The sequence below is a fragment of the Lemur catta genome, chromosome 16 (assembly GCF_020740605.2).
Source record: "Lemur catta isolate mLemCat1 chromosome 16, mLemCat1.pri, whole genome shotgun sequence".
NCBI lineage: Eukaryota > Metazoa > Chordata > Mammalia > Primates > Lemuridae > Lemur > Lemur catta.
The window spans coordinates 51,649,990-51,794,168 of NC_059143.1; the positions used below are offsets into that span (position 1 = coordinate 51,649,990).

General features: G+C 36.4%; 1 protein-coding gene across 2 annotated transcripts; it reads right to left on the reverse strand.

Annotated features, from left to right (window-relative positions):
• Positions 1-7,316: 7,316 nt before the first annotated feature.
• NETO1 (neuropilin and tolloid like 1) lies at positions 7,317-108,295 on the reverse strand. Of its 2 annotated transcripts, none has more exons than XM_045527339.1 (11): positions 107,568-108,295; positions 105,474-105,527; positions 105,099-105,236; positions 99,124-99,372; positions 51,099-51,140; positions 50,853-50,980; positions 42,775-43,003; positions 19,718-19,831; positions 15,405-15,963; positions 14,358-14,432; positions 7,317-7,771 (listed from the first exon to the last, which is right to left on the reverse strand). In XM_045527339.1, exons 1-10 carry the CDS (start codon positions 107,593-107,595, stop codon positions 14,372-14,374), a joined length of 1,602 nt encoding a protein of 533 aa, XP_045383295.1. In that variant the 5' UTR covers positions 107,596-108,295; the 3' UTR covers positions 7,317-7,771; positions 14,358-14,371. The 2 variants fall into 2 exon arrangements, with proteins under 2 accessions (XP_045383295.1, XP_045383294.1); XM_045527338.1 differs by lacking the exon at positions 7,317-7,771 and adding an exon at positions 12,857-13,474.
• Positions 108,296-144,179: the final 35,884 nt, after the last annotated feature.

Genomic DNA, 144,179 nt, shown 5'->3' on the forward strand with positions numbered 1-144,179 from the left:
GGAAATTCCTAATAGCATGTTTTCAGGAGAAATGAGTGTTTTATTGTTGTTGCTTTTTTTTTTTTCTTTTTATCCTGGTCTCTTGTCTCTCTCTGGGATTGCTAGAGTAGGTAGGAAAGGTGAGTTTCAGGTTAGTGGCTACGACTTTGCTTCCCACCTACTTAACCTAGTGAATGGCTAAATCAATGAGAAGCATTATGATGCATGGTTAAGACTATAGATTCTGTACCCATATTTTCAAGGTTAAAACAAGCCTTACAATTTACTAGTTACATGACCTTGGGAAAGTTATCTAACTTTTTTGGGCTCCATTTTCGCATTGGCATACTAAAGCAGGTAATGACTGCTTTATCAGATTATTTTAAGGATTAACTGGGTAAATACCTGTAGAGTAGTTAGAACTGTGCCTCCTGCAAACTAAATATTCAATAATACCTACTTATTTTTAATATTTCGGTGCAGGGCTGACTGTTTTGCTAGTTGTCTATCTTTTGAGATCAAGCCCATTCTTCTTTTTGTGCCTTCAGAATTAGCAAAATTTGCTAGATGTACTAGGAAAATAGAAATACATACATGTTAATATTCTGTAAGAAACCAAATTTGAGAAGTGCTAAGAATATTATTGTATGAAATAAGTTTAATCATGACAAGCTATAGTTTCATCTGATTATGCTAGAAAAATGAATCTTTTCCTATGCATAATCACAGGCTGTAGGAAATCACAATTTAAACAGACCACAGACTGAGTCATAATCACTCCGTTCTCCTATCAGCCACATCTTAAGATAAAAGTTTGATGATGGTTGCCTTAAATAGGTTAAAATCCTTTATCATCAGGTTTTTAGATTTAAAGCCATTCCCTGTGAAAAATTGAGGTTATATATTTTTAACTTTCCAAGCTCTGTGGCTGGTTAGTTAGAAGTTAAGTTGTTAATCCTCCTAGGAGAGGCTCTGAAACTTCTAATATATCAAAGTAGGGTCTCTATGCTCTCTTTCAAGTAAGTCATCAGTGGTACCACACTGGACAACCATTTTGGATAGTGTTTTATTCATAGAGAATAAAGTTACATTCAGAGGCAATTTAAAATTGATTATGGCCAATATACATAAATTAAGAAGTTGCCTAGAGTTGACTAGGTAAGAAATATCAATTAAAAAGATAGTCCTCTTTCATTCCAATGTCATTTCAATGTGGTTGATATGTTTCTGTGAAATCCCCATGAGAATTGAGGAGTACCCACTCTATGAAAACAGAATGTCTGCTAATTATAAACACAGGGATTGTAGCCATATAAAATGTAATATTTCATTGTATAGAACTAGTAACCAACCCAGAAATAATCCAGTGAAATACTTCTTTCCAGTGGGAAATTTGATTAGGCAAAGTTGTCATAAATTAAGCAAAAGCATATCAAGGAAGAATTTTTAAAAGTTCTTAGGAAGGAAAAAAATCCAATTAAAATTCATCATAATCCTTTGGTCAGTGAAACAGAAAACATACTAGATACTTCAACAGAGGGATTGTGACAAAGGGAATCAATTGGGAAGGTGTCAGAGTGCTGAAAAGCAAAAGCAACTTGGAGGTAACACAGAGGTAATAAACTGAGCAGAAAATATCTACATATTTTGTAAAAATCTCAATATAGTTGGGAGGAAAACCTTGGCTATAGAAAAGGAGTAGAACAAGAAAGTATGTTCTTTTGGGTATATTAACATTTCATAATGTACTTTTAATATTATCAGTTAATACGGGTTAATTAAACTTTTTTAAAAACCGTAAAGGTTATCCTTACAGATAGTTGGGCAAATACATTGTATAAAAATGTTCTCATAGGATACATCTTAGCAATAATTATCTACTTAGAAAAACTCCCTTTAAAACTCAATATTTTTTAAAAAATGAAACTTTTATTCATAAAGATATTGTAAGTGAGAGGCTAAAAATCTGGAATGTGTCATGGTTTCTAAATATACTGAATTGATATCTGCTTCAAGCAATTTATTTTAAATGTTACTGGTGTTGCCCTTTAACATTTCCCAATTTTTGTATTTTGAGTGTGATTTTGTTTAGAAAACACAACCTACTAATAATTTTTTAAATGAGAAAGAGATATATCTGTGTATATGTATGTATATTAACTTTTTATTAAAATATAATTTACAAACAATGAAATTCATTTTGGTGTACCCATTCAGCGATCAAGATATAGAATAGTATTAACATCTCCACCCAAATTCCCTCATATTCTTTGAGGTCACCAGTTCCTGACAACCGATCTGCACCAAGAGACATCACCTCCTGTATTAGTTATCTTGTGCTGCCTAACAAATCACCCCAAAGCTAAGCAGCATAAAACAGTACACATTCATGATCTCACTGTTTCTGTGGATGAAATCCCGGTGTGGCTTAGGTCAACAAAATTTCTTTCTTTTAGTAGAAATCATAGAAATTTTTATCAACACTGAGATCTGAGAATTGTCACTTTTAAAAACAATTTTATACTTCAGTGAAATTAAAATGCCTCAATGACCTATAGGTTTACTATATACTAGTGTCATCATGTTCCATATTTTATGACTTACCTGGTAAAAGTCACATTTAATTAAAATAATTAAATATAAACATAAAGGTAACTAAATAATATAGTTCATGAATGTTAATGAAAATTATTATTCTCCATTTGTCTGTGTATTATCAATAAAAAGGCACATATTTGGAATTTTATAAGTTATAATAAATAGCACATATGATAGAAAAATGCTTAAAAAATGTCACTTTGTGTCTTTTAATGCTGATGATTTATTCTATTCCTTTTTTGAGTATCATCTAAATGGTCCGTATATTGAAAGATTTTCTTTTCATCACTGAGGCAGACACTAGATCTTTGCACTTACCTCATTTTCTTCCAACAATAAAAATAAGTGAAACATAATTTAATGTACCCACATATCAAAAGAATTTGTTCAGGACAACTCGAACATTTTAGCCAAAAATTATCACAATTGAATGTTCCTTACCTGGGAATATTTAAAAGCTTGCATTAAGAAATATAATAACTTTGTTCTTACCTTGAATAGTTGGAAGTCAGTCCAAGCATGCTATTTATAATTAAGTGGCAGTGACCAAGAAGTGCATTGATTTGTCATCAACTAATTGGCTGAAAACTCTGCCTGAGGAATTGTGGTCTATTTTCATGTAGTAAATCCAGAGACACTATTTTTCTTTATTTGCCTCTTTCATACAGGCATGCCAGTACTAGGCACAGAATAGGCATTCAGACAATGTACAGCCATTGAGTATTATGCTGATAATTATGTAATTAGAGCAGCACCAAGGACAATACCACACGTACACGTCTTGGAGAAGATGGCAGTGACGATCTTTACTCTCTACTATGCAAAGTAGTTAAAGATTAGCCAAACAAAAATGTTACTGCCATGGATTATTACATATAGTCAGGAATATAATAAAATTATCCACATTTCTTGATATGAAAAAATAATTACTGTTGCTATTCAAACTGAAGCAAAATTAAAAGAAAAAGCCCTAGGCTACTGTTATTTTAAAGGAGTTCAAATAAACGAATGGAGAGATAGGAAGGAAAAAAGAATGGAGGGAGGGAGGGAGGAGAAAGTGTGGGAGGAGGAAGATTTTCTTATCCTTAGTTTGAATATAATTACTGTAATCTAAATATGGCAACACCAATTGGCAGTTCATTAGAACCTATATAATCTAGTCGAAAATACAGATAAAAAAATGATTGGCATCTTTTTCGTTACAAAAATATTTTTGAACCTGTAAAGAATTTATATTTAATGGTTTAATTTTTATTCCACTTCAACCAGTCAAGAAATATTCTCCTTGCTTATTTATCCTCCAGTAGCTGGTGATTCTGTTTTGCACTTTCCTAAAGCCTAAAAGAGTGTATACTTTGCTTAGTGCACAGTTTATACTTGTTATTTTGTTAAGATGAAAAACAATTTTAATTGTGCCAAGATGTGTCTTGCCTTTATAGTTGGAATGTTTGAGCATGGAATCAAAATCACTTGGATTTTAATTAATAATTGGGAGCATCCTGAACTTCCTCTCCCCTTTTTCTAATTATTTAGATGCCGTTGTCAGTGGTATTTATAAAAATAGATTCATGGAAGTAATAGAATACAGAGTACCAGGTTTATAGGTTAAATAAATTCATAATATTTTAGGCATGGTTTCTTAAAATATTATTTATTCATTTTTAAATAATAAATGATGAATAAATAAAAGTGAATGGGGAATTACTTAAAACTAGATGATCAGGGTAATAGAGAATAAAATGTGTATAGATTATCATTCTCATTTTGAGTGAAAATAAAAGAGATGGTTTTCAAAATAGCAATTTCCTATTTTTTGTTATAATTCCCTGAGATTCAGGAGTTTGCATACCACCAATCAGACCTATCTGTCTTGATAATATAATCAACAACATATTATGCAAGGGCTATAAGAGCTACTTACTGGGGTTCTCAGAAACTTTTATGTTATGATGATATTTTCTCTATGATTTGAACAACCTATTGGCTAAGAAATTATCTGACCACACTATAAATAAAAACAGTGATTATACCATAATATTAATTTGGAATTTGGGAATAGTACTGTAGCTGGTGTAACATATGAAATTGCAGATATTTTAAGGAAATATAACTGTACACTTATTTTTTTATTTCAAAGTATTTCAGGGGTACAAATGTTTCTGGTTACATATATCAATTTTGTTATGCTTGAGTCAGGGTTGTAAGTGTGCCTATCACCCAGATAGTGTGCATTTTACCAGTTTGATAGGTTTTCACTCATCCCCTTGGCCCCTCTCCCCACTGCTTGATTTCCACTGAGTTTTATTTCCCTCTGTGCACACGTGTGCTCATCAGTTAGTTCCAGTTTGATAGTGAGCACATGTGGTGTTTACTTTTTCATTCTTTAGATACTTTACTTAGGATAATGGTCTCCAGTTCCACCCAAATTGTTGCAAAAGGCCATGATTCATCCTTCTTCATGGCTGAATAGTATTACTGTACCATTATTAAATGCATAGGGTAGCAATGCTGATAAGAAGGGAAAAAACTATAAGTGTAAAGCTTCTTTTCAGTATTTAAATTAATAAATAAAACATAATTTTTGTACACCCTCTGTCATTCAATTCGTATTATGAATTTGATTTTTTTTAAGAGACGGGATCTGGCTCTGTCTCCCAGGCTGTAGTGCAGTGGTGCGATCATAGCTCACTGAAGCCTCGGACTCCTGGGCTCATGAGATCCTCCTGCCTTTGCCTCCCAAAGTGCTGGGATTACAGTCGTGAGCCACTGCGCCTCGTTGAATTTGATTTTTAACAATTATATATTATGATGACACATAATTAGAACAATAATAATGGCTCTATTTTTCTCCAACTAGATGAACAGTAACCACATTCTGTTTGAGAGCTAAAAAAGTTATTGTTATATAACTGAAAAATACTACAAAAATGAAAATAAATTAGGACATAATTTTAGATGGTCATATTTTACAAAATTCATATTCTGTGGTTATAGTTTAATATAATAAGAGAATAACAATTAATTTTTTAAATGGATCCCTTCTCTGTTTCTCTAAGTTAATTGTTACTGATTTAATACTTTACTTTTCAGATGCAGTCATCTAAAAATAGATCCATAAGAAAGACTGAAAATATATGTGTCTGTCTTTGTATGGGGACTTTAAATGTATTTACTTACAAAAGGAAATGAAAACCAAATTATTCCAGATGTGAATACCAACTAAAATTATAAAATTTTCTGTGGCATTTCAAAAATTTTCTTCTAACTTTATATTTAAATTTTGGCTAAATAAGCTCCAGAAAATGCCATCAATTTTCCTCACTTATGGCAAACCATATAAGCAAAAATATACCTTAAATATAAGTGTGGGTAATAGAAAAGAGTTTAAAAAGGCATCTGAAATTATTACAACTGTGGACACTATTTCTATTATTAACACATATAGAAGTATTGAACTTCTCTGAAATGACAATTGTTTACAAATGGATATTATGCCTTGGATAATATTTGTATTTCTTCCTTGCCATTGCGTTCTCTCTCAGCCAAGAAAAATGTGGATGTATATACCACCAATGAGAGGGCTACAAATGGAAAAATAGATCAATTTAGATAAAGGTTAAATTCATATACAAAGTAGTATCACTAATAAATATAATGCAGGTGTGTTAGGATGGAGCTCCTGTGACAAAGAAACTTAATTATGTATATGTAGTTTTTTCACTCATTTGTTCACTTCACAGCACATATTGACTACCATTTATGTATAATGCCCTTAGTTATTTTGAAGGATAACCAGATTGGTCAGTCCTGATGTCTGCCTTCAAACATATATTCTAGAAATTAGCAGTTCTCATATCCACATTATTAATAGCATATCTGTGTTGGTGTCTCTTCTGGTAGATTATCCCCATTTGTAGGGTGGCATATTGAGAGCTAACAGACAGTATCTGATCCTTGTCTCTTCCCACCTTACTAAACCTTATGTTTCTGCCAGCTGGTCCTCTGTCTTAATAATCCTTTGGAAAGTGATATTGGCTGTTCTGTGTCTTTTAAAGGTGAGGTCTTTTCCAGATTTGCTGAAAGCTATCAGCATCACAGAGATGGAACATTTGTTTGTCCCAGGAATGCCTGGTTCACAGACACATAAAAAGTACAATACACAAGGGACATTTTTTTCCTCCATTCTGTAGTGCAAACTGGTAAAACACCAGTGTAAATACTACGGCCCTCGCTGTGGCATCACTGATCTCATGCAGCGTTTTTATGCATATCGTCTCCAATTCTCACAGACACTTTCTTCCTTAGGTATAGTTTTATCCATTTTACAGATAAAGAGGTGAAACTCAGAGGATTCAAAGAACTTTCTAAAGAGCACATAAATACAATGAAATGAAACTAGAATTTGAATTTGACCTTTCGAAAATCTATTTTCACTGCAGTATACCACATTTTATATGATAATTTTAGTTATGAAACTGCACTTACCTACACAAATGTCTGTTTGCTTGCTTATTCACATGCTATTATGTGAATTTATGCCAAACAATTATCTGTGATTGAAAAACAGGATTTGCCTTCAAGTGTTGCTATTTCTGTGCATACTTGATGATGAGGGCTTTTGGGGTTACTTAGGAGCTCCAGCATTCAGTGTTGTTCATGGATGATGAATAGCACTTCAATAAGGTGATGCAATAGAATAAACACTGGAGGAAACATCATTCAGATGAAGTAAGGATCAGTGGGTTCTGAAAGTCATGGATTTTACTGAGGACAAGAGAAGCCGGGAGTTTTTCTTCACTACTGCCCTTTATGGATGATACATTTGTTCCGTGTTGATTACAAAATGAAGTTTACACATGATTTAGGAAAAATGATTTATTTAGTATAATGCATTATAGGGTATAAAAAATATCTTCCAATGTATAGTCATTTTGATCTTCACACTCTGTAAGGTGGAGAGAAGGTGCTATAATACATATTTTTACAGATGAGGAAACACAAAACTGTGGGGTTCATATGGACAGATATCAACTTTTTTCAGTGAAATGGACTATGTAGAATATTAATAGGGTTGCATTGCACAATGGTAAAGATCACTGGTTGACTCCGTGGTTAGCTTAATTTCAAAGCTGCGTTCATCACTCTTTATGTACAATCTTAGAAAATTTACTAAAACTCTCTTTAGTTTCCTCATCTGTACAATCAATAACAACAAATATTTATTATTATTCATAAAATTGCTAAGATGATCAAGGAAAAGAATACATGTGAAACACTGAGAATGGTGTTTGGCATGAGACACGCAGTATGTTCACTAGTCAATCATAAACTTGAAACAATAATATATAGTAGAAAATAAGTAGAAAATCCAGACAAATATTCCTAGATATCTAACACCCCACCAGTTACTTTTTAATGTCTTGTTTCTAAACTGTTTTGATTTTCTCTACATAATGCCACTCATTCAATTTAGCAAACATATTCCTCTCAGAGGATTCTACTTAAAGTACCACACTTAAGCCACACTTTGGTAACCAACATTAAAATATTCTCCCTTAAATAAAATGTATGTTGCTTTGGATGATATTACATGCACTCAGAAATCATGACATAAACTCCAACTATATTTACTATTATTGTCCTGTCTATGCTCCAGCCAACTCAAATACCTCATCTTCTAAGACCACACCTGCTCTAATTGCTCCAGGTGAAAATTTCTCCTTGCTGTCCCTTTTGACAATGGTCTCCATCCTTTAAGACCTGCTTAAAGGGTCAACTATTTACAAAGCCTCTCTTGATCCTCTTAAGAAAATATCTTTATCTGCATATTTCTGCTACTAACTTCTTGATTATAAAACATCGTTTCTATGGTATTCTCTTGACAGTTGAAGAAGTTTTATCTTCCACAGGAGAGGATGGAGGAGTTAAACAGGGATGTGTAATCAGCTTTTCAAGATGATCAACACAGCAGATAATTTTGGGCTTAATTTTCCTTACACAGCTCTTAATTTTCCTTTCCTACATGGTTCTTTCTAGTTTTTGGTGTTAAAATCTTCTTGTTTTTCCACCATGATATTAAAAGTAGTTAGTACTTTTACTTGTTGTTTCTTTGAACATCCATGCCTGCAAAAATGTTATGATTGTTGATGCTATATAAGTACCACCCTCTTTCCCCCCAATTTTTTTTGAAATATTAGTGGTCCATGAAGTCCTAAAACCTAGGCACCAGTATAGTGAGAACATCATTGGCTTTGGAATCAGAGCAGAGAGTGAAGACCAGCTCTGCCACTTGCTCAAGGCCAAACTCCGTAATTATGTTCTCTACTAGATCACCTTCTTCATTTTCCTCCCCCAAGTGCTCAGGAAGAAGCTCAGCATATAGACTGTAGAAGGCTCAAAAAGGGCAGCTATATGGACATCGAACTTAATTAATGGGAGAGTGAATAAACAGTACAAATTTTATAATGTGATATAAAAACACTGTTTTATTTTAAATAATTTATATAGTATGTTTTCTGTTCACTTTTAAATTTTGTGTCAGTATCTGTGACTACTAAGAGAGGGCACAAAAATCAACTTTTCAAAAATGAAACACCGTAAAATAGCATGCCTCAGAGATTGGAAAGATAGTAAAGTCGGGACAAAGAACATGTTGGCTGCACAAGTATTATGGATATAAAGAGGCAGTTTAATTATATGATCATACTGGCTTAGGAATAAGGACTTTGTGGTAACCAACTCAAGAAAATGACTAAAGTCTGAAGCAGGCTGAGTTTATGTTTCCTACCTCTGAGGAACTAGAGGCATGTTAAGAAAGCATTTACCTCTTTAATACACATAAGGGAGTATGGAACCAGAGGATACAAGGAAAATAATCAATTGTTATGAGTGTCTAACATCAGTCACCTGCATTTGTTATTTTTATTGCCCTGTTTGATTTATTTCAATAATATAACTCGGAGAAATTTGTAGTATAATTTAAACAAATTCATTAATCAGGATATTTCTAAATTAACAAAGGGGATCAGATTTATTGAATAGGATTATTTATAAAAACATCTCTATTTTAAGAGGCTATTTTTATTTTGCTACTTTATTCAACATTTAAGAGGAGCATGGAAAATACTAATCAAATGGATAAGAGACTAATAAGTAACTCATCTGTTTCTTTTATTTTTCACCTATTTCACAATTTTTTGGCTGGATCTTTCGTGCCAGACTGTGATAGACAGAAATGAGCCCATGGAGGAAAGGGTCCACAGAGATAAACAGCACAGAAACTAACTCACTTCAGTACAGTTAGACAAAACCAAAACCCACTTTTCAAATCACATTTGTTTAGAGTTCAGAGAATTTTATAGGTTTTATTTATATAACCTCCCTCCAGAGTTGGAATCTGACACGTCTCATTTTCACCACTAAAATATACAAACTTCATGATAAGATGACATTATTTATTTCACTGCCAACACCTCAATAAATTATTTGTCATCACTTTAATAAAGGTAATGGGAAGCAGGATCACATTTTCTAATTTATTATGATAGTCTGAGGTTAAAGAAAACCCATTCATGGATTTTTTAAAAATAAAGGCTATAAAACTTGAGGAAAATCCAAATTAAATTCCTAAGGGAAAAATATAGAAAAAGTTGATGCAGTAGCTTACATGAATAGTCAAGTAATGTCAAAGACCTAAACTTATTAACCGCTGAGAATCATAGCTTATGGAGTGAATTAGACTCATTGGAGTATTTTTAGTAGGAAAAAGGTAATGTGAAATAGAAAAGTCAGAAACTCCACAATGTGGGTTTTTCTCCATTAATAGCCCAATGATATTGATCTCGAATTATGTTTATAGCCACTTTAATTATCTAACAAATCAAGGCTAATTACGGCAAATCAAACATCACATATGTCTATTTTGCAAGGTGATACATAAAATTGCCATGTGTATTAAAATAGGTACCAAAAATCAGATTTCCAAATCAGAACACTTTGAAGTAGGCAACTAAAGCGCACTTGGAGGACAGAAGTGCAAAGCGTAATTCAGGGCGTCACAGGTGATGCTTGTGATGATGATACGCCACTGAGATTTTGAAAAGTGAATTCAAACATAGAAAAATAAAATTTAAAAAATAGCTTTATCAAATTAATACAGTGGGCTAACTCAACACATTATTTAAAACCATCTCACTGAATTAATAAAGCATTTGTGTTAATATTTGAATTCACTTCATCCAAAAATATAAATATTTATTAAAATAACAACGTAAATGTCTTGAAACATCTCATTCCTTTTCTACATATGTCATCCTCTTTTGAATGTCAGCCAAAGGTTGCATTCAGGTGATAAGATCTGATATAGCCATTAAAAAGGAGTTTTTAATATACTGATAAATTTCAACACTTTTTTTTAAACAGGCAGCTCCAGGGCTGTGGAGGGAACATCTCCCAGCTCTGCTGCAGCTCTGCACTCCCAAGATCCAGCATCTAGATCTACTTCTGGGAAAACAGCAAGACTCCAGGACATTGCCCCAATATCACTATCTTCTTTTCTGACGAGTCAGTGCCTACATGTTGTTAAATAATTCTAGTATTACCACTGAGGAGGTCTAGTCTTCATTTGAAATATTTTTCTTTTCTCATGAAACTGTTGCATATTAAATACATGTGAGCTATTAATTCTTACTATTTTAGTGTAGTTTGGTAGTTTTTTTTTAAAGTCTCCATTAGTGCATTTCTGGTGTGACTATCTTTTAAGCATGGGATAGATGATCCCATGTATGTTTAGGAGGAATTTAAGGGGATGGAAATTCTGTGGGCGGCTACAGGACAAGTGAATGGTGAAACGGTCACCTACTTCATTTTCCTATCTTTATTGCTGTTATAAATAAAAAGTCTTGACATGTATATCATATTTTTTGAGGTTATCATTCAAAGTGAAAAGAGTCCTATGAAGATATCTAAATAGAGAAATCAATATAAAATATGACTAATCATTTAAAAAATAATCTTTGGTGCATTAACTCTGAATTAAAGGGCATAAAAGTAAGCATGGTAATAAATAAATTGGTCAAGCCAAATAAAAAGGGTACATTTTGTCATAAGCAATGTGTAAAAAAATGTGTAGCATGACATTCAAAAATAATTTGTGTTCATCATGTTCAATACATTTTTTCAATTCCCCACTTTATCAAATTCATTGGAAGTGATTATTTGTGTAGGTTGACATTTTTTCAATATAGAGTATTCAAAGTTGTGATAATTTTCTGATTTTTCCATTATAAAGTTTTATTTTATTTTTCATTTACTTGTTTTTTAATATAAGAAATTAAATTCCTAACAGAGATGTAAAACAGTAATTTATGTATTTGGTTTGTAAAGCCTGCTTGAGTTGCAAGGTCTGAATTGTGGTAGACTAGATCGCTATGCTAGTTGAAGAACAGAATTCTTTCAGCTTGTAGAATTCGGTACTTTTGAAAATGCTGGTAAGCTGGTTTATAGTAATTCTGATTTTTCATTTTTTTAAAGATTATACATATAATATTTTTAAAGTATCCACTCACTAAATCAAACTTTATAGAGTGTGTATAGAATTCAACACCAATGAAATACATTTTAGGATTTTACTTTATTTGTATGAGATACATCATAATCACTAATCCTCCGGGTGTCATATTCGTGCCTGAGTATAAGAATAATGGAGAATGGTGTAATTTAGGTCATAAAAGGGCCTGTGATTTTAAAGCATCTAAAAAAAAGACCTTCCTATTCTAAAAGGAGAACATATTCCCAAAACTTTTAGAAGTCAAATATTTGGGGAAGTAAACTTCTATACTAAAGGATCTCCTGTACCCTGAAAGGTGGAAAGAGTTGATATAAAATGTGTACTTATAAGAGTCAGCTTTTTTATCACTCTAATAGAAGAAAACATTTCTCTTAACTCAAGTTAGGAAATTATTATACATTTTATATATCTTTATATAAAAAGTTACAAGTAGCAAGCATATGACCAAAAGAAATGGAACAGTAACAGCAGTATTTGAGAATGCATGCTTTTTACAATGTGTCTAACAAAAAGGATATTTTCCCAACTCAAATATCCAGTACTGACATGCAGGGTATTTTCTCAAACTGTCAATACAGTCATACTGCTAAGTGCTTAATCAAAAACATTTCTATTGTAGGGTATGAATGGTAAAATACCTTATTTCAAAAACTATTTCTGAAACTCAGTATTTTCTTTTGATATAAAACAAAAAGGAAATTAGGGGTATATAGGAGAGACCAAAAATGAGATTTGTTTTCTTATTGCAATCTAGTAATTTTACTCATTACTTTTTGCTGCATTTAATCATCATATAACAATAGGTGTGTATAGTCCATAGACCTCTAGCTGGTGTTTCCATGGTCCACATTTTCACTTTTCACTGTAGCATGTTCAAAATCACTCAGGAACGCACTATTCTCAAGCAGTCTATATAATGAAAACAATGTACATGTAACACAAGGTTCATCCAAATTCATGTTTTTTTTTTCACATATCACACAATGTACAATTATGTAACAAAGACATAAAACAACATAGAAACAAAAGTGAAACTGACAGCAAAAATAAAGTTGGGGTAGTCTTAATCAGGAACTAATTTCTTCTTCAAGTTTCCAGTAAATCTTAAAATGTATTTAAAAACTAAGGAGCACTTGGTGGCCAGCAACCAAATTACGAAATGAACATATCATTGTGCAGCGGGGATGTCTTGCCGAAGGAATAACAAATGTCTGTAATTCTTATGTTTGGATAAAGGCAGTGGAATGAATTTAGAAATATGTCCACTTTTCACAATTCGCTATAGAATTTTCTTTTCATAGTCCCCATGTTTGTATAAATAGTTCTTCTCTGAAAATAAAACACAGTTAAAACATTTTCTCCCAATGAAAAATGCATACAAATACACCAATTTATTAAGGTAATATGGAGCATGGAAATGCATTCACCTAATTCAAAAATAGTTGATAGGCTTGAAGAGTTTTGAAGAGATAACTGTCAGGCAAATTTAATTGGAGACACATTAGGCTAGTATAGATATAGACTATCAAGTGCAGTAAGTAAAGCCATTATGATATCTGATAACAAAATAGATGTACACATAGACAACTTGTATTAATGGAACCTTGTACATTATCAAGCATCCAAATTTTATCTTATAAAATTTGACATAACATGCTGCATTTAATTTTGATGAGATAAATTACATATGCATGCAAAAATAAGAGTGCATAAACCATATAAGTACCACCAAATACTTAGTGTATGAATTTTGAGTAGAATGTTGCCAAATTATATAAAGTAATTACCAGTTCTATATATTTACTTCAGCTGTATTGAGACTGAATATTCTAATTTTTTTATTTTATTTCAAAAAATTTGGGTTTCTTCTGGTATTTCTTTGAAGAAAATTCATTAATTGTATTATCTTTTCCTTAAAATACATAAAATTTAGCTTATTAATTTGATATTCTTTTTAATAACATTTTGGTACAATGCTTGATGGTAAGAATATTAACATTTATTTTAAAGACATGTATCCTGAGAATCAACCCTCCCTTAGCAATGAATAAAATATTCATTGTACTTCTAATCATGAAATGTCATGAAACACATATCTCAAGAAATAATGAATAAATAGCACATTCTCTAAAAAACTACAAGACAATTGCAACAAAACAAAACAAAACAGAATACAACAAAGTGGGAGAAGGAACCAAGGGCGTTTGCTTACCTTGAATTTTCTTTTTAGACCCTAGTTGTGTTGTATTCAGATTCATGTTTGCTTAGAGACCCAATGAGGCAGAACCTGGAATGTTATGGCTATTTCATTCAACAAAGTAATATTTGCACAAAAATAAATATATCCATACAAATATTTACTAAGAGCATTCCTAAAATTCATAAAACCGTGGAAATAGATGTTACTTTCATCGCATGCAAAATGTATCAAATTAACTAAAATATTTCAGGTTTTGAGAGTGTATAATGAATGGAAAAAGTATGTCAATTTATACAATAAACTATATGCTAGTAAACATGCAAAGCAAAGTATAAGCAGACTGGATTTTGGAATTTAAAATAATTATTTTAATTTTTTTCCTCAAAACTTTCACTGATTTTAGGACTAATAATATAACACAGATAATACTGTATTTATATTAAAAAGAAAAACAAATCAAATGTTTCTAATAATTCTTGCTATATTTAAATATAAATGATTAATAAACCATGCTATCATATATAATTTCTAATATAAGTATTATGTGATGTGTGAAATAAAAGTATTTTCATTTTCATACCAAAAATAAATATATTATATTGCAAAATATGTTATTTTTGGATTAAAATTATTCAGCAAGATGGGCGAGCCATCTTGGTAAGGCAATTGTTTCCAAATGTCATTTCATATCTTAGAATATATAAATATTGATGGGAGCAACATTAATGACCATGTGGAATCAAATTATCAGTATAAATCTGTATTATAAATTAAAACCTATAATTTTTGTAGAAATAGATATTTGTATATGTTTAGAAACAAATGAAATATCTTTGGTGTGTGTGTGCATGTGTGTTCACACACATATATGTATCATGCACATGGAGGGAAGTATATGGATAACACCGAAAAGGAATACGAAGAAAAAAACTGAGACACTATGGCTTAAATCATTAATCAAGGGGAAACTGAAATATGAAGACAAAATAGAAGACAACACTCTGGAAGTATTACAGTCCTCAGGTTATGGTTGTCATCAAAAAATCTATTGATACTGACCGCTGGACGGCTTTATCGTGTCTGGACAGCCTGTGACTGGTGGTCGGCACCTCCTCAATTTCGTCTATGTCACAGGCATCTGCAGCATCTTGCGAGTAGTTGTGTTTCATGACAAGGATGTTTCTTCTGTTCATGGGCGGGATGAGGGGTTTGGCGGGCTGTGCGGGCATCTCCGCCAAGATAGAAGCATCTCTTGTGCTGAGGTTACTGCGGCTGCCTTTAGTGCTGGACAGTTGGGATCCACAGTGGTGGTCGTGAATGCATTTGGAAGATGACCTCCGCAGTTTATGGTAATTTTCAAAGTCATCTGCCACATCCGCAAAGTCAGCTGTAGCTCCTGTCCCTCTGAGAGTACATAACTCGTAATGAGGAGGCTCAAACACCTCCTGGAAAACCGTCTGGTCAAAGTCTGATTTCCTCTGGACGTATTTTTTACGAGGCTGTTTGATCTGCACGATGACAGAAATGATAATCAGGATGATCACGATGCAGGACGTCACGCCGATTACGGTCCCACTGGTGTTGGTCAGCTGGTCCAGAAGGCTGGTTTTCCTCTTTTCTGTACGTCGGAGAAAGTGAAAACCACAAACAATCAAAACAAGAAACAACCCACCACGCATTAATATTACAGTCAAAATGTATACTGAGAACTTTAAAATGAAATAGGCTGAGCATAGAATTTTTACAGGCTTATAGTAGCATCAGAAAACATTTAAAAATAAATAAAATGTCTCACTTTTCATGACGGCCCTATCTTATAGCCTTAAAAATAGCCCTTTCATTGCCCAGCATTTTAGCTTTTAAAGGATATATATATATATATATGAAGATACACATGTTTAAAGAAATTTGTATAATATCTTTAGCATGACATTTAGAAATGAGTAAATTCTTTTCTTCTCATTATTATAAAAAATCCTCTAAACTCCAATACTGGGACCATAAATATATCTGTTGTCAAAGTAACAACAGCATTCTGACGCTGAAAGGTAATTCAATTCAACTTCAAGACAGATACTTTTGGAATGGTGGCATGAAAGCCTACGTAGCCTCTTTCCCAAATTAAATAACCATAAATTGTAAAAAAATTATTTCAAAAGCTCAACCACTTAAAGTCCTGCTGGAAGCTCTACTCAGGAAGGTTGCAGGTAAGAACACAGGGCTCCCCGCGCCTGCAGCATCCAGTCGAGAGAGCTACATTCTCTCTCCACGTGGGGCAAGCTACCAGCACTTAACATCCCCCACTACCCGCATCCATGTTGTAGATGTTCTATTCCAGGTCGGAGTGGCTGAGATGTCTGGGGCTCCCTTTCTCCTCTCAGCCTGGAGCTGCAGGTGGAGAATACTAGTCCTGCTCCCCTCATCCAGCTCCTTGTTCTTAAAGCACGTCTCTTACCCCAGAAGAATCTGGGCGCTCGTCCTGTCCCCACCCAGAGCAGCGGTGCAGAAGCGTTGCCTGGGAAGGCAGTCAGGCCACAAGAATGCAGAGCACTATAGCTTTTTCCCAAAAGGTTAGTTTATTTGGAACAGAATCCAGAGGAGCTCAAACCTAAGGATAATCTCCAAGACCACAGAGATTTTGTAGTAAGCAATTAAGAAGAGGCTGTTAGTGACTTAATAGCAACAAGCCAAACTTCAGAAGAGCGAGAGGTTTAACAAAACAAGCCAGGAAATTAACAGCTAAGAAGAGCACCCCTGCATTGTGACAACTCACAAAGCCTGGACTCAAAGACTACCCCTGCAACCACCTGAATTTAATCGGATCAGATTGTGGAACAATTTATGATCCTGGACATTGTCAAAAGCAGTAGAGCAAGCAGTTGGCGATGAATGGGGACCAACAACCAGGTGTGATACCAACAGGGGTACCTAACTAACCAGAGAGAACAGGGAAAGAGACAGAGAGAGCCCTGCTAACACCACGTTCGTCCAAGGGTGATTGTGCGCGTGCCCAGGGCTGTGCCTCCGTGGTGCAATGGCAGAGACTTCACCGAAATCGTCCCGCCAGGTCTACATTCACGAACTAGCAAGAAAATTACAACAGGAGGGAATTTGTACCCAGAGTTTCTAAAATACATTATCTAACGTGCAGTTTGCAACAAAATATTGTAAGGCATGTAAAGAAACAGGAAACAGGAAAGTGCAATTCATTTATAGAAAAAAAAAAACAAGCAAAGAAACACCTTTGAGAGAGCGAGATTTCTGACTTAGCAGACACAAATTTCAAAGCAGCTATAATCAATATGCTCAAGGAACTAAAGCAAGCAATGATTAAAGAAGTTAAAGAAGATGAGGACAATGCCTCATTAAATAGAGAATATCAATAAATAAATATAAGTTATAAGAAATAGAAAAATGGAAAGCCTAGAGTTGAACAGCGCAATCACTAAAATTAAAATTTCCTAGAGTGACTCAACAGTAAGTACATGTCAGCTAGAAGCAATAACTATCAGCAGACTTGAAGATACAGGTATAAAACTATGCAATCTGAAGAGGAGAAGAATGAATGCAGGAAAGTAAGTAAAAAATCCATTGAAAAACCACTAAAAATATTAAAATGTCACATTAGAATATATTAATGCAGAATAGAACAATAAAGAAGAACACAGGAAAAAATACACGTTATATATAGAAATCATAGTATAATGGTAAATGTAAATCCGACTGTATAAATCACCGTATTAAACCAGACTGGATTAAAAAGCAAGATGCAACTATACACTGTCTACTCTGTATCTAAGACACAGATAGAGTGGAAGTAAAAGGATGGGAAAAAGCATGGACAGCAAATCATAAGGAAGGTGGTTATACTAAGGTCAGACAAAATAAACCTTAAGAGAAAATGTATACTACTACACATTAGATCATTTTATAGTGATAAAAAGGTCAATCTATGTAACAATTATAAACATATATGGACATAACAACCAAACTTAAAAATACATGAAACAAAACCTTTATAAAATTGAAGGGAGAAACAGACAATTCAACCAAAAGAGTTGGAGAATTTAATACGCACTTTCAGTAATGGATAAAACAGGGCAGAACATCATAATGGAAACAGAAGATTTGAACAATGTTATAAAACTACTAGATGGAACAGACATCTATAGAACAATCCACTCAACAATAGCAAATACATATTCTTTTCAAGGGCACATGGGACAATTTTTAGACTACACCAATGCTTTCCATAAAACTAACCTCAATAAATTAGAAATGATTGAAATAATAAAAAATATTTTCTCCTAATGCAAGAGAATGAATTACAAATAAAAAGAATAGTTTCGCCTTATGAAGAAAATAAATGTGGACTTTCGTAATGAAATATTCACATTTTCTTGATTACTGTCTCATGTCAAATATTCTTACATACATGGGGACAAATTTACATTGGACAAACAAAGCCAATGGTGACCACTCATCATTAACAGGGCCGTATTAAGATAATTCAGAAAGTATTTAATTTCCTATGCATTCAGAAGTGGATGTAAAAGTAATTATCACCAACACACCACCATCAAAATAATTGATACTGGGTCTGCCTTTCTGACTGTAATAAACTAATGGATGCTGTGGCAATGTTTCTCTGCTTTTATCCACAGAAGGCATTTTAATAGGTAATATTGAACTTTAAGCATGAAAGAGTTATTTGTCTGCTCATCATCCTTTGCAAATTATTTAATATTGGATATAATAAAAGAATTTATATGGCAATTTTGACTAACATATGTAACATTCAGAATCCAGCCAAGGATTTCTGTCTGCATAAACAAACCTTCCTGCATAGGCTTGAGAAGGAGGCAGGAGCACTGCAAGCTATTTTCACTGGAAAGGAAGAAAAGCATTTTCATAGCAAAACTGAAGTGAAGTGAAGTGGCTGGAAGCATTTGAAACAACAAATACTCCTTCAATATATTTCATCTCTAGAGGATGTGTACAAAGCCCAGTGAAGACAAACTGGAATGAGTGGTGTTGCCACAGATGAAGGGGTACCAGGTATGACACGATAGTAATGTGCTCCATTGAAAGCTCTAGTGTTCCCCCACCCCCCACCCTACCCCCTGCGCCCTGTGGCTCTGCAGCTCTAATGAGAAGATGTCTTTAATGAGTATTCAAGTGTGAAGGACAGTCCACTGTGCATCAGTGAATGAGGAAACATCTGGATACAGCATGCTTACAAATCGATTATAAGACATACATGGAGCTCACAAAAGTCACTATATACTCTGTTTTTAAGAGGTTGATGCATATAAACTTCTCTCTTACTCCACAGGCAGGGTGTTTTTAAATTAGTCAGGACTAATCATTACCTTTGCAATGATTTTCATCCCAAGGATACACACAGTTCTGGAGTCCGTTGCAGACCAGTGTATTATTAATACACATGTTACTGTGGCAGAAGAATGTATTGCCTTCACAAGGAGCTAAAAACAAGAAGAACAAGACGAAGGAGGAAAGTTATCACTGATGCTCAGTAGTAAATCACTCACTACAAATCTAAAAACAGAAAAGATTAGAATGATAATTTACCATCAAAGTGAGATAAGTGATCTGCCACGCGATTTTCAGAAATGTTGCTGTAGTGGTAATTATTTTTTGTGTTACTAACGGAGCTGGCATTTTTCTAGAGAGGTTCTGCTTACAAAAACGGCATCGCGTGTTTTCCATCGTTAAAATGAAGTACATTATCCACATTTTTTTCAGTTGGTACATTCATTTAGCAAACTTTAAACGTCTACCACATAAATAAATTATGTTTTACATTGAAATTCTGTATGTATAATTTAGTTTTACTTTGCAAAAAAACACAACTGAAATATTAAAATAATTTTTAAAAATATATGCTTAAAAAGTACTAATGAAGAAAATATATTAAAGCAAACCCTGTAACATCACTTAAGCATAAGAAAAAATAAAGTATGTCATTAAATTAGAACCAGGAAAAAATTAATCCTGAGTAACATAAAAATATATAGAGATCATGCTCATCCACATTTATTGTATATGTTTTGATGAAATTAGCCTACTATGCATGTATCTCACACATTCTAGTGACTTGGTATCCAGTGACCATGATCTCCAGATTACAGTGGACATTTATCAAATGGGAAGGTAAAATAAGAACTCCAAGAAAGTATGAAATCTAGCTACAAAATTATGTTAAAATGTGAGAAGTTTAATATAGTAATGTAAAATGTTAGATATAATTTTCAATATTAGGAAAACACATTTCTTTCATTATTAGAGTAATAGAATATTCAAAGTAATCAGTCTTTATATTAATATTGCTTGTTAATTATAGTTTACAGAAAGTGCTTTAAAGCTAACTTGTTTTTGCTTGTATTCATTACACCTATCTCATCAAATATAATGTTAGTATTATTTTTTCAATAATAGTTCTGCAATACTTTTTTTTTTTTTTTTTTTTTTTTTTTTGAGACAGAGTCTCACTTTGTTGCCTGGGCTAGAGTGAGTGCCGTGGCGTCAGCCTAGCTCACAGCAACCTCAAACTCCTGGGCTTAAGCGATCCTCCTGCCTCAGCCTCCCGAGTAGCTGGGACTACAGGCATGTGCCACCATGCCTGGCTAATTTTTTCTATATATATTTTTAGTTGTCGAGATAATTTATTTCTATTTTTAGTAGAGACGGGGTCTCGCTCAGGGTGGTCTCAAACTCCTGACCTCGAGCGATCCACCCGCCTCGGCCTCCCAGAGTGCTAGGATTACAGGCGTGAGCCACCGCGCCTGGCTGCAATACTTTTAATGATAGGCATTCTAGAAAAGCATTACATTCAATACACATAATTTATAGTGATTAATCCTAATCCGTCAGTAAAGATTTATTAATGATCAATATTATCTAGACCCTACAGTCATGTTATAATGATTTTTTCACTTTCAAAAGTATATATTACTTACATTTTAGAAAGTTAGCTTCTTTATTGTATTTGCTATACTAATCAAAATTTTCAGGAAAATATTTTGCTTAAGATAACTTAATATGTTTTAATAGCACTGGAAAAATCCTTAAAAAAAACCCCACTCAAATTCTGAAAATCAAAAGTGAGGCAAAGATATAGCTAACTCAAGTAAAGAGATTCCAACTCTCTGCACCCCTTTCGCAGCCTCCCTGCAAATCAGTTTCTTCTCTCTGTTCATTTTGACTTTAGGTTCCTGGTTAAACAGTAAAAACCATGTAATAGTCGTTTTGAAAAACAAAATTAAAGAGTAGAAAATATGTGATAGTCATTTTGAAAAAAGTATCACATTTAACACTTTATTGTGCTAATGATTTGTTAAGCACTGTTGTGTATAAACCATTCATAATGTAAAATTTAACAATCTGATACATTATTTGCAAAAACCTGCATTTTAGTAAAGAAGTAAATTTGAATATCTGTAGTCAACCATAATGGCCTCGCAGAACTGATGTGGTTTGTTAAGCAGATAATGAATGTTGTCAAATTCCATACACAGAATATAAAGGAGGTTTTGGCAAGTATATTAGAATGGCTGAAAAAGGCTTTTGTAAAAATGTAAAAAAACACTTAATTACAAAAAAAATTGCAGTGGTTTTGAAAGTACAGTTATCCACCAAGTAAAGTTTACCTTTAAAAGAGCATAAATATTTATCAACCTTCCATAATGAGTTGAAAAAATTGTTATTATTAAATAGGATAGGTTAGGTTAAAAATTAAATATACAAATAAAAATAAACTTGCATTCTGAAACTGAGTGAAGTACAACAGTATGTTGGTAACAGCAATGAGATTTAAATTCCAAATACTATAAATTTGATTTTATTTGTTTCTGCTGCTTAATAGCTGTGAAACCACCAATGTGCCAGTATCAGCTATGAAATACAAAATATTAGTGGTTCTCCTGGGAATACAATAGGTAATCCAGGAATGTCAATAATCACACTCTTAACACAGTCTTTTACATTAAATAATTATGCAAATGCACTAGTTAATTGGGAGTTATCCTCTTTTGTTTGTTTTTTGTATTACCCTTAGTACTTTTACATATCTTTTCTTCCTTACTTTTGCTAATACTTATGGAATCACTGTGCAAATGACAAAACAAAAATAAAAACAAGGAAGTAAATCTTGCCATGGGTAAGAAACAGATGTATGACATCTTACATACCTTGAACAAAAATACATTTTTTTCTTACAGACACCAAAAATACAATATTATATTATATCGGGTTCTGAATTCTACTGACATTTCTCTATTTCTCTCATGAATGCACACATGCAATGGTGCATTAAAGATTCTCACTTATCTCCTATTATGAACTTAAAATGGCGCCTCCTCCTGCTAAAATCAAGCGACTTTCTTATTCTCTTCAAAGACTGTGCACGAACACTCGTGTTCTATGACTCCCAACACACCCCGGACATATATGGCTCAGTGTCCACACTCCTTTCCCTCCCTCTACCTGTCCCGAATACCCATTCTTCACTGTCTCACTCAAATCCTATCAATACTGTATCTAAGAATTTGTCCATTTCCTCCACGTTTTGTAGTTTTGGGTATATAGATTTTTAAAGTATTCAAAGATAATGTTTTGTATTCTGTGATGTCTGTAGTGACCTCTCCTTTTTCATTTCTAATTGAGCTTATTAGAGTCCTTTCCTTCCTACTTTTTGTCAATCTAGCAAGAGGGCTCTCAATCTTGTTTACCTGTTTGAAAAACCGACTTTTGGTTTTATTAATCTTCTGTATGGTTCTTTTATTCTTGATTTTACTTAGTTCTGCTCTGATTTTAGTTATTTACTTTCTTCTCCTGGGTTTAGGATTGATTTGCTCTTCCTTTTCCAGTTCCTTGAGATGGTTTATTGGTTTGTGGGCTGTGAACTTGACAACAAGCACCACATGTACTTGCCATCAAATTGGTACTAACTAATCAACACTAAGGTGCTCACGTGGAAGTAATATTCAATGGGTGCCGGTCAGGTGGGAGGGGCGTGGTGGGCTGGGTAAACTCACAACCAATGGAGGCTGTGAGCACTCTATGGGGGATGGGCACACTTGTAGCCCTGACTTGGGCAAGGCAAAGGCATTATATGTAACCAAAATGTTTGTACCCCCATAATATTCTCAAGTTTTAAAAAAAGTTAAAATAAAAAAATCTTCACAAAATAATTTAAAAAATCATATCAGTATTATACTATCTATAAGGTCTTAAAATATTATTCTAATCCACCAGAAAACTTATCAAGTTCTATTATACCTATAATTTTTAAAGAGTTGAATACTTAGTATATGTTTATTGTCTTTCTCAACAAGTTCTTTGAGACTAGGGGCTATGTCTTGTTAAAATTTGTAATGTTTGTGTTTAGTATCTGGTAATGGCTTAGGCTTACTAGGCATGTAGTAAATATTCAACAGATATTTTAAATTTATTAATATTACTTAGCAGTTAAATAAGCCTGTTTAACTTTGTTTAATCCAAATAACTCCAATTGTATTTAACACTTAATGTTATAAACAAAACAAAAACAAAATAAAAAAAATCTTAGGAAAATATTGGTACAGTGTCCAAAAATCATTATAGTGATAGAATTCTTAATTCTTAAGATAATATAGAATAGTGTGGAAGATTAGTAAGATGTAAAATTGGGTAAAAAAATGAAGATACTTATTTTTAATTATAAAAACTCACATACAAACACATTTTTGGAAAGTTTTTCCAGAAATAAATAAACCAAACTGTCAGAAATTATTATTTCTAAGAGTTAATCAAATTATATTTAAATTTTTGAGAAATTTCTCATATATACTTATATGTATAAATATGTATAAATGCATACACAAACCCATACACAGTTTTATAATTAAAGAAAAACTTATAAGTTTTCATGAAAAGAATAGCAAATGTTGCTGCAAAAAAGTCCACTTTCTTTTTCAGATTTTTGTTTTTACATAACATCTTTACCTTGTTGTATTTAAAAATAATGTACTTAGAAAGTGTTTTTACTAAATATTGCTTCATTCTCTTTTGGGTTCTATTTTTAAGCCCTTATCTGTTCCCATTTTACCACAAGGTGGCGAGCTCACACCAGACTTTAGTGAAATCACAGCGCTTCAGGATGGTTAAGCTGAATGCACCTGGGACAGTGTTTGCACCTGTATATTGATAATTCGTTTTTAGAAATTAATTATTTAGCAGAAGACAACCAAAAAATTTTTAGCATATTTGAATTAGGTGAGAGAGATCAAAAGAAGAATTGAAAGCCGCAGCACTCAAAATAAAGGAAGTTTTATGCAACGTGTTTAATAAAGAATCATGAAACATATAATGTGAAAGGTCTAATCATAGCAGTAAGGCATGAAGAGGGCCATGGGTTTAGATATATCATTATCACTCGGCATTGGACGAGGGCTGTCCGGAAAGCATCCAGCCATGGAACCATTCTGGTCATATCAACAATGGCTGGATGCTTTCTGGACAGCCCTTGTATAAACTTCAGCCTTCAAGTCAACTAAACTATTGTTTTTATAATTTCAGACAAAGAACACATTAGTTTAATAAAAACAAGCAAAAACAAAACAGAAATATCAAATCTTCCGTGGTAAGGTCAATACAGTCTCCCACTGTAGCTACACCTTAATTCCCGCAACCTGTGAACGTCACTTTATGTAAATGGTTTCACAGGTGTGATTAAGTTAAGGATTTCACACAGGGAGGCTACTCTGGATTACCCAGGTGGGCCCAATGTAATAACAGGTGAGGGAGGGAGGAGGTTGAAGGGGCAGAGGTGATATAACAGCAGAGCAGAAAGACGTTAAGACGCTACCCTGCGGGCTCTGAAGAAGGAGCAGCACCACACGCTCTAGAAATTGCAGAAGGTAAGGGGGTATATTCTCTCCCACAGCCTCCCGAGGGACAGCAGCCTCGTGAACAACATGGTTTCATCTCAGTGCAACCTATTTTGGACATTTGACCTCCAGAAATGTAACATAACAAATTTGTGTTATTTGAAGCTACTAAATGTGTGCGAATTTGTTATAGCAGCAATCAGTAGGAAACTAATAAACCTATCTACATCAAGTAGCTGATTTCTCAGGTTGTCAGAACCTTGAGTCACCAGCCTTCTGTGCATGTGGCTAGAGCTGTGCAACGTAGGAACCAGGGGCAGGAGAGGAACGTGATGAGAAAGATTAAGAATGAGACTGGTGATGTTGGAGAGTGGCAGTTTTCAACCCTAACAACTCATGTATCACAATTAGCTGTGAAATGTGCCAAGAGCAACATTTTTCTAATTATTTACATCTTTTAAATTATTAAAGTGAATTAAAGCGTACACTCATATCAAGTGGGTGAGAAAGGGCCGATGCTCTAGCTAATGTTCTAAGGACATTGTAGAAAATGTGGGCTTACCCTCAGAATTTGTCCTGCAGTAAGTTTAGTCATCAGCTGAGTGTGTCTTGGAAGATAAATGGTGGAGAAATTCTATTGCAGACCATAGTGTTATTTAGTCTTAAAAAATAGGTCTGTAGATAGCAAGGTGATATCCTCAACTCTTGGCATGTTAAAACCCTATTGACCAGTTATTTTCTGAGATTGAAGATGAGGCAATTATCCCAACTTAGCAAAGATATGTATAATCTCATTTTCTTAGACTTAATAAATCCTTTCAGAAAGTTATATTTCTTGCTTTTAAATGAAAGTTTATCAAAAAATAATATGCATTTATTGTAGAAAAATCAGAAAATGCTTATAGGCAAAAATAAACATCATCACCTAAAAATAATAAGTATTGATATATTAATATCATCATTCCATTGCCTTTTACACATACATAATATATATAAAATAGATGCTACATATTAAATGTTTATTCCATATATTTACAAAAGTATATTTGTAATGTGAACATTTTGTTTGCTACTTGCTTTTAGCATCTTATTTTTTAACATAGTTTGATGTCTATCAGTCTACCACATCATTCTAATGAAGAGGATATGTATGTTCCCAGAACCATTGAACCAATACAATTAAGCATTTTCCATTATTTTTTTAAACATACCCAATACTGGTGTATATTCTTAGAGGTTAATGTTTTAGATCAAAAGGAGATACCCTATCTGTTTTTTCCCCATTATAGAATTCAATACGTAGTGCTAAATCGCCCTCAGAAAGCTTTTACTGCCCTACCAGAAGTGCATATGTTTTCCTTTCATCACAAAATCTCCAAAATTGAGTATTTCATTATTATTCTTTAACTGTTTAATCAATGAAAATGGTATCTAATTACCGCTTGAATTTATATCTCTGTTTACTCATATGTAGGTGTTTGTTTTTTATACCAATAAGACATTCATGTTTCTTTTATCAATTGATTATGTAATTTATTTGTTCCATTTTCTATTAGAATGCTTTTCTTTTTATTTTTGAATACCATCTTTATTCTTTATAGAATAAAAACACCATCTATTGCCCGTAGTTTATCTTACCAATTGTTCTCCAGTTCAGCTTTTCCCTATTTATTTTAATTATAATGTTTCTATATCAATAAATATTTAAAATTTATATATATTTGAACATAGTAATATTTTATCTGTAGTGTATTTTGCATCTACTTTAGAAAGACCTGCAAAAATATGACCTATACTAAGTATTTTCCCAGCCTATTTGGTATACTCTTTATATTTAAATCTATGCCATGGTATTTATGCTACTGTGTGACACATGTAAGTAAATATTTCCTACATTCATTAAGTGGTCTTAATCGTTTTAAGACACATCAATCCACAATGGTGAAGCACTGAGATTTATATGCTCAAGACCTCAATTTATACTTGATGCTATAGTTGCTGGCACTGCAGTACATAACATTTTATTTCCCTATTGAAATACATAGTGAATAAAATGCCTTTTGATCTTAGTATTTATTCAAAACTTGTAATTGTGTTTGGCCTTGCCTATTCTAGAGGGAAAAAGGGAAATATTATTGTGAAATATTAAATGAGAAGAGTTATGTTTTGGCCTCCCTATTTTCTTTGACTCTTTAAAATAAAGAACTCTAAATTTCAAAATGTGCTAGTTTATTTTTCCATAATCAACAAAGTATTTAAAATCAACTTTTTTTTCACATCTGAACAAAGCTGGGAAGGATTAAAGTGAGTTGATTATTGCCAACATATTTTGGTGTGTATTCTCAGAGTGTTACAGAATTAAAATCTTTCATTTTTTTCCTTTAGGATCCATCAATTTAGTTATTGACATAATGTGACAATTTTACTTAGTTATTACAAAATTAGAAATTTGCACTATTCAGACAGAATGCTAAGAAGAGGCAGATGGTAGGCTGGAAGCCTGTCCTAGACAGAGAAAGATGAAACTAAACAGTGAAGTAAAATCAATCCTGGTGTCAGAAGAGCAGAGACCCAACTAATATAAACAAATGCTGGAGAAAACGAAACTCTATGAGAAGAGAATTAGGCTCTTAGAATACAACCGTCCAGTGCATAATTTACTAAAGTAACTGGGGGAGTGTGGAACAGAACACCAGATATAAATGAACATCTTCCACAGTGAGTCACACACTTGAACCGAACGTGAATCAGTGTGGTCGCATGGCTCCCTAAGGAAAAACCGTCTTATTCATCTTTGCACTGTCAGTGCCTGGGCATTTAAGTGTTTACTGAGGGAAAGGAGAATGAATGGAGGAATGTAAATAGTGTCAAAATGAAAAGGGATTGACAGTTAAGCTAATAATCCCATAATGGTACCTGAATGTTTATAATCAAACTGATGTTGGAGTGATCACTTTTTTGTTTTCCTACAATTACAGTATATCATGTCACATGTCCTGAACTACCAAATTTAGGAATAGTACTATGTTGATAAAAAGCTTTATTTTATGTATATATATAGAGAGAGAGAAAGAGAGAGAGGGTAAGAGTGTCTCGCTCTGTCGCCCCACGCAAAGTGCGGTGGTGTCATTACAGCTCACAGCAACCCCCAATTCCTGGGTTCAAGCAATCCTCCTGCCTCAGCCTCCTGAGTAGCTGGCACTACAGGCACGTGCCACCATGCCCAGCTAATTTTTTCTATTTTTAGTGAAATGGGGTCTCATTCTTGCTCAGGCTGGTGAAGGTAATATATTAATTAATGCTTTCAAGTAATATTTTAAGATTGACATTTAGATCATCCATTACCTAAAAAAATCCCACATCACTGCAATAGGAATACGTGTTACTTTTCCCTTGCTGAGTTGCAAACTACCTCACACTTAACCTACATCTTAAAACAACACCCTGTACTCTCCCAGGTTTCTGTATGTCAGAAGTCCAGGTAGGGCTCAGATAGTTTCTCTCCTTAGGGTCTCACAAGGCTAATGTCAGAGTCAGCCTGAATCAGGTTCCCATCTAATGTGTGGGGGCCTCTTCGATGCTCATTCAGGTTGTTGGAAACATCTAGTACTTTGCAATGGGACTGAGGCTCCCGCTTTCTTGATGGCTGACAACTGGAGGACATTCTCAGTTCCCAGAGATCGCTGGAAACTCCTTGCCACGAGGCTCTCTGTATTGTTCAGCAGTTTGTTCCTTTATGGCCAGCAGAAGTATTTATTTACTACAGTTAAGAATCTCTCTGACTTCTTTTATCTCTGAACTTTGGACCCTCTTTTATTTATTTTTTTACTTTTTTCCCCCAAGTTCAAACTAGTTGTTTATTGTAGTTCTTGTTATGCCAGCCCTTGAAGGCTGGCCAAAATTTCCAGAGGCTGTTGGGAAAACCTGCTGATGAGAGTTTTTGATTTGCAAGAAAGAAAAACGACACTATGATTAAAGTGCACTTTCTAATTAGCTAAAACCGTTGCCAGGCTTGTAGCAGAAAAGTCAATCCTGTGAAACCTTGAACGTGCCATTTGGGTCCTTCGATTCTGCGATGGGTTCATTTGTTCAAAATGGTAGACGTGTACTTGTGGGTTTTTCTGATGTGGCTTAACTTGTATGAGGAAGAGTATGGCTTCAAGCAGTCCCATATTTCTGTGATGATTGAGAAAAGCAGAGGTCCAAATGGCAGGATCTCCTGCTTTTTTAAGGCTGAATAATATTCCATTGTATATATAGATTTTAGGTGCTCTTACCACCAAAAAGATACCTATATGAGGTGATGAATATGTTGCTTGAATATAGTAATCATCTTGTGTCTGGATATCTGAAAATCTGGCAGTACCACAGAAGTTTTCCTCTATTATTCTCTCAAATAGGTTTTTCATGCTTTCTGCTTTTTCTTCTTCTCCCAAGGGATACCTATAATTCGTGTATAGGTTCACTGCACATAGTTCCCTTTTTCTCTGGGAGATTGTTCGTTCTTCTTTATTCTTTTTTCCGCATCTTTGACTGGCTGGGTTAGCTTGAGAGCCTTGTCTTCAAGCTCTGAGATTCTTTCTTCTGCTTGGTCTGGTCTGTTGCTGAAGCTTTCTGCTGTGTTTTGAAACTCCCTAAATTACTCTTTTGTTTCTTTTAGCTCTTTTTCATTCTTTCTTATGTTGTCTAGCTGTTTAATAATGACTTTTTCATTTGTTTTGTTGATGGCCTGAAATATTTCTTTGGCTCTTTCGTGTTGGTTTTCAACTTTCTCCTCGATCCCCTTCATCTTCTTTGCCACTCGTATTCTGAATTCCATTTCTGACAGATTGACAATTTCCTTGGGTTGGGGTCCACTGATGTAGATCCACTGGGATCCTTTGGGGGTGTCAAACTAACTCGTTTTTTTTCATGTTGCCAGAATTCTTTTGCTGGATTCTTCTCAGCCGACAGCTTCTCTCAGGTCAGGGCACACAGGTTTGCAACGCACCTGTTTCCCTTTGCTGGGAACGGTCCTACTTGGTGAGAAGGAGGAGTGGTCGCTAGATGGTGCTCTTGTGGCCTCCTCTGGAGGACTAACCTGACAGGAGCGGGGCGCAAGTACCCAGCACCTGCGATGCGGCTGGTCTGTGGTCCCTTCCCCTGTGATTGTCACAGTCCTGGCTGTTGCTGGTTGATCTTCACACAGGGCGGTGAGCGGTCCCCAGGCTGCTGTTGGAAGTCCAGCTTGGAGGCTGGTGTTGGGGTGATCGCTTGGCCCAGGTCTACTCACAGCAGTGACAGTGGCGGGCGGGTGAGGCTATGTAGGTGACACTCGTGGGTGTCCGGGCTCTGGGTGTTCGCTCCACCCGGGTCCAGGTGCGACGGCTGCTCGAGGCTAGAGGGTCTCTGGCCGAGTGTCGGGCTGCCGGGGTTCCCGCCAGGCAGCCAGTAGGAGCCACCCGCATGGGGCCATGAGTTCTGGCCGCAGCTGCGGAGCCTTGGAGCCGTGGGCAGAGCGCCCAGCAGCGGCGCCCGAGCCTCAGGGGTGGCGTGTGGGCCTGACATCAGTGGAACTCCGAGGTGGCCCCGCTGGGCGGGTGGCAGCTGAGGGCTCCTGGGCCCAGGCCGCTGGGCATCTGGGACGCTCCCCTTTCCCAGGTCCCACGGAGGCAGTCACTGCAGGGTTCTAGGTGGCGTCTGTGGAGCCCATTTGGCTCAGCCCCCCGGATGCTCAGCTCCCCATCACGGGGCCTGGAGAACATCTGCCCTCCCCGCTCACTCCCTGCGCGGCGAGGGGACGTGGAGGCAGAGCCGGCCCTGTGCACACCTGGCGCTGGGGCTGAGAGCTCAGGATGGCGTCAGTCGCAGTGACCTGGGAACGGCAGCCCCTGGGACCCCGCTGTGCCCGCCCTCCAGTGCAATGTCACTGCACAGACTCAGGCAGCTTCTGATCAGTCTGGAGGTCTTGGATCAGATCGGGGGTCGCGTCACAACTTGTGCTGCGTGTCCGTAGGGAGGAGCGCGGAGACCCAGGGTTCTCTCCTCCTGTCCTTCCCCACGTGCGGACGCCTCCCCCAGGTGCCTTCAGATCTTGCTGAGTGGATCGCCCGTCACCTCCTTCACTCTGAGTGTCCGTGTCACCTCTCCACTGATTCCCAGTGCTCTTTCCCGAGGCCCATCTGTAGGTGGACATCCACCTGCAACTTTCCATCCTCTCCCTGAGAGCAGCACGCAGGCTGCCCCTCCCCTCTAGACTCTCTTTTAAAAGAGCATATTTGATTAGGTCAGACCCGCTAGAATAGTTTCACTCTAATTAACTCAAAGTCGACTGATTAGAGACTTCAACTACAGGGCTCCCAAGAGTATTGCCCATGACAGCATGACTCAAAGTTCAAAATCTCATTGTTGAAATCATCTATATCTGCTGCAGATGAGCCTCCCGGGTTTTGTCCTTTAGGAGTCTGAAATACTATTTCTGGGGCAGTTTCTCTCCACGTATGTGTCCAACATCCCCACACAGTGGCAGTTCGAACAAGGAGAATGGATAGTAAGTAGGAGAAAAGAGTCTGCAATAGTTCTGAAATCCATCAGGGTAAAGTTGGCTTTTTCTTTATTATATTTCAAGGTCTTGGAATAATTCTCTTGGTTCAGTTCTCTGAGTCTTTCTTTCTCTTGAGAGGTAACATATATTTGCAGCTGAGTAGTTTTATCTGATTGCTTCCTGCCATTAGAATTTTGGGATTCCAACCACCCCTTTACATTCAGTTCTCTCATTGTCCCTTCCAGCCCAAATTGACAATACCTCTGCTGAAACAATTTTCTCAAGAACCTTGTGGGCTTTGCTTGAAATTCAGTGGCTTTTGCTCCATTAGGCAGAAGCCACACCCATAAATCTCTGAGATAATCCTTCTCTTGGACTTCTCCCTGGATGACTGACAGACGGTACCCTTAATCCTTCTAGTTAGATGTAGAGGATCTGGAAGGCACAACTTTAACCTCTTGCAAGTGCCTTTTTGTTAGCGAACACTGTGACCATTTGATGTTTCTGATGGTTTAGCAAAGCTTATCCAGTCTCAAATTCAGCCTCTTCTCTACGCTATACTTACAACGGTCTTTTCTGACTTTCAACATCCTTATCACCTGGGGAAGTTGAGAAAGTTTAAAATCATCCAGTTCTAATCTTTTTTTGTTTAATAATTCTTCCTTTGATCTAATTCGTCCCTCTCACATGTTACTATAAGCAGCAAGAGGAAATCAGGCTACACGTTTAACATTTAACTCAGTAATTTACTTAGCTTGATAGTCTATATTTGTCACTCCCAAGTTCTGCTTGCCACACACCTGCAGAACACAACTTTGCTAAGCTTCCTGCTGCTGCAAAGCAAGGCTCCCGTTCCTCCAGTCCCTGATAGCACATCCCTCACTTCTATGAGTCCTCCATAGCCCTCCAAATCCACATTTCTACTTGCTGTCTGTCCACGGCAATTTAAGCTTTTTTTCTCTCATGCTCCTCAAAATCTCTCCAGCCACTGATCTCAAACTGTTCCCAACATTTAAGCATTTGTTATAGCAATGCCTTGTTTTCAGCACCAAAAATGAAGTAGTTTTCTATTGCTGTGTAACAAATTGCCACAAGTTTAGTATCTTAAAAACACACACACACACCCCCATTTATTATCACACAATTTCTGTAGGTCAGAAGCCTGGGTACTGGGTTACCTGCAGGAGGTGCAGTTAAGGTTTTGGTTGGACTATGATTTTCACTTGGTGCTCAGAGTCCTTTTTCTAGGTTATTCAAATTGTTGGCAGAATTCAGTTCCTTGGAGTTGTATGACTGAAGTCCTGATTTTGTTGCTAACTGTTGGCCAGGGTTGCTCTGAGCTTTTACAGGCTGCCCTTCCAACAGGCAGGCAATTCACAACAAAGCAGTTTGTTCTCTTCCTGTAGGCCAGCAGTCTTTCTGAATGATGCCTCACCTATTTTAGAAAGCTCACCTGATTAGGCCAGGCCCACCTCAGATAACCTCCCTTCTTTTGATTAACTCAAAGTCAATTGATTAAGGACCTTATTTATACCTGCAAAACAATTTTTGCCATAGAATGTAAGTTAATCACGAAATGATATCCCAAGCTATTTACAGGTTCTGACTGTCTCAAGGGGAGGGGATTATAGAAGGCTTCTATACCAAGAAGCAAGAATCTTTTGGTTGATCTCAGAATCTGCCTTCCACAGATTAATTCAATTCAATTCTTCTTGGAACTTAAATGTTATTGTATATATGTTTCTTAAAGATTTATAGCTTATACTTGATATTTTTTGTCTCAAGTTAATATAAAACAAAATACATTTCTCTCATTGTGGAAAACTATGATAAACAATCAAAAAAAAAAAAACCTAAAAGTGGACAATTTTGTTTTCGTCTCTTTTTACACGCATGGATGTTTTAAAAAGATATGTGTTACTTCTGAATCAAGTATTAAGTGATCAATATTTTATTGTTCAGAAGCTCTTATGCTCTCATTTATAACTTCAGAAGTCAAACTAGAAAATACTTATGTCATTCGTCCATTTCAATGACTGCAAATTCATCTTTCAAACAAAATAATATTGGCTCAGAAAATTAAGCAGGTGATTTGATTTGAACAGGAATATTCCACTAAGGTCTCTATTTTTTCATATTAGACAGTTCATATTAAATATACAGTTTTATCATAATTGGTTATAAATTTTCATATATAACAAATACACTTAAAATTAAAATTTTACTAACCATAATCAAATTTTTTAAAAGTTGGACAATTCTTTATACTCAATGACTTCATAAAAAAGTGATCAAAATGTGTAAAAATGTACTATTATAAGCAATCTTAAATTGAGTCTTTTAACTAAAATATATCACACTCTCAGTAATCAATGTAAGAATTATCCAATGTATGGTATATCTCAAATTGAATGAATTCTTTACCAGTATGTTTCTAATCTGATTCTCCCTGGTATTGGTTGCTTCTTGATTCATGGAATTAAATTAGTTACTAATAAATTAAATGATAACTTTTTACTATTAGCCTCATATATTTAAGTGTTAAATAAATCTTCTTTCTTAGAGAATATAAGCCAAAAATAATACTTAAATGTTCTGTCTTTTCTTTTGGATTACCCATAGATGTGTTCTTCTGCATTGGGTAAATTTTTTAAGAGTGTACTAAATATTTTGAGTAATTCAAGTGCAAAGTGCCACTTAGCTTGTTAAAAAGGCTATAACCTAATAGATTAAAAGAATTACCCTTCAGTGATAATATTGATTTTTGTTGTTTTTGTGTCCCTAGGTTTCAAGATTGCTCTATAGCTGCCGTCCCCAACCCCTGGGTCACTGACTGGTACCAGTTCATGGCCTATTAGGAACCAGGCTGCACAGCAGGAGGTAAGTGAATTGAAACTTCATTTGTATTTACAGCGGCTCCTCATCACTCACATTACCACCTGAGCTCTGTTTCCTCCCAACCCCCGGTCCGTGGAAAAACTGCCTTCCATGGAACTGCTCCCTGGTGCTAAAAAGGTTGGAGACCACTGCTATAGGATAAAGACTGGATACTACTTTTTTCTGAAGAAAAAAAATATATTTAGCTGGGCAGCCAACAGCAGTGTGATGCCACAAACCAGGGCAGCCATCTCTGGCAGACCTGAGAAAGGCGGAGGTGATGTGTTAGTGAGCCAGTCGGTACAGTAGTACAACACTTACAGGAGCAAGCCAGAGCGGTGGGATTTCTCAAGCCTTAGCTGCAAGTGGTACTTCTCCTTTTTAGTGATCTTATGATCTCCACATTCCTGGTATTACAGAATATTTTGTTGCAAATATTGGTAATTAATATAGGCTCTGTAAAATGCTTCTAATATGTATATGCAAGCTAAAAGTCCAAAGACTTTTGTAATAAGAACTTCATACCTCCCTTATATGCTCATTATTTTATTTTTTTCTAAAATTTATTCAGATACAAATGTAAACAAATGATAATTTGAAAATATATCCATATAGGCATTCATCACTCCCCAGCTTCATAAGTTTTAGAACAGAAGCCACTCCTTATGATTTACTTTTTTCTTCTACTTGTGGTCATATCAGAGTGGCATGCTGCATGATTATAGTATGTGAGCATTTATGGGAATGATATGCAGTACATAGGATAGAAATATCAAACTTCAGTTTGTAATCACTTAAAACAATACTTACATATGAGAATAACTGGTACCTATTTTTAATCATAATTATCATCATCCTCCTCTTTCAACAATAGGGGTGCTGTCTCAGAAATGCTGCAAAAGCAGCAGGCAAAATTATACACAAGAGAGTTCATGAGATTAGGAGTCAGGTCTTAAGTTCTTACCTCAGTTCTGTTAACAAATCATTAAGCATGAGGTTGAGAGTGTGCAGGGAAAGTCAATTAACTTCCCTGAACCTCTTCTTTTTTATTTTTGAATTCAGAAAATGTGAAAAAATGAAATAGATGGTCTCTAAACTCTCCTCTCACTCCAAAAATATCCTATGGTCCTAACATAAGAAATTTTGACAGATATTAGGATATTATTGAATATGTTCTGCTTTGGTCCATTTTGTATTCTATAAAAGAATACTTGAGACTGGGTAATTTATTTTAAAAAAGGTTATTTAGCTCACAGTTCTGCAGGCTGAGAAGTTCAAGGGCACGGCTTCTGGCGAGGGCTTTTCTGCTGCAGTGCAACGTGGCAGAAAGATCAAAGGGGACGAGGACATGTGAGAAGAAGAGTTGAAAACCTGAGCAGTGTACTGGCTTTGTAATAACCCACACTCTCGTGAAATAACCCATTCCTGAAGGAACTAACCCACGCTTTTGAGAGTGAGAATTCACTACTACTTGGGGGTCAAATTCCAACAGCAGTTTTGTGGGGAAAAACCAACCATATCCAAGCTATAGCTTGCACAGAGTTCATTTGGACTGCTGTAACAAAATGCCATAAGTTGAGTAGCTTTTAAGCAGCAGAAATTTATTTCTCACTGTTCTAGAGACTGGGAAGCCCAAGAACAGCAGATCTGGGTCAGTGGGGGCTTGCTTCCTTATAGACAACTGTCTTCTTACTTCACAGGGCGGAAGAGTTGAGGGGCCTCTCTTAGGCCTCCTTGTCAGGGGCACTAATCTCACTTAGGAGGACTCTGTCCTTGTGGTGTCATCACCCCACCCAGGCCCAACCTCCTCATATCACCTTGTGGGGTCAGGATCTCAACATAGGAATTTTGAAGGGACACAAACATTCAGACAACAGCATTACAACCTTGGCCCCCCAAAATATATGTCCTTCACACGTGCAAACTGTATTTATTTTATCTCAGTAGCCCCAAAAGTCATAACTTGTTCCAGCATCGATTTGAAAATCTAAGTCCAAAATCTCATCTACAGCAGATATGGGTAAGATTCTAGGTATAATTTTTTCTGATGCAAATTTCTCTCCTCCTGAAATCTGTGAATTCAATCATGTTACAGTTCTTCTAAAATACAATGATGGGACAGGCATAGGCTAGATATTCCTGTTCCCCAAGGGAGAAACAGGAAAGAAGGAGGAAGTAACAGGTCCCTAGCAAGTCCAAAACATTAAGGGTTGACAATCATCTTCTTTGCTCAGTGCTTTGTCCTCCAGGTCTACTGGGAGGGGGGGGTCCCACCCCCCAGCTGTGCTGGAAGCAGCCCATGCCACAGCTCCCACAGGTTGGAGTCACATGTCCCTGGCCCTGACAGTCTGGGATCTCAGGGGTGACCCCATCCCACAGTTCTGCTTGGCACAGCCCAAGCAGGGGCTCTCTGTGGCAGCCTCCCCCTTGCAGTGATTCTCTGCCTGGGTTCTATCTGTACTTTGAGCTTTTTCTGGATAAAATGCGCATGCTCCAGTTGGGACAGTGAGGAGGACTGCTGCCCCAGCACGCGGGGAGAAAAGCCTGAGATGGGAGGTGGTGCTAGCCAGAGGTGTCCCTCCTTTGAAGTCACTGTGCCCCCCAGACCCTGCACTCTCAGCCTGAGATGACAGAAGCAGGACCCATGATCTCTGAAATGCCCTCAGTGTCATGATTTCACTGTCTTGAATGATACGTTCTGACATCCATTGAGATGCCCACCTGTACCAGCCTCCTTATCAAACGGTCGGTGGGAACACCCTTGGTGCTGTCTCCTTAGCACACCGTCTCATTCCTTACAGTATATGGGCAGGCTGTGAATTTTTCCAACTCTTTAATTTCTGCTTCCCTTTGGATTAAAAATTCCATTTTTAAATCATTTCTTTCTTCTTGCATTTGACTACAGCCCATCAGGAGGAATCAAGCTGGATCTTCAACACTTTGCTTAGATATTTTCTCAGCAAAATACCCAATTTCATCACTCAGAAATTCTACCTTCCACAAAACACTAGAGCACGAGCACGGTTCAGCCCCATTTGTTGCTACTTCATCACAAGGATGAGCTTTCCTCTGTTGTCTAATAACATATTTCTCATTTCCGTCAGAAAGCTCATCAAAGTGGCTCTTACCAGTCACATTTCTACAAACATTCTGTTCAGGCTTACTTAGGTTTTCTCTAAGAAGAGTCTCCTCTCCTTTTGAGGCCTTGCCTAGAATTATTCTTTTTTTTGAAATTTTTTTAAAATAAACTTTTTATTTTACAATATTTTTTTACAACTTCACTTTTATATTTGCATTATACTTCATTCTTTTTATATTTCAAAATATTAGGGGGGGTACAAATGTTTTAGGTTACATGGATCACTTTTGTAATGCTTGAGTCCTGGCTAAAGGTGTGAATGTCACCTAAATAGTGTTCACTGTACATGTTAGGTAGGTCTTTGCCCCTCACCTCCTCTTTCCTCCACCCTGGTTGATTTCCACTGAGTTTCACTTCCCTCTTTGCACATGTGTGCTCATTGGTTAGTTCCAATTTAATAGTGAGTACATGTGGTGTTTGTTTTACCATTCTTGAAACATTTCTCTTAGGAGAATGCTCTCCAGTTCCATCCAGATTGCAAAATGTATTAATTCATCTTTTTTATCGCTGAGTAGTACTTCATGGTATACACATGGCACATGTTATTAATCCACTCATGAATTGATGGGAACTTGGGTTGATTCTACATCTTTGCAATTGTGAACTGTGCTGTAATAAACATTCAAGTGCAGGTGTCTTTTTGATGAGAAGTCATTTTCATAAAAGCAAATAGACAACCTACAGAATGGGAGAAAATATTTGCAAGCTACACATCCAATAAAGGGCTAAGAACCAGAATTAACAAAGAACTCAAACAAATCAGCAAGAAAAAAAAAACTATTAAAAAGTGGGCAAAATACATGAACAGAAACTTCTCAAAGAAGAAAGACAAATGACTAATAAGCATATGAAAAAAAATGCTCAATGTCACTAATCATCAGGGAAATGCAAATTGAAACCACAATGAGATATCACTCTAACCCAGTTAGAATGGCATTTATGAAAAAGTCCAAAAAACAATAGATGCTGGCATGGATACAGAGAGAAAGGAATACTATACACTGTTGGTGGGACTGCAAATTAGTACACCCTCTATGGAAAACAGAATGGAGATTCCTCAAGGAACTAAAAGTAGACCTATCATTCGATCCAGCAATCCCACTACTGGATATTTACCCAGAATCACTCTTAATGGTCCGTCCGTGGCAATGTAAGCTTTTTCTATTGTGCACTTCAAAACTCTTTCAGCCTCTAACCATTACTCAGTTCCAAAACCATTTCCATATATTTTTAGTTATTTGTTATAGCAGCACCCCCATTCATCACTATAAATTTTCTTGGTCCATTTGGGCTGCTATAACAAAATACCATAGACTGGGTGGCTTATAATCAACACTGAGAATTTCAACATATGAATCTTGGGGTGGGGGGCATAAACATTCAGACCATTGGACCATTCGGTTCTAGGCACTTCTCAACACTGCATTGAGGTTACTATTTTATAAATATGTAAGAACCAAAGAAAATATCAAAATGATTTCTTATTATTAGAGTAAGACAAAGGCTGATCACTGATTTTATTCCTCTAATTCTTCCCATGTGTATAAGGAGAGAGTAAATATTTGAGAATATATATAATATATATACTAGAAATATATCAGCTATATATGATTATTCATTAGTCATATAATTATATATATTAGATTATATAGAATATATATTAGATTAGATATGATTTCATATATTAGACATATATTTTATATGTACATATAAAATATGTATACCTTTCATCATCAACAACCCCAATAACAACAAAAATGTAATTTAAAATTCTGTCTTAGCTGGTAATATTGAATAAAGTCATACCATCTGGGGAACTTGAAACACCCTAAATACAGTCCCCTTGTTTCCTTTTTAAGAATCCTTAAAATGATTCTTAACCACCCATTTCCATGTAGTTGTACTTATTGAAGTCCATTTTTTGTTATTTTGAAGTCTGCATCTCTTATTTGTAATGAATAAAGACTTAGTCTATACCCACATACTTCAGCACATGATGACTTTGATCTCAGGTGTATACATAACAGTAGAATTCTGCACAATGTTAGCCAATGCAGAAAAATAAAACATTTTGACAAAACTACATGGGCAATGTTTTAGCCTGTTTGGGCTGCTATAACAAAATACTATCAATTAGGTAGCTTATAAAGAATAGAAATTCATTTCTCACAGTTATGGAGGCTGGGAAGTCCAAGATCAAGGTGCTGGCAGATAGTGTCTGGTTAGGGCCTATTTCCCGGTTCATAGATGGAACTTTCTAGCTGTGTGCTCACATGATGGGAAGGGCACAGCTATTCTCTGGGTCTTATTCATCAGAGCACTAATCCCATTGATGAGAGCTCTGCCTTCAGTATCTAAGCACCTCCCAAATGCCCATGTCCTACTACCCTTACATTGGTGATTAGATTTTCAACATATGAATTTTGAAGGGACATAAACATTACAAAGACCAACATAGCTGGCAACATAACACACAGCATAAACTTGTTTCAGTGGCAGCTTACTGTAAATTTATGAGATTATCAGAGAGAATGACATTGTAATACTTGACATTTGAAGAGAGTGCGTATTCATCCCCTGTACAGGAACATAAAGGGTTGGGTGCCCTTTCTTTCTGTGTTGGAAGAATACCCTGTCTTCCGGATTACTCATTTAAAAGTCCACCCACTTGAATGACTTCCTGAGAATCATTTAACCATGTGAATTAGCACTCTATTTTTATTTCAAATAGACGTGGTTCTAATGATAGATGCACAATATGCTATAATTCACCATTTCTTATATATGCAGATTTTTAAAGATTCATAGAAAATCAATTTTAGAGTTGAAAGGGGCCTTAGATGCTATTTTTTTGAACAATGATAATTTAATATGGAGAATCATCTGCTAGCTATAAAGTGTTTAACTCCTTAATTGAACAGGTAAATGACGGTTAGCCTCTCTCAGCCAAGCCAGTACTTGTACAATGAGCCTTATGAGCTACTTTCCCCCATCCGACACAGATGTTTTTCCTACACCAGTTATGTCAGGTGATAATCCAATTTCAGATTGGATCGCCCCTCTATCCATACTTTATATCTTTCATAGAGATCCATTAAATCTTTTAACATCACAGCTCATGAGCTAGAGCCTAAATTGCATTCAAAAATTTTCCTATAATTTTCAAACATTGATCTTACCTGTGAGACATCAATTCCATATTACCCAGCATAAGACTAATGTAGTTATCACATTTTGAACAACAAAAACAACAGAGCCTAAGGTAAATATTTCTTCTTCTTGGGCGTTATATCACAATTCTAGATGCTCCTTCATCTTTGTAAGCCTCTTCTAGGTGATTACTGCCCTCATTAATTATACCCTGAAAAGAACCGACTATACCTTTTGCATTTTGACTAGTGCAGTTTCCCATGAAACTGTTATGTTTGCGCTGTTCTTGCACTTTCTTTAACATAGACTAATACAGTTTAAGATGACTTTTGTCAATTATAATGAAAGTATCAGCTCATATTAATTTTGAATGAAATAAAATCATAGAAAGCTTAGGAGTCAGGGTTCCTTTATGCTATCATTAAGTTGATTTTTTAAAATGTACAAATATGGTTTTATATGTCCCTATTACATTTTATGGTGTGGTTTTGATAAAAAAATTACAGATTTTGTGATGTTTAAAAAATCTTGATTATATCCTCTAACATATTAGTTTGCCTTTCCATATTTTTTGTCATAGTAAATTAGCTAAGAGTTCTCAATATGTGATTATCCAAAACTGATAAGAATAGTGAATATATACAGAACCTTGAGATCCCATCACCAAAGGCAAAATTTGTTGAATTTGGCAGAGCAATCAGCAGGGAAACAACAAAAATGTTATCTTATAACCTGAATTTCTTCATATTCTAGTCAAGAAAATGGCATTTCCCCCAAATACAGTGCTGAAATAAAGACACATTACCTCTAACAAAAGACATAGATAGCAATATACTGTTTAAATCTGGCATGAAGCTGGGAAAGAGATTTATAGCACCCTTGATGACAGCATCAAGATTTAGAAAGATGGAATGATATTCAAAGCTTCTGGGGCCCTAGAATCCCCCACCTGTTCAAGCAGAGGGGACTGAAAGTCAAAACTATTTATTCACTGTATAAAAGAATTGTCTAATACATTTAACTTTTATGAATTTAAAAAAAACATACTGGTTGCTTTGCTGCTGACAATAAGAGAAATCCCTGGAATTTCAAAAATATTTTATCATCATTTCTAATTATACAAAAATGCATATAGTTGCAAAATACTAGGTGCTTATTTCCTAAAGCTATATTTCTCAGGAATCTTTTTCCTTTGCATAAATTTGTGACACATGAGATACTCAGAGTTTCTAAAGAATATTCCAAATATATCTATTAATATGTCTTATTATTTGTTAGAACATAATTTTCTAAAATTTCTGTGCTTTGCACTTCATTCTGGGTCTTGCCTGTTGTGCCATTTTAAATACGTTCTAGAACTTTTTCTGTTTACTGTCTGCTCAAGCAATTCTCTCTCCCTGCCTACTTTAAATGGAACTCTGTAGTCACAAAACTATTTGAAATAAATGGGACTGCAAGAGAGGCTTACTAAAGAGAACGTATGAAATATTTTTATGCAGATTTTTTTTTTACGATTTAAAATCAAACTTCATCAGAAGCTGCAGCATCAGTTCCGCATGCTTGGTAAGAGCTCCACCAAAGACAAACAGAATTCATCATTTCCCAGCCAAACACTGTGAACTGTCTCAAGCAAGGATATGATGCATATGTTGAAATAAGTAATCAAAATGTAATGTGTGATCTCTGTCAGTGGATCAGAATGAAGGAAAGGGAATCGCAGCGATTTTAACAATTTACTGGGGAAGACCCCGCTGTGCTCAAACCAAGTGAAGAAAACACCATTAACAGCTTATGAGACTGGCACCATGTGACATATCTGAAGGACAAACAATCAAGCGTAGGGAATCTTACGTTCTTGAAAAGATGTGAAGAGCATCTGAAATCGGCTGTTTCGACTGCCCTCGTCTGCCCACATGCGGATCACCCCAAGACCTGTGCGCAGCATCACATCATTGGCCACAGTGCTGCAGAACTTGGCTTTCAAGTCCTCCACCGAACTGCTTCCATCATACACAGCCACGAAGTTCCTCTTGCATTCATTCGAATTCTGCATTTCATAGTCCAAGAATCGTAAGTAAATCTGTAAAACAAAGACAAAATAATTTCCCCATATCAAAATATGAATGTAAATCAGTACCAGAACTCTTCTCATTTTCAATCTCACAAAACAATCTTGATTGCAATCAATCTTATTATATTTCCCTGTGAATAGCACAAAGATGTACAAGTAAGAACAAATCGTTTAATATATTTTCAAATGTTTCTAAATAAATGCTATTACCGTTAAAGCTGGGTATTTTTACCCAAATGATCCTTATGTTTTCTCATAACTTACTTTGAATCAGTTATTCATTTTGCACACTTAAAAACTGTTTTATTTTGATTAGCAAAACATATTTTAAATATTCCTGATACATTTCTGTTAAAGTTCCCTGGCTTTTTTTTTTAACTCTTCGGAATGTTTGGAAATAAATAATTTGTATTAAAACCAAAGGAAAACAAACAAAATGATATTGAAAGTCAGTCTCTGATTTTAGTTTGTTTAGATTATATAGCAAAAATACACTGCTTCATTTTTGAGGCCACATATTTTTTTTTTTAAAGGCCAACCTAGTTTTGGCTATTCTTGCCAAATAAAAATCAAGCCTTTTGGCTAAATCCAACTAAAAAAAATAAATTAATATTTAATGAGTAAAAAGTACTGTGCAACCTGCTTTATATGCTATTTTTTAATACTTCTAACAACTCTATCAAGTGGCTCCTTTTATTTTCATATTCAGATGAGAAAAATCAGACTCAGATGGTATAAATTGGAAATTAGACACGAGGACTCTCTAAATTCCTAGCCATAATCCCTCTATAATGTGGCTTTGGATATATGGAATTTTTTTTTTTTTTGATCAACAAACATGATTTGACTCTGCATTGATGTGCGTTAAAAATCACAAGGAGTTAATTCAACCAAGGATGAGTCTATAAAGAAGTTGTTTGTTCATTCATCCGTCAATTCAGCAGTATCCACAGCTTGGCCTGTTACTTTGCTGCAGACACTATTTAAGGCTTTCTGGATATGACTGAGAACAAAAGAATGGGGGCCAGTGCTGAAAAAGGTGCTCTCGTTAAATCATAACCCCAAGATACAATGTCAAACTGTTGGAATTATATAAAGCAAGAAATCTATGCACTACAAGAGTTATACCTGGAATGGTTTCGGAATAAAGAAGGTATACTTCACACAGGTATCTTCTAAGTGTTTTTACATTTTATTCTAACATGAATGCATATACGCTATTTCCTCTTAAATGCACTTCTCTTAATGTGCCAGAGATATAAAGACATACATTCAATCAAAAAATCATCTTTTCATCACTACTTATGCATTTTCACTTATTTCATAAAATGTGAAACTCAAAAGGCAATTTTTCCCACATCCAGTATGTCTACTCTACATTTTAAATTTTCACTATTTGAATTTTTTTGCTCTCAATGTTCTTGTTCAATAGGGCACTAGTCCCTGTCAATTTCACCTTCAGAATATTTGTTTTCCATTTCCACCGACACTTCGGTGATATTTCAAGTCTGCTGACTAGCCTGGATGTTTGCAAGCTACAGGTTCTCTTTCTATCCACAAAGCTCACCCCAGCCAAAGTTATATTTCTAAAAAACAAATCTAACAATAGCTCTCTTTTTGCCAAAATTTTAACTGGTATATAATAAAAAAAATTAAAAGTAATAAACTGGCAAATTTACCCCCTCATTATCTCCCCATATCACAGTTATTTTAAAAAATGCCATCCTTTATAAACATGACATTAGTTTTACATGAAGTATCCATTCTCCACCTTCTGCCTAGCAATTTCTTCCTGATTTATCAAGATTAGTTCAATTATTGCATTTCCAGTGAAGGGTCTTCCCTGCTCCCACTCTCCAACCATGGCAATAGCAGTCTCTATGCCCTCTATCCTAAAATATAATCTTGAACATATTTTAAGCTGTAATTACAGTTAAGCATATATTAAGCTATAGTTATATGCCCCTTCTAATAAACTATGTGTTCTTCAAAAGCTGTGGCAGTGTTATAAATTTTTGTATTGTAAGTGTTAAAATATTTTGCGTATATTAAGCCCTCCAGAAAAATTTGTGAATGAATAAACCTGTGAATGTTTAATTAATTAGAAATTTTATTTTCTTCATTGACTTATTTTGTTCTACATTCATCAAATATTTATTGGGCAGCTATATGACAGACATTATTTTAAGTGCTATAAATAATGATAATTATGTAGAATAATATATATTTTATTATTTAGAGTAGGAAATTATACACAAAAATTCTCAAAACAAGGTATAATATAGATCTAAACTATGACATAAAAGGGTAAGCTATCACGTTGCTGACTTGTAAGGAGTTGAAAATAAAATGTGAAGTCCCAAGTGAGGAAATTCTGACTTTGAGCAGGAAGAACAAAAACAGAGAAATATGGGAAAATGAATGAAATTGAGCAACAATGGAAAACACTGCAGTTTCATTATGCTTTTCATGGTAAACTGCAGAAAGCAGGTTAGTCCTTCTACTGAAAAAAGGAGAAAATGATAAACAGAGTAATATATAATAACTACAGAAAAATGGTCAGATTATCATCTTTCAGTGAATCATTTTGATGTATTCTTCTTTTTAATCAATCACAGAGTTTAAGTCTACAAGATAATTTATTGAGCAGGACATAGGAAATTTCAGAACATATAAACAATTTCTAATAACATCTGTTTTCCAAATCGCACTAATATGTAAATCAGAATCTATTTTTATATGCAATGCAAATAAATATAGACAACAATTTACTAAGTAATATATTTACCAACTGCCCATCTTGATCTATCCCCTCATATCATAATGATATATAGAAAATAGAAATTGTTTGGGCAATTATTTAAGACTTGCTAGAAAAGTTTTCTCCACAATAAATAAAAATTAAATATACACAGTCCAAGAAATGTTATATATGTCTTTAATACTACTAGACACTTTTATAAATAAAACCATATTCTAAAAAGCATTTAGCCCTGGACTTCTGTGGTTGCCATTTGATTTGTGACCAGACAAATCAGGTTTATAATCTTAGATAGGATATTCCTTAAATTTGGAGGGTAGCAGTGTATCCTCTATTTGGAGAAAAAAACCAGAACATCATACTGTTTTATAATATGTTTAAATATGCACACAAACACACACACACACAACTGTAACAAATCCTGATATAATATTAAAATGATTTTCTCGTATGCATAAACAAGTATCAAAGTATTTAAAGTCCATCTAAGCAGCTCTCTAAAATCTGACACTACAAAAATGAGATTTCATTTATTAAAAAATGTTGAACCATACCATTTTCATTTGTAGTTATCTAGCCAATATAAGTTTTCACTTTGTTTACCTAATTTTATTCTCATTTTTGGAGATAATGAGGGCACAGTCAATCTTTAGAATCCTTAATACTTATTGTAGTTAATAACATTTACTACCCTTATTATATTGCATTAATATTCTATTGCTCCATAAAAAGTATCACTAATTTAGCAGCTTTAAACAAACATCCAATTATACTCTTTCAGTTCTGTAGAAGTACTCCAGGCTTGACTGTGTTCTTTGCTAAGGGCAAGTGAAAATCCTTGCAATTCTAGGAGCAAGACCCCTGTTTTCCTGATGGCTGTTGACCAGGGGTCGCCCTCACTCCTAGCCTCTCATTCTCTGGCTTCTCCCTTCACTCGCAACCAGAGACATCTCTCTGCTTTTAAAGGGCTCATGTGATTAGACTAGGTTTAGGTGGTTAATCTAATTTTGATTAACCCAAAGTTAACTGATTGGTAATCTTAATCACATCAGCAAATCCCTTTTGCTGGATAACTTAACATAGTCAGGTGTGTGATATTTTATCCTATTCACAGCCCTGGGGATTGGGGCTGGAAGTCTTGGCAATCCTTTTAGGATTCTGCCTATAACACTTACATTCATTGTATAAGTAACTTTAACACCTGCAACACAACATTACTATAAAAGTCTATTTACTTACTATGTTTGTCAAGTTTCTATGCACACTTGATTATAATTTGACACAAACTTTTTGAATTAAGTAGAAAAATTAAAAATTATTTTGAAATATTAAACGATGGGTAAATAGTAAAAGCTAGAGTTTTATTATCCCAAAACATTAACCATTAAGTTAATTACCTTCATTTGTACATTTTTATAAGTCTTTTGATGCTAGCTCTGATCTATTTTTAGCAAATGATATGTGAAGTGATATATTTGTTAACTAGATTGATTTAATCATTCCACAATGGAAACATATATCAAAACATCACATTCTACCCCTAAAACAATTATTATTTTTCAATTAAAATTATATTTTAAAAATATCAGAAATTAAATTAAAAATAAAACTTGCTTATTACATCAAATAGTGTGGTTTTGTTACATCAAACTGGACCAGGAGGAGTTAGGAGGTGTTGATCTTGCTCCAACTCCATTACTAACCAGCCAAATATCTGGGCAAGTCACTTATCACAGAGTCATGGAATTTTGGTTTTGAAAGGACTTTCATGTTACCTATGCCAAAACATTACTTAACTTTTAATTATTGTACAAAGTCTCTGCCAAACTCTGCTTGGATTCCGCCTGTGAAATCCCATTTGATTTCCATTATTAAAACAAAACAACCTTTTCTACATTAAATTGAAAGCTATATTTCTCTAGTTTCAAATATTCAAATAAATTTCAGTATTTAAAACTATGGACATTAAATCTCATTCCTCTTTCATATGACTGTACTTCAAATATTATGACTTTTCTTCTAGAACTATATCAGTTCATTTATTCCGTGAGTTTTAACTGAACAACAGGCATTCTGGTTGACACTGGGTATCTACACGTAAATAAAGCCCAGCTCTGATGGAGTTAAGGTTCCAACAGTTAGAGTTACCTCCCTTTATTCTCTTCTGCTGGCAGCTTCCTGGACCAGAGTCAGAACCAGATGCCATAAGATCCTTATGCCACCCTTGCTTTAGTATCTGGGTACATAGGAAATACTTGCTCACAGAGGCATATTTCTACACCCTGTTGTTAGCCCACATTGAACTTCGCTGTCCTGACTCAGCTTATTCATCTTATAAATGATCTAGACAGTAACAGACTTCCAGTGTTCTCTATGGCTTTGGTTTTCTAAATTCTAAGAAATCTGGGTTAATCACATTCTAATTAAAGGGGACCATCTATGTTACTATTCTCAAATAAAGGAGATACCAGATATTATATTTTCTATTTGTCAAAAGTCTGAAAAGCAATATGTAATTTATATAAATTTTAATAGCACCCAACTAAGCTATTTAGTACTTTGATGGTGCAATGTGGTTCAGTCACCGGCGTCAAATAGTCACCACAAGCCATTTCAAGTTTAACGCACGCTTTGATAGTCTGTGCTCATAAGCTGCTAGGAGCGCCATAAAAATAGAAAGCCCACATAGGCAGTAATCTCCAGTTCTTGCTTTTCTCCACAGTATTCAAAGCCACTTCCTCTCCTCTAACCTTTAATTTAACAGAGAAAGCCTGTCACAAAAGAGCCATCTTTGTCCAGCTCTGCGGGCTGCTTCCCCTTTGGGTCGCGGAATGCCAAATTTCGTAACAGACAGGTACACCCGCTATTGTTGGTCTGAGATTGTACAAAAGACAGCCTATTTATTTACCAGCTGGAAGAAAAAGATGTGTATTTACACTCTCACGAAATCTTTCTCCTTAGCACTGTGGTGACAAAGGTGCTGGTTATGACAGCAAGATGCCGCACGTACCTTTCCCGTTGAAGGAAAGTCTTATAAAATCTTTCATTCATAGAGTTTAAGAAAAATAAACAGCACTTGCGTGTGAATACACATTTTATGAAAGACAGCATAATAACCTGCAGTCTAGCTCTTTTATAGTCCACGTGGCGGGTATTTATGGTTTTATGTTACCAATAGCTTTGGACTAACAAAAAGAAGAAGAAGAAGAAGAATATATTTCTTCATAATGCTATTAATGTTTTCAAAGATTTTCTCAGATGCAAAGGGAACTGCGCAAGTGTCAAAAGCTGGAACCTGGACCAAAATCCCCGAATGTCTGTAATCGGAAATTAGGGAAAAATATGCCACAATTCCATTTCATATGCAAACGCTAGAGATATATTCAAGGGAGCATCAAGTAAAAAAGACAAAAAAATATTTCCTGAAATATCAACACCCTCAAAGATGACGCTTCTTTGTTTCTTAGCATGAATATCCGGTCACCAAATTCTCCCGTGTCTCTCTTTAATGTTTCCCTCATGGTCGACCACCATGACTCAGGCTCAGACACTGGGATTAGCTTCCTACTTGGTCTTCTCCTTGCTGTGTCGACTCCTCTGTCTTTTCCTCAAAGGAAAAAGCTGTTTTCCTAAAATGCAAGTCTGGTCATGTCACTTTTCTGCTCCCTTCTTCTGCGTATCACTAAAGCACTCAGGGAGAAGTCCTAGTTCTTCAGGGAAGCCTAGAGCCCTTCAGCATAAAAACCCGACACTCCCCCATCTCAATGCTTTTTCACACGCAATTACTTTAACTCCTGAAAAAGCATACTGGCTTATGAGTCCATGACTTCACAGGTGCTATTCTCTCTGCCTGGAGAGCCTTCTCACCTCACCTACCTGACACAATCCTATTTCTCATTACCTCTCAGCCAACACCCTGACTGCTATTTGGTTCCACCTTTGACTTACCCTACCAGGCATATGCGTTTTTTTCTCTCTGTTATACCTGAGGTATACCCCAATGATACTACCTTATTGCTTAGATTAATGTGTTACATAGTTTTCTAGAAACAAAACTAAAAACTGGAGGATGGGGGCTGGTGTGCTTTTTCATTTCTCTGGCATAGTGCTTGAGATTATATAAAGTCACTGAGTCAATTAATTAAATAACAAACTGTTTCAACCTCAATAAATAGTCAACTACAAATCTAATAAATCAATAACATTTTCTTGCAACTTTAGAACTGAAGAATAAGAATAAAAGGAGAATAAGCAATGAATCAATAAGCAATGAATCAACCAGTATCCATGAGGGTTACTGGTGCAAAATGATGATCCTCAATATTTTGGAAGATATTGCCATAAATAGGATGAATATCTACTTCACCTTATTCTATAGAAGTGGTTCCAAAATGGTGGCGTCAGTCTGAATCTGGCCCACAACAAAGTTAGTTAAATACACATAATACTTATAATTTTTACAATGTATTGCAACATTTAAAAATCAGGGTGATCAACATAAAATCTACATTTTTGGTGTATTATGAAAAAGATGGAGGACGTGGTAATGCAGGACCCAGTTTTTCTCATAACAACAAAGACAAGGAATGCAATGGGCAGATGAGTGGAGGCTGCCCCTTCGAATGGGCATGGGCTCTCCCAGGTGCTGGGATCACTGGCCCCCAGCCTTGTGACACCTGTATATTATATGCCAGACATACATGATTGTAAGCCAGCTAATTTCTTCCACAGATACGATTTTATGTTAGAAAACAAACAAATGGCAGATACTAACAATAAGAGCATAAGTGTAATTATGCTTAGAACGATGGCTCCGGCATAACATTTCAATTCATTTTTCAGAGAGGTAGACTTACCTGAAAGCCTGTTGTCCAGGTTAGCAAATGATCTCTTCAACACACTCTGCATATTGTTATTTATGACATTGAACGTGAGATTGGGCAGGAGAAAATAAGTTGCTTTTCAAAGCCAAAATAAAATCATGGTTTACAATTGCACTCTGAAATATATTAAGCATGTCCAGTTGCTTCAAAGCAATGCATGTTAGAGATACTTCTCAAGTACAGTGTCAAGTCTGGGTTTCATATTAAGACTAACCTTGGATCGTGGAGGTGCCCGGATGTACCACTTGCAATCAACGGCCTCGTTAGCAGAAGCTTTGCCTTCCTTCATAATTTGTATGGACTCCACAATTCCTTCAGCACCGCCCATCTCAAACTCACACACTAAATAACAAAATGCCAAACACACACACACAAATGGAACTTGAATAATAAACCAAAAGTATATTTCATAGCAGAATACAAAGTCCTCTGAACATCATTAAATATCTATTGTACCAACCTGGTAATGGTTTCAAAACTCCAAGGTCCTTAAAGTCAGGATCTTAAAAATTGAGAAAAAGACAATTAGTCCTATTCTGCATTTATTACTTGCAATGATTTTGAGTAATATGCCATTAAATTATCCAGGAATCTGCCTTAAAAACACATTGGGGAAAATTAAATGGTGAAATGAATAGTGCATAATAATATTAGGACCAAAATGTTAATTTATATGTTATAGTTTTACTGTAAGGTTTTGCTCAATACAAAAGACACCATTTTAAAAAACCTAATGCAATTCCTGCATCTTACAATCAAATCAAAATCTTACTCATTATCTATAACTCCATAAGGACAAAAGATGTTTTCTGTAAAACGTACCCATGGTAATTCAAGGTTTGGGTCAACTTCCATGTATTCCAAATACAATTCTTTTGTCTGAGTCAAAATATTCTGTTGTTGGAACACAATTTTCAAATAGAATATTAGAAGCACAAAGGTAAGATGTAAAATCTAGGACTCCTCTCTTCTGGCTGACTGAACTATCTTGCTTTCATTAAATCTTCATCTCTAACATTTCACACCATGCTAGCTTTCAAAGTATTCCTTAGTATTCTATCTTGTCAACTCAACACCCACACTCCCTGTTCCTCTTCTGAGTTCAGGTATTTGTTTTCCTTGATCATTTACGTGTTTCAGAGGAAGCCTGTTTTATCATAAGCCTCAAAGTTTCCTAATTGCTGTAAGCCAAAAATGGGGGTCTCATTTCCATTTCTTGTAATTGATTTTGAGATAGGTATGCAGCAATGAAATACAAAGATGAGCCTTTTAGAAGGCTTCTGGTAATGTTCTCATCATAATAAATAGAGACAAGGTATATCCGGTTTTTTTGGCTTGCCTTGTAGTCATGATTGTATCAGACTCTTTGGAATCATGTAATAGCCAATTTTTGACGTTGAGAGAATCTTGTACCTAGAAAACCCCAAAGAGTCCACCAAGAGACTCCTGGAATGGATAAATAAATTCAAAAAAGTCTCAGGATACAAAATCAATGTACAAAAATCAGTAGCATTTCTATGTACCAATAACAGTCAAGCTGAGAGTCAAATCAAAGACTCAATGGCATTCACAATAGCTACAATGAAGACAAAATATGTAAGAATATACTTAACCAAGAAGGTTAAAGATCTACACAAGACATTCTATAAAAAAAGACATCTGTACTCGAATGTTTATAGCAGCACAATTCACTATAGCAAGGATATGGAAACAACCCAAGTGCCCGTCAATCCATGAGTGGATTAATAAAATATGGTATAGGTATACAATGGAATGTTACTCAATTATAAGAAATGATGGTGATCTAGCACCTCTTATATATTCCTGGGTAGAGCTTGAGCCCATCCTCCAAAGTGAGATATCACAAGAATGGAAGAATAGGCACCACTTGTACTCTCCATCAAACTGGCACTGACAGATCAACACTAAGGTGCTCACACAGTAATAATAATCTTTGGAGGTAGGGAGGTGGGGGTGGGTAAACTCACAACTAATGGATGTGGTGAGGGTTGTAGGGAGGGAAAGGGCATGTCTCAAATCATGGCTGGGATATGGCAAAGTCATAACAGGTAACCAAAATGTTTGTACCTCCATAATTTCCTGAAGTAAAAAAAAAAAAAAATGCTGATTGTGAAATGTAATAATTCATTGTTATTACTATGGTATTAGGTATGAAGCAAAAAAACTTTTGGCTTTAGATATATTTTGTGAGATACTGCTCACTCCAGTATGAAGAGGCAGCATTCTTTCTGGAGGAAATTATTTCTGGATATTAAGACCATGTGTGGTTAGATATGTGTGTATCTAATTGTGCTTCTTTGTGTGTCTGTGTGCGTGGATGCACCAAACTTATAATTGCAGGCTGATTTGTGTTAGTTTAGTTATTTTTCTTAAAGGTTGTTTTTGTTGTTTGTTTTCTGTTTTGTCAAACAGAGATGTAGACTGACCTGCTGAAACTGAGAGCCTGGGTCATCCACGCTACACCCTGACTGTATCAGCCGAGACTCATTTTGTTATAGGACACGATTAGAAAGTGTTAATAAATTTTGAATCAAGATACAAATTAATTTGCATAGCTGTTTTGAAAACAGTTTTTAAAAATGTTTTTAGAAAAAAAAACAAAAAAAAAAATACCTTTTTTTCTGCAATTTCCATGAAAGATGCAGAAATGAGGGCACCATAGATAATTTGGACCAACATAACCTCCTAGCAGGAATTTTTTTCCTTCATCTGAATCAATGGATATTTAATTACTATTCCAATACATATATATTTAACAGAGACTATGTACAAACTATGATTTTATAGCACTACTAGATTGCTTGTCATCATTAAGCAGTTTCATTGATATTAAGGGGACCCATCCATGTCTTCCTTGTTTTTACATCAAGCTTGACAGTTCCAATTATCTAGATTTTTTTTGTTATTCATTATACTCTTTGGCTATTAAGCATAATGCTTAATTATATTCGTTATTAATACTTGTTATCTCGTTTTTGATGAGAATGTTTCAGCCTGACATTGCTGTTTCCATGATTTTTGTGGAAATGTAGTTGATATTCTGTTTTCTAGTTTGAAGGCTAACATTTGTCATTTTTATAACTCATGCCAGACAATGCTGAGAGAAATGCCAGTTCTGGGAATTGAAAATTTATTTTTGTCTTTGTATTAATAGTGATAGTACTGATGGTTTAAAAACAAAACTTTAGGGAAAAAAAATCGTTTTTGCAATTCCATTTGTATTAGCCACCAGTAATATCACAATTGTAGATGGCCCATATGACTTGCAAAAACAAACAGATAACAGAATGCTGTTGCTGAAACAACCTAAATTGAGGCTAAGATTATAAAGACTGACGGACTGCCCAAGGTCGTTTGGGGGCAGTGACATAAATTATTATGCAGATGAACAATAAAGTAGTTCTGCTCTAGATCTATCTTTAAATCTATTCTCCACTAAGCAACCTAAATAAACTTTTAAAAACATAAATCAAATCATTCTACTCACCTGGCTTTCCATTGTCCTTAGAATGAGACCAGGACTCTTTCTAATGGATTATAACACCCTGTGTGTTCTGCCGCCGACCACCTGGCCCCCAGCTGCCAGGCCCTATTCTTTCCTCTATAGTCACACTAACCCATTCCTGTTTCTCCAACACTCAAGGCCGTTCCCATCCTAGGCCCTTTGAACATGCTCTTTTATCTGTCTGCAGTGCCTTTCCCCACGGGGTTTACATGGCTGGATCTTTCTCATTCTTCAGTTGTCAGTTGAAATATATTCTCCGAAAGGCCTTCCTCGACAATCCTCTCTAAAGTAACACTGTCTCCCATTTTCTTTTCTCTCCTCCTGGGTCTTAGTACAAAAAGACAGAGTTAATACCTTGCCTGTAGAACGTTACCTTCATCTAAGAAATGTTTGAATGTGCAGACACGAATGGGCTTTTTTATTTTGATTAAATTGGTTCAGTGCCAGCATGGGCCAATCATGAAAGATCATCTTTTATGGGAATGCTTGGCAACAAATGCAAGTAGTGTTGGAATATTCAAATTTTTGAGTAAAATTTGAATCTTATGGCTTATACTAGAACATCTGGGTTGACATTTGCACTGATGGGGCAAAAGCAATGGTGGCTAAAACCGCTGATGTCTTAGAAATGAATAGGATAGTGGCATCAACCTTGGCAGCCAGTATTCATTGCAGAATTCATTGCCATGTATTTGTAAGGCAGACAAAAAAGGAATTTTACTTAAAATCTCTTTGATGAAGCACTAAAAACTATTTTTTTCAAATCTAGAATCTTGAGTAAATGTCTTAATATCCCATAGGATGAAACATTGAGTATGGATAAGGTACTTTTGCTGCAGACTGACTTGCATGATAGTTTTCTTCAGAAAAAGCACCTTTGCAATTGCTTCAATTGTGAGCTGAACTAGCCACTTTTTTCATGGAGCATCATTTTTCCTTGAAAGGCATATTAACAGTTATTCAGATATGGGTATTTGGCAGACATTTTCTTGAAAATGAACAAAATGAATTTGTTGATTTCTAAGAAAAACAACTGATAATATTTGTTGCCAATGATAAAATTCAAGCTTCAAGGGAAAGAAATAGTTGCTACTCCCCATTTGACAGCTTCCCAATACTTAGAGACTTTTTAAATGAGATTGTTGTTGTTAATAACATATGTGATTTTTGATATTTTATGGAGAAATGTGTCAACATTTGGAATTTCTGCATAATAGTAATCCAAAAACTGCCAAATAATGCATAATTTTAAACAATCATGCATGCATAAAAGGGCCATTTAAAGAGGAAAATACATTGATGGATATTAATGTCACAGAATACAAAAAAATTCACTGATATAGTTTCACACTCCCTGGTACAACTAACCTTTAAGAATTTATCACCAGTTGAGGTTTGGTGTAGTATAAAAGAATAACCACTATTATCTCAAAAGGCTATTAAGATATTATTCCTTTTTTCAACTACATATCTCTGTGAAGCCAAATTCTCTTCATCCACTTCCTCCATAACAACACATCATAACAGATTTAACACATAAGCAGATGTGAGAACCCAGCTGTCTTCTAATAAGCAAGACACTGGATTTGCAAAACCATATAACAATGCCATTCTTCTAATTAATATTTTAATATTTATTAAATAATATCATAATATCAATATTTTAATGAAATCTGTTATTTATTTTCACACATAATTGGTTTATTTGTGTAATTTATATGACTTAATAAATAACTATTCAGAATGTTTTCAGTTTAAATGGCTAATATAATACTGAATAATATAACCAATAAGCCAAAGCACTTTGAGGTTGTCAATAACTCTTAAGATAGGAAAGGAGTTTGAGAACAAAAAGCTTCTGAACTTCTGCCCTAACCAACTCAATCTTTGTATCATGAGTACTGTCTTCCAACAGAACTCTAAGTCACAATTTAATAATTCAGGCTTGTGCAATGATTTTATTTCATAATCTAAAGATGTTTCCATACTGCTAGCCATGTTGTGAATGGACTTTCTAGGAACTGCTGTTTAACTGATTAGACTATAACTGAATCATATCAGAGCTATTTTCATTTTATAAAAGAAAAAAAAATGGGGGTTAGCAATTTTAGAAAAATGCAACTTGTTTTGATCTAAAACCTAAATAGCTTCAGAGCTGTCTCTAGAACTTTGCACAAATCATTAAATCTTTCTGAGACTTAACTTCTTCAGTTAAAATGAGGATGCTGTTGGTTTAGCCTTCTACAACTCAAGTAGTCCATTATACCTAACAATCTCCACTATTTGTTTTGGCTTTGGGTAACTGGCCAGAATTTTTAAGTGGCCTTGAATGTGTTACATTTTTATCAGATAAATCACAAGTAAAATGTGGAAAAACTGAAGTCATGTTACGATGTTCGTAATCATCTTAAAAAATCTTATGAAATAATGAGGCTCTGATATATAATTGCAAAACATTCCTTAATTAGACAGAAAAAAATAAATCCAGTATTTTGGTAGAAGTTATTAGTATTTATACTACAAAAGATAATGCAGACTTTAGAATAAATTTATATGTTTTAAGCATTCCACAATTGTTTATAAAGACAATCTTTTAGAATTTTTCTAAAACATAAACTAAATTACAAATGAATCAAATTTTTTATGGGGCACAAGGCTTCTCAAATATTCTATATACCTGAAAAGTAAAAATAAAAGTTTGAAATATATCAACAAAACTAAAACAAGGTTTGTTTTGTTTTCTTGTTTTAATTCATAAGTTAATTTAACTAGATCCATGAAAATACTCCTGCAATAATTAATATGTACCAGATATTGTTCTAATCACTTTAAATATGGTAAATTATTTATACATTAACATTATAGCATGAGGCAAATAACAATATTATGCCTATTTTACAGCCGAGGGAAACAGGCACAAAGGTTTTAAGTAACTAGCCTAAGAGTGCACGGTAGATAAGTGGTAGGGCTTGACATGAGAATTAGGCAATCTAGCTCCTGGTTTACACACTGTCACTTTCTAGGTGGATTTATAAATATTATTAATTATTTTTACATAGTATATCCCCAAATTTATAAACAAAAAGTCACTTTTGGTTCCAGATCTACAAATGTTCAGAATGCCATCTCCTCTGCTAGGCTCTGGGCTCTCTACTGGGCAGTTTGTCCTCCTCCTTCAAATTGGGAATGAGATGACTTAAAACAATTTTATACATAAAACATAGATAAAATACAACTTTTTGGCATGGACAAATATGTTTGAAGATGATACTGGAGCTATGGTTAAAAAATACAAGTATGTTTAAAATATTTCAAAAATGAATTTGAAAGCTCAAGCTGCATATAAGAAAGTAGATGGTGTTCATTGTCCTATAAAGGAATAAACGAACTATGTGTTGCAAGTTGAGGATGAGATGTGCTAGATGTTGCCATAGGGAAACAAGTATTGTGTATGTTTGGGGGTGGGTGGTCAACTAAGTTACCTGTGATGTTCTTTTCAAGCCTGAAACCCGGTGGGCCTGTGATTATCTGATTTCTAAGCATAGGATTATCTTTGGGTCCAAAGCAAATTTGGTCCATTTTGCATATTCTGTAGTACATGTTCCCTGAGTAATTATTTTAGGTTTGCTGATGGATTGGGTATTGGAAATGAAATAGAAAAAAAAAAAATCAAGGAAAACATTTAGTTCTCTTATTTCAAGGGACAAATACACTCCATGAGTTGGGAAGTTACTCAAATTTCCACTCCCAATCTGTAGGCTCACCTGGATCCACTCTCATTCTTACCTATTTACCATCTGTCTCAGAAAATTCCTTTTTCTCGATCTCATCCTTCACGTGTCCTCAGGATTCCCTATTCACCCCCACTCGTAGCAGTTAGCCCATGAGTTAGCTTTTCTTCTACCAGTGTTCAACCTTCCTTCTGCTATCTATACCCTTTCAGACAACAAATTGACTCAAGTCCCTTTCCCAAAAACAAAGAACTTTCTTTACTTTGTTTTTCACTGTCGACTCAGTCTTCCCTGCCCTCGTTTGATTCCCAGATAAAGTTTCTTAGACGTGACGTCCCTAATCCATCTTCACTTCCACATCTCCTAGTCACTTTTGAGCACCCTGCCGCATCTGCAGACATATCTTTGTCGAAACAACCCTTGCATTGAAACTAACTGTGCACTCCCGTGGCCATGTTCCTGTCTCTGTCCTTTCCCTGTCTGCAGTCCTCATGGTGGTTCCCTTATGTTTCGTTCTCAAGATTGAAAACCACGGTTCTTGTAGTTTTTGTAATTATTTGACTGAATTTAAAATGCTGTTTTAAAAAATCAACTACAAAAATATCTTGACAGCACAGTACTAAAATAGCTTACATAATCATATTAATAATCTGATTTATTTCACCCTTTTCTAGAAGCAGCATCACTCTAGTATAAAATTCATAACACAATGTTTTAAACCTCTTTTAAAGATGTACTGTTTTCTCTAAATATGGGGTTGTCAATTGTAGCTTCTCATTTTGAGTTTGACTTCTTTTTTCTAATTTAACATAATGTTTACTTATATATAAATTTCAGAAATAAAAACTTATGAGATATATAGGAAAGAAATTTTCAAGTCCTTAAAGATAGTAATAATATTTGAATGGCTTGTACAGCTTTGTTTCCTTGTTTTATTTGTTTAACTATAATATATGAAGTCCCCTCATGGGCTTGTATTCATATTTTTAAATAAGTTAAGAAAACATAGCACTTTTTATAATGTAAACACATATAAGCTGGATTTTGTTTGTGTGTGCATATTAAATTGGCTTTTGTGATGCTTACTTGTGATGGACAGTCATAAGGCAATAGTATTGTTCTATGGAGAAAATGTGTTTTTATTACACATAATAATAATAAAACGTGGTGAGAGGGAAAGAGGAAAGAAAAACTTTATCAGAAGAACAAAAAGGGGCAGAATCAGAATGATAAAGACAAAAAACAAAACAAAACAAAAATAAGCTTAGATTTTCCAAAAACTGGTGTTTGTGTATTTGAATAAGCTATTACAGAACAATTTTTTTTCTGTCCAAGGGCAACCAGGGAAATTCTTGATTTGTTATTAACAATCCCCTTTTCCCCCTTAATTGTCTCAGAACACCCTCATTCACTCACCCAGTGAGTACATCCTAAATCACATGGAACTCAGAATAAGTGAGTCCGTCTTCTGAGCCATTTTTTCACTACAACTGGTTTGATAGGGCATTTCTTCCTGGCACAACTGTGGTGCCGACATCATTAGTGGATAAAATACCTCCACTGCCTTCTTTCAATTATGCCACAACTCACACCTCTCCTAATATCCATTCATGTTTATTGACATGCACAAAAAGCGTTGTTTAGAAACCAGGGAGAGGGAGGAAGTGCCAACCACAGAAGAGTTTGGAGGTGATGTTATGGCCGGTAGGATGGGACTGGGTCTGAGGTTTGATGCCCAGAAAAGTGAGAGCAAGATGTAACTTTTCACAGAGCTATGTGAGCGTCTACAAACACCTAACTGCACTGCCTCAGGACCCAGGCTAGCAAGAGTGGCACAAGGCTGCAGAGGAGAATGCCCTGTCTCTGATGCACCATGAGTTGGAGATGGTGGGGGCACGACAGGTTAGTGTGTGTGCAGCGGGCAGGGGATGGCACTATCCTCACTGGCATGGTCCTCTTCCATCCCATTCATGCCACCGTAAACTAAATCAATTATGTCGATGAAAACCAAGAAACAAAATATTTTATAAGAAAAGTTGTGCTTTCTCCATTTTATTATTACTACTTAAAGATATAAATGCAAGCATTGTGAAGAAGCCTTATATGTCACAGTTAAATACAAGAAGGACACAATAAAGCTGTACAAGCCATGCAGATGTAGCTTCAGGACAAGGTCCTTTTGCTTCCAGTGCATTTGATGAGCTTTAGCTCCTTCTAAACAGAGTTGGAGCGGCCTCTAATTGAAAACTTTGGGAGCTTCTTCTGTTGGTGCCCTTGGCAAGGACACTAGAGATTTTATGCCAGACAGCGACAGTGCACATGGGCAAGTGGAGCCACCCTGGGACTGGAAGCAGAGCAAATGCAAAATGCCCAGTGCTGCTGCCACCAGCAGGTTGGCAGGGAATGTGCGTGAGTCACTGCTTGATCAAACCTAGGGAACCCCATGGGATGGTCCAAGTGGCATGAATTTCTGCCAGTCTGGACAGGGGGCTGAATTTACCACATTCTCTCTTTAAAAGTAAATGTATCCTTACTGTTAAGTTACAATTCTTTTCCCTTTACCAAGGTCTGAGTATATCTGAGTTCTAGCCATCGCTCTGCTTTTCAAATCCACAAAATCCAGCTACCCACTTCTCACAAAAGCCACACATGATGCATTCTTACATAGCGAGGTTGAAATTAAAAGGGCAAAAAGTTATATGCCAATCAAGCAATAAAAAGAAGAAAAATCCTTTTTCAATGATATTATGTTAAACAAAATTGATTTAAAAGCAAAACCAGAGGTGCAATCAAAATGTAGGTCAAATACTTAATTTCTTAAAGAACAATTCACCTGAAAGATTTAACGTGCTGAACCTGCATGCATCTAATAATACCTATAGGCAGAATTCTACCTTTAAGACATCAGTTGCCTCTCTTATAAAAGATTGGGGGAAATAATATCAACTGGACTTGGTGCAAAACAGAATACTTGCAAATATCAGCTTATTAATGGATGGAATGGAGATTTGCTAAAGTATAAAATGCTACATAAATATAAATTATCCAATGTATATACAATTTATATTTTGAACTTCTTGGTGATACATGGATGAAAAACATCTCAATTCATAAAAGCACCTGAAATATGATTGCTGTTTTATAACTATTATTTACAAATCAAACACTATTGATGTAGCCTCATTAGCTATTCTACATACTGAACTTATTTTCACTGAAAAACATTTAACTTCAGGGTTAAAGACGAGTTCATCTTACTTCTTCAAATGCTTGAGAACAGCTGGAGAATCCCTGCCTAAAATTCATAACATACAGTTTTCAGCATGTTTACAAATATCCAAATAGTGATAGATATATTAATAGTATCATACACTAGGTATAAAAAGATCTTTTATATCCATTTAGCTAAAAAATTACACCCAAATTGTAGATACAACTGAGCTAATCTAAATATGTATGAAGCACTTTAAAAAATATTGCTTCTAATATCACAATTTACAATTTAAGGAGGTCTTCCTGGATGCATGCACCTGTCTGAGAACTTAAAGGATTTATTTGTATTCTCCAATATCAAGTAATCTTGGTCCATTGTAGAAATAGAGGAAGTAAACCATTATTAAAAAAATTCAAATGGCTTTCACCTCTATTTTTTGTATTTATTTTTGACCTCCTTGTACCTGCTTTCCCAATTATTGTGGCAATTCTGAAAGTTTGAATGGGTGTCTGAAACCAGTATTTTTAATGGGTAGTGCACTTGAAAATAGAAGTGATAACATTGGGTAGCTAGTTTTGAACAACATGTTCATAAAGTTAGACTAGAGCTCATTAACCTCCTCCTTCCTCTGAAAAAGAATTGTTTCTAGAAAATGTAGCCTCTACCTTGGGAGACGGGAGAATGATATATCCTGGAGCTCCAGATGGAACTAGACTACCCAGGTCCACTTGGCACCTGCATCTATCATCTCCCAAGGATTATAAGAATCAAGAACATTTTCAGCCTATATCAAATACAAGTATAAATATGGACTGAAATGGAAGTCTTAGAATTGTTAAAAATGCTATACTATTTTCACTGGCATTTAAAACAATTGTGTGATTTTGAAAATGGCACTGAATTAAAAAAAAGACTTTGAGATGGTTCATTTGCCCCTAGATTGCAGCTGAAGACACAGCTGTTTATCGAGGCACTTGCTAAATCTGCAGTTCCTTGCTCATTTTCCTGTCATTCAAGTACAAGAGCATCAAAGGTGATTTCATTAAGAGGTGTGAAAATAATCCAAGGCTTTCTCAGAGTAATGGTCTAAAGCAATGAAAATCAATATCATCATTTTTAAGTTCTGTTGTGTTAGAAGGAAATAATAGGTCTCTCTTGTTTGGTTAGAGAGTGAGATGGATGGGGTGCCTTCAGCTTTATTCCTTAGACTTTTCGTTTTTATCCATCATTAACCTGAGCTTGGAAACTTTACAAACAAAATAAATTTGACTCCTTCCTTACACTTTCCCTTCATCAGAAATATACCAAGAGCTTTCAGTTATTCTTTGTAGAATCTCTACTACCTCCCTCCCTTTCCATACCAGCCATGGTCTTCTTAGTCCCAGACATCATTGCCCTCGGGCTTCAGCCATCCTCCACTGCTTTGCCACCAACCATTCTGGAGTCCAGAGCTGAGTATCTCACTCTGCACCCACTGACACTGAATGCTTCCACCTGTTCCCATGATCAAAACCCGTGAATAATTTCTGAATTCTCATTCTACCAATGATTTTCTTTATTGTATTCACAGTTCCATTTTCCAAGGACAGCTTCCCCTCAACTTAGAAGCTCCTGCTTCCATATTCCAAAAGAAACTTTCATCAGCCACACTGCTAGTTGGGATAATCTTTTTTCTTTCTTTCCTGAAATTCTTTCTTCTGGATGCTTTATACTACAAACTACCTTTCATTTATCTCATTAACTTCAGTGAATTACACTGGTACAAAGCAAACGATTAAACCATTTTATAGACTAAGAGAAAAAGTAATTTATAAATAAATCCATGAATTTGAGTCCCAAGCTGTGTTTTTTTTTTTTTTCTTGGTGACCTTTCTCTTGGCTCTATCTGTCATTCCAGCTTTTTAAGTAGATGATGCCCAGTTCAACAGTGTGCGGGATCTAAGCAGGCAGACCTGAGTGTACAAATATTAGTAAGGGAGTTGGTGCTCCTGTGGTGACTGCAGCATTAAAATTATAACTGTAAGTCTAATCCTAACATCTTTATTGAGGAACTACTGTAGGTTGAATTTTGTTGGATAAATAGTATAGCATATAAGTAGTGAAATCACTACATTATATGAAATATGCACAATTATTCTCATTGAATGCAACAGAAAATCAAAGTATATGAAAGATTAAAGAACTCACCCCAAGTCACAAAATGAGTAATTGGCAGGCAGCATTTGAATGGAGTCTGTGTGAACCTAGTTGTTCAGAGCTGTGATCCAGTATTATCTATCAAAACTTTAAAATGGGCAGCAGTTTCACTGCTAGTTCAGCCTGACATTTCTGCCTGAATATTGATTTACCACTTCAGAATCATCAAGTCTAAAATTGACATTGTTATCTTTTCTCCACTTTTCCCCTACAATTTTGGTCACTGTCATAAATGAGTGTAAAGTTATCCAGCTTTAAACTCCAGGAACTTGTTTGATTTCTCCCTCACTCTTACCACCCCTTTGTACCTACTTCATAATGACCAAGTCCTGTTAATTCCTCTCTTAAATGTTCTTCCTGATATTACTTTTTTTTCCCTCAGTTCTCACTACTATTCCCTTCATAATACTCAGAGCACATCATTTGTGCCACCCAGTCTTCCTAATTTCAATTTCTGTGTATTTCAAGCCGGTCTTTCTAGAGCGTACCTCAGATGCTGCCAACTTTGTCAGAAATATTGAATTGCTTCTATATTAATAAATATATAACAAAGCTAAAAGTTTTAGATATACTTTACTAACAATCATTCAAGACCTGTTCTAAATTTTCTCTGGGAACCAACCACCAAGTGAGAACAAACTACCTCATCACCACAACATACCTCCTATTACACAAGACACAACTTTGGTTAAACTGCCATTATGGATGGCGTGCTCATCTTTGAGATATGTGCATATCAAAGTTTTCCCATTTTTCAGGCCTAACTCCAGTGCCTCTTCCCATAATTTAAGATCTCACCTATATCTCCACACAGAATCATTTTTCTCTCATGACTGTCAAGAACTGTAGTACTATTTTTTTTTAGTCCCTGCTTGACAAATGGCCTTAAATTATAATTTTTATAGCATAGCTTTGGCTCCCTTATACATGGTAATTTTATTGAGGGTAGCATCAAGATTTTTAATAAGAAGAACTTGAATTTAACTCTACTAAACTCTACTAGTTTTATTTTTCTTGGGTGATATCTATACTTTAATAAAATATCTTAACAGAGGTCAAAATCAGGATTATAAATTGGTGAGCATTCCAAGACTATTCACTCACTTATGAGAAAGACATTTAAGGACAAAGAATTTAGCACTTAATAAATCATATTAGTAGACCAGTAATTCTCAAACTTAAGTGTACCTAAACATCCCTATATGAACACATTAAAGTTCAGCTTCTGGGCCCGATCTCAAAGACTGTGTTTCAGGGGGATGGGCAGGACAAGGGCAATATATATAACCTGAGCTTTTGTACCCCCATAATAAGCTGAAATAACAAAAAAAAAAAAAAAAAAAAAGAAGCCAACAGAGGTCTGGCACAGTGGCTCATGCCTGTAATCCCAATAATTTGAGTGGCTGAGGTGGGAGGATTACTTGAGGCTAGGAGTTCAAGTCTAACCAGGGCAACATAGTGAGACCTCTTCTCTAAAAAAAATAAATACATAAAATCAAATAAAATTTTTTAAGAAGCCAACAGAATAGGAAGAAAAGTAAGACTGACATGTCAGTTTGTGCCAATGGGCTGCTCCCACGGAGTCTCATCTGCACGTAGACCCGGTACATACGATGCCATAATGAGATGACACTTTTGAGAGTTGGGGAAGGGGGTGAGTGCATGCGGCTTGTGGGAGGCATACGGAGTATTACAGCCACAGGCCGTACTGAGGTGGCTCTGTGTTCAAAGACTGCTCCAGCAAGTCGTCCTCTCACTTTGTCTCTCTCTTTGTAGAGGTAACTGTTCCCCATCAAGAGGTAGAGTTTATTTCTCTTCTCTTTGAACCTGAGTTGGCCCTCTGAGGCTAGAAATGGATGTTCCTGCATTCTATTTTGGTTCTCTAACGGGTACAATGCACCCTATCTAGGTGACAGGCCCACTTAAAACTTTGACTCAAACTGTACAAAAGCAATTCATGTAACCAAAACGGTTGTACCCCAGTAAAATTCTGAAATTTCAAAAAAGAAACTTTCATTTGAAATATTTAATAGCATAAAAACTTTTACTGTTAATGTATTTGTAATTTCATCTCTTTGAATTTGAGAGTTTAAAATTCCTTTCCTGAAATTTCTTATTGACAACTGTCTCTAAAATTTTCACATGGTGAGACATACAGAAAATATAAAATAATATTAAGCATAAAAAGAAACACTAAATATAGAGAAATTTCTAAATAAAATATGATATACCAAAGGTAAAAAAGGTTTAAATGCATAAAAATAATTTTAAATTATATTTGAAATGAAATAAAAAATGCTCTAATTCCTGGATATTAAATTCAAATATTATACTAGGATCTGATTTCTATTAGCTCATTTTATTTAATTAAATAATTATCAATTTCTGTTTCAAAATTTATTTTGTTGGGGAGAGATGGCAGCAACCTGATACTAACTAGGAGATGAAATGGTTTCTGTTTTGCTTTTGTACCAGAAAGAGGTAAAGAGTATGTTTTATATTAAAGCTACATAAGTAACAAAAGGATCAAATTTATAAGCTACTCTAACAAAATTTAGAGGGGCCTTTTGATACATATATAGTCCCTTAATGTTCATTTAATTCAAAAGAATGAATGAATTTTACATTTCCTATTTTAGGAAAGACCAACAATAAATGTGTACACGTTAAAAAAATTATAAGCACATATTTCTAATGTTTCAATTCATTACAATGTACCCCAATTTATAGCAATTAAACAAGGAGATTCACATGCTGGAAACTGGTCAGATTGGAAAGCAAAATGAATTACAGAACATGCAGGCCTTCATTCTCCTCTGTTACCTTTACCTAAGGACCATAGAACTCAGGCATCTCCACCCCAGCCCATTCACTCTCGTCTATTGGTGCTGTTTGTTCAAATCCATCTGACCTCTTTGTCACAGCTTTGAAAACATGTAAAGTGATAAAATGGTCACCGCATCACCCTGACTGAAGCTCTCTCGGGGTGCTTGGCCATTTGGCCAAACATTACTCTGAGTGTGCCTGTGAGGGTGTTTCAGATGAGATTAACATTTGAATTAGTGGACTCAGTAAATCAAATTGCCCTCCCTAGTGTGGGTGAGTGGCATCCAACCAACTAAAGACCTGAATGAAACTAAATGACTAAAGGGGAACTCCTCCTGCCTAATTGAGCTAGGAAATGGGTCTTCTCCTGCCTTCTCACTGGAACTGAACAACTGGCTCTTCTTGGGTCTTGAATCAGCTGGTTCACAGACTGGAACTGCACTACTGGATTTCCTGGGTCCCTAGCTTGTCAACTGCAGATCTTGGGACTTCTCAGCCTCTGTAACTGTGTGAGCCAATTCCTTATAACACATCTCGATAGAAAGATAGATAGATAGATACATAGATAGATAGATAGATTGATAGATAGATAGATAGATGATAGATAGACAGATAGATAGATAGTCTCCTATTTAGAGCCCTATTGCAAATGGCACAAAGGCCTTCATGGCCCATGCCTGCATTTCTCTTCTGCCCACCTGTTGCCTAGAAACAGCCCTGCATCTCTTTCAGCTTCCTGAGCCTGGAGCAGCTTCCCCTGGCTGACACCCTGTCCTTTCCTTAGTCTCCTGTCTTCTGTCTCCCTGCCATGCCACTCTGTTGGCTCTCAATGTTCTCTTCTTTATAGAAATAGATATAAGTGTGGGAACCATCTCCAGAAAAATCATGCCATATTTAATAAGCCCTTACTATGTGCCATTCCCTATGCTAGAAATGTTAACATTGATAATCTTACTAATCCTCAAAATAATACCAATCTCATGGGGTGGCCATCATCCCAATTTTTAAGGTTGAAGAAAGAGAGACTTCAAGTTACTGAGAAAATTGGTGGCGGTCACACAGCAAGCAAGTGGAAGAGCAGGAATTTGAATATGGGTAATGTTATTCTAGAGCCACAGTCTTAATTAACTGCTACACTATTAAAATGTCTTTCTAAAATTTAACAAAAAGGAATTGTAAGGGGCATATCCCTCATTGCTCATCTAGGTTTATGGTGGCCTTTCCCCTTGTTGGATTTCTTTTAGTTTTTAAAATTATCCCCACAAAGGGGGCAGGTGGATGGGGAAGGCTACTGAGGAGCACAGAAGCTGCCATTTTATTCCCTCACTGGGGACTGATGTGTGAGGGGCATTCCTTAGACAGCAGTGTTGCCACAGTGGCCTGGAACTGGAAACAGCCATGGAGGATTCCATGAAGAGTGAGGAACTAAGAACTGGTACTCATCCCAGACTTTTCCTTACAGCTGGAGGGGAATTTGCATGCGACCCATGGATACAGAAAAGATGGTGGACATTGAGCTTCACTGGGGCTCAAGTCTCCAAGGCTGGAGGGGATGGGAACAGGTGGGCCCCAAAGGACAGCTGGCAGCAAGGTGGGCAGGTGGACCAGGCAAGGAGCCCGACTCCCCATGGCCTCACCAAGCCAGGAAGCTGCAGAATGCCCAACGTGCCGGCTGGGAGAGCAAGCACCAGGCACAACCCTGCCACAGGTCCCGTGACAGGCCACGACATTGCTGCCCTGGAGTCACCAGGCAGGATTTGGGGAGGAGGAACAGGGATGGGGAGCAATTTGCAGGGACATTTTAAAAAACTGTGTTACTTGACTCTTAAATCCAACTTTTAAAGAGAGAATTCACTAGGTGAGTTTCAGTTTTCTACTGCCAAGCAAAACCATGAGCTCAGAGTCTAGGAAATTATTTTAGTTATAAAAGAGAGTGTGTTTTTCTATGGCAGAATATTGTGCATTTTGTAACTATAAAATAGGTAACAATTGTGCTACAGTTACCAAACAGCATGGATTGTCATAGGAACAGAAGCTGAAGACTTAACTTGTGGCACGTACTGTTCTGTAAGCTTGTTTATAAATTATTGAATGTGCACATATAATCATATTTCTGTAAAAACGAGAACAACAGTGGCAGTAGCAATCATTTCTCCTATGCCTCAAAAAAAATGAGCATGGGGGGTCATTTACGTGGGTGTACGGTTGTATTGTACTCACACATATTGGGCATAAAGAACAGTGTGAATATTTACTTACCAAACCATTACAATGTCTCAAATGAGTGGGAGTGCAAGGAGTTTGGGGGATTTTAAATTTTTATTCAAACATCTCTGTATTTTTGACTTCTTAAGAGCATGCATGGCTTTTACAACCCACGTAACCACGGAAAGCCTCCTACATATCTCCCCTCATGGTTAGACACAGCATTTTGGGTGGCTCAGTGTCCTTCCCATCCTTTTACTACTTAGTACACATTTACTGGGTGCTTTCTATGTTCCATACCTTACTCTAAGTGCTGAGGATGTAATATTTAGCAAAAAACAAAACAAAAACAAAAACAAAAAAACCATCCTAACCTCATGGTATTAATAGTCTGGTAGTGAGAATATAAAAATATCTAAAATATCATGCAGTGATAAGTCATGAGTGCTATGGGGAAAATTAACTAGGATTAAGGAGGAACAAGATAGCAGGTGGGTGAGCGGTTACTTTTTTATATGGACGACAGGGGAAGATGGGGGGGGCGGCGAGAAGACCTCTGAGATACAATGACGTCTTCAGGGAAACTGGAGGGAAGAGAGGAAACCAGCCTGGGGATAGCTGGGGGAAGAGTTTGCCAGGCAGAGGGAACCCCGAAGGCTGACTCAAGGAAGGGACATCTGTGGAAGAGACCAGAGAGGCTGGAGCAGGGAGAGAAGAGGGGAGTGTGGGTCACAGCGGGGCACATCCTGCCCACCTCTCGATTCTGTACAACATGTGAGTTACAAATGTTCTTTACATTTAAGAGTACATTTAAAAAAACAGTCAATAAAAAATATTTTAGGACATGAGAAACGATTATGAAATTCACATTTGCATGTGTCCATCAGTAAGTTTCATTGGAGCACATCCACAGGCACGACACTCATGTCCTCTTTCCTGCGGTGATGGGACAGCCCAGTGCTTGCCACAGGGACCACGTGGCCTCAAAGGCACAGGAATTAGCCCTCCGGCCCTTCACAGAAGATATTTCTGCCAGCTTCCGATGCACAGTGGCACAGGGCAACAGAAAGACTCTGATCAAAATGAAAAATCACTGGATGGGTTTGTGGGGGAGTGACTTTGCCTGACTTGCATTTTTAAAAGATCACTCTGTCTGCTATGTGGAAAATATTCTTTGGGGAACAAGGGCTTGACAGAATTTTTACAGAATTTTGTTCTAAAGTAATAATATTTCCCCATCCAAAACTAATAGATCAGATATACACCTTAAGAATAAGGAGACTTGTTTGTTTGTTGTAATCTCAGTAAATATAGTAGTCAGAATTCCTAACGTTCAGTGCATACTTATTAAATAATTGCTAAAGAGCAAATACACTCAAATCTTTCTCTGCAACTTGACTACAGGTAACTTTAATTCTAATTATCTTTTCACGCCATTCTACTATTAATATGTTTCTCTTCTTGTAAAACTTTTGTGAGCCTCAATCTTAGAATTATGATCTCCAGCAGAATTTATAATTATCTGGCTCCATATATTTGGTACCGTTCAATCAGAGCTCCCGTCTGAACAACAAAAAATGTACTGGGGAAATAATCATTAACTTTTAAGAATATCATCACATGAGAATATTTCCCAAATATTTATTTCATTTCTTGAGACTATAAAAGCAAGTTAAATTGTCATAAAACAGATTTAAGATTCAATCTAAAAATTCCTCTTGATTTTAAAATAATAGAACAAGAAAAGTTGTCAAATATTCTTGTGAAAGTTCTGATAGGTAAAAAATCTTCAACGATGAACTCAGAAGCCAACCATAATAGACATGGAAAAAGATGCTAAGTAGGGGGAGATAAACTGTTACTATTTAGAATATGATGTTACAGTATAAGAGCAGTGAAAATTAGTCCTGAGGAAGACAGAGAAGACACTCTGTAAAGTAAAAGGTCAGAAGGGAACTCCAGGGCTGGAAGGAAGGGTGTATCCCAGAGCCCTCGTGTGGGGCCTTTCTCATTACCTGCAGGGCTACTGATTTCTACTTTATCAAATAACAGCAATTGTAGATTTTCTGTTTCTTCTGGAGTGATTTTACTTGCTTTTCTTAAACATTGGCCTATTTTATTAAACTATTCAAATATACTTGCAAAAATTCCTCATAATATTCCTTTTACTCTTTCTAAACTGTACTCATATAATTTCAATATTATTTATTTTTGCCTTTTTCATTTCTTGATCAACTTTCATTGTTTTCAAAGAAGCATGTTTTCCTTGTATTAATTTTTTTTAGTTTTGTTTCATTAATTTCTTTTCCATCTTTCTATTCTTCCTACTTCTATTTTTTTTAAAAAAATTAGTCTATTATTATTTTTCTAACTTCTTGAGATAATGCTTAAATCTTAAATACTTTTAATCATTTATCGACAATCGTGTTTAGGTAGCTACTTTGGGTGCAAGCCAAAATGTGTTATACAGAGCTTTGTTAACACTTTCATTAGCATGAAACTGATTATACTGCCATTTTCATCCTGGTTTCTTCTTATAACCAAGTAATCTTTAAAAGTGAAATTTTAAGTTCTCAAACAGGATTTTTAACAATCATTTTATTGATCCCACTTAATAAATAAAATGCTACATAAATCACTAGATTACTTAGGAAGTGTTGTGATCTTTGTGACATATATATGGTAAAATTTTGCAAATATTTTGTGTATTCTTGAAAATAACATATACTCTCATTATTGACTGCAGAGTTATACACATATTTGTTAGATCAAACATATTAGTTGTCTTTTTGATGTCTTTTATATGCTAACTTACTTTTATTTGTGTAAAACCATACCTAGAGAAGTCATAATTTTCCATAATTATTGTGGTTTGCTAATTTTTTGCTTTAAATATCTGTTTTTAATTAATATATTTTAAAAGTACATTGTTGACACCTACTGGCTTATTTTATTTGAAAATTTTGTTAGCATTATGTAGTTACTTCTTTTTTTTTTTTTTTGAGACAGAGTCTCACTCTGTTGCCCAGGCTAGAGTGCCATGGCATCAGCCCAGCTCACAGCAACCTCAAACTCCTGGGCTCAAGCAATCCTTCTGCCTCAGCCTCCCGAGTAGCTGGGACTACAGGCATATGCCACCATGCCCAGCTATTTTTTTTCTTTTTTTATATATTTTTAGTTGGCCAGCTAATTTCTTTCTATTTTTAGTAAAGATGGGATCTTGCTCTTGCTCAAACTGGTCTCGAACTCCTGAGCTCAAATGATCCACCCGTCTGGGCCTCCCAGAGTGCTAGGATTTCAGGCATGAGCCACCACGCCCGACCCCCATTATGTAGTTACTTCTTTATTAAAGATTTTTTATTCCAAATTCTAATTGTCCTGATATTAATTTTGCTTGATGATTCCTATAGCAAAACTTCTGCAGGAATTTTGAACTTTGGGAAAGAATTGAAAAAAGGATGCTTGGCTTGGGAATCTTTTCTGCATCAAAACATTTGAGAGGTGTTGAAGTGTTTTTGGTGAGATGTTATCATTTGCTACTTGCAGAAACAAAGCAAAAGCAGAACAAACCACCTTTAGAGATAAGTTTCCCAGCATTATTCTGTGTAACAACAACAGATTAAAAGAGCAAATCAAAAGCTCACAAAAAGGCTCTCTATATATGAAAGCCAGCAGAAATTACATAAAATTGATCCTAGAGTTTGCAGTTGTCAAATATAGAATAGTTTCTGTAGGTATATGTGCAATGTTTTGAAAAAGAAATTACAAAAATAAGTATACAATAAGGAACTATAAGAAACAAAGAGATTAAAAGTGGCATTTTCATTAAAAATTTGTTAAAGAATATAATTGAAAATTGGCAATATTCAAAGAAATAATAGCTACAAACTTTAAAGAAGTGGGTAAGAATCTATAGCCACTGTTCTGACGGAATAATATATTCCTCAAAGGAAATAAACACAAGGATATCCATATATAGATACATGGCAATGGAATTGCTAAACACAAAAGATGAAGATAAAATCTTGAAGGCACAGAAAGAAAAGCCACATCAATTAAAGGAAATGACAATTAGGATGACTGCACACATTTCAATAGCAAAAACACAAGCCAACCGACAGTCAAATAATGTCTACTAAGAGCTGGGAAAAAAATACCTGTCAACCTAGAATTGTCAGTCAGCAAAACAATTTATCAAGGATGAAGGGGAAATGAAGACATTTACGGAGTAAGTAAACACTAAAGGATTTTATCTCCAAGAGAACTTTTCTGAAGAAAATTTTAAGAATGTAGTTCAAAAAGAAACCAAATTATCTGTGAAAAGCCTCAAATGCAAGAAAGACCAGTGACCAAATGGAATGGTAAGAAAGAGCATTCCATAGTTCTCTGATTACATGACAAAAATAAACAAATTTCATTTAGAAATTTAAAAACATAATCATTATAAAGAAAGAATGAATTAAAGAAGGAATTTTAAAAGACTTAGAATTGAATGATAGTGAAAGGCATTAGATAAGACCTAAATAAGTGAAGACTCATACCATTTACCTTGGTCATAAAATATAAGACTCAAAATATTAAAAATGCTAGCTCTCCTCAAGTTGATGTACAGACCAACCAAAATCCCAGTAGTGATTTTCTTATTGGAACCCAACAAGCTGATTCTCAACTTTTTAATGAAATATTAAAGGCACAAAAATACCCAGGATATTCTAACTATTGACTAAATCATATTATGATGCTAATTATCTTTATTATCATCGTTACAGTTGCATTTTCACAATCCTAGCACCTGCCCTCTGATGCACCTGATATGGTTCAAACACTCTGGAATTTAAATATATAATTTCATATTTGGTTCTTCTTTAGCTATTAAAATAACTCTATGTTTGGTTTACCCTAATATATGTTCAATTTTCAGAATGTAAGCTAATTTTTTGCTCCCTTGCCAAAAAGTAGACTGAAAGAATGTAGAATAAGAAGAGAATAAAAACTCTAGATAACAAAACAATGTTTTGAGGGTTACTCTTCCAACTGAGGCGGGTACAGTGTTCACACTGGTGTCCCTACTTGAGAGCATAAAACAGTGCTGGTCTTGCTTTACTTTTCTACCCCATCAGTGTAGCCCTATAGACAACACTCCATATATAAGTGTGAGTATGGTCTTATTCTGCTTTGAGACAAATCAGCATTGCCCTAGTATTGACCTAGGTAGGCTGAAACAGTTCTGAATATATTTGAAGTGTATCCAAAGGGGAAAATAATAAACCTAACCCACTCCCCCCAAAAAGAAAAGATACCGACTTTTGGTGGTACAAATACAGATTCAAGAGAAGGTGATTTGGAGCAGATCATAGTGTGGCTCTCTGAGACTGCCTCAATTCAGTCTCCAGATTTATATGTGGCTGAAATAAGAAAAGTATTAAAAGACCTAAGGCTTTATCATCCCATAGTACTGTGTATAGAAGCCATCCACAGAGCTGGGGAGGCAGCAGCGTGGGCGAGGCAGCAGCCCTCACGTGAGGTGGGAACAGCAGTGCTATATTGGTACAGGCTTGCTGGAGTGGGAGCCGTGCTGCTAAATTGGCAAAGGCTGTCGCGTCTGTGTCCACACATTCAGCACCCTGGACAGCACCCAAACATCAGAAACGGGTTGGCAGGGAGGCCTGAACTTCAGCGACATCAATATGGTCACATGTGCTTTCAGAAAACAATCCTGGTATCATCTTTGTTGGGCATTGAGAGGAACTGGGGCATCTAAACTAGGAGTCCAAGCAACAAATGAGAAGTGACAAAAATAAAGATCATAAGGGCTGAGGGTTGGCTTACAATTCCTCAATGAACACATGTGATACAGAAGATTGCCAGCATGTTCCAGGAGCAGCTTTTTTTTCATTTGGAGGCAGGATGGGGTGGGGAGGGGTGGATTTTCCCAGGTAGAGGCAAAACATAGGAAAACCTGTCTCAAGGCTGGTTCCTAGTAGAACCATTTCTTGAATAATGAAGCAACAAAAGATGAACTTTATAGAGCCCCCGTTGACCCTGCATTGTTCTCCAAATTCACAAACTACCCTTTCCTAATCCTTCCATCACATGATTGCTTTCACAGACAAGGTTCCTGAAAGATTCGTCTACACCCATAGGCTCCAGTTGCTCAGATTTATTCCCTATTTTGTTCTTTGCACTCTGAATTTTTACCACTGCAGGAAAGTTGCACTTGATAGGATTATCAATTACTCCTTTTGATTGCAGTATCTTCTTGGTAATAGTATTCTATTTTACAAATCACTAAATAACTCGACTTAAGTATGTCTGTCTTATTCGTTTTCAGGACCCTCACCCCACCACCTTAAGCTCACCTTGCCCTGCTGGCTAGATATTTCAGTATTTATTTTAGGCTTTCCAAACAACAGCCTGTCTATTCCTTTGCCAGAACACCTACTCAGATGTTCTGTCTTTATTCTTCTTGATATTTCTTTGCTGAGCAATGCCTTCCACACCCATGATTTCTACTACCACCTCCATGCCCATGACTAGCACATTTGATTCCACAGACCACATCTTTCTTATAATTTAAAATTCTATTCAACAAGTGAAGCCACAACAATGAATTAAAATGATGTATTTCTTCATAGAATTACAGTCTGGTGTGTCAGATGATAAAAGATACTGGGTTACTTCACTTCTGTATCTCAAAGGTACCTCAAATGAAAGATGTCTCAACATAACTCATTGTCACTTCTCCTCTAACACAATCAGCATATGCTATAAATTTTAACATCTGCATAACTCTGAAGCTGTATCTCCCTGTTCATATACAGTCCTACCACTAGCACTTATATTACTTCACCTGGACATCTTTTACAGCTTTTGAACTCATCAACAATTCCACCCTGTCCCAATTTACCTTCTATCTTGTCATCCAATGGTGTTTCTATGTCTCAAATGTGATCATTTTCATACATAAAATATTTGGTGGTTTCCACCGTGTCAAGACTAAACTCAATTGTGTTAGCATACCAAACACTGGCATTCATCTTGGAAAACTCTTCTAAACATAACTCATTATATCTCTGTACATAGCCTTTATTTCTCCTGGAGAAGTAATACTAATATTTCTGTCTTTGGCATTGTAGTCTCATAACCTGAAAGGCCCTTTCATGCCTGCCTTCTAGCTAGCTCTTCTAATGCTTCAAGATCAGCTTTGATGTTATCTCTTGAAAGTGTTGTTATAGTGTGGGTTAGTTTAAGTTAAAAGTCCCTTACTTCTTCAAAATGATATGCTTACTTTATTGTGACATATGTCACATTGTCCTAACTCCCTAAATAGGATATAAGCAGGGTCCAAGTTTCTTTTATTTGTTACCTCCAGTGTTTAGCACATGAGTAAATGAATAATTGATAGATGAATTAGATGGTAGATTTAAAATCCCTGCTAGATCTCCAATTTCTTAATTCTTAAATTTGGAGGCAATATAAAATGCTTTGTAATTCTTAGAAAGTAAAATAAAATTTTCATTCCCAAAATTTATAAACAATTCTTTCACAGCATTCTAAAAATTTTAGTATGACTCAATATATTTTTAGGAAAAACATTATTGTTTGCACAGCTAATAAGTCTCAAGTCTGAAATAAGAGTAATTTGCATTACATTCACATGGATCAGATTTCTTTCTGGGCAATATAAACACTTCAGATTTTATTTACCTATATTTATCTTTCAGGAAGAGCCACTTCTAAATTATACTGCAAAAGAATTAAGAAATAGCCAAATAGTTTCCTTTAGACTTTTATTAACCCTACACTGCAATAAGCAGATCTTACAACTCTATCTCTTGAGCTCCTGGGTAACATCTGGCCGTTGATGTTTATAAATCCTGTTATACAACATCTTCTGGCTTCTTAGTGTCATCCAAGGGATTGATGTGTGACTAGATGAACCTAATGTATTCTGCCTGCCGCTCTTATTTATACAGGCTATTATAATAGCAATAGAGAGACAGAAAGATGGTTTATTAAAATTCAGTTTTTAATACTAAACTTTATAGTGTTGGGTTTAAATGCATATTCCCACATATACAGTAGTGTAATAAAAAGCTGTTTTTAATATTGCTGTAGAGTTACTAAAAAGTGATACTATTTTATTTTATTCTGTTTTTGTACATGTGTGGTTTATAAATCTGATAGGTTGAAACTTGAATAAAAATGAGCAAGAGTTAAAAATGCTCTTAAATAGTTTGCACAATGGTTAATGAAAATAATTATTAATTTAATCTAATTTATTTTCCCTGATCATCAATTCACAATCATTAAGTACCTGTCACCTTACGACAAATCTATAGTATTTAATACTAACCATTTCCACATAAAATAGTCTATATTAGACAATAACATGTAGATTTATATAGCAATTAATCATAATCATGGTTTCTGAGCAGATATATGCACCCTACAAAAAACTGTCCCATAATTTATACGGTCTTGAATTGAAGCTGTTATTTCCAAAATTGATGACATCTTAGAATGCTATCAAAGTGTCTCCTTTAATGATCTTCCTATCTTCAGCACTCAACTGAGAAATATGGGAAAAATCAAGGAGTTAAATTCTAAACCTCCACACAGCTCTACAAATCTATTACTTTTGTGAACTCAACTTAAAGGCAATATATATAAAGAAATTATCCAAATTCTTTGTAATCATCAGCAGAACTGGAAACTGAAATCCAACATAGGAAACTTTGAAGCATCTGTGTGTTCATGTATCCATATAAAGTAGAGGCAAAGAGAAATCAATAAATAAGTTTAACTGGATCAGTATCAGGATTAGATGTGAATTTTCAGAAGCCAACTTTCACAGATGTTTGGATAATGTGGGAGGAGCAATTCTGAAGTAGGAACATAATTAAAAATCTCTCCTAGAAGCCCAGGTGAGAAATGAGAAAGGCCTGAACTCAGTGCTGAGGTGGAAAGGTACAGCAGAGATTCAAGAAACAACTGTAAAGCCTTTCTTGAAGGATGTGGGGTTTCAGAGAGAGGGAAGAAGGGTGGGTAACACACAGTCTATTGTCTGGTGGACTGGAGGTTGGCAGTACCATTAACCCCAGTATGAAACCAAGAAGGAAAACAAAAACTTTCTCACAAAGAAATACTGACATTTTTAATTTGAGGAAGAAATGGGACACATGAGTAAAAACAACAGTAGGTTGAGAAATAAATGGGTGAGAGGAGGTAATACTTGGAGTATATGCTCCCATATGTTGACACTATGGCTAATGTTTGGAATGCAAATGTGACTCACAGTTGCTTCCTTAGAAAGCTCACAGTTGAATGAGAGTAAAAGAAATAAGTAAACAGATAATTACAATGCAACGTGAGAGAGCAACAGGAGAGGTGTATGTACGTGACGGTGAGAACACTGAGAAGAGGGGGTGTTTCTCTACCTTGAGACATGAGCATGGAAGGGATAAAAGGCAAGGAATGAGTAAGGGGGCAGCATTCAGGGATAATTCACAAAAGTAAATAAGAGATTTTCAAGCAGACCATCTCCCGCTACCTCTATTTGAGCACTGCTCATGCCGTAGCCACACTGCCTACGCGTGCCCTGCTGCTTTGCACCTGTGAACTGTGGCAGAGGCTTTTCCACTGTCTAGAACACTCCTCCGTTCTCTGCCAGCCCAGGATCCACAGTTCTGCATAGCTCACTTCCACTGCCCTGTCAACCTCATCTCAAAGTCTCTTTTTCAGGAAAGTCTTATCTTTATCTTGTAAACCAGGTCAGATTCCCATGTCATATTCTCTTTATAACAGTCTCTTCTTCTCCTTGATCCTGCTTACTTATGGCAATTTTAATTGTAAGTAATGATCTAAAGATGTTATTTAATATTTGTAATTAGATGTTTAAGGTGCTTAAGACTCAGGTTCACATTTGTTTAGATCATCACTGTGTTCCCAGTGCCCCATACACAGAGCAAGTGCATAATATGTATTTGATAAACGCATGAGTTGAGAAAGACATTTCAGGCAAGAGAAACATGTGCAAAATATCTCAATTACAAATAGCTTCGCATGAATGGAGGTCTTGTGTCAGGAGCAGGGTGGTGGGGGAAGGCTGGGTGTAGTGGACAGCGATCAGACCGTTAAAGGCCTTCGATCGCTGTGATAAGAAATGGTATACTAAGCTAGTGAGTGCTTTTTTTTATTATTCTTATTTCAGAGTATTACAGGGGTACAAATGCTTTGGTTACATATATTGCCTTTGCACCATCAGAGTCAGATCTACAAGTGTGCCCATGCCACGGACAGCAATATACCCATCTCCTCCTCCCCCCTCGCCTGACACCTGATGAATCTTATTTCCCTACGTACACATTAGTGTTGATGGATTAATACCAATTTAATGGTGAGCACATGTAGTGTTTGTTTTTCCATTCTTGTGATACTTCACTTTGAAGGATGGGCTCCAGCTCCATGCAGGATAATATAAGAAGTATTAGTTCGTCATTGTTTTTTATGGCTGAATAGTACTCCATGGTATACATATACCACATTTTATTAATCCACTCATGGATTGATGGGCACTTGGGTTGTTTCCACATCTTTGCAATTGGGAATTGTGCTACTATAAACATTTGAGTGCAGATGTCTTTTTATAGAATGACTTTTTTTTGTTTAGGTAGATACCCAATAGTGGGATTGCTGGATCAAATGGTGGTTCTAGTTGTAGCTCTTTGAGATATCTCCATACTGCTTTCCACAGAGGTTGTACTAGTTTACAGTCCTACTGAGCAGTTTTTAATCAGAGGGCAGAATACAATTAGATTTTTGTTTCATATGCCTCTGATCTAACTCTGTTAAATCAATGGGAAATGTATTTGGAAAAGCAGAAATAGCTATTACATTTGGCCAGGTGACACACCGAGGGCCAGAACAAATGTGAGGTCAGTAGGAAAGGAGAAAGAGAAAGCACATACGAAGTTTTAGGATGTAGATTTAGCAGGACTGAGTAATCCATTGAAGATTAGAAGGAAAAAGAAAAGTGAAATATGTTTCATATGATGCGAACTTAAATTCTGGATGAATATTGTGCTACTGATCAATGATAAGTAGAACATAGGAAAGATTTGGGCTTGCGAGTGTTTTTCAGTATGTGGTGCTCATTTGGGATATGGAGTTAATGAGTTCAAGTTTGTAGATCATAAATGTAATGTGTCTTTTTGAGTACATCTAGGGAATTCCTGGTAAGTAGCTCTGAACTCAGAATTGAATTTCCATAGAAAGTGCTGCAAGATAAAGAAGAGAATAGCAGGTGGTCTGGGTTTAAGAATATACAATCCTTGCATTAGTCAGTAAAATAAAAACTGGGTCAAAATCGTGTTCTTTCTTACTGTGAAGATATCTACAACTAAATTTAAATCATTTTGATTTTCACAGGAAGTACTGCACAGAAGTTAAGAGCAAATGTTTAGGGTCAGACTGCATAGGATTTGAATATTTTTGCTATAATTTGCAAAGTGGTTGTCTTTGGGTCACCAAAGTTTCTTAACTTTTCTAAGCTTCTATTTTCGTATTTCTAATAGAGGAATATAACTACATATGTAACTGATTTACTGAACTTATCTCTATGGAGTTCAAAGAGGAATAATCTTACTTTATTTCCAACTATGGGCTTTAGCTAATGTGGTATTTCCTTTCCCTGTCCTTGAGTGAGAGCTTGGGAGGATTTTATAGCTTTTTAATTCTAAAAAAAATCTTTCTATAATCATTAAGACTCAGTTTCAAAGCCAATAGCTGCACATCAGATTAAAACAATTACAACTTCTCCCTCCCCCATCCCCACTGCCTATGGCAGGTACCTCTGTGACAGGTACCTACAGAGGGAAAAAGGAGCCAAGCTTGTCTTTCCTCTTCCTATTTCCCTTACCCCTCCTGTATTCTGCAAATTTCTGGTTGGGGAAGAGATTAAAGGAAAAGGAGCAAAATTTGTATATTTAGCTGAAGATACCTGTAGTGAAATCTTGACTTTTAATGGATACACTGTGAGTGGCAGATATTTACATAATGCTTCTCACTCAGAGGACACAGTTATGTTAGCACTGAGACCCCTTCTTCCTGACCCATTCTCTTTAACTGATGTCTTGAGACAACTCTTGTGACGTCACTAGGTCTGATCTCCCCTTTAGACCACCTGGATGCACAGGTTCTTTTAGACGGTTTTAGCAGTGACCACTTGGCCTATAGGAAACTGACACACTCTTGTTATCCCAAGATGCAGGAGTACAGGCTTGACTTACCGCCCCCCTCACACTTCTACTGCCATGTCAGGCTCCTGCATCCACACTCCAGCCCATGAAATTCTTCTAGTGGGAGGCAAGCACCCCTCCTGTTTGAATGCTTCCAAACTCCAAGGCCCAAGAACTCTCTCACTGCATTGCTCCACTGTGTCTTGGGGCTGGACGTTCCTAGCTCCATTCCTTGCGGGAACCCATAATCTCTAGATTGGATCTCTTAGAGAATCCATAACCAGTCTTCTACTCTCAGACTTCCTAAATTTTCAGTTTACTATTTCCTGTTGGAAAGTTAGGGGTGAGATTTGAACCACAAGCTCAGTCACTTAAATTGTATCTAACAGTTGTCTTTAGAATGTTGGGTTTTTTTTTTTTTAACCTACTTTTCTCATCTATAAAGTTTTGACCAGAATTTTGAGGCAACAGGAACAATTACATCCTGTTATATTGATAATGCTTAAACTTTCAGGGTTGTGTTAGGGTTAAATGATCCGATATTTTGCCTGTTGTTATTCTTTCTTGCCTACTGCTTCACTGAGAATTCACAACTACATGACATTTAACAAATGTAAACTTCTGTCACTATAATTTCAAAAGAAAGTAAACAATAAATGATCAATGTTTTCTTATCACAGAGCAATTGTTAAGTACTGGACATCAAGGGGAAGTTCTACTGAAGGCATGAAATGAAGAATTTGAATCTGTTGTCTCCCAACATGAGTAAAAAGAAACTATGTAGAGTTTAAAGTTAGAAAAAGTGGGTTTGGATATTAAGTCTTCCAGGTATTGCGATAAGCAGTGCGAACAAGCCTCTTAATTACTCCAAAATTCAAATGACTCATCAATAAAATAGAAACACAGGGAAAACAACATAATTTTGTTTTAAAAAAGCATGTTATCAATCTTTCTAAAAGTAGTGTTAATGGAACAGTGAATGATCCTACAATTTTAGAATGTTAGAGCTGCCCAGTCTTGGATGAAATCAAGTTTTATGTTACAAATGGAGGCCTAACTGGGTGAAGGACTCTCCAAAAGTCATTTGGTCAAGTTCTTGACTCAGGGCCCATCAGACCATGGGCCTTGAAGGAGATGAGAGATAACATTCTCTCATTTCATTGAAACGCTCACCGTCTCGGGGATGGACATGCTTGAAGCTCTGACTTGGGCGGGGCAAAGGCAATATATGTAACCTAAATATTTATACCCCCATAACATTCTGAAATTAAAAAAAAACCCCTCAAATGCCTTCATATTTCCTACTTCATTGGGTTTTGTCACAAAAAGGTACAGACTCTCCCCCTAAGGTATACATAGAGAGAGGGTAAACAGAGGAATGTTTTCCACATGAAAGGAACAGAAAAGGGGAAAAGGCCTTTTCTGTAGTCCAAATGTTCGAGCATATTCGAGAAATTTTATTATAAGTATTTTTGTCTTTAATTAGCCCTAGCCCTTACATTTACCATGATTATACTTTCCTGTTTGTCTCCCACTTCTGGAAGACAGGGGCAGGCTTTGTGTCTATGATTTCCAGTACCTAACACAGCAGGTACTCAGTGGTTGTTCGCCTAACGAATGCACGTGCATGGCAAAGCTCTCAAGGTCAGAAGTTGTTTCTCTCTCTCCGTGGTTCCTATCATGGCCTAGAAATATATCCTCCCTGTTTCATTCCTTTGAAACCAGTGTGGTTTTCAGTCTTTGTGAGTCATCATTTAAAATGCAAATTGCCCTAGCCAGAGTGGGTAAAATTCTTCATTAGGTAAAATTCCTCATCGGTGAGGACTGGGTTACAGGGCCATTCTCCAGTGGGGACAATAGCTCAGAACTATATCTGCGTGACTGAGACAACAGATAAGATTCTGAGGTTAGTACTGACAGACAAAATGGGGAAATGCAAAAATGGGAGCTATCCATGTGCTAACCACAATCCTCCTTTTCCATTATTGGCTGGGCCTAGTTTGCCTTCTATTCTCACAGGAAAACAGAGTATCTCTGAAGCACTCATTCTTAGTATAGCAACATCCAATTGCTCTATGCAGGCAGTAGTTTGACACAGACCTCAAAACCATCATACATATCATCAGAGTAATAATTAATGGCAAACAAACATTCCAAAAAACAAATAGTCGTGTGCCAGTCAAGCATTTCATATTTCAAGGATCATTCTTCCAATGATACAAGCAACAGGGGAGCAATTATTGAGGATGATTTATAAAAATCTTGGAAAGTCCACTAGTGGCCTAGAGAAATTGTCCATAAATTATGCATTATATAACTCAACAGGAAATTTGGATTTGCTCCAACAGGAAATTCAGAGGTTAAAAAAAAATACAGAATAAAGAAAGAACTTCTTAGAAATTATGCTTTTAAATTTAATCAACAATACAGATATAAGATTGTTGTTAATTTAAGTTTAAAGTAAGGTACATTTCCTGGTAAGATCAGTGTTTGTTTTAGGGATTCAGGTAGAGTGATTGACAGTAGATACGATCACAATAGTACGCTAAGGAAAATTTTATAGACATTAAGTAGAACGGATAAATGGTGACTACCAAATAATTAAATGGAGGGCCGTCACCTATCTTTTGTAGAGTGCCCGCCAACTCATACAGTCTTAGGCACAGTACTAGAGTAACCTCCAAAGGAGGGAGTCCTTTCCTTACCCCTAAGAGCAGTATAAACCTGAGGAATAGCCGTTGTTCGTTATTTAACTGTCTCCAGGATTCTGTTTTGGTGACAGCTCTTCTTCTAGCTGTTGGTTGAGTCCTCAGGGGGTCAGAGAGGAGGGGATTAGGAGGAGGAGATTGACCCAAGGATGATGGTCAGACTGAGAATAGTTTGAGATAAGGGAGAGACAGAGAGTTTTTGAAGGTTAGGAAGAAAGCAGATGTTCAAAGAAAATATTTAGGAAATTTGCTTTTTGACATTTGAATCAATTATCTAACCCATATCCTTAAACCTTTAGTAAAATTTGCATTGTGGATCAATGACTTTGCTATTATATTTGAATTTTGAATATGGCAAGATAAAGTAGTTTCCAAGACCAGTCGATAAACAGGCCCATGGTGAGAGAGGAAGCTGTTAGTGGTCCTTTCAAACTGGTTGCACTTATCTTATTTAATTCTTGCAAAATGCAATCAAACAGTTACTGTAACTAGCACTTGGCAGGTGAGAAATGAGCTCGGAAAGACTTTTTTTTTTCATTAATATCTGTACGGTGCCGTAAATGGCTTGAGTACAGGCACATCTTACTTCCCAAATCTGCATTCCTTTGTCCACTGTGTTCAATGGAGCTCCCACCTGCCAGCGACAACTAAATCAAGAAGTTGTACCACTTTGACATTCAAGGTCCAGGAAATGTGGCTAAGAGAAAAGACATTTAGCTCTTTCTGATGTTTAATGAAAAGGTAAAACTGATTGATACTATTTCTCCACTTAGTAAAACAATTAAATAAAATGTATACAGGAAATTTTCCTGAGAGGGAGGCAAGATATTTGCACTGTACTTGCAAGTTTTCTGTAAGTTTAGTATCATTTCAAAATTATTTTTTTTAAAGTATATAGAAATGTAGAGCAGTGCCTGTGGGGGGAAATATTCAAAACGAAGAAGGCTAAAGTTAATTATTATTTCAGCATTTGAAATTGTTACTCACTTTTTTCCACTAGTTGACAACACAGAGTGAATTAATCACTTTTCTATGGAAAGTATATATTTTAATATATATGACTGATATTATCATGGATTTGAAATAGATGTGTAGGATACAAATTATAAGCAGTGATATTGTTATTATTGACATTGATTACTAATGCTGTTGACTAATATGATGGTGATGACAATGATGCAAGCAATTACTGTATTGTAATTAAATTTTTGAAATGTAGGGGAAATTTTTCTTAAATCATGATATAGGGACAAATATTGATGTTGTATGAAAGGTGTTAGAGCATAAAATAAATAAATTTTGTGGCCCCTGAAAACATCTGAAATCTCTCCAATAAAATCAGAGTAAGAAAAATCAGTGTCTTTGAGATGTTAAACCTGAAACAAATAGGTATCTGACAATGAGATAGGTCAATACTTAAAAATATATACTTCTTGTGGTCAAATATCAGCTTTGCTAAAAAGATAAACCTGGGTGATACATTGTTTAAATATTTTAAGTCTCTTTAAAATAAATCACAAACAGCAATGGCAATAATATAGTACCTCATAGGTAGACCATAAAAACCAAGTAAGATAATGCATGCAAAGTTCTTTGAACAATGCTTAGCATCTGATACGAACTCAATAATTCATTATTTTTATTAGGATGGATTTCTTATAATGAGATTTTTAGAAAGCAGGAATCACTGCCTAATTATACCATTATTTCATTTGAATTAATTTTGAATGACTGCATACATCACAAATTATTCTACTGGATAATTTCATGGGGAAACTTAGGAGAGAGTGTTTTATGTAATTAATAAAACAAATGCTTTTGATAAGAAAGAAGTCATTTTTGTTAATGTATTAAAAATATGTATCAGAATACTTTCCAAAATATTTCCCCTTTCTTATCTAAATTATAGCCAAGGGCAAATAATATTGGTATTTTACAGTGTTATAGCTTGTAATTACAATTCGTGTAAATCCAACAGATAGAATCAATCAACAGTTAAAGTAGTAAAGTAAACATTGCTGAATGACAAGGAAATAATGAATAGAAAGAAGTGGCTCTTTTCTTTTCTCTACCTTTCCTCTTTTTTTTTTTAAAGCTGCACCAAATGTATTTCTTCAAATCTTGCAGGAAACCTGAAATCATCCTAATAGTAGAGATGCTATGATATTTTCAAAAGGAGGTAAAAATAAATGAGGTCATTGCTAAAAGAAAGCATGCCAAAGTTATACAGGATGAAAATTAAACCGCATATTACCAAATGACCTGGTCATTTCATAAGCATTACAGCTCATGTCTACACTTGTCCTTTTCAGAAATACACCAAGGAAGCTCCTTTTTTTTATTTTGTAACGAGTCTCATGAAACTAGTTCTCTCTATAACTCAGAAAAAAGTTCCTATTTATGGGAAGGCTCCAGACATAAGGCAAAAGAAAAACTCTTCCCTTAACTTAAAAAATAAAGTGTAGTATTGGAGTCAACCTATCCCCAAAGAAAAACTGAGGCCAATTGGTAACCTGCTAAAATTGTCTGTAAGGAAAGAGACCAAGACGGAATGAAATGTAAAATTCCAAAATACACAATATTGTATTCTAATTTGTTAAGACAAGAGGACTAGCTCAAACTCATATAATGTTTTATTTTAATATGTGGATGGCATAATTTGTTGACGCTTTGTACTTAGTTATCTAATAACCTGGCCACTCTCCCTTGCCTCAGCTCTAAATTGCCAACGTGTCCACAGAAGCATCTCATTGGCACTTCTCTTTCAACACCTTTAAAATAAATATAGCATTTTCTATCATTCTATTCTCCAACGTAAGTTATGGCATAACCAATCACCAAATCACGAAGGATAGTAACCACAGTCGTTTCTACTTCTCCTTCTCAACACACCTACTTAATTTGCTACCAAATTTTATTGGTTCCAAATTTTTTCTTTCACTGCATTGCCACAGACATGACTACTCTAATATTGGTTCTGACCATCTCCTACCTGTATTGTTTCACTTGTGTTTTAAATGTTTTATTTTTCCTGTGCTTTTATTCTCTCTCCACTCAATTTATCATCCACATTCTGATAAAACACACTCCTGCAATAAAGGTCTCAAATGTTACTATTCCATTTGAAATATTAATATACTTCCCACAGCTCCTAGAATTCTTTGTGAATCGCTGGCATTGCTTACAGAGCCCTTCATTACCTGAATCAGATTATTACTTCAGTCTGATCTCATCTCCTCTCCTTTCAAAGTCACACACCTACTTTCCAAATGGTCTTGACTACAGGACACAGCAACACATTACCAATTTTCCATAGCTGGTGCCTCACTCATTCTACTTGCCTTGATTACTTAACTTTTTTCATTCATTTATTCATTCATTGACTCATTAGGTAGTCATTTAAGTAAATTTCACCAAGCATCAGCTGTTGCTGAACACTACTGAGACACCGGGAATTTAAAGATGGAAACCAAAGTTCCTTTTTTTTATAGGAAGCGTGGTGTCCATGGAGTGCAAGATAATGCACTTTATGATAACGCACCTCCCAAGAGCATGATGGAGCCATGGCTGAGCAGGCACAGGCACATACCTCATCCATGCTGGGGACGCAGGGAGGGCTGTGCAGAAGTACCTCAGAGGTACAGACCTCACGTCCCATCAAGTGTGGCCTGCACCCCCCTGTGGGTGAATGTGACGTTGTGCACATGCCATGGCACTCCTTCAGATGCAAATAAATGTTTATTTCTCCCAACGCACTCTAAGGTCCCCAAGCAGATGCTGCATATCAACCATTTCATATCTCAGTATTTACTGTACAGTCTAGATTAACTATGGGTCAATAACACTTTGTTGTTCACTAAACATATGAAATAATGAATCAGAGGTTTACATGTGATCTCATGTGGTCACTTGTGAAGTGCTGTCAGTAATTTCACCGTATCGTTAGGTAGCAACACTTGTAATGGTATCTGGCAGGGGCTGATCTCGTGAGGAATCTGAAGCTCTGTAAGATTAAGTAAATCACTGCTGCCCAAAATCACATAGCGAGAAAGTAATCTAAGCCAGAATTTCACAGCAGACAATCTAACACTGTAGTCCATGTTTAACTATGCTTAATGAAACTATCATATATATCATATAGAGATTATATGACAGAATGATATATATATAAACATATCTATAATATGAAGCTATGAAATATAGTAAATGAGTTTATGCAAAGTTGAAAAACTGAAGACCTATAAGAATAGACCATGGCAATGATTTGGCGTATTATCAATATCTTTGAAAGGAGCTAAGCATCATCTAGTATATTTTAAAGAAAAAAACTCAACATAAACTCTTTTTAGTTAAATCTGCACAGTGAATTATGGCCTCAAATGATTAGTAATATTTTTTTCCTGAGGAGGAAATAAAAGTTACAGTAAAAATTACTCAAAACCACTAAGGAACTTTTCTAGAACATGAGTACCTTCTTCAAGGCATAAAAGAATATTTTATCCAAGCCACACATGAAATGTGAGATAATAAGAACATACCAAACCACATTTTTACAACCATTCTACCTTAAATTAACAGAAAGTTGGGCTTTATGGTGTACTATTTTGTGATCTAGATTAGAATATTTAAGTTGTTAGAAAAAAAACTATTTTAAATTCAAGCCACACAGTGAAAAGTCTAGCACAATGAACATAAATGTCAACACAGGCATTTTTAACAGGAAACTAAATATCCTATTTACTCATAAAATCGCTACATTTCTCCTACATTGAGAACTCATACATAGTTGGAAATTTTTTTTTCTAGAAAGTGTGGGAGCAGACCAAAAAAAATTTTAAATAGGGCTGACAGAGTCAAAAAATGTGATATGCATTCAGAGCCTGGAGAAGGAGCAAGTCAGAGACCGTGGGGGACGCACAGCCTAGGAGTTGTCAGGGAAGGGGCTGTGCAGCCCCTGCTTGGGTAAGTGAAAGAATCCAAAAGGATAAAAAATAAGATGGACAGAATGGAAGTGATGTCAAGGTAAAGCAGTTGTAAACAGAAAATAAGCACGGTTGTATTGTTTTTAAATAATTATTTCCTTTTTATTTAAAATTGAAATGCAAATATTCCCCAGAGAATGATTATTAAAAGAATATAATGTGCACCTGCAAAAAAGCTAGAAATAATTTTCTCACCAGTTAACCAATTATTTACAACAGATCTTTGCAAGGCTGATTCATTTTTGTGCCCACGGAAACCCTCTATTTCAGACGTTACCTATTATTGCCATGGCAACCCTCATCTGTGCCATTCCACCTCATCAGCCCAGCCACTGACCACTCTACAAATTCTACTTTGTTTACCCGCCAAATCTTCTAAAGGAAATACACATTCCTTTGGGACCGCAGGGGTGAGCATCGTGGAGGTCTGGGAATGTTTTAAGGTGTTAATAGCAAAGATTTCCATATCATACCTGTTACACTGCATTTCTCTCTAAATCACTTACAGAAACCTCTTGGGGCTTTGAAGTGCAGATTCCTGAAGAAAAGTTCCCAGGGAATAGCACAATCTTCTGATTTGGGTTATGATCAATAGAGAACAGAATGGAAGTGACATATTTATGACTAATATATCCTCCTGCTTAAAAAAGTCAACTATAGTTCTTTCATGGGTACGTGGCCTGCCGACTGTGAACAGTCATACTGTACTGTAATCACTCTGCAATTCCTGGGCTTGTCTAGTTGAAGCGAGGTCTCTGAAAGTAGCTGGAAAGGGAAAATGCCATAAGGACACACTGAAGCAGAATTTCAAGCAAGTCAGCATAGCTGTGGAACGGTAGGCAACTAGCCAACTGAGCAAGCAGGAACAGACAGCATAGCTCTTTTGAAGCAAACGCGTCAGGCGGATGTGCCATGAAGAGGCAGAGGCTTAAAGAGTGCCAGGTTCTACAAATAGCTATTATTGCCACAAACAAAAATGCCACCATCCCATGCACATCTTTGGAAAGGATCGCAAGTTATTTTGCTGGGGTTTTAGCCATGTTTATGCATAAAGATGGCATTCACATAAAACCAAATGATATAAAAAGACATATATGAACATCATCTAGATAGATGCTATATTAATTTTCTTTTGCTCCTGTAATAAATTGCCACAAACTTAGTGGCTTTAAACAACACAAATTGGTTATCATACAGAGCTGGAGATATATCTGACATGTGTCTCACTGGGTTAAAATCAAGGTGTTATCAGAGCTGTGTGCCTTACTGGAGGCTCTAGGGGTGGATCTTTTCCAGCTGCAAGAGACTGCCCACTTCCTTGACTTATGGGCCTCCCCATCTTCAAAGCCAACAATGACCACTGGAGTCTTTCTCACATTGTGTCATTTTGAGACTGACTCTTGTTCCCGTCTGCTTTACATTGAAGGACCCTTGTGATTACACTGGGCTCTCCCAAATAAACCAGGACAATCTCCCCAGCCTAAAGTCAACTTATTAGCAACCTCATTCCATCCACCATGCCCTTAATCTCCTTTTGTCATGGAACATAACATAGTCACTGGTTCCAGACTTAAGAATGTGGACATCTTTCTGGGTCATTATTTCTCTCTACCACAGTCTGACCTCTGACCCACCATGTCTCATATCCATCCACACACAGAACACATTCATCCCATCCCAAGTTGCCCAGAAGTCTTGACTCATTATAGCATCAACTCAAAGTCCAAATCCCACCATCTCAAGAGTCCCACATCACATTATCTAAACCATCAAATAAGGTATGAGTGAGGATCTGGGTATGATCCACTCTGAGGCACAATTAATCTTCGAACCTATAAACTCAAGAAATATGTTATCTGCTCTAAAAACACAATGGTGGGGCAGGCATAGCATAACATTTATAGACATTCCTGCTAAAAATAAAAATAAAAAAATAAAGTGGAAGCGAAAAAAAAAGGAAGGGGAAAAAGAAATTCACCACGTCCTAGCAATTTTGAAATGAGGCTGATAAATTCTACTTGTTTTCAAGGACTGGGCATAATCTTCTGTGATTCTTAACTCTACCTTCTGGGGTCAAATGCCCATTCTCTGGGCGGGGATCTTGTGCCTTCCAAATTAGCCTTCCTTTTCATGAAATGTAGCATGTGTTTCCATCTGAGTAATTATAGCAGCATATTCTTTGCCTGCACAAATTTGAAAGTTCCAACCACCCTTTTCCCCTCATCCTTTCTCTGTGAATGTGGCAGTGTTTCTGTTGATATAAAATTCTCAAGAACCATGTATATCTCCTGTGTATGTCATGAGATTCATTCCATTAGCCAAAATTTTTCTTCACAGGTCTTTCCTATGTAACCCCATCCTATTTTTGGTTTCTACTGAGATTTATGACTCACACTCCTAATCATTCCAAAAATCCTTTTAAATGAGGCTGAATACTCTCCCCTCTTGATCATTTTGGGGGATTAGCAAAAGGTTCTCCAGCTCAATTTTTTTCTCTAGGGTATGCTTTTCCAATCATATCCAAAGATCCCTTAAATTTTAATTGACAGTGAATTTCTTAAAGGTAAATATCCAAGGTAATTGCTTAAAAGTTCTGCTTTCCACATAACTCCAGGATACAATTCTACTAATCTTTCTGACTCAACATAACAAATATACCCTTCCCTTCAGTTTCCAAATATATGTTTCTCATTTTCTGCTGGGCCATCATCATTAGCACCTATAACCTTCATTATTTCTACCAATAGTCTGTTTATGACAATTTAGATATTCTTTAATGCAAGTGTTTTCTTTACCATACCCCTCCTTTCCTTGTGAGACCTCACTGGCAGTCATTAACATCCATATTTTTACTAACAGAGTGTTTAAGGCAAAGTAGACTTTCTTCTAACATGCTTCTCATAATTCTTCTAGCTTTTGCCCACTGCCTAATTTCAAAACTATTCACTCATTTTTAAGGTATTCTTTACAGCAGCATTCTGATTCTAGGAACTAAAAATCAGTATTTATTGTTGTTTCTCCAAGAAATTATCCCAGACTTAGTGGCTTTACACAACACAAATTTGTTATCTCATGGTTCTTGATGTCAGAAATCTGGAAGGGTCTCACTGGGTTAAAATAAAGACATGGCAGGACTGTGTTCCTTATTGGAAGGTCTAGAGGAGAATCCACTCCTTGCCTTTTTGAGCTACTAGAAGCTGTCCATATTATTTGACTTGTTGCCTCTTTCATCCACCTTCAAAGCCAGCAGTGATGGTTGGAGTCTTTCTTACATCACATCACCCTGACCCTGACTCTTCTGCCTCCTTGTTCCACATTGAGGGAGCCTTGTGATTACACGGGGCCCTCCCAGAAAATCCAAAATAATCTCCCTCCAATAAAGTCAGCCAATTAGCATCCCTAATACAATTCACTACTTTAACATCCCTTTGCCTTATAACCTAACATATTCATAGATTCCAGGGATCAGTACATAGATATCTGGGGGGGAGGTACATTATCTGCCTTCTAGACACATGAATTCTATCTTCTAATAGATGCTGAACTCATTGTATGGAAGCTAGGGTCTCGTAGATACTGTATTTCTACCATGTTAGCATAGTGGATCAATCGATATTTGTTGAATAAATGTAAATGGCTAATATAGTCTAGTAGAAACCAAATTATTCTGTGTATTCACTTTAAGAATATTAACGTGAGTTATACTTAATAGTTATAGTGGCATACAAATTCAAAAATAGGAAAACATTTTTGGTTAAAACAAAACACTGTGGGTTATTTTTACTATAATCCCTTGATTTATTCTGTACACAAATAAAATAAAAATAAGCCTTAATCTGTCTGCAAACTGTTATGAAAGGCAATGTTTAAGGGAATGAAAAGATGATAACATTTTCCTAGGCAAAATATAAAGGAGGTTTAAAATTTGAAAAGCATATTTTTGAATATGTAATAATAAGTTAAATGTTTGTTAGAGGTTTCTAGGAGAAGATTTTACCAAGAAGACTTAGCGACTAGAGACACCCAAGCACATAAGAATCCAAAATAGAGATAGAACATATGCATCATTTCTTTATTGTGTTTTTATCAAGTTTCTTGAGTGTTCCTCTTTTCAAATGATGCCATTTTTCTTTAGGAAAATTTAAATGAAGGCTGGATGCTGGTCATCTGAGGATGGGGTTGGATATAGAGGTGATGTCATGATTCATCAAGGCACAGCCTCTGCTAGCCCATAGCACATCTTTTTGTAAATTAGGAAATGGTCCTACTTCTGGATGTTGCCCTGATCCAGGGAATTAGCCCAGCATCTCTCAACTAAGTGTCTTTAATGTGCACAGCTGGATACTGCCGCCCTGAATAGAGGGGTGGTGAGGGAGGTGACAAGAAGTAGCTGGCATCACAGAAAAAAGTCAAAGAGACATACATATTAGGGAATAAGGAAAACCATGGTAGATCTAGAAGAAACAAACTAAAATTTTCCCGGTGAGTATTTAACATGTGAGCCACAAGTTCCAGCTAAAGAGAGCATTGTACACACAAAGACCATGTCAATAATAATAGATATTTGAGAATAACAGGAAATGAATCATGTACTTCAGGCTCAGATGGGTTGAGAAGGCAGAATTTTATAATAGAGGTAGAAGGAGAAGGGGAATACCATTGTTTCTTTGTTCTTGTGAACTGAAAGACATTTCAGACAACATGGGAAAGGTGCATTTTAAATTCATACATCAGTTAATGGTAAAATATGAGTGATATAGTATTATCCCTTAATTAAATGTCCTAATGTAACTGTACTAAAATTACTTGCAGTATGTGAAGTAATTAAAGTCATAATCTCAACACTTTGTAGAAGGTGTATCAGCACGGTGTTATATAACTGATAAACAAGCAGAAGTTTAGTACCTACACAGAGTTCACGAACCTGGGCAGCACATTTTCTCTGGATTTCTGGTTTCTTTATCTCTAAATAAAAAGGTTGAAAAAGATAAATTTCAAGGTCTCTTTCTGATCTAAAGAAAATATATGTCAATAACGGAATTATATCTGGGACCCCATGGGGTCCAATCCCAGACGAACCATATTCAAAACATACAGTCCAGCAACTAACCAATAAATGAATATAACACACCTCAGCACTTTTCTCTGCCTCTCCAGGAAACAAGATGAGGAAGACATTCTTTCTGTACAGGAAACTTCTTCAAAGCCTTTCTTCTCCTTTGCTACTGCTTTCAATATTCTCTGTACAGATGGGAGCTAATCCTGGAAATTTTCTCTCCCACTCTCAGCTTCTCTCCTGAACACCCACCTAGACCAAACAGCATCTTTGTCTCTCCCTTTATTCCTCGTGCCTTCTCCTGAGCCCTCTCCTACATAAATGAGATCAGCCAAGTCCCGGGCTGGGGGGACCGGAGTCAGGGATGGGGAATCACCTCACATGAACAGCTTTAGTACCTACTACACATTGGTAATTTTGGTAGTGACTCTCAAGTTTTTAATTTAATTTCTTGAGAAATACAACTCAAGAAAAAAAAAAATGTAATTTTGCTCCTTACATTTTCCATTTGAGAACTTTTGCTGGGGATGAAATGAGAATATTTTGAGTTAACAGCGTCAACATAATAGTTAAAAAGACAACACATACTGACCTAAATTTGTTCAATCTTTTATTTCCATGTGAAAAATATAATCAAAGTCCTTTGAATCTCAGCCTTTAAAAATTTCTATTCTCTTCTTTTGGTGCAAAATACAAACTAAAGTTGCTGAAAAAACAATAACAATTTCTTTTTCCTTATTGGAACTCTGATTATCTAGCTAAAAAATGTAGGAAGTTTTAAAATGGTTAACACTCACATATGCATTCACATTTCTGATCAAAAAAAGAAAAACATCACACTAAGTAATTAAAATAACATTAAATCCATAAGGTTATCTTACCTTAATAACATATTTAATATGCATAGAAATCTTTTAAAGGAGCTGAGTTTAAATCACTGCACTGTCATGTGTTGTTTCTATTGCCTTTGAAGTGAATCAGCATGAAGCTTGAGAGGAGGCTAGGAATTGGTCAGAAAGTCCCTAAAATACTTTGAGCTCCTCAGATGAAAGGTACTATTTAAGTACAAAGTATCATAATAATTTCAACATATTTAACAACTCCACTCACTTCAATGCCAATGCCTAACTCAGCCTCCTCACCTATTTGGTACTTTGAGGTATATTCCTTAAGTTAAACATCTCCAGTACATTGTGTGTACTTCACTTCATAAAACTAGTACAGAAAAAAACATACTCAAAAGAGGAAGATTCCATAAATGTCTCATTCTGTTTCTATAAATAGCAGAAAATCTCTCCATTAGGAAATAAAGTACAAGGCTAACAAAAGATATCCATTACTAAAGAGATTGGAAGGGTTACCTTCTCCAGGAATGGAACATCCTGAATGTTTTCTTTCTTAATACTGATTATAAAATCCCTGGGTAAGGCCATGGGACTGAGGAGTACAGTAGATAACTGTGACGTGTTTCTCCTTCTATTTTCAAGTGCAAAGAAAATTGAGGGGAGAAAGCAGCTGGCTGTAGGGAAATGTTGTACTCTGCTCAAAAGGCATTCTTAGTTTGAGTAGAAAAATTTGTGAAACATGGAAAAATGATATTCTCCTTTCTAAAAATTCATTAAAATTATCAACTGTAGTATGTTTTTATTTTTTGTCTTAAGTAATTTACTTACTCGTGTAATACCAAAAATACATATCCGTTTCAAAAATTAAAACATCACCAATGAAGTTGAGTTAATTTTTACCATATCTTCACCTTGGCCCCTGCAATTTTCATTCTCCTCCTCTGCCATCCCTTGCCTAGGGTGCCAAGGAACACTAGTCTTATGAGCTTGGTGTTCATAACGCTCCAGGATTGTTCAAATTACTTGTATCACAAAATATTTTCTGATTATTTGCTTTTCTATAATAAATTTGGCTTAAATTATTTTAAAGAAAAATGCCTTTTTAAGTGGGAAAACAACATAGTTCTATTACAGTGAATACATTCATATGTTTTTATATGTTTTCTTATTGAATTGTCTGTTATCAAATTTTCCATCATGTAATTTTTGGCATTGTCAGTGATTCTGCACTCGTCTCTCTTCTGGGAAGTGGGAGAGTGTGTGGGAGAGGAGACTTCTTAACACAGGAAGAAGAGAGGTTGTCGCTGCAGGCATCGTCCCTGAGCTGGCGCCAGAGCCCTGGGCCCCATATCCCTGCTGTAAGCGTCACTTATGCCCTTAGCAGACCCCAGAAATTGAACCAGTTGATTTCTCCCTGACTACCGCTCAATCTCAAAATCCTTTTTATGCATGCCAGACTATAATCCTAGGTGATTCATCACTGCATTGTGGATGTGGGTAAAGCCACAGCATCTAAAAATATCTGTCAGTGAACTAAAAACTGAGGGATCATCGGAATATGTCAGGAGAAAGAGAAGAGCCTCCTGAAAGCGAGTGTCTGAGGTGTCTTCTCTCTCTCTGCCCTCCTACTCGCCATGGCCAGGCATGACCTCCGGTTGGCTGGTTTCCCACATCCCTGGGAATTCGGAAGCATAACTCTTAGGAATGGCAAGAGCCAGGACATTTTTTAAAGTTCAGTAAAAAAGGAAGTCAGGGACCCAGATACTAGGACACAGAAACAATTTTGTGGATAAAAGTCTACACAGTCCGTGTGAAGATGGAAACAGGAGCTTGGAGACTGGATCTCACCTATGGTGATGTGAGATCTCAAGCTCCCTTGGAAGAAACGATCCATGTTATGGAGATGGGTCCCTAAGTCTTAGCTTGATGATATAAAACATGCGTGTTATATAGCTTCGTACTTGGATTCCATACTCACTAAACAACTTTCTGACATAATCTGCCTACCCAGGTATGTTTGCTTATAGGAAAAACTTGGCTGTGTAATTCTAAGAATTCTTATTGGAAAAGAGTGTGTGTGTGTATATAATCTATATATGAATGTGTATTTATGTATATGCATTATGTATATATGAATCTTCAGTCCTGCTAGGATGGCAAAAGTGATTCATTTCTAAGAGATGTGTATGCTCTCAATGTGTTGACATCAAGTTTCTGAGACTATAAAATTAAATCTAGATTCCAGATTGTGGTAAATTCATAAAAATAGTAAAGACCACCTGGCCTTTGCTGCTGCTATTTGTGCTTTGACATATTTTATGAATGCCATCAGAAATAACTATAACCCTCACCTGGAAGTCCAAGCCCATTTAAACTAACTAACTTTCCTAAACTAAGGACAAGTAAGATGCTATAGGTATTAATTTTGTGTATCTACTCCAAAAAATCAGGGGAAAAAGGGTTATAATTTTTTAAAAAATCTATCTGGGACACTTGTTCTCTTAATTTCCTATACCACGTCTCCTTTTCTGTGAAAGAATGCATAATCAAATTAATAAAGATAATAGCTATCAATGGTTGAAACCTTACAGGCACTCAAAAATTCCATAAATATGCATTGGTTGACTTAACTTTCAAACAATTCTGTGAAGTCGTCAATATTATCCTTATTTTACAGTTAAAAATATGGAAGGAAAGAATGTTAAAAACTATGCCCAAAGTTTATAGCATGCAAGGAAAAGAAGCCAGAACTGGAAGCCAGATCTGGTTCCAAAGCCAGTGCCCATCCCAGCTGTCCTGGAGACCAGGAGTCTGAGATGACCTGTTAGGAGACGTTCATCACCAATGTGAGTCCACTCGGGTGCCCTGGCAATTCCAGCAATGCTTTACGACATACATCATTAAGCTGACTTGAGAAACTCTTCCACCAACAATCTCTCCCGGTCACCACTTGAATCATACCACCAAATAAAAATTAAGCCAAAATGACAATTTCAGCCTGGCTCCAGATTCCATAAATGCAGTCTAAATTATCACTATTCCTTTCCCACTTCCGATTTCAATAACTAATTGGCTTCTTCAGTACTGCCCCTTTATGGAATAAGTTGTACATTGTTCTGCCACTCAGACAGTGGCCTCAGGCCATAGAATGCCAACTTTTGGTTCATGGAAGTTTTACAAGTCTCCTTCTTATGGTCCTGTTTTTTCCTCATAGGCCAAGTTTCCCTGCAGGCTTCACCCTAGTTGATCTCAGTGTAAACTGGAGCCTCAGCCCATCCTTAACTCATCCTAATTTCATGGAACCATATCCTCAAGTTGGCTTCTGATTCACTTGTGCCTTGAAACGAAACTTTCTCCTTCTATAGATGAAGTATGGTGCATAAACAAAGAGCAAAGAACAACATCCAGGAAAAAGAAAAGGCTTTCGAAACCTAGAAGATCAGATTGAGTACCACCATCTGTCATCCAAGAAGATCTAGACAAATGGATAGCATTGCTTATGTTGATAAAGTACGTTAGTTGACCCTACATTCTTTATGAAACCACAATTTTAAAGCCTAGACATTATTTTCATGATCACCAAACACAGAATTAAAATATAATGTATAAAATCCTGTATCATGCCGTGTTCCACTGTCTCTAGCTCCAGATTATATTCAAAATTATCAGTTAAGAACGAATACAGACATTTTCATTTACAACTCTAGCACTAATAATCTGACAGTTAAACAAGCTAATGCTTGTACTTATTTGGAGTACCTCAAATTAGTTTGGTCCTGGCACATGAAATACCCATGATTTCTGTGAGTAATACAATATTACCAAAGCATAATTAAAATCACAATCTCTCAGTGATATTATAAAAACATTCCTAATTCTTAAGATTAATGCATATGATCCAGTTAATATCTGATTAATTTAACACACATCATGATGTCATAATGAAAGTCATCATTAATCTTATATTAATCATTTTTAAAATTTTAGTTTTTTAACTGAGCATCAAAAGCCCTATTTAGATGTTATGTCTGTAAAATGGAATAGAAATTTCAACAAATTTTACATATATTTCAAATTCTTATATTACATGTTATAACCTAAATAAAACAATACATACCGACCAAAAATATGTATTTATATATAAATAGTGGGCTTTAAGTAATTTGAATCATTTTTTCCATTTAAAATAATAACTTCACTTCATCAAATCTCAAATTGATGAATATGATGCTTTTGCAGTTTAAAACTGTGATAACCAATTTTTATCGCAATGAATGATAACTTCATAAAGTGAGCCAGTCAACGTCACAGACCAGTTTTATTATTAGCAGGTTAAAAGCAAAATTGACATAGATGCATAATTTTATAATTGCACATAATGTCTGCAAGACCTTGCAAATGAATACTTGGTTACTACAGGTCTCAGTTTTCCTTTCATCAAAACTCTTAGGAATTTGTATTTCTAAAGAGAGATCAGACTACTTTGTAGTAGAATCTATTTGCTTTAAAAATGATAATTTTCAGAACAAATGACCTTTTTATTCAAGTTCTCCAAAGATCATTTTGACTGATATATTTTATAATACTGAAATTGCCTTTTCAAGTTTACTGGGATCCAATGTATAGTTAGTTACCTCATTACAGACTGTCTCTCAGCTTGCACATTCAGCATAATAGAAGTCCATTTAATTAACTGTGTTACTGATAACCATGGAGGCCTCTAAGTCACTACCCTTTACCTCTAGTGTAGGCTATGTTTCAAGGAAAATATATTTTCCTTTTAGAATTCATGAAGTGAAAAGGGAGCACACTGTAGGTTTGATTTTAAACAGAACTTGAAAATTCTTTGAAAAGTTACAATGATGTCCTACAAAAGATTTTGTACCATAAAGATAGAAAACAGGGAGAAAAAGGCACAGATTTAGAAAAAAAAGAAAAAGAAAAAGCCCTTACTTACCAGGTGTGAAATTGTATCGAGCTGAAAATCCCATAGATTCCAGCTCCCCATCAGCAAAAAATTTAATCCATAGAAATCTTCCACTGGATTTTATCACAGGTGGATTTTGTTGTCCACAGAAACGTCCAATTATTGGAGAAAAGCCAAAAGGTCCATCTCGAACTTCAATATGATCAAATTTGCACTCCCAAGACGGTTCAATAGAGTACTTTTCATCAAAGTAAAGTTCAATGCACTGTCTTGGGGCAGCTGTGAAAAAGAAAGACTTTTTAAGATTATGCCTGAGAGGCCATTTCTTAAATCTTTAGGTTGATTTTACTGATTTTATTTCAGATTCTATTTGTACGCCTATCAAACTTTGCAGATGATACGCACGGAAATACAAAGAAAGCATATGGTACCTGCTATTCTAAGGGATAACATTTTTATAAAAATGTCTATGAGGTGAACCTAAAACAGATGATGTTGCACAAAATATTATCCTGATATAAAACGACCGCTTTGATGTCTAACGCAGAACTAACAACTCACAATATGTTTGTGAAAGGCTGCCAACTCAGGTTTAGAAGTTCAAGTTCAAGTTCTGAGTCTTTTCTTATATTTTATGGGATACCCAGATTTCAGATCAGAAACCACTTGGGAATTGTTCAGCATAAAGTTGTACAACCACCCCAGGAATCCCAGTCAGTTGTCTTGATTACATCCAAGTGCAAATCCAAGGATATTAAGAGCAATTTGTGGAGAATGCAGATCTGATCACATCACTCTCAGGTTTAAACCTTTGCAATGCACGTGGCATATATTATCCTTAAAGATATTCTGCTTCCAGGGTCCTTCACCTCACAGACAACCCAAGCTCAGACCATGTCAACAAGCCATGTTGTCTAAGGCAGGATGTTCTTTCAAGCTTTTATGTATGTTCCTATTTTTTTTTTTTAAGACTGGTCAAATGCAGTAGTGAGAAGGGGGGAAGGAGTAGAACAAGGAATTTGACCTGTAACCGACTGTGAGCAATTAATGGGCTGTGAACTCTGTCTTTAGATCAGCCCATATTTTCCCACTTTCTTGAATATCAATATAAGTACAATTTAACTCTTCTTTTTCCACCTCCTCTTTAAATTATTCATGAAAGATAAAAACCATATCTTATTCACCTTCTTTTCTCAGCACTTAGTACTTGTCATTAAGAATTTCCCCAAAAATATTTTTGAGCAAATTATGAATAAGTTTATTTGCATAGGTGTCTTTACAGCCCTCTAAAGAATCATAGAAGAGGCGTACGGGGCCAGCAACCCCACACACCACCACACGAATGCACTTGTTCATGCTCTTCCATTCTTCCCCTCTCATACCCAAAGCAGCCCAAAATTCTGGCACTCCAGACCTACATTTGGCCAGCTTACTCCAGAATGGCTGTAACATTTGTTGAAATACCAACACACATTTATCCTAGTTAGTAAGCAGCTGTTGCCTGGAGCCCTCTGAGTGCTTTCCTGCGATGTGGTGCTCTTCAGGGACTGAGCCCCTCCACACACTTGAAAGTTAAGAGTCAGCACAGCAGAGCCTGCTCCCCGTGCGATCAACAACCACTCTGGATGGTCTGCCCCTGTCTCACAGGTTCTTAAATACATATTGAATATGGCCCTTGATGACTTAAAAAGTCAATACTTGTATGCATAGATGTCAGAAAATTATGCAAAATTGAGATACATAGTGACTTGGAAATTAGAGACTTACAGAATAAAATATAACCTTGATGCTCTCCAAATATAAAATTAAAGATCCATAGGTTAAAAGTCCATTCATGTTACAAGATTATTTTTTAATTTATAAAAATGTTTCTGACTCTTTTCACATCAAAAAGAGACCTTTATAACTTTTTCAAGAAAAAACGGGCATACTCTTATCCATGATTAATATATATCACAAAGGTAAACAAATATAGTATCCACAATAATGATAGCTTTCAGGGAGTTTCAATGAATTTTTTGAAATCTGCAAATTTGAAAGTAGCCTAAGAAACTACCTGAAAAACTGTATTTTTCCTCTAAAGCATGAACCTAAAAACAAAAGGAAAATGCTTAAAGAACTGGACCCATTTATGTATAAGCATTAAATACATCATTTGTATGCTTTACTATCCTATAGCATATATCCCCCTGTTTATCTCCTTTTCGATAAGTCAGTATCAAAATTTGTGAGGAAACAAATCATTTATGATTGTGGGATAATTCTTTTACATGTAAATAATGTACGTCTAGAGAAAGGTAAAGCAATGAGAACAGCCCTTGCTAATTTACTTAGAAATCTATCTATCGTCTACTGACAGATGCCTACCTGTTTCCTCTATTAGGAAATACATGACTATCTAACATGAATTAATTTATTCATACCTTCATTTTTTTTTTCATCATCCCTTACATTCTGTCCAACATGGATGAACAAATCTTTCAAAGTTCCTTTGGGAGAAATGCTATCATTATGGCTTTTGGTAGACCACATCATATGTGGATGATTCATTTTCCTTTGGTCCAACACGTTGAAGTTAATGACACCCATCCACCCACAAATGAACCCCACTAGCTGAGTTTTAGTAGGTAGTGAAATAACTTTTTTAACGTAAGCATGCCATATAGTTCTAGTTGTAGACAAAAAATGAATGTTTATGGCACATGTAAACCATTTGAAGCTATCTAGTTCCAGATCCCTAAAGTTACATTTTCTTCACCTTCAAATCTCTCAGCTCACAGCCGCCTTTCACATTAACACTTCCTCTAGGTTATCTTGGATCTAAAACCGAGGCTCCTTTAAGAGAGGTTTCATCCTCTGAGAATCTTTAGACACTTCTTGGAAGGTAGGAACTTTCACCTGAATAGTGCACATGTATACAGAATATGTCCTTCAATTTGAGGGAGTTTTAGACCACCTGAAACTCATAAAGGGACTCCCCTTTTCATTTCTGAGACCTCACCTGTATTCTTTACCATAATTTGTCACATCTCTAGAAACCTGACCTATTATTTATACGCTTCTCTTGTATTTTAAATTTACCTTTTCCTACAGAATAGAGTATCTGTTTAAGAACTAAAAATATACAGTTTGCCCCATGAAAAGAAGAAAATCCAGAAAAAATGAAAGTAATTGCCTTTCTACCATGGGTTCCATCATCTGCCAAGCTCCGGCACCCACCAGCAGCCTCACTGCTCCATGCACTGGGAACTGGCTTCACCCACCATGATGTCAACAAGAGTACTCATTTAAAGTTACTAACAGACTCCTAATTGCCTCATGTAATGGATGCATTTCAGTTTTTAACTTGTTTTTCTATGCTATGAAAACTTTGACAGCAAACTTCTGCTTTTGAAATTCCATGCACTGTAGTTGCTGTGGCACCTTTCACCTGAATCCTCCTGCCCAACTCTCTGGCTTCTCCTTCTCAGTCCATTACTTTTCTCCTTACTCTCTTACATGTTATTTTCCAGAAGTCTAGTCTATGTCCTCTTTCGTCTCAGTTTAGAACAAGTACACTGGATGCCCCTGGCATCCCCATGGAGTGCTGTGACAGTATAATGATGCCTGAGGCTCCATCGAAGACCAATTAAATCAGAATTCCTGGGCACAGGCCCAGGCATCTGCATTTTTCAAAAGTTGAAAACAGTGCTCCCAATACTCTCTTTAGATAATTTTATTAACATATTGTCATATCTTAATATGATAACATAATCATATTAAAACCTCAGCAACAATCCCTATATTTATGAGACATACACATACACTCTAACTGACACACATATATATATTTTTTCAACACAAATCTCTCTACCAAACTAAAGAGCCATATATCCAATCTCTTTACGAGGCATCTCCATAAACAGCAAAATTTAACACATTACTTTTTCTTTAAATTCTCTTTTTCCACCTGCATTTCTTTCCTGGCATGACAATTCCATCTAACAAGCCACCAAATGAAAAGCCTTAGGATTCCCTGTTCTCTCATCTTCACAGGCAGCCATTCATGATTCAGTTTCTTAAATACATCCCATTTCTGTCGTTTAGTCCATCACTGATGCTGCTTCTTTAGTTCAGGTTTTTACTGTGATTTACTCAGCCGTTTGCAGTAGTTTCTTAGTGTATGTTATTTTCCTTCAGTTACTTCCTCACTGAAATATCACATTACTTTTCTACTTAAATTATTTCAATGGTACCTCACTGTCCATAACGTAATGTCCAGACTTGCATGGGGTAGGCAGATGGAACGCCAGGTACTCCCTTTTCTGAGACTGCCTACCTCTTTTGCCTCCTCTCCCGTTCTCACACGATGCAGTAGCTCTAGAATCCTACATGTAGGTCCCAAACCACACTGTATCTCTGAACTTCTGCATATGCTGTTCCGTGAAGGTGAGCACCTCTTCCTCCCTGTGGTGTCCTCTTTGCTAGCCTTGTTCCAACCACACTATGCTAATCTTGGGGCTCCTTTACATTGTTTACTGAAACAGGAATGGTCCCCAGAACATGTTGTACGTCCCACAAGGCAAGTATCAATTTCCTTTTCTATTACTCATAAGAGGAAGTAAAACTGCCAGACTTTAGTTATATTCAGCGTTATCCTTTTAATATCAGAGCTTATCATTTTACCTTCTTATAGCATGGTGTATCTTCCCTAAAAGTCAACTGCAACACAAGGGGAGGGAGAAAAGATATTTCACCCCAAAATTACAAAAACGTAAAAGAATAATTTATAAAGATACTTAAAATCAGTTAAACAGAAAGTCTGCTTCTTTGAAATATCTATCAAATAGAGATGTTCATGATTTATAAGTAGATACAGAGCACACATAGCTTTTTCATTCAGGTAGCTTTGTCTGTACACGTGTGTGTGTGTGTGTGTGTGTGTGTGTGTGTTGGTGGAGCATTTGCAAGTATTAGTCAATAAGATACTAACACTTAAAATACTAAAAGCTCTGGCCAGGCATGGTGGCTCACGCCTGTAATCCTAGCACTGTGGGAGGCCGAGGCGGGAAGATTACTTGAGATCAGGAGTTCGAGACCAGCCTGAGCAAGAGAGAGACTCCATCTCTACTAAAAGTAAAAAGAAATTAGCCAGACAACTAAAAATAGAAAAAAATTAGCCGGTCGTGGTGGCGCATGCCTGTAGCCCTAGCTACTCAGGAGGCTGAGGCAAGGGGATCGCTTGAGCCCAGGATTTTGAGGTTGTTGTGGGCTAGGCTGACCCCATAACACTCTAGCCAGGGCAACAGAGCAAGACTCTGTCTCAAAAAACAAACAAACAAAAAAAAACACTTCTATCACTAGATGAAATGTTCATATATTTTACAAAACTGCACTTCATACAGAGCTGTCCACGAGGTCTCTTTTTCAGCACTGTCTATCCTTCAAGTTGGGAACAAATGATGAAAGAAAGCATCATAATTTAGATAATTTGGAATCCTGACTTTGACTTTAAAATGTGATAATGTCACTTGGTAGCACCAGATAAGGTAACTGGCTTTCAGACTGATGTTTAGAAAATGTGATTATAGATTCATCTTTGACATTAATGTGTTTTTTGTGCTTTATAATGTCAAAGAAAATAGTAACAAGTGTATAGGTTATTCTAATAATTGTTAAACTAAAAAAATACTAGTTTCTCAAACTGTTACACATTAGGTAATATGTTAACTTTGAATCCACTCTCTTACTTTGGAACTCTAAATCAATTAAATCCACTGCAAAATAAACTCTGAAGTTGTTGATTTGTTTTTATTTCCCAGAATTTGCTTGTTCATAACCCATTACTAATAATTTCGATAATTAGGCTGATTCCAGACTTCACAGTTGGTTCACCCAGAGATGTTTATATGCACAATCTTCAAAATCAATTTTGTAATGTATATATGCATATTGTCCATCCAAAGCATAAGGATGGCCAGGTTTTGGCACAGTATTCTCTCTAGCTCTGGCACTCTCTCCCCTACCTTCTATGATGTAGATGCACTCCCGGTCAGGGGGGTACTTGCTGGGATAGTTGGGAGAGGTAAAGATCCCTCCCTCTGCATGTTTTGTCCAAGTTCCACACTGCACTGATTTCTGTGTTTCTGAGGTGGTTTGCTTTTCTGTAAAAGAAAAAGAAATTAAAAAGAGCCATCATCCAATTTTCTACAATACTAAAAATAGGACATTCTTATAATATCCATTAGTAAATTAATTTCTAAATGTTGTCTTACTCAACACCAATCAATTATACACACTATAAAAGATTCAGATATTCTGGAATATTAAGATTATGAAGAATATAGAAAAATACAAAATAATTGGAGGTATTCCACTAGCATTTTTCTAAAGAAACACACCTGTTCCTTTCTTGGTTGCCCCAGACAAATGGAGGATGATTAAACTTGCTACAACTGAAACAGAAAATAAAAATTAGAGAGAATATATACTGAAATGATCAAATTCTGTACAAATATAACATAATTTAAAGATAAAATAGTATCAAAGCAGAATAATTTTATCATTGACAACTGGTATATATTGACACAGAATTTGCAAAATCTTATTCAAAATGTAGAAATCAGGAAAACCTGGGACTCCCTTCAGGAAGTAACACCAGTTAAGAATGGATGAAACCCAAACTCCTAAGGCAAATACATACTTCAAAACTAAGAGGCAACATGGGAATCTACCAATGTCACACACATTAGAGTGGGATTTCGGGACCCACACTGTTTCTAAACTATCCTTTGTGGATGGCTTTACCAGCATCTCTAAGGGAAGAGAGGAAGGTAGCAGGTAAAGGATGAAGGGAAAGTCCAATAATGAGCCAGGGCTCCATGGTTGATCCTAACACATGGGCAGTGTGGTAGTATTTTAGAAAATAAATACTCAGGCAAATCCTACTGACCGTGGGGGAGGGGTAACAAGAGAAAAACAGATTAATGTGGATTGTAGGCATTAACCAGCATTATTAAAATGTTTCTTATAAAAATGTACTGAGCTACCAATAACCCCTCTCCTTGGCTGTTTCTAAGCTGTGAAATTAATCTCTTTTAATCTTGATTTAATATAGTTATTCAGAAATAGATTATAATTTTGCCAAAGGTGATTTCTATAAGCATTATATTGGGTCAGTTTTTTTCAGTATCAAAAAGAGACTCTGATCTGTAACTACACAGTAAATGTACAAGGCCATTATAACCTGAACTTCTGTTTCACTTCCATATTCTTGATTTACTCAACATGTATACCAAACCTAAAACTAACGAAGTATATTAAAGTAATCCTGTCTTCATAATTTCTGATTTTTCCTCATCTATTTTGTTATATATTTTGTTGCCTAATTACATAAAAGATCTATGTTTTCATATTTCCACTTAAAATGAATTTGAGGGAAGGGGGGCATAATTCACAATTATTTCCTGAACTAAAGCTCATTACAGAAGCTTATAAAACATTATTCTAAGAAAAGTATCTGAGTCTTGGTAATAATATTTAAGAAATTATCAAGTATATTACTTAATACTCTAGCCAGTCATCTGCTTTTTAGATTGAAACATTGGTTGTTGTTATTGTCTGTGTGTGTTTAAATAGAAAAAAAATCATTTTAACTTGCCATGATTCTACTCTCTCTCTCTCTCTCTCACACACACACACCCCACACAGGTATACATCCGTCAGTATTAGGTTGTATATTTGGTATTTTTTTCCCTATACTTTTTCTGTTTTGATGAAATCATATCAGGGAACATGGACTGTGTTTAACTCGTCAGGAAAGCCGGGTCTTTTAACTGCGTCGCACAGGATTGACACTTTAATCCTTGCTTTATAATGTTAAATTTCCACCTCGTATTTTCTTGCATTGTCTTTTACTAGATGACTTTTGATGCTATTTTCCTCACATTCCTTCCCACTTCGACACTCCCGTTACCACAGACCTATAAAGCAACATCAGGGGTCTCGTGGGCAGAACAGAGTTGGGGGCGACCCTTGCCCTTCCCGCTCGCACTGGGTTCCAGCGTAGCCTGAACTACCCGCTGTAGTGGGAATATGGGCTCGCTTAGCCCCAGAAGCCCCTGAAAGCGGAATGTTGCTTCTGGTCCCACAAAGTATCAGCCCCGCTTTCTGTCTCTTTGCACCTGCGCCCTCGCTTGGGCCCCCAGCCTCCCGCACGTGTCCATCCCTGACCCGCACGCCGTTCTCGACCCCAGGGGGGTGCCAGCCTCGGGACAGGCGGTTTTCCCCGGCAGAGCCGAGGACGGAGCGGGACCGACCGCGCCGCCCCCGCGCCCGGGTCTGTTATGCTGCAATACAGAAAGTTTACATCTGCCCCACGACTCGCCGGGACTGCGGGTCCGGCTGGAGCGCGGTGGCGCGAGGCTTTTCCCTGCGCGTCTGGCCGAGAGGGAGGGGACGGAGGGGTGGCACCGCGCGGCGGGAACAGTACTCACTGTGGAACAAACTGCGTCCATAGATCATGTCTGTGCGTTACACCAGAGGCTCCGAGCTCCACTAATTCCATTTAGAGACGGGAAGACTTCCAGTGGCGGGGGACAGGATGGAGTCGAGAGATTTTAAATATGCAAACCAAGAACAACATAAAGGGGGGACAGAGAGAGAGAGGGAGGGAAGAGCGAGAGCCGAGCCCACACCGCAGCCGGGTCCGAGCCGGCCGGTCCTCCGCGCCCGCTGGCTCTCGCGCTCGCTCGCCCTGTCACCGCCACGCAGCCAGCATCCCCACCATGACGCTCGCATCACACCCGGACGCCGGCCGCCACCATCAGCACGGCCGCGGCGGCTGCCTCCTCCCTTGCATCACCGCCGCCGCCGCAGCTGGCAGCAGGACGCGGCGGGCAGTCGGCGGCGGGCGGCGGGGGCGCGGGGCGAGCCCCGGGGCGCCCCGGGCCGGGGCCGGGGCCGGGGCCGGGCGGCGGGCGGAGCGAGGCGGGGGCCAGTCCAGACCGACGGCAGCGACGGAGCGGGCGGCGGCGGCTGGGGCTCGCTCAGTCCCCAGCCTCATACACGACGAGCAGCAGGTCGGAGCAGCCTCTCCGCGAGGATGTCCAGCAGCAGCTCTCCTCGCTCCAGCCCTTGGGGATCTCCCGCTGAGGCATTGGAGGCAGGAGGAAGGGGTCCGTCATCGGCTCGCCAGGCTCCGCGCCACCCCTGCGATCTTGCGGAGAGAGGAGCGGGCGGGTGGGCGTCTGGGAGGAGGGCTGGAGGGCGGCGGCGGGGAACGCGGGTGGCGAAGGGGGCGGGGAAGGGAGGGAGGAGGAAGGAGCAGGAAGATGGCAGAGTTACCAAGTGGGCGCCTTAGTCATGGCCTTAGCGGCGCGACCCTCCTGGAAGCCCGGAGCGGGGGAGGACTCGCGCAGCTCCGCGCGGCCGGCGCCCCCGGGGCTGGAGCGCGGCGGAATGGGGAGGCGGCGGCAAGGACATCGCACCCGCCCGGGTCCTGGGGGGAGCGGAGGGGGAGGGGGTGAGGACCGCTCCGGGATCAGTCACTCGGCCAGTCTGGGGCTCAGGGGCGAGGATGGAGCAGACGAATCCGGAGCTGGATCTTCGTGCCGGATCAAAGGCGTGGAGGGGGGAGGGGCCATCATGTGAAAATCCCTTTCGGGGTTTGGTTTTTCACTTTTTAAGGGTTAGAGATAGCGAGCGAGCTGCCTCCCACCCCTACAAGCCAAGTCTAAAGCAAGTGGGAGCGTTCCAGCCCCCGTCCTCTCTGGGATGGCGGCTTTACCGTTCGCCCCAGTCTGGGAGTCGAGGCAGGGCGCGCGCCCGAGGAAAAGGCAGCAGTAAAAGTTTCGCGGTTAACCGCGGGGCCTGATGCAGAGGTCGCCACCACCAAATTGTTCCTGCCAAGACGCGGGCTTCTTCCAATCTGCCCCCCCACAAGGTATTTAAACCGCTCCAAGGCATTCACGGATCACCCCCAGCCCACCCCAACATCCACGTCCACGCGCGCTAAACTCGGGGAGAAAGGAGTTGCTGAGGAAACGCCACCGGAAGAGCCCCAGCTTGTAAAACGCTAATAACTGAATACGAAATCCCAGTGAACACGAGGCAGCGCCGCGCAGGGCCGGGGCGCGCGAGTGGGGAGTCCCTCCCTGGGCGCTGCAGCAGCACCTCCTCCCCTCCCAGCTCCGTCCCGCCCTCCCCGGCCTCTGCGGACTCTGCCCGCGCGGGCAACGGCCGCGCCAGCCGGACCGCGGGGCCACGCACAGGCCACCGCACGGGGGGTCTGGGAGCCTCGGGGGGCTCAGCCGCGGACCCCGCGCCTCGCGCGCCACAACTGGGACTGGCGCTCCGCTTAGGGATGATGGCGGTGGAAAGGTGGGACGAACTAAGGCAGGCAGACGGGAGCCACGCGCCGTGCTGTAACGCCTGGGGTGGCTTCGAAAGGCCGACAAGAAGGGAAAGGGCCCTGAGAGGAGACAGGGGAGCACTGGGAGCTGGGGCGCCGCGCCGGGTGCCCTACCCGGCCTTCACTTCCCGACACCTGCTGCTGCCGCTGCGGCACCGGGACGCCCACGTGGGGCTGTGGGCTCTCGCCGCGGTCCTGCCCACACTGTCCCCGTCACAGAGGCCGGGGAGGTCTCCTGGCATTAAGTTGGGATGAGGGATAATGACCCAGACCTGGTCGCAACCTCGGAGACTCCTTCCACCAAGCTTTTGGTTCCTAGTTTTCCACGCAGCTGCAGGTCCTCGATGGTGGGGTAAAGTGACCAAGTAGAGGGTGCGTGCGTGTGTGTGCGCGCGCGCGCGTGTGTGCGCGCTCGTGTGTGTTGTCCATCCATGTAATGAAAGGCAGGTAGATGGGGCAGGGAAGGAGTGGAGGGAGAGAGAACTAGGAAAGAGTAAGAGCAGGAGAGAGAGCGAGAGAGCGCCGCGGGGGGTGGGGTAGAGGTGGGGAGAGAGAGAGAGAGAGAGAGAGAGAGAGAGAGAGAGAGAGAGAGAGAGAGCGAGCATGTCCTCAGAGCTCCAAGTCCACCAGACCGAGGCCTGCAAGAGGTGCTACAAGCTCGAGAAAAGGAAAAGGGGTGAGCGGCAGACGGGATGGCTGGAGAGCCGGTGAGTATCTGCCACGTACATACTTGTGAAAGGATCTAGGGGCAAACAGGCAGGAGATCCCGCGGGGGCCCAAGGCCCGTGTGCGATTCTTGTGCCAGCGCCGGGGTGGGGGGTGGCGGTGGTGGAAGTGGAGTTGAGGAAGAAATTCTCCAACTGCAAAGAAGTAAAAGCGTCCAAAGAGTGGCGAGAATGGTTAACAGATAGATGAACAATGACAATGCCTGTGAAACGTTTTCTTGGATCCGGGTCATCTGTGGAGGAGAAGGTGGGGTTTCTTAGAAAATGGCCATGATGCGACTTGATAGTTCAATAATGGAATGTTTAAGATTGGACGGTAATTATTTTTATTCAAAACATGTCTTCTTCACGAAAATGACAAAATTCTTCAATGAAAGGGCCAACATTTAAAATTATTTTTAGGGTGGGCGTGGTGGCTCACGCCGGTAATCCTAGCACTTTGGGAGGCCGAAGCGGAAGGATTGTTTGAGACCAGGAGTTAGAGACCAACCTGAGCAAGAGCGAGACTCCCGTCTCTACCAAAAATAGAAAAATTAGCCCGGGTGGTGGTGCAGGCCTGTAGTCCCACCTACTGGGGAGGAGGCTGGGGCAGGAGGATCGCTTCAGCCCAGGAGTTTGAGGTTGCAGTGAGCTATCATCACACCACTGCACTCTAGCAGGGGCAACAGAGTGAGACCAGGTCTCTAAATAAATAAATAAATAAAAATGAATTTTAGGAAAATTAAGGCATTTTTCAAACACAATTTGAAGGTAAAGAAAACTTGGTGTTATGCTAAATTCACTCATTCAAGTGAAACCTCTTCCCTTCTCTTCGCCCAGGTCCTAACACGTTTTGTAACCCAGCCCAGGAAATGGCCACCTGGATACACAGATAGTCCTTTTATCAAGGGGAAGGTACAGGAAATTCAGGAAGGAAATTCCAGGGAAAAGATCCTAACCTTTTGTCCATGCCTGCTTTTGAGGTCAAATTCTCATAAACAATGGCCTCTGATCTGTCTGTAAGGCCCGGTGCTCCCTTAGGCAATGCCTAGGGCTGAGGCTTTGAACTTCCACTCTAACCTCAGTGGTGAGGGGGTGAGTATGTGCACATCCTGGCCAGGGAGGGCAACGGAGGCCTAAGTGCTGAGGCCCTGGCTCCACCCTCTTCCTGGTGCTCCCAGGCAGCAAGTGCACCCTTTTCCCAGAAGATTTTATTCATTTCCCCTTATACACATACTTTAAACCATCCACCACATCCTCATTGCTTGACAAGCTGCCTTCTCATCTTTGAGTTCCAGAATCACCACTTGCTGAGTAGCACTATCTTCTTAATTGGGACCCACAATTTGTTTTTTCTTTTTGAGAAAAACCAACATATGGAAAAAGTTCAGCTTCTCCAAGGGAAGGTTGTGCACACATAAGGTGAAATTACAAAATGTGATTAATTTGAAAGGGACAGCTTATAAACTGATAGCTTTTTTGAGTTAAATGTGCTGCCCTGGAAGACAGTGCTTTGGCACAGTTCTCCAAGTTTAGGGTTAAAATAGTGACTACTATGTAAGATAATTCAGAATTAAAGGCACTTGAACCCAATTAATGTGACATTAGTTTCCTTTTAGCTTTCATCTTCATAACAATGATCGATAAGAAGGATTTCCAAAACCCTAAAAAGGGATTGGTGTAGTATACATGCTCTTCCAATTCAAATGCCCATAGTATTTGCATACATACATGTAGTTCTCTGTATATTTACATACATACATACATGTAGTTCTCAATAAAGGTACAGGTCCACTAGGGCTGCCTCATTAATTCATAGCAGCACTGGCATCATCTTTTTTTTGTTTTTTTTTTTTGTTTTTTTTTTTTTTTGAGACAGAGTCTCGCTCTGTTGCCTGGGCTAGAGTGAGTGCCGTGGCGTCAGCCTAGCTCACAGCAACCTCAAACTCCTGGGCTCAAGCAATCCTCCTGCCTCAGCCTCCCGAGTAGCTGGGACTACAGGCATGCGCCACCATGCCCAGCTAATTTTTTCTATATATATTTTTAGTTGGCCAGATAATTTCTTTCTATTTTTGGTAGAGACGGGGTCTCGCTCTTGCTCAGGCTGGTCTCGAACTCCTGAGCTCAAGTGATCCACCCGCCTCGGCCTCCCAGAGTGCTAGGATTACAGGCGTGAGCCACCACGCCCGGCCAACTGGCATCATCTTAAAAGTTGTCTATCACTAAAAGAGGTGATGTTATGAAAAATAACTAAAACAAAATAGCGCTTCTGACACATTTCATATTACTTTAACATTTATTTTTTAGATAACATTTTAATTTATTTACATAGTTGTGAGATATAAAGTTGTTTTTCCATTTTATTAGCTCAACATGTCATAATATTAGTTTATCAAAATATCAATAATCTGCTGCCAAATCTTGTAGTGTTTTTGTAAATTTTCTGCAATACTCTAACATGAAGCATGTTTTAAACGATATTGATAAGACTTTTCTCTTCAACAATCTGCAGGTGCATCCTAACAGAGCAGAAAGTCTTTGTAAAATACAAGAAATGTCAAAATCTTTGATATCTCACATTTATATCAAACAGGATATTTTATGATCACTATTAGGGAAAAATGAAAAGTGGTTTCTTAGAAGTACAAATATATGGTATTTTTAGATAGTACAAGAATATTAGCCTCTTGCGGGTAAGAACTTTCATAGCACTATCTTAGTCACACAATATTTAACCAGTACTTTCAGATACGTAGTTATTGTCCATGTTGTTTCACATAAAGTAACAATTTTGCTCCAGGAAAAATGTATTTTCTCTATTTAAGGAAAAATGAGATGAAGGGGATTAAAAATAATTCCATGATGCACCAATCTATGCTAAAATTTCAGAAAAATTTTATTTTGATTTTGATTGATATGTAATTGACAATGGCTTATAAAAATAATATCAAGATATTTTATAATCATTTGACTAATTACAAGCTAGTATTCTATAAATCAACATAATCTAAGGGGACATTTATGAAGATATATCCCAAGATTGAAAGGTATAAAGGCCTATAAAGGAGCTGCATATGTACTAAGTATCATACCACAATGTCCACTCATTGTTACTTTAGGGAAATAACAAGTTTCCATTCCTCCTTGAAAAAGAAACTTAAAATATTTGGAAAATGTAAGTTAAGCTGAAGAGTAAATCTACATATTCCATGTCAAAACATCCATTAATAAATACAAACAGCAAAACATTACTTAAAATTGCTATATCGTATATGTGCATGTTAATTATGGGTTAGATATACTTTTTGTCTATAATTATATAAATAGCATCACATAAACTTACTAGCATTGTCTATATAAGACACATAATGTTATTATGATTTATTGTAATGTGGATTCGGAAAATATTGAAAGCCAAGATTTGCATGTTGAAAATAACCGTGGAAGTTAAGATAGAATAAAAGTTATATTAGACTTGTGAAATACATTTTGAGGACAATTAACAAGATTTGGTGCTTGTTGAGTAATGTTGTAATAAATATTGAATGAAAATATTGCTTTGTTAAAAATAATAACAAAGTCATTTATCTATTCTTCTTTCTTTCATTGTCCATTCTCTCTTATACTTGATATGGCATAAGGAAATGTCCAAAAATGTTTTCATTTATACTTGCAAAACAAGAAAAGAAATATAAAATAGCTCTGTTCACAGTTTCAGGGAAGACCAAGTAACAAAATAATACAATTTCAGAAAGCAGCAATACAGCTGCAAAGTTTTTGCCAAACAGTTATAAATTATGGTAATTTTCAAAAACCAAGGAAAAATATCTTTCAATCTTTTTTGTAAATTTTCATTTAAAATAATAGCTTCCAAAATAGTTTTCTAATTGATATATATATAGTTAATTTCTCGATAGATTTCTCTAGGAAGTAAAGTGTTTACTATAGTTATTATGGGACTATCTACAATTCACAACTCCTGCCATAATTGCATTTCCTTCTAAAATGATGTTTTCTAATGAAGTGAAAAGAAAGAAAAGGGTTTTGAAATTGACAGAAACAATGAAATTCCAGGGGGAACTCTGAAGGCTGCCTTAAAAATCCTTATTGGCCCCCAACTAACTGACTTCCCCAAATATCAGGTCTTTTAAATCAGAACAAGCAATTGATGTCACCACAATCTCTACCATCCTGAGCTACTCCCTGACACTGTGTAGGAGCTATCCATACCACTTTACTGTTTCATTTTCAGTAGCATGCAGTTGTACATCTCCATCAACATTTTTATGACACCATATTTCACTATGTAGGACCTAGTTTTGATTTGTTGGAACTTATATGCCTAGCCTCTATAAGCATTTCAGTTAACAACAATCTTTGGCCTTATACTATGATTTTAGAAATGAAAAAATGGGGCCAAAAGGAGTGCAGTGATTTCCACAATGTCATTTTATTTATAATATCGTGACTCACTTAGAAAACCAAATCTAAACAAACAAGACAAAAAACCTTGCTACACATTTGGATTGTTTCACCTGAGTTCAAAGGAAAGACCAAATGTTTTCTGCACTTCGCCATCTACTCACTTCCAGTCGGAGTGTCTCTGCCTCCAGAGCCACTGCCCGATGTAATTCGTGTCTATTAGGGTTAACATGAAAAAAATAAAAAAAGAAAAATCCAAAGGGAAATTATAGAAAAAAAGCAAGTTTGTTGTAGGGAACAGTATAGGGATCAGAAATTCCTTGGTGCACAGAAGGTAAAAATCGGGAATGGCAGAGATTATCATGTTATTGTAAAGTTTTACTGGGATCACACATATGTGTAGACACACGCATGCAACATAAGGAGAGATCAGGTGGGGAGAGAGGGAATATAATATGCAAGCTAAACAATAATAATATGATCTCTAGAAAAAAAACAATTTCTTAATAAGATTTTTACAATGTTTAAATGTGATATGCAGAAGTTAGGAACACTGGAGTCAAGAACATTTTGTGTGGGCTGGGCACGGTGGCTCACGGTTACAACCCCAGAACTTTGGAAAGCCAAGGCAGGAGGATTGCTTGAGCCAGGAGTTCTAGACCAGCCTGGGCAACATAGTGAGACCTCATCTCTATAAAAAATAAAAACAAAAATGCATTGGTGATGCACACCTGTAGTACTATCTACTCTGGAGGCCAAGGCAGGAGGATCACTTAAGTCCAGGAAGTTGAGGCTACAGTGAGCTATGATCATGCTACTGCACTCCAGCCTGGGGAACAGAGTGAGACTCTATCTCTAAATTAAAAAACAAAAACAAAAACAAAACAAAAACACTACTTAAACTCTCTTAGCTTACAGATGTGCTCTCATCTGTAAGACAGGAATAATAACACATAGAGATATCTAATAACTAAATGAAAAGACATAAAGTTCTTAGCACTGTTGCTAGCATATATAAAGAAATATTGCTATTTTTTATTAACACAATGATCAGAACTACTTATTTTTGTGAATAGCATATGAAAACGATTCCATAAAAGCCTAGTAGCAGGATAATACCTACACACGTATACTTGTAGCTATGGAAGTACCTGTACCTACTTTGATATCTATGTCTATACCTACGTCATCAAGCCACCCAATTTTTGTGGTTTAATATAAAAATGCTGGTAGATACCTAAATCAAGAAAGCTTGGCATACATCATAGCCAGGCTCAATAGCCAATACAAAGTATATAAAAAACTGTTTAGGACAGAGCAGAGGTTTGTGCCCTGGGTGGAGAAAACCAGAGAAGGCTAGCGGGTGTGAATGGGGGTTGCTGGGGAAAGCTCTGTGTGATGCCGCCTCAGAGGGAGAGGAGGGCAATGTAATGATAAAAAAGGAATATTTCAAGTTAAAATAACATAACTATAGAACATGATAAGACCTTAAACCAAAAACACGTATATAGTACTGAACAGAATATTTTGCAGAAAAAAAATACACAACTAGAATCACAATCATAGCATTTGATAAAACCAAAGTCAAGGAGAAAATTCCAAAAGATTATGAAGAAAATAAAGAGAAAATAACAATATCAGCAACAAACACAGGTCACCTCAGGAAAGAACAAGAATTAGATTAACAACAGTCTTTGGAAAAGTAACCCTGGGCACACAAATGTCAGTGAAACTACATCAGAGTGTTAAAGAAAAATGTTTTGAACCTAAAATTTACATGCGTGTAAACTATGGCTTAAATGGAAGAGTACAGAAAAAGATATTTTCCGCATATCCAATTTTAAAGAATGATTAGATGATGTATTATAGCAAGAAGAATGATGACTTAAGGAGAATTTTGCAATTTTATGGAAGTAAAGGTGAGTAAAGGTCTATGAAAATTCATTGTTGTCTGAATAATCAAGTGTATGGGGTTGGATGGGAAGAACAGAGAGAGGTAAATGTGTTGTAAGTATATTGTCTTGTTTGTTTAAAAAATATAGATATCAAATATCACTAGATACTGTTAGGAAATGTTAACATAGCTGTATATAAGTAAGTTCGGTAATCACTATAAGAATAAAACTAAAAGTAACATGTTACTTAAGTAAAATTCAACCCATCCAATGGAAGATAACGGTAAAAAAAAAACAAACAAATAATAAAGAAAGCATGGAAAAAAAATAAAATAAAAATAAAAGTATGCTAGTAGAAAGCATAAAAAAGATGATGAAAATAATCCTAACAAGAAAATTTACAGTTTTCAATAAAAAAGCACAAAAAATACTAGGTATGGCACAACATAGTATACTGAAAGAAAAAAAAAAGGAAAGAAACAAATAAAGAAAATACTAAAAATCAATGAAACAGAACAAAAGAATCAGAGTGTTCATTTGTTTTGTTTTGTTTTTCTAGAGAAAGGCAATTGTTACTCGAAGTCTTCCCGGGATGCAGATTCTTAGGATGGAATTCTGGATTTGGATCACTCGCTAACTGTATATAACATGTTCTCCATTCATGGGGGTTACCGGAACAGCGATGCCCCTGGCATGTTATTAACATAACAGCACAATTGCTAAGGCTTTTGCTTGTGGAAAATTGGGATAGAAACAGAACAGGCTGTCCTGGGATATGTCTTTTCCCTAGTGTTTGTGTATTAAAGTCGGACCCTGGTAGGGAAGAAGTAGGACGTTAAGGCTTGTGCTGGAGGTTCCGTGATGTCTGTGCTTGAGAACTTTGAACACTCAGATTTTTCTGAACCTTTTGGGTCAGTCAGCACAAGTGTCCCGTCTACACTTGCTAGAGAACAGCAGCCCCCACTGGTCTCAAACGCTGTGATTTGTTACCCTAAGGCAAATGCAGTAGAGGATAACTAACGTATGTGCCCTCCTCAACACCAACTACCGGGTTCAAGTTTCAGCATGGCTTCACTGGGGAAATCCTGTCCCTGTATGGTGAAAAAAGAGATTATTAGCAGAACTTTAGAATGGATCTTGAGGGTTCTATATACCTGCAGTGCTAGCATCTCTAGCTGATTCACTGTGAGCCAGTATTTTCTTGAAATTTCAAGGAAACAGTCTAGTAGTTTCGTAGTAGTTTATTGTTAGTGCTTACTTCAGGCGTCCTTGCCAAATTAAAGTCTGAGTCACAAGCAAGTTCTCTTCCCCCGTGTCAAAACTCCCTTATTTATATCCATACTTTGTCCACACCACCCCTCTGTCCCAGCCTGGCACCTGCTGATTAATTCCAAGATTCTCCTTTACTTTCAAAACACCAAGAGGGTCTCCCCAGTTGGAATGTGCTGAACCCGGAACCTTATCCTTGGTCTAAAATCAACAAAAGAAGGTGAGGAACTGAGTTTGAATCAGAAGTGATTGTGTTATCTTCAGTTCAGAATATAATTGTTTTCTTCTATTTTAGCAAATAATAGAGCTTAAGAGTTGAGTTCAGAAATAAGAAAATAGGGCTGGTCATACTTTTACATACCGGATACATAGTTAATTATATTTGCACCCAGTTTTCTCCTTTTGCCCCACAAAACAATTTTATTTTCACATTTGAAGGAGGCATTCCTCATGAATTTAGATAGCTAGTGTGGATACTCCACAGGAAAGCTCATATTGAATCTGAAAATTTTTCTCAAATTTGAAAATGGAAAAATATCTGTAATAGATGTTGCAGCTGTAGCAGTCTCTAGCACATATTGAGGATGATTCCCAAGAATTCCGGAGGATAGTTAAATATATTATTTGTGGAAATCTGCAGTCAAGATGTTCACCTTAGGGAGTAAATATTTATCTTTTCTTGGTTTTTGTTTTTGTGTCTCCTGAATTATTTTTCAAATGACAAAAATCCTCTAGGGAAGAACAGAGCTCTTACATATAGACTCTTCTTTTTAAGCTTTTGTTTTTCTTTTCAAGAAGATTCTGTATTGAATAAACAGCAAGTAGATTTGCAAGGGAGAGAGAGAAGAAGGTCAGGTTGATTCATGGAGAGTCAATGTGCTGTACTAAAATAATTCTTCTTATACGGCCATAGAATATGTTTTGTACAACGAAGGCCAATGTAAACAGACAAATAACACTAATAATACAGATTACTTTTACAAATGATAAATGAATTGTTTCCTAATAATTTTGATCCATAAAAAATTGGGAAAGGGCTTCAATAAGTGAAAAAAATAGATATAAAAATAGATGTTTTGATAGATAGATGATAAATGAGCACCTGGAGAATAGTCATATGTTAGAATTTAATACCTTATGGTTAGTGGTCTAGAGTTTACTAAGTACCGTCTTATCCATCTTTTTGAAATGAAGGTTTTGCCTCTACTTAGAAAACTTATGTATTACTTTGAAGATGGAACACACTGTTCATGTTACCCTTAGCAATAAGAATTTTTATAATGTATTCTTAATATATACCTTTGACTCATATTCTTTTATTTTAGGCACACAACTCAGGATAACCACATATATATGGATAGAGGTGCATGGAAAGAGAATCTACTCTTCCGGAATACAGGATTCAAAATTAAAGCCTGTCATTGCAAGCAGAATTGGGAGACACAAATGACAGATGTAATATAGTTTTTAAAACATTATTAAAATATAATGAGTCTGTACTTTGCTTAAACAATAAAAAAATGCCAGTGATTTATCTTGAATTCTGATTTATTCAGGTAAGCTACTTTGAGATTTCTTGAAAACGTCTTCTATATCATTTTTTGTTGTACTCTGGAGAACACTCCCATTTACCTAGCACACATTGTACACAAACTGTGCTTCCCTGAGGGCATTACTGTAATAGAGGGACTCAAACTCATTTATCTCTTATCCTTTCATTATAATTTTTTCAACAATAAGTCTTTCTATGATGTATATTCCAGGGCTATCTGAAATCATGAAATTTATTAATTCCTCTTAAAATCGTGATCCTTAATGTAACTCAGCATAAGTCTGACTATGCAAATGAAATCAGTTAGTTTATATTTTAATATACATATTTAATGGGAGAGAGAATTTCCAGTTCCTTGATTACTTTATGAGGTAAGAATTTGTTAGCAACTGTCTCAAATAATCTTTTTTTGAAGAAGATTTAAGGGGACATCAGAGAAAAATAGATAACATGAAATCAGATATGGCTGTTCTTTGTTGTAGAAAACTTCACTTGATAAAAAAAGCTAAGACACACACAGACACAAAGAAGCTTATGAAATTTATCAATAGAATAAAACATATAAAACAAAGTCAAACATAGGTCAAGCATTTTTCCTATTTTACTCATCTTGAAATAAAACAAGTGAATCATAATACATCCCAAGAGAGATTCCGGGTAGAGATCTCAAGAGAAAACTTGCATTTAGGAGAGAATTTATGGGAGTGCCAGTTTTCAAGGCTCATGATATCTCATTTGATCACATGTTTCTGTAACTTCAAAAGCTTTATAATTCCATAGATGGTAGCTATTTATCCCCCCTTCTAAACATATGTGACCAATCACTTAAACATCATAAAATAAAACAGGAAGGCATTTTAAGTGATCGGGATGGCTTAAATATCTATCCAAGCTTAGGAATACAATTCTTGGTAAATTATTTATCATAAAAGGTGTTGGTCTACTCCCTACTTTTGAACAAATCCCTTTGTCTCCATCAAATTATAGGTAAATCAATATGTTGGATTTCTTCTAAATTGCAGAACTAGGTGTCTAAAGTAACAGATTTTTGATAAAATGTACAAAGGATAAGTACATTTTTGATAACTTTTATTTCTGAAAAGCACTGTATCTACTCTCAACTTTCAATTAATATTTTTGCTAAGTATAGAATTCTGCATTGGTAATTGTATTCCACCAGAAAATTGATTATTTTTCATTGTGGCCCAGATCCAGGTTGTTATTAATAATTCTAATGCCATACTGATTCCTAAAGCTTTGTACACATTTTTTCCCACTGTGGTGCCTTTAAGGTATTTTTCAATTTCATTTATAATGCAGGTATTTACGATAACTTTTAATCTGAAAACGTCTGATTTTTAGTTCTGGAGAAAGAAAGAAAAAAAAAGCACAGAAAAACAGAGAAGGAAAAATGTGCTCCCAAATTAGTTTATGTTTTCGCCTATGTGTAGTTTCTAAAGTTTCTACAATTCACATGTTAATTGTGGTGATAGAAAATGAAAAGTAATAAAAATTTCAAAAAGTCTTTTCATTAAAAAGTGTGTCTGCAGTAGTCCCAGGCACAGCATCCCAACACAAACAAGTGTAAAATTTCTCTTCTTCCCATATGTCTGTTTTTAATCAATGAGGAAAAGTGTTGGCATGGTTTTCAGCATGGAGGTGAGCTCCCCACTTCTCTTTGGCAATAACTGAGTCACATGCTCCTGCCTAAATCAATCCCCAGCCAGGGCAAAAGAATCACGATGACTGGTTGAAGAATCAGGCCCCTTTCCTCTCAGGGCAGGGATCTTTCTTTCTTTATAACAGGAGCTGATGTATGTGTTTATTACCACGTGTTGTTGCACATTCTCTATGTAATGAATGGTAGTTTCTATATGGTTACCCTATTCTTTCTCTGCCATTACATATTGGGTGTGTTGGGTATGAATGATTTGTCTGGTTCTCTTATGAAATCAAATTATGAAAAGTAATTATGGATTTGATGAAGCAAACTCTATACACTGACACGTCTTGACCTTGGATCTGGAGTAGTAAAAGGATGAAAACGTGTGGATTTTGTGAAAGTGCATTTATTGTAAACATGTATTTTAATGTATGTATAGGACGAAAGGTATGAGTGGATATTATATCTGCAAAGAGAGGTGCATATAGTTATTGATGGTGGCCAGACTAGCACTAATTGCTCACTTTGTATGTGCTAACTCAGCTCCAGTTTCTTGAAACTTTTCATTGTTTTGCTCAGAATTCAGTTCAAGTTTAAATGCAAATATTTAAGTTGATGATGGTGGGGCCTTAACTGTTGCTCTTGTTTGCTTTGGACATAAGCATGTGATTTTTCTAGGAAAAGTCTACCATGATCTTAAAAAGAGAAACTAGAAAGAGGAGGCTTGCTTTCTGTCTTATGACTGTTGTTGTCATATGGATCCTCTACTATTACAGCTATGTTTCAAAAACAATGTTATGGTTCTCTTGCAATCCTGAATCTGAAGATACAACCCACATGTTCAGGAAGAAAAGAAAAGCCAAGAGAATAGCAGAACATGAAGATTCAGAGCCCAGGAATGTTGTACCTGAAGCCTGTCTTATCCTGAACTCTTTATTATAAAAAACAAACAAACAAACAAACAAAAAACTAGTAAATTTCTCTATGGCTAAGCCATGATCACCCAGATTTTCTTTTACTTGCAACTAAAACTTCAAAACTACACTGTCTCAAAGAAAAATCATCCGTGCTCTAATAGCTCTGTCTTTTAGCTTCTACCATTACGCTGAGCAAGATTCAAAACAGATTTTGTTGATTTTGTCAATGTACATGTATGTCAACTAGAATAAAGCTATGTTATATTAACAATATCAGTAAAATCAATCACTTAAAACATGGCAACATTCTTAAACAACACATAATAAAAATTTTATTTTTATTGACCTCAAGTCAATAAAGAAGTCATTCAAAAATAATTATAAATATGGAAATATAGCACTGAAGGACCATTATTTTATTGTTGTCAAATTAAGAGAAATCAGGAGAGAAATACAGTACAATTGACCTATAAACCCTATTTTATAGGAAAATCTATCACCTATATATGGAATCAATCTGTTTATTAAATAGACTCCTGAAATTCGTTTTGTCAAAGGAGCAAAGAATACAAATAACTTCTAAACAGCATACACAGAAACTTTGTTGCCATGTATATGTAGGAACTAATTCTCTAATTTAACTAAAAATTTTAAAGAAGAAAATAGATGGATGCAAAAAAATTCTTTGTAGAAATACAAGAATATTTTGATAATATTACCAGCATAAGGCAAGACCTATAAACCTAATTTAAAACTGTTAAATCAAGTAAAATAATAAAAAAGATTTTTAATTATTGGAATGAGACAAGTAACTAGTTTGACTTAATTCTACATTGAATGTCCAAATCAGTAAAAAACAAACCAAGGGAACTTTGTATCAGGACCAGAAACAAAGGATTGGTGTAACCTTTAAACCAATCTGTGCAATTCCTCAAACTAATAGAAAAAGGGAAAATATATTTGATCATTTTAATAGATGGATAAAAAGGTATTTAGTAAATTTCAAAGGCCACCTCCAATAAGAGTAAATTGTGAACAAATTGGGCTTTCCTCACTACAATAAATATATCAATAAAAAAACTGTACTGGTTAGCATGTTTCATGAGCATCTATTTAAATCTTTTCTATTAGATCAATATTGTGCTGGAAGTCCTAACTAAAGGCAAGCAGGATAAAATGTAAGATTTAGACAAAGGTAAATAAACCTACCAATATTTGATGACAATATGATTGTGTATACAGAAATTCCAAAAGAAATCTACCAATAAATTGTGAGAAAAATCTTATTGGTTCTATTTCTCTATGGAACCCTAATACACTGAATGTTTTAAAATTTTGTTCAGGTATTAAAATTCACTCTTTGTGATGTACTGTTCTATGGATTACAAGAATGTAATCTATAAGTTTATACAGTCATATACCTACCACTCCATTACCATACAAAACAGTTTCATCACCCTAAAACCCTACCTTTTGTAACCAAACACCTCCAATTTTCCAACATCTTACAATTCATCTGTTTTCTGCTTCTATATTTTTGTCTTTTCCAGAGTGTCATACAAACGGAATTATGCAATGTGCAGGTTTTTGCAAGTGAATTCTTCTTTCACTTAGTAAAATGCATTTAAGATTCATCCATTTTACTGTGTGAATCAATAGCTCACTCTATTTCACTGTTGACTACTCTCCCACTTTGAACATGAGAGGATAGGTTAAGGCTAAAGTCAATATGCTGAGGATGGCAGTATGGAAAGACTGAAAAAGTCTGCTTGTTGATGCCATTTAAGCATTGGGCTGTCGAAATTACCGCCAGAATTTTCAGTAAGTAAATAACACATACCATTATTGTTTAAGTCAAGTTTTATTTTTCAATAAAATACACAATAGTTTTTCTGCAAATACACTAAAATTTAGCATCTGATTGTACAGTTTAAAAAATATATCTAGATGTTCTGCATTAAAATTCAGCTTCAGTAATGAAAACGTTTCAGGCATGTCAGTGCCTCCAAGAAGTAACTCATGAAATCCACAGAAAATGGGTTATGTATTAGAAAACTAAAATACAAATGCATTAATTGTAGCCAGTACTGCTAGAAGTCACATCATCCTCTTGCCTTCCCTTTTTAAAAAATTCATTTCAAGAATTAAAAAATAGCCTAAATATCGTTATATGTGGAGTCCTCGCCGCAGGTTGTTGGTTGCAGAGACTTGCCAGCGGAGGGGCCAGGTGCCTGGAGAAGCAGAGCAGGTGGAGGAGAAGGGAGTGGAAACCACCAGCCGGCACGGAATCAGGCCGAGCGCTTCACACACGTATGTGCGTGAGAAACACGGGTGGGGTGGAAGCAGCGGCAAGGCACTGCCCCGTCTCCTTTCCTTGACATTCCGTCCCAGGCTGCATGCTCCTTTTTATGACATGAGACCTCCCTATTTTCACATTCAGAGTTGCTGGTTTTGCTCATTTAAGACGCATTGATCTGTAAAAAATGAAGAGAAGCAGATAAACTAATTTTGATCTATTTTATTTTCTTCCCCTGTCACAGTTGCCTAAGGACAATTTCTAATATCTGGTGAGAAGATGAACGATACTACTGAGTATTTATTTCATTTCACAGACTATAGAAGACATGGGTGGACTGCATAAACGCGGTGCTTCAAAAATCCATTTATCCTATTTTCTGTGTTCGATTGTTGATCCATTATATCAAAGTCTGGACTCTGCTAACTTTGGCCCAGGGATAATAAGACTAGCCAATTGTGAGAAATTGGTATGAGTGGAATACAAGAAGGAAAATGACTATTTTTTTCTGGATTATTTCTTGGCCATATTTTGTTCAGAAAAAACAAAGGATAAATAAAAATATACCCCAGTTATTGAAAACTTCATATAGCACTGAATAATTCTTAACTTGAAAATCTCTAAGATTCTGAAGTTGACCTTGGACTCTTGGATTCTATTAAGATAGAGACACCTTGAGCTTGTCTTTAAAGACTATATTTAACTTTACCCAAATAATATATGAACACAGATGGAAATAAAATAATTCTGAAAGCCTTTTAAAGGAAAACACTACCCCATTGTCTTTTCCTCTTTGTCTCTTTCCCTCTGACTCAATAGATTTGTTGTCCTTTAGGTTATCTTTTGGTAGACACATTGTATCATTCAAATTACACAGGTTGCTGTATCCTGATTTCTCAGGTTGGATACGGCCGGTTTACTTCTCACTGCGAGGGATCCAGAATTTCACTGTCTTTCACCACATGTTACCTCCATTGTTTCATCCTTCAGTGAGAGATAGAATATATTTAAGCACAAAATAAATATTTAGTGTTCACAATATGATCATGTAAATAATGTTCAGTGAGAAGTCAAATAGCATATCATGATTACATTTCTTACACTCATTTTGATTTTCACTGGAGTTTTTGACTTCTTTTTTCTTCTTATTATAATGTCTTCTGTCAATAATTTTTTTTTTCTGAAATAGCCTGTTGTAGTAGATATTCTAGGGAACTACGTTTCTTCCTTAAGGATCCCTTACCTGAATGTTTTGTCCTCCAGGCCCAGACTGATCCAGACATCCTCTATTCTATACATCTTGAGATTTTCATTCACCCATCTGTTTTCTCAAATGGACCCATTATTTCCTGTTTCTTAAATGTAGCAGACATTTGGCATTTGTTCATCTCTCAGCATCTATTCTCCTCCCTAGCTATATCCATGATTGTTTTTTCAGAGAACCATTTTACTCTCGCTTTCAGATAATGTGGTTTCTGTGCAACTGGCCCAAATTTCATACCAAGAGGTGGACACCGGATAGTTTAAATTATTTATTCTAAATAATTCCTCTTGCTTTTGTTTTGTCTGAGTCACCAGTTTGGGCCAATAAGAGTCAGGCCTTAGATTATTATTTTTGTCTGGTTCTTTGTTTTTGTGGGAAAGAAGCTCTTTCTCCTTCCATGAACATGAAGCTGGGAGATATTTTGTTTAGATAGCTTGCATTCATGTGCAGTCAAAAGAAAGCTAAAAGAGACAAAATGCAGTAAACAAGTGAATGAAAGGAGTATGATCCACAAGATGGAAAAAGTCAATTGTGGATGGAATTGTTTGAGAGTAAAACCAGACTTACCCCTAAACTTTCACATTATGCAAACGAATAAAGAATTCCCACTTTGTGTGGGTGATTCTTTAATTTTACTTTTCCCATTATATTTAGTTTGAGCAACAAAAAGAAATGTTTTCACTCCAAAAACTAAAGATTTTTATGAATATAAAAAGTTTTCTAATACAAATATATAAACATTAATCTGTGATTACAGATGCAGAATCTTGGGCATTCCATTTCCACATGCTCTCACATAGGTGGTTTTCAAGGAAAGCAGCGTGCTTTCACCTGGGGACGGGATCCCTGAATCATGATCGCCAGCATCCATGCAAAGGAGCATCCTGACTTCAAAGAGCAGTGCAGCGTCAGGCCTTGATCATGCAATTTTGCTGATGTTGCACTCTTTTTCGTTCTTTGTAAACATTGGAATAGGATCTTGCTACAATGGTGCTGAAGGCTGGTAGAGACTTGTTTGTTTGTTTTTGTGAAATGAAGAAAATATAATTCATAAATCACATGACTTATATGCCAGTTTTTTGGTTTGTTTTTGTTTTGTTTTAACTTTTTTTTTTTCTATCAAGCCAGTGCCTCAGGAATGGACTAGTGACTGGTTTGAGGTGGGCACAGAAACAAAGGTCCCTGTGCTCTGAGCCACAAGCATACAGCTGCAGACCAGAGTCACGGAGATGCACTTGTGACGTATCGACTAAACAAAAATGGGGCACTTTTCCCTTTGTTGTGTCATCCAGATGAGGAATTAATTTGGAAAGAAGAGAATTTTATCCTATTGTTATCCATTACTTTTTAAATGTTCTCTTTCTTTTGACCAAACCACAATCTCTTTGATTAGAATAAGCTACACAAGTACAGCTACTCCATATTATATAATTCTAATTAAATGCAGTTAATTGAAAAACTTAAGCAAGTTTTTATTTGGCAGATTTTATGACTAGAGCATCTTAATTAAGTAGAGTTTCCAAGGGATATTGATGATAGTATTTGGTTTTAAATTGAGAACAAATTTCTTTACCCCCAGAGAATGAAAGCAGCATATAGAGATCATATTTCTTTTTCATTAAAGAATAATCATGTTGAATCTGTTTATAGGGCTTTGCAGTGCAACAGATGACTGGTGTATTTAAGTCATTAGCCTCTAAAGTAGTGAGGCAATTTCTGGCAGACATAGGTAGAAGACGGTTTGTGAAGAGCTGGCTGATTCAGTTATTCAACAAAACATATAATTGCTGCAAATGTATTCATCTTATTCTGAAACTGCACCTGCAAAATGGGAATCAAAAAATTCAAGATAAAAATTCTTACCAATTGGCTTTTAGACGAAAATGTTTCTTAGCCTTTGTTTGCTATTTTTATGTTTGCCTCTCTAATTGAAGAATTAATTAAAATAAATAGATCATCTGCAGTGTTCTGTGATCATTATTTTGAAGATCATGAAATATTCTTTGTGGGTGCAATTTCATTCCTTCTCACAGCATCTTATTTTATTTATCTTCATGCCTTTGGTAGAGAGAGGTCTTTTCTCTGTCTGCCCTGAAATTTTAATGCAGAAAGTAAAGACTAGAAAAGATAAGTGACTCAATTGTGAGAAACTTACAATTAAATGATGAAGGTAGACTGGAGGACATTTCATCTCTACCCAGAAATTTGAACTGAGGGAGAAAGGAAAAAGAAAGGGCCACTGTTCAAAGAGCTTTTGTCAAATGTTCACTGTCTCAAAGTCACAATAGGTCTTGATTAATGTAAGAGACTGTAAATTGTGTCCTAATTTTCAAGCAGTGATTTAGATAAATAAATGAGTGTCTTATAGTAACATAAATAGAAATAAAATCACATAATTGTAATCAGATAAAATCTACTAAGCTAAAATGATCTTATTTCTCTTTCCTTCCCTTAGTTTATTTTAATAAGAACCCCTAGAACATGAAGCTTTATTACTCATATTTAATATAAAAAATTCCTGCTCATAAGTTCATGTTTTATATAGTTTGATAGTAAAATAAAAATTGAATTTATGGGAATGTGTAGTCAGTGAAACTTATCTTTTATAGGAATATTATAGTTATCCTTTGGGATGTTACAAATAAAGAGGTTATTGTAAGCTTCATGTTGTACCTGTGGAAACAGCGTGGGCTTAAAACAATAGTAAACATTATAACAGTATGCGGCAAATCTGTCTCATGTTCTTTATCTTTAAACATGATAGCCACTTTACAAGTCCTGAGCTTTTCTCAAAAATGCTACTATACGAATAGTGATAATTAAATTAAATAATCTCAGGTTTATAGCAATAACCATATGGCCCACTGGACAACAAGAAGAGTTCAGGATGATTATAATGCAAATTTTAACTGAAACCACAAATCACTGGAATTGGTATATTTAAGATGTTTAAAAATGTATCACATATACCTAAGATATCTAAGATTTAAGAGAAGGTTTAGTTCTGAACATGTTTGTCCTATCCATTGATAAGACTTTCAATAGCCTAGAGGGTGGGCTTCTGATTAAATTGTTTGTATTTACATTGTTATGAATGGATATTTAGTTATCATAGATTATATTTCCCCCAAATAAATAACAAGAAAGATCAAGTATTCTTATAACTTTTATGACACTGATCTGCAAAAGATGAGGAATTGACATTTTTCTTAAGAAGGAATAGAAAACATTCACTCTGCTCTAATATGAGTTTATGAAATTGTAAATTCTATAAATTATCAGTAACATGGGACTTACTTGTAGATAGATGGAATGTTCCTAATTCCAGAGAAGCAAATTTGTAATCAATGATCTTTTAAGTTCTGGTCACAAAAAAATTTAGCATCATTAAACCATTAGTGCTAAAATGAGGCCAGATTTCTACGTTTAAGTGGTTTTTATTCTAGACTCAAGTATACAAATTTTTCCAGTTCACACTTTTTATGTGTAAGTGCACAATATGGTCTTGCACATACTAATTACAATTCAATTTACTCAATATATTCTGCATACATTATCCAAAATAAACAGCGCATTGTCTTATCTATTCTTTTCCTATAAACCAAATATTATATTAATAAAATTGAGAAGCAGTACAACAAATAATTGCTTCTGAGATTCATAATAAAATGCTATTTTAATTAAAATGATTATACATACTAATGAATTGCTATTCACTACCTATACACTTACTAAGAATTTTAATAGTCATAAGAAGAAAGTATTTTTAAAAACACATTATTGTTTTGAATTATCTAATATGCCCCAGGGATAAATAACACTAGTCAAGGAGGACTAACAAAGAAGTGTAGGAAATTATTAAAGGAGCAAAGAAGCTCCCAAGATTTACTGCAAAATAAGAAACATATATTGGTGGGAGTTACAGCGGGTTGAATAGTGCCCCTCCAAAATCACGTCCACCTGGAACCACAGAATGTGTCTTCATTTGGAACAAGGGTCTTTGCAGGGGTATTAAAGATCTTGAGGTGAGTTCATCCTGGAGTGGAGTGGATCCTCACTCCAGCGATGAGTGTCCTTACGGGAGACAGTAAAGGAGAGGTCCGAGACACTGGGAGTGGCCAGAGGAAGATGGAGGCAGAGATTTGAGGGTGGGCACAAACTAAGCAACACCAAGTGTTGCCAGCAACCACCAGAAGCTAGCAGAGAGGCATGGAACAGATTCTCCCTCAAGAGCTTCTAGAAGGAATCAGCTCGACTATCACCTTGAATTTGGACTTCTGGCTACTTGAACTGTGAAAGAATAAATTTCTGTTGTTTTAATCCACCAAGCTTGTAGCAATTTATTATGAAAACCAAGGAAACTGATACAGGGACATATCAATTAGTATTTAAAGTTAGCATCGACTTTCAGTAGATTTTAAAAGAGAAAATGATGCACAAGCCGACATGAATGTGTTAATGAGGAATCTCCCCAAGTGCACACTCATTCACAACTGTCTTTGATTATGAACGTTCATGTGCTCTCTATGTCAAAAAGAACTCTCCATTTCTTATCCATTTGAAATTTTAAAATGCAGAATGATCTCAAAAGCAAAAAATAATAATAGTTATATTTTTAACTGGGATTATCAGGTTATTTAATTTCTCATGTATTTACTTTTACATCTGGGTATCTTCTATGTGATGTTTTAAAGCCTATTTTAATGGGTACTGTTTTCTTATGGTCGCCGTGTAAAAGCTTCCAGAATTTTTTCTGTGTCACTGCATGTTTTTTTTAACAATTACATATTTCTGGAAGTTTAGGAAAGGAGATGATTCCAATCGTGAGGGATAGACTTCTTCTTAGAGCCCTATTTAAACATGACTATAAGCGTAATACAAGTCTGTGTTTTAGCTGTTTCAAAGTTCCTTGCACGGTTATGAGAAATGGGCCTTCTCACATAAACACTTGGGAAGCAACTTACCACTTAAAAATCTGCTTTGAATAAATTGAGAATGAACAAGATTTATGCTTCTGATAAACAAGTTGTTGTTCAAGAAAGAAAGGAATGAGTCACCGTTAGAGCATTAACGATTCCTTGAAAACGTCTTTTTTCCTTTCCCCTTTTTACCTTTGCTTATTCCCCACCTGTTCTCTTCGTCTCCATTGCACTCGGCCCGTCAGCTGTGTCCTCCAACCTGGGGGACCCCACTTTCTCGCTGGCTGTTCTTGTGTAGATTTGCCTGTTTCTCCTCAACCCTATGACCTTTGAAAAGAAGAGCTGTACCTCCTCAGGGTCTCTTTATTCTGAGGAGTCCCGGGATGGTGCACACGCTTCCTGCCTGCCTTCTCCTTTGCCTCCCAACCTTCCCTTTTCACATTTTCTTTTTCTCTCCCCGCCCTAGGCTGTCACCTTCCCAATAAAGTATGAGCACATCATCTCTGCCTCCAGTTCTGTTTCTGGAGAACCCAAACTCAGATGCATGGACTTCTAGACTGTCTGTTACTCTCTCCTTTGAATCACAGCCCATACCTCTCCCCTGAATTCCATCCGGCCCATTTGGCAGCTGCGATCCTGCTCCACTCTCCCATCTGTCTTTGCCATAAATGGAAGCTCCCTGCTCCAGTTGGTTAAAGGAAAAAAGAAAAAAAATCTTTGCAGTAATCCTCATTTCCCTCATACTTCTCATTCCATTAATTGGTGAACATTGTGACCCTTTCTTCAAATTCCATTCAGAGCAGAGCTCCTTACTACCTTTAACAATGTCCGTGTCCCATCACCATTCTTCGCCTCCACTGAGCCAGTCACTTTCCATGAGGGTTTCCTGACTCCACCTGGACTTCTCTAACGGCGTGGTCTCCACATGGTAACCTGCGATGCTGTGCAAACCGTGTCCTTTCTCCCTGCCCAAATCCCTGCGCTGTTTCCCATCTCTCCAACTAATATTCTGGTTCCTAACTTTGCTCTAAGAAAGGGCCCTGCTAAGCAAACCCCTGTAACTTCTCTGACTCATCAAGTTCTATTTCCCTGCCTCTTGCTTATGCATTCACTTCTGCAGAAAGGTCTGAGTCCCGTTTCAGGGCCGTTGTATTCGCTGTTCGGTCCGGCTGCAAGGTCTCCCTCGAAGATGTCGATGCATTTCTCACCTACGTGCATTACTCACTGTGTTTTTTTTTGCTTTTCTCTGCTCTGCAGTGCAAGGATGTTGTTGAAAATATCAAAGAGGCCTGTAAATACTTTGATGGGTAACAATGATAGGAAAAAGATGAAGCATTTATGCTTATCTGTAGCACAGAAAGTCAAGCTCTTGGAGAAACTGGCCAGTGGTGTAGGAGTGAAGCACCCTACAGAATAGGGTGGTGTTGGAAGGACCACCACATATGACTTGAAGAAAGAGAAGGATAAACTGTGGAAGTGCCAAACTAAAAGTGACGAACAAGAGTTAATGAAAAATAGAAAAAAACACTGTATAAAACTAAAAATGAAGATCTTGATCATGTATTGAAAGAGTTGAACCGTCAGCATCAAAGTGAACACATGCCACTTAATGGTGTGCTGATCATAAAACAAGCAAAGATCTATCACAATGAGCTTAAAATTGAAGGGGAGAGTACGTATTCACCAGGCTGGTTGCAGAAATGTAGGAAAAGATACAGCATCCAGTTTTTAAAGATTTGTGGTGATAAAACACCTGCTGATCACAAAGCAGTAGAGAAATTCCGTTGATGAGTGTGCCAAGGTCATCGCTGATGAAAATCTGATGCGAGAACAAAGTCTGTAATGCTGATGAAACATCACTATTTTGTGTTATTGCTCCAAGAAGACAGGGACTACATCTGATGAGACAGCCCCTGTAGGAATTAGGGATGTCAAAAACAGAATAACTGTGCAGGGATATGCTAATGCAGCAGGCAAGCATAAATGTAAACTTGCTGTGATGGGCAAAAATGTGCATCCTCGCTGTTTTCAAGAAGTAAATTTCTTACCAGCACATTCCTGTGTTACGCTAACAAAAAGGCATAGATCACCAGGGACATCTTTTCTGATTGATTTCACAAACATTTTATACCAGCAGCTTGCGCTTACTGCAGGGAAGCTGGACTAGATGATGACCGCAAGGCTTTGTTATTCCTCGACAACTGCTCTGCTCATCCTCCAGCTGAAATTCTCACTAATAGTAATGTTTATGCCATGCACTTTCTCCCAAATGTGATTTTATTAAATCATCCATGTGACCAGCATATCCTTAGATCAGTGAAGAGTAAATATGAAAACACTTTCTGAACAGTATGCTAGCAGCAGAGTGCAGAGGTGTGGGTGTGGGAGGTTTCCAAAAGGAGTTTAGCATAAAGAATGAAAGGCACAGTTGTACATACCTGGTACAGCTTCTACCCTGTGACTACTTTCAGTGATGATGATGAACAAGGTGGTGAGTTTGAAGGGAGGGGTGGCTGAGATAGTAACACTTTGCTTTTTGGTGGTTCAATATATGCGGATTTTGTTTCATACATACAATTATTAAAATACTGTATTATATAACCTATATACCATGTGTATCAGGCATATATAAACCATAAATGAATGTTGTATTTGAATTTTGGTCCTGACCCCAAGATACCTGATTATGTCTATGAAAATATTCCACAATCTGAAAAAAATCTGAAATCTGAAATAATTCTGGTCTCAATCATTTCAGGTGAGGGATATTCAACCTGTATTACAATAATATTTTTACAGCCCTGGTTTTCATTAGACAGTGAGGAAAGGAAGATGTTCTTTATATCTCCTCTGCTTTGAACTGTGCCTGACAGATCTCAAGTGGAACTAAATTTTATCTTTCTCCCTTCCCCACCCCAAAGGTGTTTCTCTTTTTGTTGGTAGCATTGCTATTTTTCGGCGCATAGCAGTTCAAACATTCGTAATAATGTCCTAGTTCCTCAAGCTTTCAGCTCATGTCTACTTTCTCCCCAGCCCTGATCTTAAGTAAATATCTGGAAGTTAGTCTTTAAATTCGGACAATAAAGTCAGTAAAAGTTGATGGGTCCCTTAAGAGTTCTGGTTGCAGATTCACTAAACATTTAAATCTTTATCTATTTTCTGCCAGACAGTGAGTTTAATGCGTGATCGCTATAATCAATTCAGAATGCACATAGCAGATTTATTTCTTTAACATCTGGTAAATAGAGTGAATTATCTGTGACAAATACTGCTAATCTTTTATTTGTTTGGTGGGTGGAAGTAGCAGATACACCATTCTGTGGTAGCAGTATTTGATCTAAGGAAAGGAAATTATCATAAATTATCATCATTTTTCGAGTCAAGCAATCTTTGTGATACTTCACATAGCTGTGAAATATCAAAGTTGATGACTCTAATTCTAGAATCTGAGGTATGGAATAGCCTATTTGCATATAGAATATTTTCCCCTTTTATTGGATTATAATGAATTGCTGTCTTATAGACCCAAAAAGATTCTAAACTATATTAAATAAAAAATACTATCTGCTAAACAAATGAAAGTACAAAAAATATTTATCATAATTAGTAAACACATCTTCACTTCCATCACCAGAATGGCACAATTTAGCAGGACAAGAAAATAAACTGTTATTTTTAACACATTTTTTGGATATAACATTACACAAACTGATTTTAATTATAATTAATATTTCATAGACTATAAATTATAAAAATCAAGGGAAAGTTATCAACATGAACAACTGGAATTCCCACAACAGAGGTATATAAATATATGATTGAAGTATTGTGATTTTAATAAAATTTTATACTGAAATGATTTTAGACTTACTGAAAAATTTAAAGATAATAAAGAGAGTTCTGATACATCCCCCACCCAGCCTCCCCTAATACTAACATCTTACAACACCATGGTACATTCAGCACAGCTGAGAAACCAACATTGGCACACCACTACTAATTCAATCCACACTCTATTTGAATATAACCATTTTTTTCATTAATGATTTTTATTTTTGCTTTCAGGATTCAATCAAGGATGCTTCATTGCATTTAGAGAATTATGAATTTGGGTAAATAAATTCTCAGAAGCAACTTTAAAATGCATCTGTATTCATATAATCAGCTACAAACATGACATTATAAAGCAATGTAAATAAAATAAAAGAGCCTAAATTTAAAATATTGAAAAATATAATTTTACAAAAAATTCCAATTATTTTTAAAATTTCTTTCTTCATAGGCTTTAATTTTTATCATTTGCTTTATTATGTGTTTAAAATTTCCCTTTTATTATTTTTTCTTTCATATTTGTATTTATATTTTTAGATTTTAGATATGAAATCTAAGAAGTGATTTTTGGAAAAAATCTATGAAATACAGGGGGAAAATTCAGTTGTTTAACCTCAAAACTAGTAACTATATTTTAAAAATCAAGTGATTTTGTTACATAGCACATGCTATTTTAGAAAAGTAATAGTTAATGGCTATCATATTCAAAGAGAGTCAATAGTCAACCAAAAATCCATATATTCATGTTACACATTCCAAAATTTGGGATATTTAAAGCAAAACCTTACAACTTCTGAAAAATTATAATAGAAACTCTGACTTCACTCTTATTAACAAAAAGTTGATGTAAGAGTGTAGTTCAATAAATTGGGCTCTACATTATACAAAAGGAGAAATTGTCTTCATCACTGAATCTTACTGCAGAATTCTGTATAAATCTAGACCTGAGAGATTTCTTACGTTTGTGTTACCTGGGGAAGATAAATGGCTCATCACAAACAGCAGTGCAAAGTTTACCAACTTCATACGATAAAAAGAAAGGATACATTTAAAGTGCTGAGACAGAAACATAACACCTATTTGTAAGTTCAAAGACACCCTGGGCGTTTTCTCAGAACTAGTGACCAAGTGTTTAGGCATTTGCTGGCACTGTGTTTGTCTTTCATGCCTCAAGTCTGTATTTGTAAGTTAATTTCTCAGAATAGAACGAATGTCATTTTAAAGTGAGAATTTCAAACTGTAATAAATAGGAAGATCAGTTGTATAAATAGATACATTTGTAGAAAAAAATTATATTTAGTGACTTCACTCTGCCTATAGCAGCATATTTAAGGGTGAGTTATGTTAGTCTTAAAGGTTTTGTACTTGTGTTCTTCAAATAATATATGGTATATTTCAATCAAACAATTGCTGCTATTCTTTTGTTCTTTAAGAAAAAGGAAAAATGGAAAGAGTTCACATTATTTCCTTTGCTTAATACTCCTACCTCATTTATCAGATCTCTCCAGATTTGTCCAAAATAGGCATTATTTGGAATGAAGGCTTACCTTAGCTGTCTTTACCCTTCAAAAGATGCTCTGCAACAAGGAATTCAGGAGACTCCCTGTGTTCACCTCTCGCTGACCCTGGAGGGCTCCATTATTTCATGTGTGTGTGTTTCTTTTATATTAGCTGTTCGTGGCCTGCTGCAGGAGCCATCCTGCATTAGTCCCACCATCCTATGGACTCAGGGAGCAGCATTCCAATTTCCATGTAGTCCTAGGATATATTCCGCAATAAATCTGGGTTCACAGTCAAATTCTTCAGCCCCTGTTACTCCTGTGTGGTCACAAGTCTTTCTGTGACACAACTATCATTTCAGATTTCAAGCCACTTAAATAAAGCTGAGAAAAACTGCAGTGATTCACCTGACTTCAGAATAATGAGGTATGAAGGCCAAGAAAAGAATATGAATTTATCCACAGTTTTGCATCAAAATAGAAAGCAAAACAAAAAATAAAGAATGCCAACTTTCTTTGGTCAGTAGGAAGTTATTGTTGCCATATTTTAATGTGTAGCTATTTTCCCTTAAAAGACATATCTTCCTATAGCCTCCTCATAATGCAGACTTGAAAGATTCTATTTCCAGGAGAAAACTTAATTTTCTAATTCCCACCATTTTTGGAGCTACCACGTTATCACAGTCAGCACCAACACTTAGGACTGTCTAGTACGCAGACAATACTACCCAGACTTGACTGAGGGCTTGCTTACCCTCAAGTCTTAACCTCGGGCCTCTGAGTGTTAATTTAAATTTTTTTAGATAACTACAGCTGGGCTACTTAATTTGATAGCTAATTTAGTATTTACATTTTAACATAACTGATCTAATTTTTTCCCTAATGTATCATTCATTGTGTGAAGTCTACATATTTGAAACTCTTCAAATGCTTTTCTATTCAGCATTTTTCCTGTGGTTCTATTTTGACCACAGTTCTCAAAAAGAGAGAAAACTGACTGGGAGTAAATATTCTGATTGTGCCCTGCCACCGTACCTGGATAGCGCTGGTGATGTGGAAGTAGTTTAAGAGAACATAAACCAGCACACACACACATGTATACACACACAGACACACATATACCATGTTTTATACATATATTATATATACCACATATGATATATAATTACATTTATTTGTAATATGTAAAATTACACTTATGTTCCCATTTTTTGAAATTAGTGCATACATTCTGTACCTTTGACGAAGCCATCTGTAAAGGAAAGTACTATTATTAGTGCTCCTTGTAATCTATTTAATAGTGACTCTGGCAGAGAAGGAGAGAGCAATTGAAAATGAGGCAACATCAGAAGATGCCAACTATCTTGAGACTTGGCGTTGTTTCACTTAGAATAATTTAAAAGAATTAGGGGTTATCAGATGGTCATTTGGTTATAAACCACTACTTCCAGTTATAGTTATATATTCTGTAGATTTATATTCAACAATATAATCATATAAATTGGTAAGATTATTTTAGGAATAAAGCATGACATATATTATTCTGAACAATGAATTAAATGACAGAGAATTTGGCCGTGTGTCCAACTCTTGGACTCTGATGGGCCATTTTACAATTTAATTTGCTGCTACAGGATTTCATATATTTTGTAACTTTGGTTTTCTTTGGACATTAAGTTTATATATTATGGTAGCTGTTTTTTAAATTGATTGTAGTTGCACATGTTTTATCTGCTATATGAAAAGTGGATGCTTATATATCTGTCTTGCCCACTTCAGTGTGAGTTTTTAAATACAGACTGTATTATTATGGAGTTTCCAGACTTAAGCACAATGATTTATATAAGTTAGGCTATTTAATAAATATTTTAAAATTAATATTAGGCATTTAACAAGGTGATATGAGCAAAACTGAGCATATAATAAATGTCTTTTGGTGTTTTCATATATGGCATTTGCTAAGTATCCCAAATTAGAATTTTTAAGTGCCTATAAAAGTCCCTTATTCCTCAAGTATGTGAGAGACAGAAAAAAAAAAGCACTATTTTCTTCACTAATCATAAATAAACATTTAATAAGTCATTATTAATGCTTTACACATAACTTAAATAAGCAAAATGATCTTTAACGTTATGATGTCCAGTTCTTTCTATTATTTCTTCTATCATTTGAACAGGTTTCTAATCTTTCAACTTCTTGATTGCTTTCCTTAAAATAATATTTAATTTGACAGTAGTCCTCTAATTTGTTGCCTAGCATCCAAATTACTCTCCAGATTTGTTCTAGACCCTTGCTAATGTCAAAGGCCAGCAACATCAGCATAATCTGGGAGTTTGACCTACAGGCTCTCAGACTTCACCCAGACCTATCGACTTCTCTGATCCACTAAGATTCCCAGTGACTCCTAAGCACCTTGAAGCTTGAGAAGCAGCACACCATGGCCTGCAGAGGTTGTTTACTGACCTTGGGGTAACTGCATTTTTTCTGACAATGTAGCGTAAAACTGACTTACCTTTTTAGTTGCTGAATCACACAGCTTGCATTGTGGTTATGATTAACTATTAATTCCAGGGATTTTGTTTCCTTTTTTTCAAATGATTTGCTTTAACTTTCAGTCTCTCCCATACAATGAAAATAATGAGGACGATTATAATAGTGATTAATATTTCTTGAGTGTTTACCTAGTATTACATACTTATGCTAAATACCTTGTGCCTTGTTTAATCTTTCCAAATTTCCATTCCACAAAGAGGAAACTGAGTCTAATAAAATAAATAATTAGCCAAAGTCACAAAAGTATTAGTGATTGTTCATTGATTTGATCCCACTTTTATCTACCTTCAGAGTCTACTTTCTTAAATCCTGAGCATACTTCTTCCTTAAATACACACACACACACACACACTCTTTCTCTCCCTATATATAAGAGTGGATATTTTTTCCTTATTACATTTTATATTTCTTATTTGGCCTTTCATTTTCATTTTCAAAGAGCATCGCAAATACTGTTGCTGCCATTCTATATGACAGCCTACTAGCTTTGTGCTGTCAATATATTTGTTTAACTCATATTTTACGTCCTAGAAGTAAATGAAGAAATATTAAACTTAACAGCCAAGGACAGAGACCACCTGGCTGATGCTCATGCACATCAAACAACAATCTTATGGAATGCTTTTTGTTCTGGAAAACTCCACAATTTCCTATTACTCAGCCATACATTTATGATATATCAAGATTAAGGCTTAGAGATATGCTGCAGAGAAGAGGCAGAAAAATGGAGAGAATCTGAATTTAGCAAGAGGTTGCAGGAAAGCTGGGAAGGGACCAGAAGCGAGGCTTGTAGTGGACAGAGGGTCTGAGGTAGGCACCAGGGATGATTGATACGATCTGGAGAAATACTCAAAGGCTGTGGCAAACTCTGGTTAATGCAGAAATGGGATGGTGCCTGATGTTTAACAAGGAAAATGCAGTGTATTCTTTGATAAGGAAAATGCATGAAGTTATAAGGTCTGGTATCCTATCCTCAAATCCAGAGCCTGGGAAAGGATGTGTCTATCGTACGGCAAAGCATCAGTTATAAGAAATAAGATTTTTATAGTTTATAGGGGAGAACAAAACTGAGGCAGCATCCCTGATGTAAAGCATGACTAAGATAATAGGGAACATGCTACCATCTGAGAACTACTATAGATTGGAGAGACATTAAAGGCAGAGTTCTGGCCCAAGGGCAATGCAGGTGCCAAGTAACCAGGTTGGCTTCAAGAAAACTGGAAAGACAAACAGGAGTACCATAATCTTACCTGACTTGTGAATTAGGTAGGAGGTTGTCCTACGTCCCACCAAATGATCACCATTGGAATTTCATCTGTGAAGAGTAGAGAAAACAGAGAACAAAAGTTAACCATCGGCTGGAATCTCTCCTTGTTATACACAAGCACCTAATTGGAAGTGTGTAGAATCTGACCAGAGCATTCATTTATCTTCTAGTTTAGCATATTTATTTTAAAAGGAAATAATTTTATATGTAATATTTTATGGTTTCTTTTAATTTTAGTTATCTGTTAATCTCTTAAAGCTTTATTAGGAGTTCAAGAAGAGTTATCTATATTTAAACTCTTTTGTTGTAATTTTTGACCATGAATATTTGTTCATTTCTGCTTTTTAGATAACTCTCTTGTTATTTGTTTTATTTTGAGGGGAGAGGGTTTTGTTTTTGTTTTTTATTTAATTTAGATAATAATGAGCTTCATTCTAATACCTTAGTATTATTTGGGTGTACTTTTTAACCTTCATTCTACTTCCAGTCATGTTAGTCCTGCCCTTTCCATGTTGAGTAACATTTTCCTCTATGAAAAAGAAAATACAATAGGATTAGAGTAGTTTGCTTCTACCTATTGCTGCTAACACTGTCATTGCATGAAAATCTACAATTTAAAAGAGAACTGAAGCATGAGCAGCTTAAGAACATTGAAGTTTATTTCTTGCTCATGTCCAGAGCAGGGCTGTCTCTTCCCCAGACACTCACACAGGTTATCTTGCCAATGCAAACTCTGCCAGCCTCAACAGATGGCTTCATGGGCATCCTGGTGTTGACATCCATCCAACAGACAGAGAAACAAAGAGTATGGAGAATTACCTGGCAAGTATTTATGGATCAGTCCTGGGGTATATGCAACATACCTAGAAACAAATATGGCTGGGCAATATAGTCCTTGGATGGAAACTGTTTCCCTGCAAAAAAAAAAAAAAAGTTTCAATAAACATTGATGGATAGCAGTCCATTTCTGTCAAACGTCATCTCTCTGGCCATTTGCTTTTACACACAGAAACCATGACTGTTCCCCCAAAAGACAAAATTCAACATTTCATAAAAATTTTGCATCTCAATTTACGTATTACAGGTGATGCACAGTCTCTCCATCCAGTCCACATGGCACAGCAATCTATGAACTAAAAATACAAATTATAATACAACACACCTTTCCCCCCCGCCCACCCCCAACACACAAACACTGACAGTGGAGCAGGGACAAGACAGCCATGAGAGAACCTGCCGTCACTTTCTTCAGCTGTAAAACGGGTGATAATAATTCTCCCCTCACACATTGTTGTGAGGATTAAATGAAACTAACATATCCAGAGCACTCAAAACACTGCCCAGCACACTGAAATTCCCGTACAGTTGTTAGCAATATTGACCGTGGTGAACGAATAACAGCAATCAGAAATACTGAATAAGTATCAAGCAGAAACCATTTGCTTACCTGTAGGAGGTTTATTACTACTTTCAAGGAGCACTTTAGAGCGCTGGCAAGAGAAGCTTAAAATATAAAAAGCAAAATCAGAAATATTTTTACATGGTAATTTACAGACAAAAATTGTGACCTCAGAAAAAGTGAAGAATTTCTAAATAAGGCACAGCAAACAAAAAGGAACTTTAGATAACCGGGCTATGTTAAAATGAGGGACTTCCGTTCACCAAAATACACAATAAATATAAAGGAAATTATAAAATGAAAGAGATCTGCAACTCTGAAAAATGAGGGTAGCAGAAGCTTTGCTGCCTGCTCTATGTGCCCTTGATCCACCGGAGTTTCCCAGCAGCTGGAGGGAATTCTTGTGCACCTGATAGCTTCCCACCTCTGCAGCAGGTTTCTCTACCTCTGCACTTAAGGACTAGCTCTGGCAACACCAGGGTCTCAAGCGCAAGCCCAACCTGGAAGTTCTGTGAGGAAGTTAACATCCCTGGGTCAACCTTTACCACCAGGGATGGGAGTCAGTAGACAAGTGCCCCAGCCACCTTGCTTTTCCATGGCATGATTGTGAGACGTGTTACAAAGGGTATCTCTGAGGTCCTCTGCAGGCTTGAACACCAGTTACTAAAGCAATCACTCACCCATTACCACACTTCACTGGCTCACAGCTCTTCCCTGTTTCCAATCCCTCTCTCCCCTGTCCTTCCTTGAGCTTCCTGGGACCATTACCCAAGTAAATGAGCTGATCTCCACTTCCTGTATCAGAGTCTGCTCTTCAGATAAACCAGGATTAGACTGTTGGTAGTAGGACCAACCTAGAAAACAGTCATTCAGACAGGTGTCATGGAATTGGATCTGGATTCTGGAACTGAAAGTCACTCATCAGACAATGCAGATTTGGGGTCCGACGGTCTGTGGTGGGAGCCGGCATTCTGCCTTTGCCACAGGTGTCTGCAGGATGCTGATGCTGCTTGTCTGCGGATCACACCTTGGCCAGCAAGGTGAGAGGTTATGAATATTCACACTTTCAGCATAACGTAGTTTCTATGCTGGTATGACTCCATCAATGTGATCTTGGCTTTATTGCATAGTAAATCTGGTAGTACCCTAACAAACACAAAGTATTTAATAGTTTCAGTGAAAGTCTGTGAAAAAGTCCTCAAATATCTACATTGAATGCCAGATCTTAATATCACCCTCCATCCAATAGGACTGTGTTCTCTTTCTCTGATTTCTTGTCTTCATTTGGATTAATTTTTTAATTTAATTTTTCACATTTGTAGCTTACTAATTATACATTTTACATTTGGATTTCTTTATTGTTACCCTATAAATTAAACATGGTTCCCTGACTTTCAAAGCCTAATTTAAATTATTTTATCTTTTCACTGATAATACAACTTTAGGACTCTTTAAATCAATTTGTATCTCTCTTCTAAATTAAACTAATTAACACAGTTAAATAGATTAAACTGATTAAGTTAAATAACTTGCAATAACTTTTAATCTATTTTAATGCCATAAATATTTTAAAGTCTTTAGGATATTATTGTTTATTATAGTCAATATCTATTTAGATTTTCATACATTATCATTTTCTTTGTTTTTCATTCCTTTGAGAATATCTGAATTATTTGCCTTCCCTCAAAAGAATACTCTTTAATATTTCTTTTAATAAAGATATGATAGTAATGAATTTACTCAGTTTTATTTTCAAATATTTTTATTTTATTTCATTTTAAAGATCACCCCTTTTTCTTTGGGTTTATCTTTATCCTATGGAGAAGTCAGCTGTCAGTTTTCTTTCTGCTCCTTAGAAGATAATATCTTGGTTTTCTCTAGCAGCTTTTAAATCCTTTGCTTTGTCTTTGGATTTTAGCAATTTTACCTTGATGACACTATTTATAATTTGTTTTTTATATTGATCATGTCTGAGTTTTGTCATGATCATTGAAATTGTGACTTAAAATCTATTGTCAGAAAATATTTACTAGATCTATTATCTAGACAATAGCTCTTTTCAAATATTGGATGGGTCTCATCTTCTTTCTATCTTTTTGTTTTTCCCTTCTGTAGCTCTAACAAGAGAAGACATATGTATTTGGCTTCCTATCCATATGGCTTTTTTTGTGGTTGTTACTCTGTGCCCTAAAGATGTCACAATCTCTTTTGTGTATATTTTCTGCCTTGGCTTCTCCCACCTTCAATTTGAAATATTTTCATTTTGCCTCTTCTCCTTCTCAGCTGCATCTAAATTCTCTTCTGCTGCCTCTCTCCTCACTTGTGTCTAATTTCTGTCAAACCCACCTGCTGAATTGTTCATTTCAAATGTATGTTTTTATTCAATACTTATATTTAATTATTTTACATATTTTCAACTTCTCTGCACATTTCACAATCTTGCATTTTAATTTTTTAATATATTATGGAAAATTATTTTTAAAATAGTATTTCTATTGACACCGTAGGGGAATCTGATGACTTCAAACTGATTTATGTTAATACCTTGACCAATTTTCTAGTTCTTTTTACTGGAAAGCCTAGGCCAAATTACTTATTTCATCATTACTTGAAGTGAAACCCCCATAATCTTTCATATTATTTTGAATATATGTTGTTAATTATTTCATTCCTAAAATATATCCTTAATTTTTATAGCTAATGTAAGGAGATAGCCTCTGAAAATATTTATTATACAAATTATGTTACTATGTGGCATAAGCTACTTAATTTATTGGAAAACAGTTCTAAAGAGTGACAGTTTCATGCCCATCAGATTTAGTGTACAGGAAAATGACATTAAGATTAAAAAAGGAGTATTTGGATAATTCAAAAATTTTAATTAATAAATTTCTAGTTTGAAAAATAGCAACAGCATCTTTTAGTGCAAAGTGTATTCTGTATGAAGCTCTGCACTACACATTTGATAATATTGATCTTTACCATAAGCGATGGAGGTGGTGTAATTGGATTTCTGCAAAAAATAAAGGTATTTACCGTTTATGTACATATCTCATATGTTCAGTCACATCTTCTCTTTTCACTTCTTTGGTGATGTTTCCCACATTAGTATATTCAGTTCCATATTTAAATCTTCAACCAGCTCCTGGATTTTGCCACTACAGCTTTGATATTTCTATGTTCAAATGCAACGTCTTCTCTCAGAGAGCCTTTAGCATGTATGCCTTTCCAAAATAAAATGATAGA

Excerpts from the sequence above, each read along its gene's own strand:
- NETO1 (XM_045527339.1), bottom strand. The coding sequence starts at position 107,595 with ATGATCTATGGACGCAGTTTGTTCCACA. Across the intron at positions 105,237-105,473 it reads GGCAACCAAGAAAGGAACAG|AAAAGCAAACCACCTCAGAA; the intron begins GTGTGTTTCTTT and ends TTTCTTTTACAG. Across the intron at positions 99,373-105,098 it reads GTGCATCTACATCATAGAAG|CTGCCCCAAGACAGTGCATT; the intron begins GTAGGGGAGAGA and ends TCTTTTTCACAG.